Here is a 131,877-nt window from a genome sequence, read left to right as displayed (position 1 = left end):
ACATGAAGCAGTCGTTATTGCTGAACCCCGTTTCTCCTGCCAGAGTTTCCAATCTTCAGTCGACCTGTTATGTCGGCTAGTGCAACAGCAACAGTTTCTACCCTGATGTAGGACTTAACCGTCAACCCCTACAGCCTTCACAACCGCAAAGTTCAGTGCAGAGCTTCAACCTGGGACAGTTTATGCAGCAATTTACAGAGAAGACGATGTCCATGATGGAGCAAACTTCGCGGAAGAAAAGGCCATCACAGCTCCACAGTCGTCTACTTCAATGTCAGCAACCCTGCGTAGCAGTACTATAATTATGTTGGCGCATCTGGACCAAGACTGCAGTCGTCATGGGGTCCTGCATGAAGATGCTACAGACAGCCGATAAGAAGCTCACCATCAAAATGAAGACTGGCACAGCAACCTACATAGCAGTATAATGTCCAAGCAGGACAGCTTACCTGCAAGTTTACAGTCTACCTGCAATGAAGAATCCACCACCTCCAGGCACACCAGTCGTAGAGACTCCCCATGTAGAAAGGGTACAAGTCATCGTACACATGTGTCTTCATCAGCATCAGACTTTGAGGATCATCATAACCCTGCAGGCAGGAATCATTGGGGAGACTACTCATCTGCGGATGAACTCCTAGAGATGGTTATCAAGATCACTCACCTACGGTAAGTCAGATGAACTAGAGATGCTTATCAGAATCGCTCACCTACGTGTTGGCATGCACGCATTTACCATTATGAGGATGAAGCAGGAGTAATATCTTTGATTGCTGATTCAATCTAATGACATACGTACTGAAAAGTTGATTGAGGATGATTTTGAACTACACTGTAGCGTTCTTGGAATGTTTCCCTTATAACACGTCAAGTTTCGGCCCACATCATAGAACTTCATCCTAGACGTGTTCATGAAGCATGTTACAACATATACGCTGCTTATGTTGGGTCAACGTGTGGCTGAACATCTGAGACTCACATCTGAAACCAATGATGTCGGATAACATCCAAGAAAACACCGAAGTTGGATCCTCATCACACAGGCTGTTTCAAATGCCACATTTGTACATGGCAGACAGATTACACGAAGTAATCCTGCATAAAGAAGAGGGTATCATCTTCGCAAGATTGCAGCTAGATACAGATCCATTTTTCATTTACATTGTCCCTGTACAGAGTACAGAGATCAAGAGGACAGTTCAGCAGTTGTCACCAGCCTAAGATTGGACTAACAGTCTTTTCGTTGTGGTAAAACTATCAACTCTACAGTAACCGTTTTGTGTATTACAACACATTTGGTTCAAGAACTTTTTACGTCACTTCATTGAGACTGGTTTCTATAGTCACCCAGTAACAACATTAAGGGAAGCATGGAAACCTCATCACATCACCTGTATATGATGGCAACCACGTTATTTTCAATGAAGAATAAAAGGTGGAAGAGCAAACACAAGTGCCAGGGAGACAGTCTCATTTCATGAATACTATGCGGTGAAGTTTTTTTTCATGTGCTTCCATTCAGCCACCAACACACATGCTCATTCATGTAGCTCCAGGACAAGCTGTTCGGTGACTGTACAAGATTCCATGATCGTTGGACTGCAACACCTTTTCTGGAATGATTGGTCCATTGTTGACAACACCCTGCTCAGAATTTGTCACAGTTCATGCATCAGGAAGTCATCTACAGAGGTTAAGCAATCTTTCAATGTGGGAAAGGCTTCATTAACAATCTACAATCGCAGTATACAGTGTTGTCCGACTGTCTGCACAGGGTCTTCTGTCAGCAGATTAGAGGTTATTTATCTGCAACTTGAGCAACAAGCATCATACGGATTCAACTTGCGGCAACCAGTCTCCACTGTAACCCAGTCTACTATAGACTTCCATCGATAGCATCGCATCATGGATCGTGGGTGATTTGAAACTAAAGACTGATGCATCATCACTGCAGGTTGAGATTCCGGTAACAATATCTTCCTTACAGGTTACACAACACCAAATGTTTTCCCATAGACTTCTATAGTAACACTATATTTTAAAAAAAGAATATCTAGGCTACCAACAGCCATTCCATGTACATAGGGGTACAATCTGGCCTTTAAACTAAAGAATAAATTCTACCCAAGATGTCTGGTGATTTTTCCAAGCACAGGAAGCGGAACACATCAACCCTCCATTCTGCACCAAATGTCACCTATTTGAAAATATTGGTACACAAATGCGCATAATTTAAGTCATAGTGATAAATATGACAGCTCTAAATACTTAAAATTGTGGTCAGTTTTAATTAGTGGATGGATGTGCTTTTAAAACACATAAACACCTTGCACTATTTCATCCAATCACAGCTGTCACAGACCTCTGTCCGTTTGAGTTGTTTCCATATGGTCCTCGCTTGAGGAGCAAGTGGTTCTGATTTAGTGTAGTGGAACCTGTAGAGGAAGCGTGTGCATAGTTGACTCTACCTCAGCTATATACTTGTAACTGTTTACATGAGTATTTAGTTGATGGGCACACTTCAGCAGCAATGAGTACTCAGAATGAGTACAAACAGAATGACAACTTATTACTGGAAGATTGAGATTCAAGCCATGATATGACAAGCAATACTCTCTCCGTTGACACTTCACAGTTGGCAGTGTTTACTTGGTCTACTGACATCAGCCCAAGACTTAACACGCTAGCGGAGGTTACTGTGAATTATGCCTGTTACAGGGATTTGTCAACAATCACCTGAACAACAACAACCCGTTTGTTCTACTAGATTATCTCAAGACATATCTCCTCTCGTGGACACAGAGAATATACATGCTCTGAATTATGCACAAACACGCTTTGAGAAAACAGTGCTTCGAGGTAGCGTGCACCTTGTTCTCAGATGGGATTTTATTGCTAAAAATCTGTTGCCACGACTACCTGACATACCTGACAATTTCATATCCAGCACTGTCTACAGTACTCGGCCCGGAAGACATGCAAGGTTTATCATTGTGTCCTGTCAGAGCATTGAAAATCTACATATAACGGACTGAAACAAGGAGACAGAAATTCAAGCACTTATTTATCCCAATATCAACTGAAACACCCACAGAAGTTTTAAGAAACATTATATCGGTGTGGATGATAACCATTATTTTATGAGCATATAAAGCAGCAGGATTTGCGCAACCACAAGCCACCTTTCCACATGAAGTCCAAGCTATAACCTACACACTCGCTTTACATGGGAACTGCTCAATAACAACTATACTGAGTCAATAAAGGAACTTTACAAAATGTAATTTTTAAAAATAATCAATCATTTTTCTCTGATGATACATCTATGTATCCGAAATAGGATCCCTATCTTTTGACTCTAGAAAACCCACTCAAACCCATCCATTCATCATGCAAGTGACATTAGTGCCTGCCAAATCAGGTTTTGCACGTGCAGTCAATCATGTGATCTTCGCATTGAAGTTTTCTTCATCTGCATGTGCTTGTATTGGCCTAAAAAACTGGGGAAAACACTTTTAAACCACAGTTATAACGTTACTTTAAATGCCACGACTGTCAAATGTGCAGCGTGAACATTCCTTTGACATGTCACAAGCAGGAAGATCAGCTATTGACGTTGCAAGAGCAATGGGATGTAGACGTTGTACTGTGTATGACTTGCAACTGGCACCGTGTCTGAAAGGTTGTGACATGACGAGCAGAAGACCGTCAAATCGTCAGATTTCTGCCGGCTACACAAACCAGGGCTGAGATGTTTAGAGGTCGACTGTCCTCACAGACCATTCAGAATCGGTTGTGGGCTGCCAATGTCCATTCTTTCATCAACAACTGCTGTGGGCACAACGTCACCTCCGATGGACCCAGAGAGACTGGAATCGAATTGTCTTTAGTGGTGAATCCGCATTTACCCTCAGATTTGCGGACGGCAGGAATAGATTCTGGTGACGATGTTGTTAACGGTATGCCAAATGTTGTGTACAGGAAGTCAACAGATTCGGGGGTTGAAGTTACATGGTGTGGGATGCTTTCTGTGGGAACAACCGATCCCGACTTCTGGTCATAGCTGCTGCTTACAGCGACCAGGTGCTCACCCCTGAACTCTTTTCATGGCGCAGCATGACAATGGTCAGCCACATACTGCTATGCTGACACAAAATTTCCATCAAAACGCTGGAATCAATGTCGTGGACTGAAGAAAGAATGTGAAGTTTCTTTTTTGACTCAGTATATAATGGAGGGCTGCTTTTGGAAAGCCGGTATGGTGTTTGCCAACCACTGCCTCAGATATATCACCACCGAAGATGTCTGTGGCATTCACCATTTCCGTCCACTAGGGGTTCCAACAACTAATGGTTCCTAAACGGCTCTGAGAAAATCTCACCCTGTTTTTTTTTTTTTGAACACGTGACTTGTCCATGCCAATACACTCTGTGAAGTAAAATGGTTGATAGTCCATGCGCACGTCTCAGAACAGACTAGCATGAGTGATTATATCCCGGTACTTGTATGCTATACTTTTACTTGAAGGGTTCACATCTACATGTCAATCGATGAAGTTGCTATGAGATAACTAGTAGGACACTAGTATATCTAAGAAGCACTGGAAGATGTAATAAATAAACCCTTGGGGAAAGTTTTTGACAATTGTGGTAGCCCTGAAGATACAGAACGAAAGTTTGCAAGTCTACAGTGCTATTTTTAAGTTCCCATGGGGGGTTAGTGGACGTAAAACACATGACAAGCGGAGGATCCATGATGTGGCATGACCCACAACAGATTCTATTGGATTCTGTCAAGCATAATAAGCATGAGTCAAGATAAGGAAAAATATGTAATTTTCTGAATAAAATTGATATTTTAAACTTATCAAGACTAATGAGGTCAGCCCTCCTGTCCTCCACTCTCATGACACTCTGGATTTCCCAGCAATCCAGGTGCCTTTCCAGTCTTCAGAGAGTAGTAGAGTAGTTTGTTTTTGACTGCTGGTGTACATTTTCCCTCGTGGTCTTTCTTTGTTTACTACCTGGTATGTCTTTTGTTAGCTTGCTAACTTTGAACAGGATGTACTCTCCAGTGTTGAGTTCTTGTAGTTTTTTCGCTCACTGGTTTTTATGTTAGTGCACTTTTAGAGTGCCCAATCTGTGTATTGAAAAAACGAGACTTACGCAACAGACTTTGCAGGAGAATGTAGTCTACCCATCAACTTGTGGAAGACCCGCGACTGTTAGTGTGTCAACCTATGTTTCCCCAACATTACTTGAGGGAAATGAAAATCAGTGGCACACCTGTTGGACAGGGCACACTTGTTGGACAGACCGCACCTATGCCCGGCAGTGTATCTACCAGTAGTGGCACACCTCTACAGGCTAGTGTACTGCAGCATTGCAGTCTACAACCTGGGACTGGCATAGCGCAGCAGATGTCTACTTGACTGGGAAGTGGCTTACTGAAGCAGAATTTTGGTCTTCCATAGAATTATGGTGCGCCTCCAAGTCAAGGTTTTGACCCAAGTATCATACACAATTTTATGCACTTGGTGTTTAACCAGTCACATGAATACACTCAAATGAGACCTCCATCCCCTCCTGGTCCACCTTTTTGCCTCATCCCTTATCACCTGAGGTGGTCCTTCAGTCTTCTCCTCCTTCCTCTACCTCTGATAGATCCTCATGGGGAGGGATAAGAAGCTTACCATTTGGGACTTTCCAGATCTTCATCGTTTCCGCACCCTATTGTCTGGGATTTGGTTGATTCGCTTGATGAAGAGTTTGCCAGGTTATCTGTAAGTAATAAATTTAGGGCAGCTGAAAGCTCACATAGGTGATTATCCTATTCACTCTTTGGACTTCTCGGACCAGGCCACAGCTCTTGATGAAGAGTTGAACATCTCTCCTCTACACCTGTCTCCTCATATCGAGTTCCAAATTCTAAGTTGGCTGCTATTGACACTGAGCTGAAGAGAATGATGCGTTTCTTGTCTGCCTTGGCCCCTGTTACTGAGGCTATCTCACAGATCTACTACACACCTGTAAGCAGGAGACTGGGGATCTTCTGGCGCAACTGGACATTCCTAAAGGATCCCTGATAAAAGTAAAATTATCGTCTTTAAAATGGGTGGCCCTTTGTCCAAACATGAAAAATGGTTTTATAATGGTACCCAGATGGAAACTGTCAATATTTATAAGTATTTAGGGCTTATGATAACTCCAAAACTGATTTGGACTAGGGCATGTAAAACATTATCCGATCAAGCTAATAAGGCACTGTGGCCGATAAAGTCATTTATAAGACGATACGACATGTCACCCTCAGAAGGATTGTACATCTTCGATAAAAAAAATTGTACCAATTCTAACATATGGTGCTGAGATATGGGGTTTTAAAAAGAGAGAAAGTATTGAAATTATCCATCGAAAATTTTGCAAATTCTTACTTCAGATTAGTTACAGATCATCTAATGCTGTTGCATATGGGGAATGTGGGAGGGCACCCTTAAGCAATGTTTATTATGTCAAATGTATTAAATACTGGCTGAGATTATTAAGAATGCATCCAAGTAGATATCCATATCAATGTTATCAATTCCTATTATCTGTTGAATTCAGGAAACGTGCAACATGGGCTCGTCACGTCAGTGATTTGTTATTTCATTATGGTTTTGGTACTGCTTGGATTTCCCAAGATGTTGGCGATACAAAAATGTTTCTATATATGTTTACCGAAAGAATTAACAACTGCTCCATGCAAGAGTAGTATCTTTCCCTAGATGCTCCTTCGCTGTCGTTTTACAAATCACATAAATCGCTGCTGACCTGTGAAAAATATCTATCATTGAACATAAGTAACAAACTTAAACGGCTTTTCACGTTATTCAGATCAGGATCTAGTGCACTTGGTATCAAATATACTAGACGAAGTATTGCCTCTTGCACTGACGACATCGTGTTATGTAAACACTGTCAAAGTATCGAGGATGAAATTCATATTGTTTATATTTGTAAACGCTATGGGGATATGCGTCGGCGTTACATTCCAAAAACGGTCCATGGATACTATTATTCCCTCCATGGCATATGTACATCATCAGACATTAATATCATAAATAACTTTGTCAAGTACCTAGAACATGTTTATTCTGCTCCTGTTAGCGTTGTTTCATGAAACTGGTAACCAAGATCACTATTGTACCATCTTGTTCTATGGGTCGTATGGCCTTTATACAAATAAACCCTTCTTCTTCTTCCTTTGTTGTCAGCATGCTGAAACTAGGGTACCAACTTCCCTTAAGCAGACAACCGCCCCTGACCACATTGGCTCGGGTAAGAGTTCACTCCTTGACACAACATCAGCAAATAGTTCATAACGTTCAACTTGTACAGGAACCCAACACCAATCCCCTTGAAAAGGACAGACAAAATGAGAATGATCCACAATATGGCCGTGTTTCTGTGGACCTAGATATCCATGATGCCAACCTGCATGTCCCAATATTCAAGCCTCACCATTTCAAATGGCGGTTACTTCTGTTTGGAATTTCTTCAGCACTGTAGCTGTTCACATGCATCACGGCTCTGATTACTTGCTTTTCCTTCATCTGTGGGGGGAATAGACTTCTGTTCTTACATAGATGACTGCCCAATGAATCACTTGAATTATCAAAGGCTAGTCAAAAAAGAAAGCGTTCACTCTCTGACTGTTCCTTCAACTAGGTTGTTTGATCAATTGGGATCATAGGAGGTTTGTTTGTCACTGATCAGGACAGGCTGAGAATCCCTCCCCACAGATGAGGGAAGGTGTTGGACTGTGTCCACAAGGGTGTCACCCAGGTCCTTAAGTTGGAAGATTGATGTCAGCACAGGAACTCACAATCAGGGGGAGACTCATGCTCCATCCTCCATCCATTCTTGAGACCATTCATAAAAGCAGACAATCTCAAAACCAGAATTCCACTACTGTAGCATTTACATCAGTAAATTCGCCGTGGACTCTCATTGAATGTCTGCGCAGGAATCTTTTTGAGTGCGTTCTCTCCAGACCACAAGCTCTTTGTGCTTTCTGCAGGGTTGGGGAGCTCATCTGAACTTATCTGAGCAGCTCACAGTCTCAAGGGCTGTGATCAGCAGAGCTTCATCCAGATGTTTTTGCTCTAGAATGCCAGTCCCAGTACAGGTCCATGTTAGACTTATTTTCCCTGAGTCAGAACAAGCAACTTCCAGTTTATGTATCTCCAGTCCTGGATCCTGCCGCATGGGCGGTGGATGCCCTTTCCCTGTCCTCAGAGAATCTTGACACTTATGCCTCCATCCCATCTCTCTCTGTAGTAGGGATTGAGGAGACTGATGAACTCTCTCTTTGTCCGGTGAAAGCTTTGCAGAGTACACTTCCAAGTCATCTCCTAGACAGAAGGCAAGGAAACGTCTCTTCATTCCTTCGTTGGCAGGCTCCAAAGGGGAGGTCAACAGGAACACAGTGGCTCTCTGGTTACAGACGACCATCCTCGGTGCCTACAGGGCAGTCAGGTTATCTCATCCCAAGGCAAATAACCCCCCATGGAATCCATGCTTTGGCTTCCACAATGGCTCATTTGTTCAATTCCTACGATTATGGAGGGTTGTTTTGGAAATCCAATTCTGTTTTCCCCAGAGATGTGGCAGCCAATGATGATGAAGGGCTCTAGAGTTTTGGAACGTTTGCGGTCAATCAACAGCTGACACATCATTCTACTCACTGAGGTGTGAGGCATTGTTCTCTTCCTTTTTGAGCCTGGTGACCTTAGTATCGGGATAATTGTAATTGTGCCTCACCTATTGTTCCCGGCTTCACTTTCATGGTCTGTTTTGTTTGCAGGCCCCCAAGCAATCACTGTTCTTTCTGTCTGATACACTGGTCTATGTGGATGAACATCAGTTAGAACTTCCCGCCTTCCAGCGCTTTCGGATAAGAACCATATAATAATAAGAGGTAAAAAAAATTTGATAAAATCTGAGTAATTTAGATATTTAAATTCTTAAATCTTAAGTTTGATGCCCTCCCAAGTCATCTGTACTACCCGCTAAAATAGTTCTACTCATCATTCTCAACGAAAGAAATGACTTTTCCATGTGGCCACATGAGAGACTGCAATGACATTATCAGTCAACCGGATGTTTTCAACTGAACCACCTTGGCGAGTGTTACGTTAGCAAGCTTTCAATCTTGACTTCTGAAGTGTAAGACAAGTATGCCTGTAAGGCTGATAAGAGGTAAGTATGTAAACATCTGAAATACTTAGATTTTATCAATTCTGCACTAATCTTTCCTTAGTAAAGTCCTTTTTCTGCATTTCCTTTCTCCACACCTATTTGGTATGCTACTAGCAATGGCATAAAAGGTGGTTAGAAGCCATACTAATGTTCCCCTGAAACACAATATCCTCTCAATATTCTCAAGATTACCTACAGGACTACTCATATTTGCAGCCAAGATTTTCTTTTTTTCTGAATTTGACCGGATAGAACAGATTTTAAATGTCAGTTGACCTATGGTGTCCTGTGATGCTTGTCTAGTCAAAGTTTTGAGGGGTCTCTGACATTGGTTTCCTCATATCTGCATTTGATCTGTAGAGGCTGACTAAAATGGGCTCTTTTTGGTACAGGTTTTGTGTGATATGACTGACTGCAAGTTTATGCAGTGCAGTGGTGGTTCTGTTTGATTGGCATTTTAGAAGTTGATAGATAGCAGAAAAGTATAATACTTTATGAATAACAACTTCTTTATTTCTATTATGTTTCGGTATAGCTTCTTATATTTCATTAAAGTATTATACTTTTCTGTGCTTTGGTTTCTGTCATACACTTTGGAAAATGGTCCAAGTTGATCAGATTTTGGCATGTTTTTTGTCTGTATGGAACGGACAGTTCAGTGGTCAACAGAATGAGCATGGATCTATTGGATATGATGACATGTGCCAACTAGTCTGCTGTTTTAGGTGGCAGTCTTTTCCTGTGGAGGTCAGTCAATGTAAGGGTCTGTAAAGATTGGTGTCATTTGTCAGTAACATGCCCCTCTTGTGTAGCACATGTGTTTGGGTAAATAACATTTTAAAAACTTGTTTCATAGTGCTTCTTTCTGTCATGTTGCAACACTGTTGCACAGAAACAATTCAAGTAAATGTGCATATGTCTGATTGAATATCAAAGATGTTTGTATAGGTTTCAGAAACTGTCTTAAACAAACACATAACAGTTTTATAGTGGCAAATCTCTTTATTCGTTCAACACAATACAGAGAAGCTTAGAATAGACAGAGTGACAAGGCTGACAATATGTGTTAGTGCTGAAGACATGACCAATTTGTGCATACATTGCCAGAGCTGGCTCAACAAACAAGTTCATGTTTCATCTGGCAGTTTCATTGGTAAACTTTGTGTCCATAATCTGGAATTACCCCAACCACAAATGCATTTGGCTATATACCATTAAACCCAAGGGCATCATTAGGCATGTGTAGGTAGGAGGCAGCAAAAGCCATGAAGAAGGAAAGGGGTTAAACAAAAAGGTGGGATTATAACCTGTGACCCTGACCATTTGGTCACTTGTACTCCCTGCATCAATAAAATATGAAACATGCCATATATGTCTGTCACAAGAAAGCTTTGTTGGCATACTTTGCTTGACCAGATGTAAAAACACCATGCAGCTGCAATTACCAGCAGCATCTGCTGTGGATATTTCATGTCAGCTTGTAGATGAATGTGACCCCCGTCATAAAGCATTCATTATTTCTTCTACTCATAAACTGTTCAGTAGTTCTGCAACACTTGTAATAATCTTTTCTAAAAACCATACAAGATCTAACAGGTCTGCATTTCTGAACACTTCAACCTGTAACAAGCACTACAGGAACAGAATGCATTAAACATATGCAGACAGCCAAAGGTAAAGCAACCAGAAACATCCGCCATGACCTCAAGGGATATGAGTACTGATGAACATCGTCTGCAGAGATACACGCTGCTGTATCTACATGTTCGTACAGAACATTGTTTGTACTTGTACCAAGGTCCACACTTAAGACCAGATCACATCCACAGACCTTCAAAGTGAGTCTTTCTTGGATGACCAGTACCTGAAACTGACTTAAGTGGTCTGCCAAAACTAGGGTCTTACGGGATTAACACAAACAATAAACATGGATCACCTCAGACACAAACATACTAAATAACAGTTCTTATATTCACTCTTGTACATCAACAAACAACTATTACTCTGTCAACAAGTCAACATGTTCCCATGACAACTGCATAGCACAGAGTATGGAGGGATGTATGGGACAGGGCAGTACACTGGCTCTGGCTTGCATATAACCCACAATCTGTGGTATTTCAGTAAAACATGAAAGACACGAAGTGCCAGGAATGATTGCAGTATCACTTGTAATCCATAAAAAGTATCTAAAAATATATCCCATTGTAGGTGTAATCATAAAAAGAGGTCTGAAATGTAAATATGTGACATTCCGAACTGAAGGATGGTGTCGAGATAAGGTGAAATATACAGCAATTGGTGTAATTCTGCCCATCATCATCTACTTGGTTGGTTGACAGCCTGCCCATGAAGTATTTCTTACTAGGAACTATAATCACATTAAAACCACCACACGGAGACTACTCAGGCAAGTACATCTTGAAGGGAACACTGTGGAATCACAACAAAAAATGCTTAATGGATTTTCATCTGAGGAGACAGTAGAACACAAACCAACAATCTAATCCAGCATTTGAAAATACAATAAATAAAAGTTATAAACATATAACAAGCTACAACTTCATATGATAAACATTTGTAAACAGTTTCATATGCTATGTCTCGAAAAAACCTAGCTACCTGTTGACAGCATACCACACTACATGAAGGCAGAGGCTGACCCCTCCGCCTGCCTTGACAATGCAATGACCACAGGAAGTGAAATTATGAGGTCACCACAGAGCACATTGGCCAATGGAAGGGGAGAATGAGCTCACCACCCATCAACATGTCGGTCATAGGAAGGGGAGAGTGATGTCACCACACATCAATATGGTTGCCACCAGTACTGTCATAAACAGGTGTTACACTTGCATGATATATTTTCAACATTTAGACATTTGTTCATTTCATTCCAGTTAATAGTTCATTTTTACAACATGCAGTGGAATTACACTAGTAATCCCTTCTGATGCCAAAAGCAAGACATTACAACAGGCTTTTCAGCAGCCTACCTTCTACCTGAACACAACAAAATACAAATAAAACATACTGTAGGCAACTTGTACACCTACTACTTAATTGACAACACTAAACCTTTTGACATTATTCAAGACTAGTTTCAAAAACAGTCTAAGGGTGGAAAACTTTAAATTCACTAGATTTCAATATAATATAAGAAATCTGTCAAGTAAATCAAAGAGAAGTTCAATGTTAAATGACCAATAAATGTAGTATCTCTATCATCCAATGTTGCCTCATAACATATTACATTCATATCTTAAACTAAATTGTATTATAGGAACTTATTAACAAGTACTGAATCTTGAAATCACAACTGAAGTAAGAGATTTTAATTTTGTGGAGTCAAGTTTTCACTGACACCTGATTTCGGTAGAAATTCACATGTAGCACCTTTATCAATGACATCTGAATTTCTTGTTACTAAGGATTGATTATTTGTGTTTGTAAATTCAGCCTTCGATACAAATGTGCTCATTCACCATGTTATAAATACACTATATCTGATATGCACTGAACTAATTAAAATAACTATTTAGTAATGCCTAGTTTCTTCTGCAGGTATTTTGAGGAGACTCTCTGAGAATTCTTCTTAAGAATAGTTCCACCATCAAATTTGCTCCACTCTTCTTCAAACTCATTCTCCAAAATTTCTGCTCCCTTCCGATTGGTGAGTCCAGTTTCCTGCAGACTGAGTTCACACATCTGCATGTCATCCACACCTGCAGGTCAAACAGCAGTCAGTCAGCAGGAAGTTTTAAACAGTAAGCAGTGACACATCCAGCCAACATATAACAAATTTACTTAAAACCGTCTATTTGTGTAGAAAATGATGAAAAGAACTCTGAATCCTCATTACCTTATACATATTTGTTTGGCTATACAATGAGGAGCACTCTCACTGAGAAGTCAGAAGCATAGACTAATGCTTAGTCTCTGAATATATATAATTTTGACAGTGACAAACTAACTCATATAAACTGAACATGGACCCTAAGGAGGGCAGAGATTTGGAACCTGGGGAAATCTGGACTTGCTTGACTTATGGCTTAAGCACTGCAGAGAGGGCTTGGAAGTAATGAAAATAATCTGGTTCAGGGACTGTGACACAGACTAGGATAGGCATACAACTCACATTTTCTCATGGCATGTTCATTTCATTACATGTACTTTAAACACAATATGATAACTATCACTTTTCAGGCATGAAAAAAATTTTCTGTGCTTCAATTTCTAATTTTACATGCTGAAATATTGACAACTTCAATAGAATTCATAGCAAGATCAGAAGAGTCACTTGCTGGACTTTCCCTTACTGTGCTACAGACACAAGCAACATGTCATATTTGGGATTTCACTTTCTTAGTAAAGTAAATATTCCGCCTAAGTCGCGGTGGCTGAGTGGGTAGGTGGCTGACTTTGTGTGCTGGCGATTAGTTGCCTGACTCTGAGGGTGCGAGTTTGAACCCTGGATGGAACTTAACCCCAAAACGTACTAGAATTTATACTTTACTAAGAAAGTGAAATCCCAAATATGACATACGTTGCATTTGATCACTTTTTAAATGGCATTGTGTAATCCATTCTCTTCCCACAGAGGTTACTCCTGTCATATCTTCTTACGTAACCTCTGTTCTAATACAGCCATATTTCCCGGTCATCAAGAAATCACCCTGCGGCCAAAATCGCAACAGGAATTATCTCCCTTGTTACTATCCAATCAGAACACGCGTTAAATAGACTTAGCTCTAATATGGCGGCCCCCATGGAGTTGGTTCATCAATGTGAGAAGGAAAGATTCTGTATTTCATGTTTAACTGAAGATCGAAAACTGGCAATATATAAAGCAGGGATCAATCGCCAAGATGTGTTTGTAGAAACAAAAACTGGTGGTGGCAAGTTTTCCCAATGCATTCGGATATTACCATGATCTTATGAATGATCACTCTTGAAACGTCTCTGATTGCACAACTAAATCTGAACGCCTCCTATCACGAGCCTTGAACACCCGCACCATGAAAGGGCCGTATTAGAACAGAGGTTATGTAGGAAGATGTGACAGGAGTAGCCCCTGTGGGAAGAGAATGCGTGTAGTCATACAGACCCAAGGATCAATGCATGTGACACACTGTTGTAACACTGTGCTCACAGATGCCCTGAACAACAGCTAACTACACATATGAATGATTACACTCATCGCCTGAACCACTTCTGAGCTGAGGTCACGTACCTGCTACAAAGAGAACTGGTGGTTTGCCTGGGTAGCACTCCATCTGTCTGGCTATCCACTGCCCATCAAAGTGGGCAAACCAGTAGCCATGTTTCTTCTCCACCCCTCCGTCTCTGTACTCATCTGCTGGACGGGAGAAGGGGATCCGGAAGTAGCGTTGCTCATTCTTCGTCTGGGAACTGGCCTGGTGTGCTGGTTTCATAGACGCACTCTCAGCTGGCAAGTTATAAATGGTTACAGCTATACTCACATCACAAGATATTTCAGAAAGTAAAGGAATCAAAACACTTCTCTTTACAATATGTAAACGACACACTCTCACTCACTATTCAAACAAACACACACGATAACTAAAATGTACTTGATCCTGCATGGATAAACAGATACTGCAGTCCACACTGAGCTACATCTAATCTAATCTGGAAATACTAACCAAAATGGCATGCCTTGAAGGTAAACACATCCACCATTTAACACCATGCAAGTAGCAGTTCCAATCATGCTGTTTGAAGTTCATGCTCCTAGTTTTCCAATACCCACAGCATTGACAGTATATGACATAGGATCGTTTTAATGTTGTGTACGGATGACATGTAAAGATGGTGTAAGACATAGGATAGTTTAAGTGTTGTGTATGGATGACATGTAAAGATGGTGCAAGACATAGGATAGTTTAAGTGGTGTATACAGATGACATGTAAAGATGGTGTAAGACATAGGATAGTTTAAGTGTTGTGTACGGATGACATGTAAAGATTGTATAAGACATAGGATAGTTTAAGTGTTGCATATGGGTGACATATGAAGATGGGATAAGATGCAGGAGTGTGCAAGTGCTGTGTACAGATGACATATGAAGATGGTATAAGACATAGGATCGTGTATGCATTTTGCAGCCAAAGGCCTGATGCTTCATGGTGCAGTGAATAGCAAACATGATCATAAAAATCTCTCTACATATTTACTGTGATGGAATGCAACCCCAGGGAAATATCGAAAACTAACTTATAATAATGATCTTAAAGCCTAATATGAAGCATTGGTGAGTGTTGTTGTGTATTGTACATCAAGGGATCAACAATCAGTCAAGATATTTGTTCTGCCATATTCTAATTGCTATAGACAAATAGCGTGACATTAAGTCTGTGATACATGATGAGAACTGGTCAACTCCTATGTCAGTCCAAGTGATATCTTTCAGTCAGTGTGGGCTAAAACATCTCATGATGTCTTCTGTCTCTTAACAACTGGCAGCGGATCTCTGATTCTGTATGGATTGTGCGTCTGATCATGCTGGTTGATATGCTGGTAGGAATGAGTCAGTCACTTCTTCCACTGCTTCCTGGTAGCCCATGTCACTGGAGCTGTTGGTCGTGGAAGCCTGTGTCACTGGAGCTGCTGGTCATGGAACCCTGTGTCACTGGAGCTGTTGGTCCTCATAGCCCATGCCACAAAGTGACTCAATGGAGCATTTGATATCAGCTGAACGAACATGACACAACCATCAACCTGAGTTTCCTAACATTTCTGCACTTCAGGTTTTTCTACTTGAACACCAAGCAGATGTTCAGCCACCCACCAAGTAATATTTACACACAGACTTACACATGCTAGCCACTATGGCACTGACATGTTATTTTATTAGTGTTAGTATATGGTGTGTTGAAGTCAGAAGGCTCATGCAGGGTTAGACACCACCTTATAGACATACTGGAGGTATACACTGGAGTGACAAACACATGGATGTATATCTGAAGACCTGTAAGGATGGTAACTGTCAATGTGACACCATTCTATTGGACAATCATCAGCCATATAACACCTCACTGAATTTGCAAATCCCTTGGTAGAATGGTGACATCTCACAATCTCTCACTGAGTCAGTGGGATAAAGTCAATCATCAACGGACATTAAGTGGGTGTGCTCCCTATGTTATGCCAAGATCTGAAGACCAGAATAACCAGGTGATGTCAAGGGTCAGGGAAGCCTGAAGCCTGATGAGCAGACCCCAAGATGTGGAAGACCAGACCAAAAGAATTCTCCACTGTCAAACACCCCTGGGTTCAGGGGAGCATTGATACAGCTGGGATACAGCTGCAGGGCACACTCAACATCACATTATCATCAGGGCATCAAGACTGCCACATCTTAAATGAATAAAGCCCCCCCAAAATAAAAAAAAATAAAACAAAATGGTGTGTTTTGGCTCATAATTCACATGTTGTTTGTTTGGGGTATCATACTGACCACTGTTTACAAGTCTGCTTCATGGGTTTTCAAAATATGTTCTAAATTGCATGTGTAAAGTTTCTTTTGTAGTCAAACGCAAAATATTTTCAAGACTCATTTACATGAATGTAATGGTGTATGAAATAGGCAAAAATAGTAATACATAAATAGCTTATGAAAAACAATTCAGAAGAAGTCTTGAAAGTTTATGAAGAAAAAAAGCCCCAGTGAATTGCTCTTGAGATATCTTGTTGACAATCTGAACTTGCAGGTTAACATATGCTGAAATCTTTTAAGCATTGCTTGAAAATTATGTGAAGTTAACCAAATACAACTGGGCCCTGAGCCTTCTCCAAATAAAGCTTAGCGTCAAATATGAAGAAAATGCTGTAAATGGTTCTTCAGTTATCTTGCTGACAAGCTTAACAAGCAGGTAAAAATGCTGAAATCTTCAGTGTTGCTGTAACCTTGAAAGATAAGTGAAGTTGAAGGTCAACAAAATCAACAGGGCCCTGCAACTTCCCAAGACGAAGTGTGGTGTTGAATATGAAGAAAATCCACTGGATGGTTTCTGAGATATCTTACTGACATGTTAAAGTTTTCCTTGGGACCTTGAAATGAAGGTCAAGGTCACCAAACCTGACTGGGACCCTTTGCTGTGATGAACCTAGCTATCAGATATGAAATGAATCTAGTGTCACAGTTCTTAAGACAATCCAGTTTGTACGTATGTATGGACAGACCTAATACATTATCTTGCCTCACACTTAAATGTTGTTTTCTGATGGGCTGACTCTGCATTCTTCATTGTTTTAAATGTGCCTCAAGCTTAAAAGTGAGTGACAGTTCTATGTACCCTATGTATGGGAATGTCAAACTCATCTGGTACTTCATGGTAGTAATTGTGTATCTCGAATATCATTGAATTACTCATGACTTACAGAAAATACCAATGTTTTTCAAATGCTGATCTATTGAAGGGAGATAATTCTGAATCTGTTTTTTTCGGGTTTTTTTGGGTCGTCTGCAAAATCTAGTGATGGCTACAAAAAGTTTTGTACCCAACAATTCAAACAATTCAAAATTAACACTGAGGTGTTTGGAAAGAAAACTAAATTGTTCACTGGTCACTTCATAAGCAAACATCAACAGTACATCAAACCCATGGGCCATGAGGGACCAGTGAATAAAGTATTTATTTTACCGAACACCTCAATGTTGAAGCATGGGTATCGGATCACACACTTCAGTCAACCTGTGTGATTCGAATCTTGCAATGTGCTGTTTTTCCTGCAGGTATTGTCTTTCCAAAATAGCCGCTGTATAATTCCCTGTCTTCATATTCACTGGGGCTACATTTGAATGTTTTTATCAAAATTGGAATGCAAGGCAAACCTTTTCGTAGCCATCACTAGATTTTTCAGACAACAATTTGCATTCGCAAAACATTGGTAATTTCCATGCATTATGCATGATTCAATGTTATTCCAGATTAAAAAATGTAGTACCACACAGTACCAAATGAGTCACATTGAACCTCGCTTGTAAGTGGGACACACTGAAAGTAATAGAAGATAAAAATAATAGAAGAGCACTTAGCCAATCAGGAAACGACATTTATGTGTGAGCTAAGATAACATACAGTGTCCCCTACTTCGTGCTAAATGTGCGGCAGGGAATAACAATTCAGTATATGTCTCAAAAAATAATGCGAGATAAAAGGTTTTGTGTCCTTCCTTCATAAACCCGAATAATGAGATGATATATGAAAACGCAAACATAAGGTGTGCCGCACTCCATCCTTTAGGGGCCATGGTCCTAGTAGTAGGGACCACCAACAGAAGCACAGGGTACAATGATAAACTTCACTAGAGTGCTATGACAACACATCCACAAACCAAGGTTGAGAGAACGCAGAGAATTGCTGGCTTCAACTATAACTTCTGAATTTGCTGGTTTACCTGTCCCAGGAACACATGTCACACACATTGGCTGTGACAACTGTAATTATCTATGACACTATATCACTCATGGTTTTTTTTTTTTCAACTTCATTGGAGCCAATGCTGATGATCGTGAATGTCAGAGCCCATTTTAGGTCCCCACTGACTGATAAAGTAGTTCTACGATGGAAGAATGCAACGATGAATCATACAGGGAGTGATGGGCAGAGATATATAGGAGGATAAGGTAACATGCGGAGGGTGGACACACCAGGTAACTCACCAGCCTTAGAAAATGGTGGTGCTGAAAGAACAACACCAGTGTGGCAACATATATTACAATCACCAACACTGATATATTTACATACAAGGTGCAAGGACAATCATGTAAATAAACAACATGCATATACTTCAACAACAACGAACAAGTATCAAAACAGCAGTATTTATGCTTGTGTGATCATGCAGTCACTACATATGGAATAATTCTGTCCGGCCACTATACCATCGCAGTAAAGTGGGTGTGATTTGAGTGAAGATCGGATATACAGTGTAAACTGATGTACTGTTTCATGAGGTTTGTATGTAGTGATACAATAATGTATAAATACATATCAGTAACCTCCCAGCTTGTCATCACTTGATCACACAGCCCTGGTGAGAATCCTGCATGTATGACTAATGGATATGGCAGAAGGATCCAATACATGATATGTTGTGAAAGTAATGTCTATTTAAATTATAATAGCAAAATACTCACAAATCAACATAAGTTAGGAGTTAAAACACAAGAGTCTCAGAGGCACAAAGACAACATTGGTGCTGATTACATGGGGTGCCAACAATTTTGAATCATATGCAAACATCTGAACTATTGTTCTTATATTTAATTGCTTTCCATTTAAATTGTGGAAGGCAAATGTTTTTGATGAAGTTACAAGGAATAAGCATATTTACGAACATTTGATGTCTGCTGGGATGTTCAATACTGCTGATACTTCTGCATACAAAAGGCCTTTTCCTCGTTTTAACAAGGCATCTATTACAATTACTGTAAACATGATTAAGAAAAAGTTGCAGAGTCAAGATCTCTTTGTGTATCAAGGACAAGGTGTTACACTGTTACTTTGAAGACACTTTCAGTCTCTCGCATCTAGGTATTATTGAGAGAGACCAAAGTCCAATAGTTGACAAAATATGTTATTCTGTCTGAGTACAGGCAGACACTGAGGACACAGACAATAGCATACCATTTTGCACAACACCCTCAGGTGCTCGCTGTTCCTCCTTCTCTGTGCGCTTCTTGTTCTTGGATTTCCATGAATGATAGACCTTCAGACGGCGATGGAACTCTTCTCGACAGGAGTCCAGAAGCTCAAGGTCTGGTGATATAAAACAGAGAGATGATGCATGTTGCGAAAGGTTGCTAGTACTTTTCTAAGGTTTATCTTCTCTTGTGGTTTAAGGGAAACAGTTTCAACTAACTATACTAACTGAACATGGTTATGGAAACTCAGAAAGCCAGTGTCAAAACAGGAATCCCAGTGTACACAAGGTAAGTGGTAGCTGTTCCAAAGTCATGAATCATATATCATGTATCAGTCACAATTGAATTAATATTGTTCAAAGCTTATCACAAGTCCACAACTGTATACTGACCTTTCGCTCATAGTAACTTATCATAGATGTGAGTTAGACAATCGGCATCCACTCTCAGTTAATAAGGATTAATGACTTTGCATAAAATGAAGAAGAAAGGTGAATTTCATGAAACCAGAATTAGGGACTGCTGCTTGATGAAATACTGGATGTTATGCGAATCAGCCTACCACAAGATGTGTTGATGGCATCTCGAAGCTCAGCATATTTCCATTTTGTCAAGTCATATTTCTTGTTGGCAGCAGCCTGTCGCCTGGCAACCGCTTCAGCTGATCTGCAACACACACAGACATTCAGTTACCCTGGTAGAATGCCATACAAACACAACACAATCTGTACCACTTCTATTTGACTAAACAACAATACAACCTAGGCATAGCAGTCCAAGCATTCAATCCTACCTCTGTAGGGGAGGGGGAAGCTGAATGTCCTCAACCTCATTCTGATCCTCCATTGCCAGACGTAGAGCCAGTTCCCGGTCACGGTGCTCCTGATCCAGCATCTGCTGTCTAGGCACCAATGGTAAAACCAAAGTTAATCAACTGGTAAATCAGAAAAGTTTTATGCATAGGAATCTGTATAGCAATGTCATCACAGAATTACTGGGCTATTACACTGTAAATCCAAAACAATGAAATTTGAAATGGTTTGAAATTCAGCAAGCATTTGATGTCAAGCATGTTCTTGCTTTAGAAAAGCAGTATCTCAACATAAAAAGACAAAAAACAAGACTCAAGAGTTCATCACTTTACGATTTCAGCAGACAAACAATTCCCTCATTTGGACCAAAGCCCCAAACTAGCCCTCACAAATGCAAATATATGTATTTTAGAGTAGATGTATTATTTTATACTTATGCTGTTGGGTTTTCTCTCCTGTACAGATGGTTGGCTTTTCTCTCCCTGTACAGATGAAACATTATGTGTGCCATGAACAGTGAAAGCATCTTGCCAAACCACACCTCACAACCATGTATATACAGTGGCCTCTTGAGTGGCCAAACAGTAACTGTCACTCTCTCCATTTTCACAATTTCCAACAATTCCAAACACTAAAGTACAAGTGAAAAAAGAGAAAAATATATGTTCTCAATTATGGGAGATGGAGTTTCTTGAGCTTCTCTGGTTGTTGAAGATACTTATGGTTGAACTGTTGCAGATAGGTCTTAGTTTCTTGCTTGAATGCTCCTTTAATACCAGGTAGATTGAGGAACAAAACCATGGACATACATCCTCTTGTTACTCTGGTTGAATGGTCTCTATTGCTAACTTTGGTAGAAGTATCTCTGAACAGATAGTTGGAGGATATCCGGTTAAGGGAGGTTCCTCCCTCAACTATGGCTTGAGGCACTTGAGATTCTTTCTTCTAGAATCCCCCAATTTCCCTAAAAGGCATCAGCATTCCATGGCTGATGGTTGTACTTGAACTGCTTAGGTTGGAATGACCAATACATTTGAAAACCTGATCTCAAGTGGCAAAATTGAGAACCTTAGCTGCCTCTACATCTGCTGCGTTACTAAATTTTCCCAAGGTTTGCAAAAGATGGAGGACTTGTGAATCTTCTGTCCTTAGCTTTCTGAATACAAGTGAAAGTACTTCTGCTTGAGTTCTCAGCCTCAGCTGTCTATGGTTGGATTTCACTGATTTAATCAACATTTGATCCTTAGAATCTTCAACCTTGTCATTTATTCACATGATAAACATAAATATCACAGATGATGGACGCCCCTCAGAGTCGATGCAGTAAGGACTTTGTGTAGACCACTGAGAATTTGAAATTAATACTTGTCTTCATAACAAAGTATGAATTACAAGTAATGTGATTTGACATAAACTATCTTCTCCTCTTCTACACAACTGTTGCTTAAAAGAAATGTTTTTCCATGCCTGACTTTGGGCTGCATTAATGGCATGGGATCAAAGAATGATTTTCAGAAGTAGTACTTCACACTGACTTGTTATCTTCTACCCTGTGAGGCATACATTTTTTATCGCTCATGAATGAGTAGAAATCCTCCATGCAATGTGGGGGATGTCTTTAGCTTGAAATAATGTATAGATGAACCTTTGTAGTCTTCGCAAATATGCTTTGAAATTTTACATATCTGAGAAGTCATATTCATCAGTTGCATAGTCAGCATCTGAATGTCTAGTATTGGTAAACCATCCAGAAACCATGCCAGTAGTTTGTGGGCTACGTGAATAGAAACACTACATTCATCATGTTAAGAATCTTTGATGAATGATGATTTCACCTTATCTTCATCTTGAATGAAACTTGATGTGTTTAAAATCAATGTCGGAGAGAGAGGTCTAGATATTACTGAAGCACTGGGGAAGCTTGTGTAGACTGAATCAATGGTTTCTCTTCCACTTGCTCTTGAAGTTGCTGCTGTTGCTGAGAGCAAGCAGTACTTCTCTGGCGACATTATTAAATACGGCTGATTAGCAGACTGCATAGGTCCTCATGCACAAGGTTGCCTTAAGGTCTTAGATGGTGTGAAGGTTTGAGACTGCATGGAGGGCCTAAGATGAACCACTCATGACATTTAAGAAAACTATGAAAGGCCATCCATTGAGCAAATATGGAGAGGGTGACAATCATTGACTGGCCATGCAAGAGGATGGTGTAAAGGTGTGGTGGCATTTCAGGTGAGATGTTTTGTACTGTACTTGGCCAACACAACACAAAATGCTTCCACTGTACACCTTGTTGAGCAAATAGTATGAGTCAGGATAAGGATAAACAGAACTTTATGTTATGAAAAGATTTAGTCAAACTGAATGAGTCTATTTCGCAATTCTCTAACAGTATCTAACCTTAGAATTTTTCAGTCATCATTGAACATAAATACTTTTTATTGCACACGGTTAATGTACTTGACACATACATTAAGCACATGGATGACAATTCTCACCTAGCTGCATTAGCCTTAGCTTCCTCTTCCAACTGTTTCTGCAGGATGGCCTGAAACAATGCATGATAATAAGGCTACTAGAAAATCATGGCAACTGCAATTAAGAGGTAGTAAGTGACCATGTCACAACATATCCATTGGTGGTAAACATGAATTCCAGCATGTACTTACCGCAGCTTTCCTGTCCTCTTCCTCTTGTTTCTTCCTCTCTTCTTCTTCCTTCCTTCTGCGAGCCTCCATTTCAGCCTTCCTGATAATAAGCATAACAAAACAACTTCATCACTGCATCCAGTAAGTTCACTCTCACTAACAAAACAATGCAAGTTTGCAAGTATCAGTGTTTAGTGTAGAAATCTATTTGTTTTGACACATATACATGCTATTTGAAAATGAAAAGGTACAAGTATTACTGCCACATGAAATGTATTTGTTCAACCAACTATGGCTGTTGACTAGTTTTGCACTAGACCTCTCCCAATAAAATTTGAACATGTTAGGAAAAATAGATTATGAGAAAATTGGTACTCAGGATATGGCTTTGGGTGGGTGGCCTTCTTTTCCTCCGTTTGCCTAAATGACTCTTTCGTCTTGTTAGTTTGAATGGTAGATAGTGGTGATCTCCATGGCAGGCAGGTAGACCAAGACTTATGTTTTTTTTCAACTCACAGTTCTTGCCTTTAATGAATAACATATATAACAATACTTACTGTTTCCGCTGTAGTTCCTCTTCTTTCCGCTTCCTTTCTTCTTCTTCCTTTTTCTTTTTCTCTCTCTCCATTTCCTCCTATAATTGCACAAAGTAATGTTCACTGATCAATGTGTTTCTCTCAAACTTCTCTAAACTGAGAATGTTATAATGTCTGTTCCTAGACTACTATTTGCCCATCTGATGTGGACTACATGAGACTGCCCTGCCTGATACTGTAGTCAGGGACTGTCCTGTTCATTATTGTCTGATACTGTAGTTTGGGCAAAGCCTGTCTGTTACTGTGACAACCCTGTCTGATAATGTAATTTTCTGAATAAAATTGATATTTTATACTTATCCTGACTCATGCTAATTGCTGATCTCCTCTTCCCTGGCGAAGGTAGTGGAACACCTGAAATCCCTTGAAGGTCCCTTTTAGAAAGAAGCGGACGTAAAATACTCTCACCCATGTGTAGCCTCCCTTTTCCCACGCCCCAGGTCACATGACCGGCCATGCTTGTTACTCTCTCCTTGTATATCGCCCGACACGTGAATATAGGAAATTCAGCATGCCTGTGCGGGGTGGCTGGGAGGGCTTTTGTCATGAGTCAGGATAAGTATAAAATATAAATTTTATTTAGAAAATTTCATATTTTTCCTTATCCTGACTCATGCTAATTGCTTACAGAATCCGTTGGAAACGGCGGTGGGTCAGGCTACGCTGGATTTTGCTGGATGTCAAAATTGCATCCAATAATTCCACCCCACCCCACCAAACGGGAACTTGTAACGGCAATAATATGGTTCTGCTCTTCTAACATTCATTGTAGATTCTGGGGGGATCACATCCAGTCGAACTTATCTTCAGTGGAAGGTTTTGCTGACTGGAATGTGTGACATTGAAAGCAACTAGCATCCTGCTAGTTTCTGATCCAACTAATTGTCGAGATATTGTAATCAAGACTAGTTGCAAACCCTTCTTCATGTACAAGTATCTTCATTACAAGTACAGGGTCATAATCACTCATGCTGGTCTGTTTAAGACGTGTGCATGGACTTTCCATGGAGCGTCTGGCTTCCACAAGTCACGTAATAAAACGGGTGAGTGAACTCAGCGCCTTCGTAGAACTGTTAGTTGCTATGCAACAATAAGAAGCCCAAACTGATGAATGCCAGAGACATCCTCCCTGGTTATGTCTCATAGATAGTGGTTGGCAAACACGGTGTTTGAAGTCCAAAAGCAGCCCTCCATCATAGTTGACAGCGAGCAATTCCCATGTAGCACTAGAGTAGAGGCAAAGGCTCTGAATTCATGTGGGTTGGAGGCCTGTGGAGGTTCCAATCCTGCTGCTTTATTGGCTCTCAATGTAATAGCTCTGATGCACACTGAGATTGTGTTGCAGGATACTTTTGTAAGTGTCTCAGCTGATATATGGATAAACAGGCGCTTGAAACATTGCCTTCTAGACTTTGTATGCGTGATGTATATCTTCAATGATCTGACTGGACATAATGATTAATCTTGAGTATCATGGGGTCCAGGGATTGAAGATAGTGCCGGTATGTGGAATAGTCAATCCGTTTGACCTGGCAGTTGACTTCTCACAAGAAAATCCAATCGCAGACCCAGATGAGCTGTCTGATGATGACTTGCATCAAAACTCATGCAGCTGAAGTCTACAGCATGAACTTCTGACATTTGTGCAGCTGTAGCCAAGGCAAGTAAAAATAGCGTCTACTGAGTTAGCAGTTCAAGTGAGGTCCGATCAAGCGGCTCGTACGCATCACTTGCGAGATGTTGGAGTACGATGTTTAGATCCCATGCTGGAGCTGTAAATCTACATTGTTGATCTTCCAACTTGAAGGAGCGTAACAAAGCAAGTTGCTCTGGTACTTTAGTCAGCTTGGTCCCCGTTTCCATGGTGATGACTGAGCTGAGAACTGCCAAGTATGTAGATAATGTAGAGTCTATGAGATTTCTGGAATATCGTAGGCGACATAAATATTATGCTACCTGCGGATATGTTGTCTTCATCGGTTGAAGCGTTTCTTTTTGGTGTATGTCTCAAACTGCTTCCTCTTATCATAAAGGGTTTACATCATTGCAAGTGTGAAAGTTTAACGTAGACGACTTCCTGACACTGGGACAGTAACATCACATTCGGCGCAGGGCGCTGTCTTTCGGGGACCAATCAGACTGAAGACGTGATGTCACCAGCATGGCGTTGTCTCTCTGGGACCAATCAGGCTGTAGAGGTGACGTCACTGGTGTAGCAGTCAACTGATCATTGTGAAATCTTGTTCAAATGGTGATACCCTTTCTAGCACTCAGGCTCATCCGTAACCCTGCTGTTTGGCGAGCACATGTCTAGATGAGTAAAGCGCGCAAAAAAACTTCCACCACTTGAAGCTGATGTAGACAGACTGTCTTCAAGACAGAAGTGTCGGAAATCTTTCCCTGAAAATAATACCTTCAGATCTTGTGATCAAAGGTGTAGTTTGGAGTGGTATCTTGTAGTCGTCTCAAAGAATCTTCGTGACGTATTCATTGTTGAGAATTTACCAATTGAGACGTCCACCCACTTGAGACGGTTATATGGGAACGGCTGAAGGTAAGAGACTCCAGTTGTTCTGACCCTAATCTTCAATCCTCTCTCTGGACTCTGGAGAACTTGGACTTGTTAGTGTAACATTGACTTGTCTGTTTAAGCACCGCTGTCAAGGTGTCGATGGACTTGATCATCATGACTTCTCTGGATTCTTGGGTGACCATCCTTGCTACCTCATTAATCTTGTCGACGAAGTAGATTCAGTCCCGCAATAGTTGGGCGAGATGTTTAGACATGAACTGCTGATCCCTCATCTGAGTGACGAATGCTGACAGGATCAATCTCTTTTCCTCGGCAGGTTTGCTGAGCTTTGTGATGAGAGTCTCGTTGACGGCTCTAATGCGAAAACAATGCACGTTGTAGTTGTGTTGAGCTGATCAAGTCTCTTGTCTTCTACCTCGTAAGATTTGTTACAGGCGGGACTGACGACATACGATGAAGAGGGAAGCGACGAACATTGAATGACGGTACATGATGTTGTTGAAACTTGGTTGCCGATTTAAATGCCGTAGACAACGTAACATCTCAGGAATTGTAGATACTGGAGGTAACGGCGGGAATGTAAGTGCATCAATGTCATCATCCTTCATCATGTAAATATTAGCTTCATTAGAGTCCTTGGATGGTGAAGCTAAGTCAAGTCCATTCGTGGTCCATGATGTAACTTCAGAGTCTGAAAATATGGCTTCCTCCTCTGACGACGCTCGATAATGTCCATCTTCAAGCCTCCATGAGTGAAACATTCATTCAGTGTTGACGATCTGTCCTATGAGAGTCTACGGCTAAGGAGGTGCACTCACTCGGCGTGGTTGGATCTCTCTCTCAACTGCGACATGAAGAGGGGGATGCTGATGACGATCTTCCTTGAGTGTGTGCATACACATCTTCTTCATCCTCCAGCGTGAGTGCCGCCCTAGGTGAGTGCTCATGCTGAGCTGTAGTCAACGATGATGATGAGTGCAGTCATCGCTCCTCTTCCAAACATTGCTTGTAGCGACAGTTGGGCTGTAAAGTTGTCTACTGTTGACTAAGTCTGCGTTGTCTGACGATTTTCCTCAGGGTTGAGAGGTGCAGAAGATGCCGTTGGGTAGATCTAGATGATGTCATCCGATGACTGTGTTGGTTGATATCTACCTGTAGAATCATTCATGTAGAGGGACGATTTCTTCTCCAAACGATTTCTGCGATGATTTCGAAGAAGATGATTTCGTCTTCGATAACCTAGACTTCTTCGGTTGAGACGGCCCTGTTTCTAAGAAAGATCTCTTCTGAGATACAGGGGACGACACGCCGGACCCCACACATAACCCCGGAGAAAGGCCAGACATTTCACTGGAATGAATTTCAGTAGACGTAGTTAACAAATTACCCGAATTTAAATTACTTGTTTTAGACATGACTAATGCAAGCCGCCGTTGCTTGTCCCTAGCACATCTGTAAATAGACCGTGTATGGAGAGTAAATTCTGAATCAGACAATTCTATGCAAAATTTACAACGATTATTAGAAGTACATAAGGGTTTGCACGTCGGGCAAATTAAATGAGGATCAACTGCCGACAACCGCAATCTACATAGTAGACATGATTGCCGACAACCACAATCTACATAGTAGACATGATTTCATCAATTGGGACTAAGTCTCAAGTGAAGAAATACATGCTTAATAAGACATAATTATGACAAATTTGATAACATATAATGCATATACAAATCCAAATACCGCATACAAGCAGAATTTAGTTTAAAGGCCAAAATAAAGAAAGAACTTGTCGCCTTATCGGGACCCTCAGGTGCCTCCAGCTGCCCATGTCGGGCGATAAGGAGAGAGTGACAAGCATGGATGGTCATGTGGCCTGGGGCGTGGGAAAAGGGAGGCTACACATGGTGAGAGTATTTTACGTCCGCTTCTTTCTAGAAGGGACCTTCAAGGGATTTCAGGTGTTCCACTACCTTCGCCAGGGAAGAGGAGATAAGCAATCAGCTTAGCTTATCCTAGTCAGGATAAGGAACAATCTGAAGTTTGGGCAACTCTGTTTGATACTGTGACAACCCTGTCGGATACTGTAGTTTGGGCAAACCCTGTGTGATACTGTGACAGCCATGTCTGATACTGTAGTCATTGACTGTCCTGCTTGATACTGTGACAACCCTGTCTGATACTTTCTTGAACTGCCCTGTGTCTGACAATGAAGTGAAGATTGCTCGGTGTCTGAGCAGTTTTGACAGCCCTGACTGACCTGTATTTTGCGCAATCTCTCCTGTTCCTCTGCAATCTTCTGCTGCTCCAACTTTTTCTTCAATTCAAGAAGCATCTGGTCCATGGTGGCAATGAACTGACTGTAATCTGAGTTGAGTTGCTCTCGTGTCATGTCAGTGCTCTATAATGTTAAAGAAAGTTGTTCAACTTTGTTCTTCATGAACTCCAGTCAGACTATGAGTGAGATTATATCACATTACTTTATGTTTCAGCCATATAATCACACTTTCCACTGGTCACTGTCAACAACAGTTCCAGACACACGAACCACAGGTCACAATGGACAAAAGGTCTGAGATACACATTCCTTAAGTCACTGTGGGCTTTTGACAACATCTTTTATGACGTGTACCACAGCTCCCTTTGGACCATGAAACTACAGCTTTAGACATGTACCAAAGGTCACCATGGACAATAGCTCTAGACACATGTCCCACGGGTCACCATGAAAGAACAGCTCTAGACACAATGATTGTACCACAGGTCACCACTGGACAACAGCTCTAGACACACATACCACGGGTCACCATGGTCCTTGTTGTGCCAAAATACTGAATCAACTGATGCCAGAGCAGATTGTGTTTAAATGCTCATAAATTAACCAGCTTCTGCTGGGACCAAAGTCTAATGTCAGTATGGAAGGTATGCCAGATTGGATGGCTGCTGGTTTAGAAGGCTTCCACAATCATCAATTTCCCCCAAAGAATGTCATCTCATTACACAGTGTATATATCAAGTATCATACCTTCACACAATGGAAAAACCTGACCTTTAAACAAAACATGCAGTTGACTGATGTGTTATGTTTATTGCAGATGTGGTTTTCATCAAATTAACTTCTGGTCTTGTTGAGTATTATGAAACTATACAGTTCAATGCGATGACAGTGGTCCTATTCTGTACAGGTAATGCAGTCAATGTCACTTATTCTTCACTGGTGCAACTACATAGTTCCTGAAACAACGTGTATCAGTCTGCTGCCTACACTGCACACACTCACCCTGATCTTCTTAATGAGACCACTCAGCGAGTTCTCAATGTCTTTAACTTGTTTTGAGGCCTGTTCTTTTTCTTTCTTGAACTGAGACACAATCTGGGCCATCATTATCAGCTGCTCAGAGGAGGACTTCAGCTTCACTAAGATAGCCATCCTATGTTGAGGTGAATATATTATCAGGGAATCCAGAAGAACAGGCTCTTCATAAGTCTTGCAATGCTCACTTCAATTTCATTATTTTCAGAGGTTTATGCAATATGCTAAACTTCCATCAAAAATTGATATCATTTACTGATTAAACTTTATTCCTTCCATCATATCTTAGTATAGGGCAAAGAAATTAGAGAATACTGCGCACTAACCAGGAACATTTAGATTTGGTAACTCAACATCACGTAACGGCATTTGCCCATTCTGAATCATTCATTTTACATTAGATATTGTCAAACAAATTATGAAAATAAACTTTACTATATCAACAAGTCAACACAAGATAGGCATTATTTAACAGGTGCACAGTGCACTTCTTACTTAGGTTTGAACTTGCGACACATGCTCCACATACGTATGGTCTTCTGCACTCTCACCAGCATGTCACGACGATAATTTATCTTGTTTTTCACTGGAACAAATAAATATATATTTTTAACAAAGAAAGAAATGGAAAAAGCAGGAGTAGTCAATGTTCTTCACTCTTACCTCTCATCACATTGGTCACATTATGGATGGAACTCATACATCATTCATCCAATTTCTCCCACATCTACGACAAACATTATGCATGAAAAGTGGTAGTTTAAGGTACTTTCTAACTACTGACCTAAAACATGTGTTCCAAAATGACTTCCTAAATACCCAGATTATATTATCATTCGTGTAAGCAAACCACTGACGTGAGGATAAGGATTAGATGATCGGTTAGCACTGTGTATTTTCATGCAAATTTTTTTCACTTTTGTCATAAGGCAAATAAATGCACATCAACAACACCCACAACTCTGCATCACATATGAAGGTCATAGGTCAATATATAATAACAAATAAACCATTAACATCATTCTATGGACTGAACACAGCACACAGACTCACATTTGATGACTGATAGTGCACACCACTGTGCCTTTCTCCAGCGTGAACACAGCAACCACCTCTTCACCTTTTTCACCAACTCAGCTAAATTTTCTGGATCACTTTTCAGAATCTGATCAAACTCTGCAAATTTCCCTGGTCGGAAGAACACCTTGGTCAAACCAAACTTGAAATCATTTTCATCCAGACCAAGAGCTCTGAAGAGTGACTGTAAATAATAAACAAAACTGACCGTTATTACCATTCTGTAATTTTCTGCATAAAATTGATGTTTTATACACATACTTATTTGCTTGTCTCCCTCTTCTATCCAAAGTTTTAGTGGAGCAGTTGAAATCTCTTGACGTTCCTTTCTTCAAAGGCTGATGTAAAATCATACTCACTCACCAGACGAGTACTTTCCATTTCCTCCATATTTTTGTGCCAATACTGGTCACATGACCAGCCATATTTGTCACTTTCTCCTTAACTTTCGTAGCCCAACACAAGGATTTGCGGGGAAATCCAAGTGACATGATGGGGAGGTTGGGAGGGTTGAGCTCATGAGTCGGGATAAGTATAAAATATCAATTATACTCAGAAAATTACATATTATTCCTTATCCTGACTCATGCTTTTTCGCTTACAGATCAGACTTACAACCAATGCATCACATATTATCTAAATATGTACAGGTTAATGATCACTCATGCTGCTCCACCTCAACATGCACATGGACTCTCAACCAACCACCTCGTTAGTGAAGATATCAAAAAGTCATGTGATAAGTGTGAGCTATTTTAGCACCTTTCAGGAACCGTTAACTGTTGTGCACCAACAAGAAGGCTGAATTGGTGAATGCCAAAGACGTCCTCAGTGGCGATGTCTCCAAGATAGTGATTTGCAAACACCGTATCTGATTTCCAAAAACAACTCTCCATGATTGTTGTAATTGAGTGAGTGTACATGCCAGAGCTCTCACTTCATGTGGATTGGAAGCTTGTGGTGGCTCAAGTCCTGCTGCTTTATATCCATGTAAAATAACAGTACTCATCCAGACTGACACTGTTGTTCTTGAGATTTCTGTAGATGTTGCTGTGGACAGTGGAATACATAGGCACTAAGATTTTTGCTTCTTTGTCTGTGTCTGTTTTAGATCAATCTTGAGAGCTCTGACTGGACATAGAGATACAATCCTGCATATCGTGTGGTCTGAGCACTGTACATAACACCAGGAAGTGAAATTGTCTATCAGGTTGTCCTGGGAATTGCAGGTGTACCATGTCACGACTTGTGGAGTCGAACCAAGTTCGAGCAAAATCCACTGCATGAATTTCTGACATCTGAAGTGAAAGTATTGTCTTTTGTGTCAAAAGTTCAAAGGATGTCCAGTCTAATGGTTTGTATTTCTCACTAGTGAGGTGTTGTAAAACAAACATTAAGATCCCAAGCTGGGGCTTTGAATTTCTGTTGTTTTCTGTTGAATGAGTGCAGTAATGCAAGTAATTCAGATACTTTGGTCAGTTTAATGCCTGATTTCACAGATATAACTGTACTGAGTGCAGCTAGATAGGTTGACAAGAGTTGAATCTTTTAATTGCCTGTTTGTCGCAGATGACATAAGTTGCCACAGCTTAACTAAAACAATCACTCAATATTTTTAGACCAAAAGAGGCAGACATAGCAAACTGAAGATAAGTATATGACCTTTGCTACTTACAGATTTTTGGCATTTTTGTTTTTGGACTCAATTTCAAAAAGAAAGGACGGGTTCCATTTTCAGAGCATAACTCAAAAACCATTTAATATATTTCTGCAGAACTTGATAGATATAACAATCTGAATATAAAGTGGTGCTTTTTATTATTTACAGGCTATTGTGATTCATTATTTTCTTGGTTTCCAAAGACATGATTTAGGCTTTATCTCAACAGGGAAAGAGGTGTGTGTGTGCGTGCGTGCGTGCGTGCGTGCGTGCGTGCGTGCGTGCGTGCGTGCGTGCATGTTTTTCAGCAAAACTTAGTAGATATATGAGACAGATCTTGAAGTGGTGCCTTTTGCTGTATACATTTATGTGGCAGTTATATTTTTAATGATTTCCATGGAAACAATTTGAACTTAGTCTAAAAAAACATCAAGTAACAGTCAGATTTGTTCTTGCAAATATGCAGGGGCCAGGTAGATATGTCATCTTTTGATGACTCTTGTTTAAAACATGTTTTGGTGGGGAGATCATACTAACAGGTTCTACCATTCTGATAGCTTTATTGTTTGATTTCTGATTACTTGAATGAGTATAGGAAACCACATTCTCACTGGCCAATATGGCGAGACCAAAGTCAGTTGTAGCATTGTTGTTTGATATTTGCTAGTACTTGCGATATTAATATTGGTGGTGGAAATGTGTATGCATTTAGACCTTCCCAGAAGCTGCTCAAGGTATATGTTTGAACATCTGGAACCGGAGATACAAACATCCTTATCTGATTATTGAACCAGGTTGCAAATAGGTCTATGAGCAAAGATCCTGTCCTCCGAGTAATGAGCTGAAAAGTTTCTCGGAGCATCCATTCTGTTGGAGATGGTTTGCCTGGGCTGAGAGAGAGTGCAAGAATGTTCTTCTCTCCTGGAATATGACATGCTTTATGTAAATTTTCAACTCGTCGACTATGTTGAAAATTTGAAAAGTCAGTTGTAGCAGATTTAACCATCTTGTTGATGCTTGTTTGTTTATGTAATAAGACACTATGGAGTTGTCCGTGTGGACCATGAGTATTGCATTTCTTAACATTTCCGACCAATGTTGTATTGCATTGATTCCTGCCTTCAATCCCAACTGGCTGATGTGCAATCGATAATCCTGATAAAGATGAGTGTTGCAGTCCAGCTGTGATAAGTTCCTGTGCAGACAATTGATTCCTGAGTCCAAATGTCCACCTGTTCAAGTTGATCCAAAGTAGATTCACAAACTGATTAAGTGGCCATAAATGTAACCTTCCCCTGCATGTCATGTCTGAGAGTTTCAATGGAGAGAGTAGTGCTTGAGATATTCCGGCTTGAATCTTGCTCCACTGATCATTTGGAATCAAAATACAGTTAAGAGGTGTGATAAACCATTTCCCCAGAAATCCAGAAACTGTAGATCCTGTTTCGGTTCTAGTTCCGATTTTAGTAGAAATCCAAAAGCGGTAGGGCGTTCCATTGAAAATGAGGACCCTTGAATAGGAATCTGAGGAATTTCCTTGACTGTGTATGTATAGGAACACACAGATGCTCGTCTTGCAGGTCTCTGTTGGCTGTGTAATTGTGTGGACGAACTAGATGCCTGAGTTGTGGAAGGTGAATCAAATGAAAAGTTGCGCTTTGAGTAGACAATCTTGATAGAATCTGCTAGTGTTGCAAATGAGTCTGAACTTTTCCTTTGAGTTGTATCCTTCGTGAAGTGTCGGGGATTTGAAGTTGTCCAGTAGAATTCCCCAATTTTCCCAGTACCTCTATAGTGTTCCACCCATGGTAGATGGTTGTATGGGAACGACTAGAGGTAGAAGGCTCCAGTCAATCTGAATCTGATCTGCAGCGACATGGTTGTCAGCTACTTGTAGGGGCGCAGCCTCTCCTGGAGGTAGTTCTGTTGTTCCCTCTTGAACGACAAAAATGTAGGTGCAGACCAAGAGGTCTTTTAGTAGAGATTTGGTGAATCTACCACTCTAATTGCAAGATAACAGTCCTTGTCTTCTCAACAGAGTTACTCTTGCTTAAGTGGAACAAGGTGCTCTGACATAAATTGCTGATCTCCTTTCTGTGTCAGAAGGGCTGACAAAATCATCCTGTCATCTTCTGAACTTGAATTCTTGAATCTAGATATCAATGTTTCATTAATAGCTCTGGATCTGGCTAGATCACAAAAGGTATGATAAGTAGTGGAGTTGAGCTAGTTTCAGTCACCACTTTGTAAGATTTAACAATGTCCAGAGCCTTTGTGAAGGAAATCTTTTAGCATTGAAGGATGGTATATGTTGACTTTGATATCTTGTGGCTTTATTGAGGGCTGTGTTGAGGCTGTAGAAATAGAATCTAAGGGAGGAACTGTATTAAAATCCTCACTGATCACCCTATAGATGAATGCTTCATTAGATTCCAGAGAATCTAAATCCAATCCAACAGCTATCCAGGAAGTAACTTCCACATCAGAAAAATTAATCTCATCTGAAAAACTGTCTAAAGTCATGATGACTACTGTCTCTACATGACACCCTCTGAGAAGGTGTATAATCACTTTAACATGCCTTCATGCAACCTCCATATGTGATTCCTTTCATGAATCCTTCAAACATGAATCGTCAGCAGGTAGTTCAGTCTATGAAACTCCCAAAATACCCAGTAATCCCACGGGGCTGATAACTGTAAAATGTTGCTTGCCCTGTTAACATGTAACCAGCCCTGTATTTCAAATAGGAAACTGAAATAAGTCGTTAATATAATGTAACTAATGAATTGATGTGTGATCGTTACATTCCATTAGAAGAAACAACACTGTTCATTGGCTGAAAGCATTCTCCAGACCAATCACATTTAGTGTTAGATAAATGGGCAGGCTGATGTGTGGAAGTTACGGTTTGATTGATCATGAACTGAACAGACATCGTCTAGCTACCACATTTGTAAATTATTTTCGACATATTTCCCGTAGTCAATGACATGGCCAAACATGGCTATAAAATAAAGTTGCAAGCCCACCATGTAACCAGCAACCGGCATGCCGCCAGGCAGACTCATACACTGGGTAGTCTCCCATATGCACCTCCCTTTGTGCACTATCTTTCCTGCACGAATCTTCAAATCAGTAATCCTTGCACAATTTCAGTGAAGTTGAGAAATCCTCCTGCAGTAAAGGGTACTTTTGTGCAAATGTGCATTTTCTAAATCAGAGGATGAAGATGATACATAATGTTGCCATTGATGACAAGGAGATCTTCTGCACAGAGAATCCTTTCTACTGTGATGTTGAAGTTCATTTGGGAATGTATCCAGACTCTGACACTGAGGTTATTGATAGGGATGACCTATGAGAACGTAAACGTTCGTGCACGTTCTCTTTAACACGATGCATGATGGCAGTTGCCGCAAAAGCTTTCAAGGCAGCTCTCTCTTCCGTGAAGCGTCGATCCATTAAGGACATCATGCCTTGGGTGAACTGTTCCAAGAAGATTCTGAGATCAATTTAATTCCTGCACTGAATGTGTAGACCTTTATGAGGGTGAATATTTTTCTGAGAATACTGATGCCTCTTCTGACCTACAATGAAGGTGTGCTTGTATTTGGCAGAGCTGCCATCCTTCGTTGAAGATGTATGCACTGAAGGTAAATCATCCAGTGATTTATGTTGCGTAACAGTTGCAGTAGCAGTCCTTGCCTTTGCAGCAGGTTGTGATCTGTTGGTGATAGGTACTTCTGGCAGAAGTATAGGACCGTCTCCTATTCTCGCAGTAAACGCATTTTCTGCCGAGATTGCCAATGCGTGATACTTAGTGGTTGTTTGCATCATTGACCAGTAACTAGGAAGTGGCCCAAGTCTGTGAATAATCAAAATTTTGCAATGTAATGAATATTCCTGAGTTGTAACCAGCTTTTCGTAACTTTTCCCCGCCCTTGCCGATAAGATTTCCCTTCCTTACACCTAACAACATTACTTTCTCGTTATGCCGCGAGAATGGGAGATGCCTCGAAAAGTCAGCGTCGGATGACCATGTTTTTCATCGAGTTCATGTGCTATAATACACCTGATGGATCAAGCAGTTGATAGGAGCAGATGTTAGAGGGAGAATCTCTTCATTTAAAAACAAGCATACATACAAAAAGAACTGTTAGTATTATGTTTTCAGCCGATATCCGTAAGTACCGCGAGAATAGGAGATGCCAGTATATAGGAGGTTCATCAAAAACGTTTGCTTCACCTGGAAGCAGAAGGAACGAGCCTTCGTAGTAGATAATGATAACATGATAACATCCTCTGCGATGAAGATGATTTAGATCACTTACTCAGTGATACAGATGATTACCACAAAGTAGATTGCTTCCTAGCTGGTGCAGCCTCCATCACTAAATCAGAGTCACGCGAGTCTGGTATCCTGAGATACCAGAATTACAAACATCAGTTGTAGGTAATCGGCATACGGTTCATAGGGCAATCATTTGCCTTACCCAACGTGATTGATGAATACTGTCTTACCTTGTCCCTTGCATGTCTAAGAATAGCAAACAAATATTGATTAAATTATTCAGATGATAAATGTCGACAAAGATCACAGCGGACATTAGAAACACATATCTTAATGCAACAGAGATATAATCGGTGTGGCTTGGATGATGAAACCGGTATCTACAACTCAAACAAGTTTTCATCAAAATGTAAGCAAAGTATGAACCATGATTGCAAACATAAAACACGTAATTTATACACAACTTTTTACATCATACAATTAAACATACAGACCAAAGACCATATACAGCAAAATTTGGATTAAAAACTAAAATAAACAAGAGAAAAGTGCCATATAGGGACCCTAAGTCGCCCACACAACCTTCCTGTTGGACAAAGAAGGAGGGAGTGACAAATATGGCCTGTCATGTGACCAATACTGGCGCCAAAATATGGAGGAAAGAGAGGGTACTTGTGGGTGAGTATGATTTTACGTCCTCTTTTGAAGAAGGGAACTTGAAGGGATTTCAAGTGTTTCACAAAGACTTCAGATAGAAGAAAGAGACAAGCAAATAAGCATGAATCAGGATAAGGAAAAATTTAGCCTCATTAGTCAAAGGTATTTGCTCAGTTGTTCATAATTCTGCATAATGTACACAAAATGGATGTTAAACAAGACATGATCTTACCTTGCAGAAGAGTCGTGGATCAAGACGAGATAGCTCAGGGGGCAGGTACTTCTTGTACATGTTGTAGAGCTCAGAAAACTGAGTACGGGATGGGTAGCCTTGCTGCATGAGGTCCAGCACCGAGATCATACCTGTAGAGATCAATCTGAACAATACACTGAACAACAGGGTGATTTGTGCAATAGACTGAACAACATATTGTACCACATACTGAAGAGCAGGCTAAACTGTACATTTTACTGAACAAAAGACTGAACATACTTTCCAGCTGAAAAACACATTGTACAACAGGCTGTTCAGCTAGCTAGAGTGTACAAAAATTACTTACAACAGAGAGTACAAGTCACTGACCATCTGGTGGAACCAGACTGTGTATGTAAGCCTCCACAGTACTTAACATTAAGCTCTACAAACCACAACTAGAGTCATCTAAAGATAACAAATCCCTTGGCCCCTACAAGAAAAAATCATTTGAGAGCTAAATTAAGCCCAACTTGATTTATGTTAGACTGAGTTCAAATCCATGGAAATCATGAAAAAAGTAAATGCCAAACTTCTGCAAATAGCAAAAAGCACTATTTTGGGATCTGACTCATATCTGTCATGATATTGAATGGTTTTTGAGTTGTGCACTGGAAATGAAGGTCTCCCCTCCAGACAGGCCATATACTGTGGAACATACTGAACAACAGACTGGTCTTAATACTGGACACCAGACTGGCCATTTACCGTACAACATCCTGCTCATATGCTGTAGAACTTGCTGTACATCAGACTGGTCTTATACTGAACAACAAACTGGTCTTAATACTGTACAAAAGACTGGTTTTATACAGAACAACAAACTGGTCTTAATACTGCACAACAAACTCATACTATAGAACAAACCTCATACTATAGAACATGCTGTACAACAGACTGTCAGATTGAAAAGACTGAACACAGTGAACAGGGTTTGAGAACAGCAAGAAGAACCATGCTCTATATTGTTCAGAAGAGTGTACAAGGAATTGATGAAATGATTGAACAAACGGTTGTACAACACAAAAAAATCTCTGGCCCTGCAGGAAACATCTGTTTCAAGCCTGCATGTGACTATTTGTTCTACAGCCTGTAATAACTGAGGAACCTACCTGCACACTGGAGCTGGCTGAGAATCATGCCCCCTTCAAACATGTGGTCCACCATCTTACTGTTAGGCTTGATACACCGGATGAAGTTGGTTCCCTGTAAAAACATACATATATAAGGGTTAGTTCAGTTTTATATTAAGTCAGTATACATCCTGTATGTGAAGGTTATTACCAATACAAGTAGGAGTCTCATCACACACTTACTGTGCTTCGCAGCTTGTCCATCAAAACAGTCAGTTGTTTTCGGAACTTGTTTCCAACACTTATGAAGCCAAGTTTTCCAGAGGTAACTTCCATGCCCTCAAACAATTTTCTAAGCAAGGTATTCTTACTTTCTTGGACTAGAAACTGCAAGGATGCATGCAGAGCATCGTTGTTCTTCTCAATAAACTGAACCTGCATAAAATAACACCTCATATAAGAGTTGGGCATATACATAAACATGTATATCACACTGCAGCAATCTAACGAACCAGCAAACATGATTGTGCCTGACAGGTACATTCTCTGAGCAGCAGGTGTAATATAATGATTGCTTATGACCATCAAGTAAGTATAGATATTCCCCCAAATAGGGCCTAATCTTCTACCAACAATACAGCTACTTGACAATGTTTATACTGAGGAGTGGCAGTCAACAACACACTAACTTGAAGCATGGTGCCAACCTGTGATCAAATCATGTAGCTCATTCATGCACAGCAGATATTGCTTTTAATAATCACAATGAATTTGAAATGATTGTTACTACGATTTGTTTATATGTCCATTTGGGTCCAATACTTTCATATTGTCAGGTAAGTGAATGGCTTATTGGTACCATGCTTCTTGTTGGCATTGTGAGGCACATTAAGGATTGTTTCATTTTAAAATTATTGTCACACAATGTCTTTGGCTATTTCAGAAGATACATACATTATTCTCAGATGTGTTCAATGTAAATTGAGATGCATAAAAGCTGCACACATCTCAGTTTCATGTTCTTTAACACATAGGTACAGCATCTACAAACACATCCATAATATCATGATACAGAATTAAATTAATTCACATTGTAAGTTTATACCTGAAAGAGATTTTCATATTGTTTCCATTTGTTATGGTATTCCAGAAACCTTGCTTTGCTATAATACATGTATCTGATATTGCAGTAATAGTTCAATTCTTTTTGAAATAAGGATAATTGCTGTATTCGATTTGTAAGTTTACATTAATAAATATCAAATTTAGCTTATAAAATTCGAATAAACCTGTAGAGGTTGCAGATTCTTTGAATTGAGTCCTCCTTGGGGTACTTATAAGCATTTAAATGTTCTTTAAATTCTTGCGACAGTTGTAACTATATTTTTTCAATAAAAATATGTACGAAACAAAAAACATCGTTTTTGTCTTGTGAGACCACCCCTACAGGGCCCCTGGCCCCGTGACAGCCAAGAGCAGGTAACTCTTCAGACTATAGCCTCCAGCAAAACACTTCCGTTCTGTAAGCAATACAGACAGAATGTGGGGAGGTGGGTGGCAGTACCCCAAGGAGGACTCTATTCAAAGAATCTGCAACCTCTACAGGTTTATTTGATTCTTTTTCATAGAGATCCTCCTTGGGGTACTTATAAGCAAAAGACAGACTCCAAAAGACTGATCTTAGGGAGAGGCATTCTGTCTGCTCATAAACCTGACAAACTGAAAACTTATTACAAACTGAAAGTAACAAGGAATCAAACTTACTTGATCACGTGACCTCTCTGTGCCTTGCGGCGGAGGTGCGGACCAGGGCCAGGCTAGTACACAGTCTAACCCTACCATTCTACGAGAAAGCTGTAGGGTGTTATAAAAAATTAACCCCACCCCCCCTACCCCCCCCCTCTAGAGCCGAGACAGGCGACCAATATATTAAGTTCCATTCTCATGCACCGGCCAAGGTGCTAGGGAAGGACTCAGACAGTCTAGACCGGTAAAGCAAAAAATACCACCACCATAATAGAGCCCACCACCGGGATAAAAGATGGAAATTATACAGTAATACACCACCACCAGTCTACTTGTTGCAGCTACAATGTCAAATGATCGTTCATCAATTGCGAGGGTAGCTCAACTGGCTAGGGCACTCGTGCCATGCCCACTGGTGAGAACTGACTGGCCAAACCGAGCACGCTCACTTGACACTCTGTCTAACTGGTAATGACGGATGAACGTGCTTGGTCGGCTCCAAATAGCCACGGAGCAGATCTCCTCAATGGGCAAGGCAGACGCATATGCCTTAGATGTCACCACAGCCCTAACCGAATGAGCTTTCAAACCCTCAGGGGGCGTACGACCTTTCGAGGTGTATCCCAAACAAATGGCAGAGACAAGCCACCTAGATATGGTCTGCTTGTTCGCCAGAAGGCCAGCCTTGCAGGGGAAATCAGATTTTATTTCTTCATGTTGATTATTTGAAGATCAGTTGTGTGAACTGGCGTTTACTCCCAGGCATGAGTTTTCTAAGGGTGGTGTCAATGCTCCTTGTATATGAATATGCTGAACTTATACCTTATGAGAAACCATTCATATTGGTGGCAGTTTGCCATTACAAAGCATTGCTGTATATTTCTACAACTAAGTTGTCCAGTCATACTCCATTAGAGACAGTACAATACCTACTCTGTTGTACAGATTTAGCACCTCACAAGCTATCTTTGCACCACATCTAATCAAGCATGATGTCTGGCAGGTCCAACAATAAAGTGGGCTACATTTACAGTAAATGACGTACCGTATGGTAGCAGACAGCACCAGCAAAGTGTTTGATCAGGAAACCTTGGTCATCTTTCACTTCTCGATGAGACTTAAGCTTAGACTTTCGAGGAACCTGTAGTTTACAAAAAAAGCTTTCAACACCTGGAAAACTTACACCTCAAGAGACATCTCTGTTGTGCTTTACAAGATGTATTGTTAAAATATTTCCCATTCAAAGCAGCAAAATATAATTGTATATATTTCTAGACTTACACTTAACCGGAAGTGATTCTTGTTGCGACCATGCACCTCATGGGTGAAGTGGTCGGGCTTTGGTGTAGGCAACTTGCTTTCCTCATCCAGAAGGTCAAAGATACCAGTGCCTTTACCTTCTATCAAATCTGAAAAAGACACCAACAAAGCATTCACACTCATAACACAATAATTAACTAGGCACCTGTCAGTCGTAACGTCAATGTCCCATTCACAGAAAACTGTCACAAGTGTCATTGTCAGTGTTTACTGAACTGGTCTCAATCACAAGTTGCATGATAGGATAATTATAAAGAGACTCCCTTTTAATTGAAGTGGACGTACAATACACTAACCCATCGGGAGCCTCTCCTTCCCATGGTTGCAGTCACATGACCAGCCTTGCTTGCCAATCTTATAAGTGTGGCAGTTGGGAGAGCTTGATGGCATGAATCAGGATAAGCACAAAATATCAATTTTATTCAGAAAATTACACATTTTTCCTTATCCTGACTAATGCTTATCATGCTCACACAATGCAACCGAACCAGCAGTGGGTCAGGCCATGCTGGATTCTGTTGACTGCTATATAAGTACATCCAGTACTTTCCCCCCTTTCGGGAATTATAATGGCAATAGTTAAGTCCTGTTCTTCCAATATTCATTTGTGTGATGGGGGGGTTCACATCCAGTCGAACTTGTCTTCTCTTGAAGCATTCACTGACTGGAATGTGATAATATATATATCAGCTCTATAGATATATAGTGTCTAATGCAACGGTATGTCAAGATTTCCAATCAAGACCAATCGTGACCCTCTTCATGTACAAGTCTCTGGTAGTTGTAGTGTTGGTTGTCCTAGATCCTCGATGAGTACTGGGAACTATTCTCACACTGGCCAGTAAGGCACAACAAAAATCAGTTGTATCAACATTCTCTGTTTTATCTTCCCAATGACTTTCAGTAGGAGTACTGGAGGGGGGGAACACATAAGCATTCAGTCCTTCCAATGAGATGGTGTGAACCCCTGCTTATAAGTCGAAATGCCTCTCAATGTAGCATCCATTCCGTTGGAGATGGTTGTATGGTTGATGTGAGCAGACTGAGTAGACATTGCCACTGTCATAGTAACGAGTAGAGCTTGTTCTATCACAGCTTGAATCTTGACACACCAATAAATTGCAATGACGATGCTGCTCCACAGAGTTATGAATCAAATCCAAAGGAACTGATGATTTTGCTGCAGCTCTAATTCTGATTTCAGTAGATTCACAAGCCATCTGAGTTGAGTTAGCAGCCTGATGGTGAAGTCAACTGTAGTCTGAGTTGACTTGTTGTCTCGTGATACCCTTGAATGCCGTCATCCAGGTAAAAGGTACTGGGAAGTCCCCACTGATGCAGATAGGTGACTATTGGCTTGGTGAATGTGCCGGGTCTGCTTGATCTTGGCCACAACCGCTGGTAGACGAACTGGTGGAGGGAATGCATAAGCGTCCAGCCCCAATTGTCTAGGCCTGTGGATCCGGTACGAGAGACACATACAAGGGAAGCTGACTTTTGAGACGTGTCGTGAACAGGTCGATGAGTGGCTGGCCATGTTGTTGACACAGTAGATCACTCTGTCGGTGATGGTCTGACTGGTCTGGAGAGGGAGTCTGCCAGTACGTTCCTGCAACCTGGGATGTGGCGAACTTGAACTCGAATGTTGCCATCGTTGAGAATGTTGGCCAGTTGAAACATCTGGTCCAACAGCTGCTGGGATCTTGTGTTGCCTTGATTCTGAATCACCCATACGACCGTGGAGTTGTCGGATGCTATGGGAAGGCACATGTTTCGCAACAGCAACATCCAATGCTGAACAGCGAGAATCACTGCAAGAAATTCCAGACTGCTGATGTGCCACCTGCGTTTGGCACCACAACCCTAAGTCCGTCCCAACCTTGAAGGGAGGTGTCAACAAAATGTTCATGGCTGTGATTTAAGTCTGTCAAGGAGACATCAACACAAACGTTCGACTCTCGAGTCCACCATCGAAGATACGGGTGTAGATGGTCCGGTAGGGTAACCTGACACGTAGATTGTCGGTCTGAATGTGAGGCAAATGCCAACTGTTTGCGTAGCCACTGAGGATCGAGATGATTCAGGAGACAGTCGTCTATGTATGGGTCGAAATCAACATTCTGGAGATGGAGAAACCAGATGATGGGCATTGTGATATGGGTGAATAGCCACGGGGCCGTAGAAATGCCAAACGGGAGTTCCTTCCATGGGTAATGGCAGTTGTTGAACACAAAACGCAGGAACTTCCTGTGTTGCAGGTAAATTGGAACATGTAGATACATGTCCTGCAGGTCTAAACTGGCTAGCCAAGACCTGGAGCAGAGCTTGGCACGAAGTTGTCCCAAAGAAACCATGCGGAAGTGCGGTGGGTCCCGAAGATACAGTCTGTTGAATGTTGCCATGTTGTGTATTTTCCCAGAATCTTTCCTGGGCACTACGAAGATGGGTGAGTAGAACCCCGTGTACTGCTGGGGATCTCGCATTGTCACTAGAGCATACTTGTCTAGTAGGATCTGAATGCTGTTGGCTAAGAGCGCCATTCGCATGACTTGGGCGGTGGTGTCAAGGTAATGGGGAGCTTGTAACCAGTCCGAAGTATGTTGGTAACGAATGAATCCACTAGAAAAATACAGTTTCTCCAGAAGATCCCTAGTCTCCCACCTACAGGAGTGGGTCAAATCGGGACAACTGGGGGCGGGAGGTCCCAGCTGCGTTTGCCTCTGCCCCTACTAGGCGTGGTAGGAGGTTCCCGGGTGCACACGGCGCTGTCCATCATTGTCGGCCCTATCAGGGCTGCGTTCTCTGCCGAACGCTGAACGTACAGATTCACGTCTCAGGATGTAACGACGCTTTCTCATCCTCTGGAGGCTGAACGGCCACCAAATGCAGAGCCAAGAGCTTCGAATGTTGCAAGCGACACTTCTGCCAAGTACAGGGGTCGAGGAAGCCTGAATGCCGAACTACAGTAGTCATGGCTAGCGACGCTCTCAGGTGTGCCAACAAATTGTATAAAACTTTCCTCTGCCACTGGAACAGCTCCGACAGATAATCCACCTTAGAGGTGTTGTTTTCAGTGAGATTCAAGGCGGCTGCAGACGTAGCTGAGGCTAAAGCAGAGATAGGTTTAAGCATACATTTTAACTCTGAGTGGATGGCCAACATCTTGGAGTACGGGACCCTGTATGAATTCTGAGCTGAACTAGCCAGGCGTTTAAGTGATTCATCATGAGCTGCTCCATTATCGGCGAAATCCAGACTGTGAATCTTATAGTCACCCTTCCTAGATTTTGGTACTTTAATTGTAGAAGAGAGAGAGAGCTTGCCAAGTCCGCATCGAGAGAAGTAATCACGTCCGCCACCATCACATGCGGAGGAATCAGTAACAGCCTTCTGATCATCAGTGCCAGGCGACGGGGGGGGGGGGGGGGGGGGGGGACAATGCGGAAGCCAGTTGGCAATCCAGTCAATCCGTCATCTGAGTCCTCAAGATCTGGAGCGGCAATCTGGAACGCCTATGCTTGTCTGACGATCGCCGCAAAGAAAATGATCTGGATTCTGCTTCTAAGCGCCTAGAGCGCTCTTCCAACAGTTGTTGTTATAGTATCTCTTCCCTATAAAGTGTAGCAGCAAGCATATGCTTGGGAATTCTGTAAGACCCCATAGGAGCTGGCATGGGCACTGGCAATGAAGCAGTTGGCGAGGGGACAGGCATCAACGTTGCTGCTGTAGAAAATATAGCATCCAAGGGCTTAATGACAGGCATTGGCATCGGAAGAGTAGATGACAGAATAGAGAGCAACGTCGGCGATGGCGTTGGATCAGCGTTCGGTCGCAAAAGAGTTCTCAAAAGCTTCTGCAGGGTGAGAGAGAGTGTCCGGGTGGAAGAGGTCGACAAAAGTACCTGAGCACTATGGTATAGGTGTCGGGTCCGTGGGAGGTAGAGTAAGAGTCGCTGGAGGCGCCGATGGTGATGACCTTTTAGCAACAGATAGGCCTTAAATTCCTGAATTGGAGAGATGAACAATCATGGCATCGATCACCAAATCTACAATTAACAGATGCACAATCTGGACACCAGGGGTGGGGATCCTTGCTGGACTTCTGCACCTTGCAGAGTGTGCAAAACTGCCATGTCATAAAAATACTGCAACACGCAGAGAAACAAACAAATAACTTAAATGATAGAATGCCACGAGGGAATTTTGGAAAAAAAACAAGTAACACCTGCAGAAAAAATGAGCATGCCCTAGTGACAAGACAGCAGAGAGTACACAACCAAAATGGCTGTCCCCACTGAATAACGCAGAGCGTAAAAAACAAGCAACAAATGGATATCTAAAGCAAAATTATGTACACAACAACACAAACTGGTAAAGGAGACGAACTGGGGTTCAAAATTTACCAACATGTGCAAGGAAAAATGGACAAGCAACATGGAAACTGGGACGTATCGCTGCGAGTCGTAGAACACAAGGTAGCCAGGTAAGTGAAGATAAATTACTGTAATCTTCACCACCAAGGGGACAAGGTAGAAGAAAGACATACCTACCAGACCAAAATACAACTTTAATGCAAAGCAAGTAGCAAAGTAGCGCAATAAAAAAAACACCACAACTGACAGGTAAGACACTTGAAGTATAAGTGAAGATTTGGGGATTGTTCACGCATACGAGGATAGGGAGATCTCGTCACTTCCATTCCTATACACTTGTCGATACATGAGGTAGCCATTCGGTAGAATGGCTTATCAATGATTGTCCGATCTCTTTTAAGCAATGCAGATTACAGGATTGAAATGATGAACATATCGGGTCTCAAGTGCACCTCCAACTGTCCTCGTTGGGTGATGAAGGAGAGAGTGACAAGCATGGCTGGTCATGTGACTAATGGAGCGAAAGGGATGCTCCCGATGGATGAATGTATTGTACGTCAGCTTCAATTAGAAGGGAACATCAAGAGATTTCAAGTGTTCCACTATCTTAGCATAGATGGACGAGATAAGTATAATAAGCATGAGTCTGCACAAGGAACAGTAAGAAGGCGCCTGTCCAAGAAACTACTGAATAGAAATTACCACCTCAAAAACTGAGTGCCTGCAAATTGTAGAGATGAGAAAGGGCCTTTAAGATAAAAGCTTATCAACTGATAACAAAGCTACAAAATACACACATATCAAGCATCCAAATGGAAGGCTGTAACACAACATTTGTCGGACATCTCTTGCAGCAAATTTCAAAAAGCTCTTGACACTTGGAATGACATACTGACCTTTTTCAATTGATCTATTTTCAATATAATGACGTGTTCCATGTGTGTTTCTATATAAGTTTTCCATTAGTCAGTAGATAAATCCTGAGTTAAGCAACCTACCAATACAGTCCTGGTTGTCCGTCCAGTTGATCTTCTTCACATTCAGACCCTCTTTCTCATACAAAATTTGTTCCTGAAAGAGAGATATAACTAAAAAACACTTGAAACATAAGCCCATTACAAACTATCTCTTGACAACTAACTATGATACTATGACATACAGAGCAGTCCTGATATTTGTGCTGGTCAAAACTCCTGATCTGTCACTGCATGATGACTCTTCAGGTGTCATGAAAACTAAGCATAAAATCTCAAACCAGTCCATTGTCAATCTGTATATAAATGTATCAAGTATTGAAGAAAGCAAACAGTTTGATGAATGTAGGAGTGTATAGTTTTTTATAAAATACACTGTTCAACAATCATAAACATTTAGGAATGGAACAAGAACAGCTGTCCATCGGGCTTTTGAAACATAAGCCTAATTCAAATGAATAATTTACGAACATCTATATGTACAACCAACACTGACATGCACTTAGTCTCAACACACAAGTGACGCTTCTTGAATTGCAGTTTGTAAAAAAGCTATTGTCTATGGATTGCCTCAGTATATACTAGCCACATATAGAAACTGTGCATTGTAAAAATATTATCCCAGTTGATAAGTACGATAACAATGTCAAAGGTACATATAGACTTTAATGGAGGGATAATGAGACCATAACAAGTTGGGAGAATTTCAACTGAAAAGTCAATCACAATGACGTCATGAGTCCAAAAGCGGGACAGGGGTCAAACGACCATGTCACAAGCTCAATAACGGGTATAGCCACCATTGGCACCGAGAACAGCAGTGCACCGACAACGCATAGGGCCTATCAAATGTGCAAGGAAGGCTTGTGGGATGTCATGCCAGATTCTCTCAAGTTCTGTTGCAAGGACGAGGATGTCAATCAATCTCGTCGCAAACATGCTCTATTGGGGAGATATGATAAATGTTTACTTTAAATTTTTGTATGCACAATTTCTTTATGTGCCTAGTGTAGCATGTGTAGTAGACGCACCTCCTTCAGGATCCTCTCATTGAAAAACTGCTGCAGCTTCTCATTACAATAGTTGATGCAGAACTGCTCAAAACTGTTCACCTGGAAGTACTCTGCAAACAAGAATATAGTGTCGCAAGGCTTACCAATGGGTGAACAACTCCCAATTTCCACTTTTTGACTGGCTAAAAGATGCTGAGTAATGTCAACTAAACATGAGACTGCAAACATTCTATTTTAACGTATTCACAGTGAACTATGAATATAGTGAAGTCAGGTCTATAGAGACCAGTGATAGACAGCTTGAACATGTCACAGAGGCTGGAAACATCATCCTATTTATATGTCTCTCTCTACTAGCTACTAGCATGATTGGTACTGAACTTTTGCTGCTATAACCTCCTCTTAGAACAGATAAACTAAACATGTGGTCCTACCAAAGCCTGCTATATCCAACACTCCAATGTAGTTAGCAGAGGAAGTAAAGGGGATAGACTTGTTCACTTGATCCACAATGTAGTCAAACATCTTGGAATAGACAACCTTTGACAGGGCATCTCTTGCACTGGCAGCCTCAAACATCTTCAGTGGAACCCTGAAACAACATAATATGACCCATGTATAGGTTGGTCTGAAATATCTATCAGAACTTTTATTTCATATCATTTGGCAAATCAGGTAAATATATTGGTTGGTTATGTAATCCAAAAGATAGCCATAGGGTGTTCCTGATTACATCAGTAGAAGAGCTGAATTTCACTTAAGGGAAATGCTATATGAACTGTTGATGTATGTGATTGCTCACATAAATCCTCTTTAACACTTGAAATAACGAATTTGTATGAAGAAAACTTCTGAAAGGCAATTGAATAGCAATGGCAAGGCCCAGCATCCAAGAACATCCTGCATGGAACAACTTCTGAGATGTTATACCCTTAGGTCATGTTCAAACCAAACCAGGAGCAAGTATGCTTGGGGTTAACAGACAACTTAGTCTCAGTATTATTTGTTATACTGAGGCTAACAAACCCTATTAGTGGGTCACGGTTAGGTAACCTTTGAGTGATTCATGACCAGCCAATCAAACGCGAGACGGCTGAATGGATTTAAGGGTGAGTGAGTGAGTGAGTTTAGTTTTACGCTGCACTCAGCAATATTCCAGCTATATGGCGGCAGTAAATAATAATCGAGTCAGGACAAGACAATCCAGTGACCAACAACATGAGCATCGATCTGCACCATTGGGAACCGATGACATGTGTCAACCAAGTCTGCGAGTCTGACCACCCGGTCCCGTTAATCGCCTCTTACGACAAGCATAGTCGCTTTTTATGGCAAGCATGGGTTGCTGAAGGTCTATTCTACCCCAGGACCTTCACAGGTTGAATGGATTTAAGGAATCAGACAACAGCTACTGTTCAGGGTTTGGGAGGACTTACAAAATTCTCTTAGTTACTGACAAAGATCCCTCAACAAACGAAAATCTGCATAAAACAGATATTTGACCTGCATACCCTTGGGGCTTTCTGATGACATGGGTACCATTAGCTAACGTTTCTGCAAGCTAAAATCCTTGAACATTGACAAAAATGCTATTTTCCGTGACTGTTTACCCACTGTTGACAGTGTTGCAGCATGCCCCATGAGCATCACCCGGAGGTCATCGTTCAGAAAACAGCATTCAGAATTGCTTGTGCACAAACCTTTTTGAGGGTAAAGGCTCAAAAGGTATGTGCATATATGGTGATTTAGCAAGCTCTGTTCTGACTGGTCACTCTCAAAAGTTACCTGAAGCAACCTCCTACTAGGGTTTGTTAGACTGAGTTTACTTAGCCTACAGAATGGCTGACATTGTAACTGATTGATTAATCTACACATCACATAGACACTGACATAGAGTCAAACTTTACTGACAAATCATCTGACACAAGCTCTATGTCAATAACATAATAATATATAGCAAATTCTGTGGAGAAACATCTTGATGATTTATGGTTTTGACAGGAGGAATGCTGTTTCAGTTTACTGTGAAGGAAGACTTGTGAAATTCATATCAAAAGCTCCTGTTGCTTTGCTTTTAATTTGGGATTATGACATAATACATTCATCTTTAATGATCAGTATTCCTTTCCAAAATATCAGCCACAACTTACTTGATGGCTGTCCCCTTGGTGCCCCCACGAGTGGCTTGCATGACTCGACTGGTCAGTGCATCTTTCAGCTCTTCTTTGTCCACTTCAAGTAGATGGGCAGCAATCAAGAGTGATTTTTCTGCTGGCTTTTCAACCATACATCCACCTGGAACAATTATTTCATCTCACATGAACCTTCAACACTAGTAAACTTAGTGCACTTAGGCAGCTGCTAAAGTATGTATACATGCTCATGCGATATAAATGGCCATACCCTTGGTATCCTCTTGGTTGTCTTCAAAGGTAATATTGCCTAAGTGGAGCACTGCAGCCACTAGACGGAAGATGTTGTTCTTGTCAGCCTCTGTGATTCCCATCTTCGTCATGGCCTCCGAGCACACAGTGAAGTCACGGACATCATCCAGGATAGGGTCATGGAGACTGCCAAGTTTCAGGTACTATACACACAACAATCGCCATATGAGTCATCAAATATACACTCAATCTCCATTGAAGTTTGTGAGGTCTGTTTTTAAGTCGTGGTTTGAACAATTTGGAATGTTCACAATAGTCCAAACTCATGTCGAAACCTTTCAAAAGCTAAAGAGCAAATACTCTTGTCATTTATATGTGAATCATACATTTCCTGAATAATAAGTTTTTACACACTAAATAATGTGGTACTGATTATGCTGTTTTTGAGTAAGATAGTTTGATTTCACGACTGTTAATACTTCAGTTATTTTAAGGCATGACGGTGTGATGAATGAGGAAGCCCCAAGTGATGACGTTTACACATTTACCAGTTTCCTCAAACCTACAAACGCAGAATTGCCCTGACAAATTATGAATCATTATCAGTTTGAAACCATGATTAGAATGAAATTAAAATACACAAGATGTTCCAGGAGTGACAAGGGGAGGCAACTCTGTAACTCATGATCTGTAGAGTTACAGGAATATACATGAACATGACAGTGACTAATATCTTTTGGTCAGAGTATGAAGAAGCTTGTGACCTTGCTATAACAAACTACTGGTAAATGTGAACTATCTATGATAGTCTTGTGAGTTTTTGTTGTAGAACTACTTTAAAATGTAATTTCACATCCAACAAAATACAAAACCTTGGAGCTCATAATATGCTTATTACATACTTTTATATGCTTAATATGTTTGTTCATAAACATGTATAACACTGGCAACAATTTCAACAAAATGATGTTTTTCATTGTTGAATGTTCTCGTCACGATATGGCTGAGATATTGCCGATATGACATTAAATCTTAACTCACTCACTCAACAAAATGACAATGCATCGATGAAGGCCTGATTCTCCAAACAAATGACAAAAACATGATGAAACCAGAAAAATGTACATATCTGTGTGGCCAAACAAAGTGCAAACATCACAAAAATATATCAGCTGATATTTTGCAATGTGATACCAGAAGCAATATGAACGCTGTAAGCTCTTAGTCTAAATATCAAATACCAGTTCAGGAAAAATACCTCAAACAAATTTGCTTTGGTAAAAATATTCCTCAACCAAAGCCAAGCTGAATATTGTGCTACCAAAGTTGGCGCCTCTCCACCATCATTGCCTTGCTCATTTTACATACAACATACAACAGACAACAGACAACAAGAGAACAGCTATTAGACAGACACACAGGCTGTTAACATCAACACTGATACTTAACCATGCCTGCGTTCACGTGGGACAGATTGGTAGGAATCATCCAGATTGGTAAAATACTTTGAAGATGAGAATGTAATAACATTTGAACAAAGACACATATTTCAAGATAAGCCATGATGTCTCGACCTCTTACCTGTTGACTTTTCCGATTTGCATTCATAGCCTTGTCAGACTGACGGGAAGCAAAGTACTGGGAGCAGCCTTTCTTCAAATACTACATGGTGAAGAGAACAACACTGAAGCAATATCTGCATGCTGAACTATATGTGCTGCTTCAACTACTTGGACACTACACAGGAGCACACACATCTATACCTGCCTACTTCAACAGGTGGGTGAGGATGCAGGCACAACTTGCTGTAGGATCTAAACACACGGACATATGGATGGAGGAACTGATAGGTTGCCTGTCACCGATGGCAGAGATTGTCCTCACAAGAAGCACTATTCTAGAGAAGGTGAAGCATAGTATTTCCTGGCTAGCCAATAATCCATGCAGTAGTTTCAAAGTCATTGACTAGTTTATGTTACTCTCTTCATCATGGGAACAACATATACTGTTGGCATTAACATGATGATGTCACCAAATGTATCGATATAGGGGGAATTTTCAAGCCATAAAAATCTTGTAACCCATGGGTTTGATCTAACAGGATAAATGTGTGCTGCAACTCCAGCAGTTGTAGTCATTCAAGTATTTGAAAACATCAGTAGAGATACTAAAACATACAATTCATGCAATTACTTCCACATGGTAACTGTGAGGCATAGCAAGCAGACAGCGAGTGTACGAAACGATGGAAACAGCATGCACAGGGATGACGGCAGTAACTGCACCTTTGATCTCAAATGAGATATCTAATATCATAATACATTAGATCTGTACAAATTAAGGAAGTCCAATCATGGCAATCACACAAAAATAATACCATTATTACCAATAGAAGAAAGAAGGAACACATCCTTGGCTGAATGAATTTTTTGAAGATTAGCATAAGGCATGTTGAAAAAATTATTTGTTCCTGAAAAAGGGTAGGCAGTTGAAAATATGGACGGGGGAACATTTGTTCACATTCTTGCTATATATAATGATCAGTTTAAAATCAGTATCCATTCATTTTAGTATCAGATTCAATTGATGAAATAGAGTTTGTTTTTATATATATCAAGGGTTATAAATACCATTATAGAGCATGTCACGTACTAATGACAAAAATATTTTAAACTGTAAGTGGGGTTAAAAATGTAAACTTTAAACACCAGTTCATTTTGTGAATGAACATGGCTGCAACTACTGACATTTGATAAATGACTTTTACAAAACAAGAGTTATCAGAAGATGGCATATCCCCCTGGCCCTCAAAGGCACAATTTCAAGATCTGTCTCATATATCTGCCAAGATCTGTTGAAAGATATGAAATGGTTTTCGAGTTGTGCTCTGGGAACAAAGCCCACCCCTCCATTTTGAGACTAAGTCCGAAACTTTTCCATGGAAACCGAGAAAATAATACATCACAAAAACCTTTAAAAACCAAAAGGCACCACTTTGGGGTATGCCACACATATCTAGAAAGTTTTACTAACAGATATTAAGAAGTTTTTGAGTTCTGCTCTGGAAATGAAACACACCTCACACTTTTCAGACTAGGTCCGAAACGTTTCCATGGAAACCGAGAAAATAATAAATCACAAAAATAACTGTAAATACCAACAGGCACCACATTAGGTTCTGATTGATATATCTACTAAGTTTTGCAGAAAAATATTGAACTGTTTTTGAGTTCTGCTCAGAAAACAAAGCCCACCCCACCATAAGACTAACAGCAAAATGTTCCATGGAAAAACAAAAAAAATATAAATGCCAAAAATCTGTAAATAGCAAAAGGCACAACCATAGGCTGAGATTACTATATCTATGTTTGGTTTAAGAATATTGAAAGGTTCCTGAGCTATGCTCCGGAAACAAAATGATTACAGACGGACAGACGAGGCGTCGACTATATCCCCCGGCATGTAACAGTCCGTGTCAGCCTCTCTCCTAGAGTCAATTTCAGAGCAATTATTACTTAATAGTAACTCTAATACGTTTCAAACCATTATTTTACAACCACTAAGTACACATGTGAGTCACCTAATAGCCAATATCCCTGCCGACAACTGAGTACATCAAAGGAAACATGCAAAGATGCTCCTCCTTAGTTTCATAACTATTTAACTGTCCGACAGAGCAATTCATTAGTTCCAAACAAGCAGCCCTGGATTTCTGGTGTAATTTAAATGATTCAGGATATCAATAATTAAAGATTTATACTTTTATACTGGAATAGTTTTATAATGCCTTTCCTGATAGCATGAATACAACACAAAACAGTGGGTTCTACATATCACAGACTTCTGAAGAGTTACATAATATCATGGGACCCTGCAATACCTGAAACTGATCTGGTGGGGCCAACTGAAGCTCTTCCCTCATTTTGTCAGGAGCACCAGCACACAGGCGATAGAAGATGTGGTAGTTCCTCTCCTCCTTGCTCTGGGTGCAGATGCGGGATTTTTCAAGCAGGTAATGTGAGATGTATCCACCACACACAGCTGACTGAAACCACAAGCAATACGCATCACCATCACTGTATCAACACCTCTTTTTTCTATCTTAGCTAGACCCCATTTAAACCAAAAGAATACTCCCATAGTTGAAAATCAAAACTATAATCCTTCTTACATATGGTGTACAAACACAACTACATTAGCCAACAACACCAATACAGAAGACATACCGGTCATCAACAAAACAGAGGACTTACTGGTCATCAAGGAAACAGAGTACATACTGGTCATCATGGACACAGGACATACTGGTCATTGTGGACACAGAAGACACTTACCATCATGGACATAGATGGCATACTGGTCATCATGGACACAGGACATACTGGTCATCATGGACACAGAAGACACACTTACCATCATGGACACAGGACATACTGGTCATCATGGACACAGAAGACACAATTACCATCATGGACACAGGACATATTGGTCATCATGGACACAGAAGACACATTTACCATCATGGACATAGATGGCATACTGGTCATCATGGACACAGGACATACTGGTCATCATGGACACAGAAGACACATTTACCATCATGGACACAGGACATACTGGTCATTGTGGACGCAGAAGACACTTACCATCATGGACATAGATGGCATACTGGTCATCATGGACACAGGACATACTGGTCATTGTGGACGCAGAAGACACTTACCATCATGGACACAGATGACATACTGGTCATCATGGACACAGGACATACTGGTCATCATGGACACAGAAGACACTTACCATCATGGACATAGATGACATACTGGTCATCATGGACACAGAAGACACAATTACCATCATGGACACAGGACATATTGGTCATCATGGACACAGAAGACACATTTACCATCATGGACATAGATGGCATACTGGTCATCATGGACACAGGACATACTGGTCATTGTGGACACAGAAGACACTTACCATTATGGACACAGATGACATACTGGTCATCATGGACACAGGACATACTGGTCATCATGGACACAGAAGACACACTTACCATCATGGACACAGGACACACTGGTCATCATGGACACAGAAGACACTTACCATCATGGACATAGATGGCATACTGGTCATCATGGACACAGGACATACTGGTCATCATGGACACAGGACATACTGGTCATCATGGACACAGAAGACACACTTACCATCATGGACATAGATGGTATACTGGTCATCATGGACACAGGACATACTGGTCATCATGGACACAGAAGACACATTTACCATCATGGACACAGGAGACACACCATCATGGACATAGATGGCATACTGGTCATCATGGACACAGGACATACTGGTCATCATGGACACAGAAGACACACTTACCATCATGGACACAGGACATACTGGTCATCATGGACACAGAAGACACACTTACCATCATGGACACAGGAGACACACCATCATGGACATAGATGGCATACTGGTCATCATGGACACAGGACATACTGGTCATCATGGACACAGGACATACTGGTCATCATGGACACAGAAGACACACTTACCATCATGGACATAGATGGCATACTGGTCATCATGGACACAGGACATACTGGTCATCATGGACACAGAAGGCACACCATCATGGACATAGATGGCATACTGGTCATCATGGACACAGGACATACTGGTCATCATGGACACAGAAGACACACTTACCATCATGGACATAGATGGCATACTGGTCATCATGGACACAGGACATACTGGTCATCATGGACACAGAAGACACACTTACCATCATGGACACAGGACATACTGGTCATCATGGACACAGAAGACACACTTACCATCATGGACACAGGACATACTGGTCATTGTGGACACAGAAGACCTAGTGGTCATCATGGACACAGAAGACACACTTACCATCATGGATACTGATGACATACTGGTCATCATGGACACAGAAGACACACTTACCATCATGGATACTGATGACATACTGGTCACTGTGGACACAGAAGACCTAGTGGTCATCATGGACACAGAAGTCACACTTACCATCATGGATACTGATGACATACTGGTCATTGTGGACACAAAAGACCTAGTGGTCATCATGGACACAGAAGACACACTTACCATCATGGACACTGAGAACATACTGGTCATCATGGACACAGAAGACCTAGTGGTCATCATGGACACAGAAGACACACTTACCATCATGGACACAGAAGACACACTTACCATCATGGACACAGAAGACACACTTACCATCATGGACATAGAGGACATACTGGTCATTGTGGACACAGAAGACCTAGTGGTCATCATGGACACAGAAGACACACTTACCATCATGGACACTGATGACATACTGGTCATTGTGGACACAGAAGACCTAGTGGTCATCATGGACACAGAAGACACACTTACCATCATGGACACTGAGATTATAATGGTCATCATGGACACAGAAGACACACTTACCATCATGGACACAGAAGACACACTTACCATCATGGACACAGAAGACACACTTACCATCATGGACACAGAAGACACACTTACCATCATGGACATAGATGACATACTGGTCATTGTGGACACAGAAGACCTAGTGGTCATCATGGACACAGAAGACACACTTACCATCATGGACACTGATGACATACTGGTCATTGTGGACACAGAAGACCTAGTGGTCATCATGGACACAGAAGACACACTTACCATCATGGACACTGAGATTATAATGGTCATCATGGACACAGAAGACACACTTACCATCATGGACACAGAAGACACACTTACCCTCATGGACACAGAAGACACACTTACCATCATGGACACAGAAGACACACTTACCATCATGGACACTGAGAACATACTGGTCATTGTGGACACAGAAGACCTAGTGGTCATCATGGACACAGAAGACACACTTACCATCATGGATACTGATGACATACTGGTCACTGTGGACACAGAAGACCTAGTGGTCATCATGGACACAGAAGACACACTTACCATCATGGACACTGAGATTATAATGGTCATCATGGACACAGAAGACACACTTTCCATCATGGACACAGAAGACACACTTACCATCATGGACACTGAGAACATACTGGTCATTGTGGACACAGAAGACCTAGTGGTCATCATGGACACAGAAGACACACTTACCATCATGGACACTGAGAACATACTGGTCATCATGGACACTGAGAACATACTGGTCATCATGGACACAGAAGACACACTTTCCATCATGGACACAGAAGACACACTTACCATCATGGACACTGAGAACATACTGGTCATTGTGGACACAGAAGACCTACCGGTAGTGGTCATCATGGACACTGATGACATACTGGTCATCATGGACACTGATGACATACTGGTCATCATGGACACAGAAGACTGTGGAGACAGAAGGTGGACTGGTCATCATGGACACAGAAGACACACTTTCACAAATTCATATACATGTAACACAAAGAAACTTGTGAACAATTCCTACCTTTGCATCAAAATGTATTTCCACAAATTTGCCAAATCTACTACTGTTGTTGTTTCTGACTGTCTTGGCATTACCAAATGCTTCCAGGAGTGGGTTGGCTGTGGAGAGACGACACACATTGCAGCAAATCTGTTTTGACAGATGTTAGCAGTATACCTGGCTAAATAATCTGATACAATGCTTACAAGCATTCATACATCTGTTGATGTTTTTCACATTTCCTGATGATACACATTTTCATGCTAAAATCATTCAACATTATCTAATCTGAAGGCTTGCATATAACCTATGAGGTTAGACAAAAGCAATCTACTATTTGATGGTATTAATTTTAAAACTATTCAGAGACAGAGCTATGAAATGACAGAGTAAGATGCAAAATTTACATTTTCATTGTGGCTGCTAAGGCATTCCTATATTACCGGTAACTTGGATCAGTATTCAATTTTGAGGGACACAATAGCTGAAATTAACCCAGTAGAATTAGAGGAGGTGTTGAATATGTACATGATAACAGACAAGGGATCATGATTGACATAAGATAACCTAGCAGACGTTCAATCAATGCAGAAAATAGAAGTCCCTGTTCAAAGAACATAGGTTTAAAAGGCAGTAATCAAGTTGAGTTAACAATTAAAAAAATAACACATCAGGAGAACCTGATACACATCAGGCAGCCACACAGAAGGCTACACTCATCAAGATAACCAACTGATAAATAGATTTGGCCTAGATGATCTTGTGTTCATCAAAGTGCCACCAAGAATGTTAGTTTGATTATATGAGTACATGCCTTTATATAGAAGAAGGTTGGAAGAAAGATAGATGCTTCTGGAAGAAGTTAGCATGTTACCTGGTATGGAGATGAACACTCACTGTAATATCTTGATACTCTACATACACAACTATTTAACAATGTCTGTCATACAATATCCATATGAAAATAGCAACAATACATTCTGAGAACATTTATCTTTCTCATATCATAAAGGAAGTAAAGATTAATGAAATAATACACTCAGCTCTAAGTTCCACTATGACTTAGTTATGACTTGAACATGAGTAAATTTGTCATATTAGCAAATAAATTGTTTCAAAGTCATGATTTGAGAGAGCAAAAAATACTTGACAATTACATTCATCAAGTGATAGACTGATGTGGTTTTTTTAGCATGTATTAACAGGATGTTTCCATTAAGTAATGGTGTTAGTGAAAGTAGAAAGATCAAACAATGACCAGAACCTAAGAACATGTACCCCTGCTGTGTAAGATCTATAGCATATGTTCAAACCATCGAAGTGGGGAATATGCTATATCATGCTGACACACAGGATATATCCTTGCAGTATATCTGGTCCAAGTTAGTGGACAGGTGAGGTAGCAGACAGACAGACACACAGACAGGACTCTGTGAACATGCATCCCCTTAGTGCAGCAACTCCAGCATGTCGCTCCTCCACGTGGACTACCACCACTGTCATGGACTACCACCAGTGCCATGCTACCAATTGCTTACACTCGAGGATTCTCTGTTCAATGGGTCCAGCCTTGGTTCCCCAGCACTCTGTAAGGTATTTCAGGATATATTTGGTTGACTCAGTCTTCCCTGCTCCAGACTCTCCACTCACGATTACAGACTGACTTAGCTTCAAAACCTTCATGTCCCGGTAGGCCTTGTCAGCTGGAAGCACACAACAATAAAACAAGAAACAGTTACTTCAACTTTTCAAAAAACATATCACAGCCTGCATATCTGAGTATACTACAAATCATGAACACATTACACTGTGGAATCTGAAGGGGCAACTGTTGAAAGTATCAGATACATATACATATATGCAGGAACAATAATCCACATGAACATTTTGGCACATCCATTTCTCATTTCTTGTTAGCATAAGACAATGTATGACAGGTCTTTTTAATGTAGCTTGTAGCTGGTGTATTTAGTATCTGGTCTGCTTAACACATCTTTAAAAGGCAGAAGTAAATGTATAACTCCTTCGTTGCAAATGGGAAACATGACAAAATTCTCATCAATATCAGTTTTTGTAAATACTTGCTAAAACTCCAAGCTTACTCCAAAGCTTATACCATTTAAATGTACCATATCTTCTATGTTCTTGCAGTTCCTAAATACCTTTTCACACTTCACAGTAAACTGCCAGACCTATTTGGACAAATAATGTCTAATTCAATAATGTTTGTATAGTAATCATACCATCAGGGGTTCCTAAGACTTTGTGTTAGTTTCATCAGTCACATTGCAGGTAGGGCTACACAATGCATCCGTCATGTATATCAGTATAACATGGCAATACAATATAATGTAGCCTACTGCAGGAGGCAACGTCAGGGGCCTGAGACAGCGTAAGTGTAGAACTGCCACCATGACTCACCAATAGCATACACATGAGGAGGCAGCACTCCAAGGGATTTCCCAGTGTAGGACTTGATGGTTTGTGATGAGTACAGATCAGGAATCTCATAGTATGGATTGATGGCAATTAAAATGTTGGCTGTGTAGGTCTGTAAGAAAGCATCAAAGTACCATAAAAACACAGCATACAAAAATACATGCCTTCATCCTATAAAAAGAATACATTTGAAGTGAGGAGTGTCAGGTTTCAAAGACAATGGAAAATCTTAAAAAGTAAAAGGCACAATTTCACAAATTTTTGACAGTATTTGGCCTATATTATACATTTTGAGACATATGCACTTACTTTAGCTTCCAGTTGATGCAACATAGGACTTATTGTCCCCTAAGACTCACCTGAAATCTATGACTGAAACTTTGAAAGCACTTGCCATACATGGAATGTAAACAATGTGCAATCTTTTTGAATTTATCTGTCCTTCTTTAATCCACTAGGTGCACTGATTTGGACGGTCCAACCTTAAACTGACAGCACATGTTGTATGTGAGATATGAGCTGTATGTGTTACTGTTACACTCAGAGACATTCAACCAGTGTAATCTTTACCGGTGCTGTTCACGCCTATGCATGGACTGAGTATCTTTTTTGTATTTCACGATGATAAATCAAGTGTTATGTCTTGAAATATTTATTCCATGATTCTGTGATACACATGGGATAGTCATGACTGCATATATTGCAAGAATGCATCGCAAAATGCCAGTTCAAAGCGAGGTGGTGGAATCAGCTGATCGTTTTCAGGTCATGTTTTGTCGTTTTGTTGACATTTTGCAGTTTGTAGTATCACTCATTTAGACCTGCAGTGTATATTTTTATGTACTCAATTTGCTTTTGTATTATGGATGATTAGGCTGCATTCATGTAATTCACTACGACAGGGAGCTGATGCGGTGCGTGAAATTTGAAAGTCTTGTTATGTAAATATTGTTGGGTTGTACAAGATGGGAACTTAGATTTTTGACAGCACAAATATTTAGCAGGTACAAAGAGAAGTGAGAGACAATGTTCAAGCAATTGGAAAAGAACAGTAACGGACGATGCACATGATGGGATTGATTACCCTGATGACTATGAGAACACAAGGAGGCCAGGAGAAGCACTAACTCCTAATGTGCTAATTCCACACTTGTGATCTGGTGATGGGTTGCTTCAAATAACCCCTTGGCTTACACAGCACAAAAACTATGGGGAGTGGGTGCTCCCCAATTATGTGGCTTTCTGCCAAAACTGTTGACAAGCAAAATGATGCAATTGTTATATCCATAACAATTTGTCCTATTTGCAAAATGATGCAGTTTAGCAAGTAAGCCCTGTCACCCCATGATTTGTCAGGTGACCCCAGTGATCTGGCCAGTCCCTGCTTGAAAACTACTCCCCACAGACACATGCTGGAAGGTGGTGAAAGAGAGAATAGCCTGGTAGTTCAACTAGTTTATCATTCAGTATTAATCTCCCTCATTTACCAAAGAAGAGAAAGAACTTCGCCTCAAAAACCATGTAGGTAATTTGAAATCAACACTTCCCTGATGTAATTGCTTGGAGAGCAAGTAAGCCTTGCATCTTGCAAAAATGATCCCTCATGACAAACAGTTTGTCGACCTCTGTGCCGAACACTGCTCCAATGAACTGAAGAGGGTGAGTAGGGATCAGTTCCAACTCACTCAACTGACTAACCAGCCTAACTGGTGAAATAACTGCACCAAGAACTCCATGTGACGATAGAGAAATATACGATTGGTCTGAGCCCTAATGCAGTCGTCAATGTAACACTATCCTCTTGCAATGGAGGAAACTGGTGATAAGCTTCATTGTCTGTAAACAGTCCCAGGCCAAAGAAATTCCTAATGGGAGGACATGCCACTGATAGTGGGTGCCCTTGAAGACAAACCGAAAGAACTTTTGATGGACCAGGAAGATCGGGATGTGGAGATAAGCATCCTGCGGGTCGAGGCACACCATGTCATCACCGAGGTTTGACGAATCTTAAGACAAGCCACCGACACCATCCGATCTGTGATCCAGAAGTAAACTTAGAGTGCTGCTTACTGGAATCTGAAACCACTTATACAGAGTGTCAAGAACAAAGTTCGCCAAATGAAGTGTTGGTCAGCCAAATGGAATGAAAAATGGTCGTACAGTCCACAGATTGGGATAGTAAATCTGCCGCAACATTCATAACATTCATGAAATTGATGAAAAGGCTGGAAATCAATGCCTGTGGACTGTTCGGATTGACTGATCTCTCGGCTGACTGGCTAATCTAGACAGTAGTCACTCTTACCAGGAATGGCACCAAACATCATCACTGGCAATTGAAGGTTGGGATAGTAATCCACATCACTGGACCCACACAAGTACATCATGTCACTTCATAATCACTTTAAACATCAAAAGTCTCTGGTAAACAAACAGTCTGCCATAAGGAAACCATTTTGGGGAACTTCCGTCTATCCCCCTCCGTAAGCTCTCTTTCAGGTGGGGATGGCATTGTTTACAGTCAATGGCATTAAAAAGCTGGGAGTGTTATCCAGTACCAATACAGTTGTCCATCCCAGTTCCTAAAATTCGGACACCGATTTTACTGTCACTAGACAAGGCATCACTGCTGATACCACATGCAAAAAACTACACACCGCTGTCTACAAGCTTGCTGATGATGGAGATGGAAGGTGACGCAGACATCAAAACAGGTCATGAGTATATCCCAGCGAGACACCATAACGCTGTTACAAGTAATCTATCACAACAGAACGAGAACGAGAGTATTCGTAAACATCAATGTCTAGTGGCTGGAATAGGACAAGAATGTAGCCTGGAGTTATGTATTGGACATAAATGGAGCCCTGGCAGTAAGTGGTACACCAGGAAACAGAACTGATCCACAAGGAATGGACACCAGTGGAAAACCCCACTGAGAAAAGTCGATCGACCAGCAGGCTGAGACAAAATTCCATGATGCAATGATGACAAGTGCCACACTAGGTGGGAAAGTAACATCAGCTGTGCCAGTATCAAAAGATGAACCAGTAGAACTCACCAAGAGAGGCTCTCCCACCAGGAACACAAGTCCCAAAGAAGACAAGCGCCAAACTGGTAGCATGACTTGAGAACACTGTGAGTAAGCGCTGAACTGGTAATACTGTGAAGTAGCATCAAACTGGCACACTGTAAGTAAGTGCTGAATGGGAACCCTATGAATAAGCATCCAACTGGCACGTTGTGAGTGCATGACAAAAGTAGGTAGGTTGCATGCTACACCAGAAAAAGCTCTTCGTTAGATGATGGCGAAGAATGTCAAGTTGGTAGGACAATCTCACTTGTAGAGGTGATGAAGGACATTTTATTAATGTGGCAATAGTTATTACCGATCATAATAACATAAGCGTTGATAATACAGTCATGCCCTGTTTATCCAAACACTTGTGCTTTTATTGAAATTGTCCGGATATGCGAATTTTCAGATATCTAAACCACAGACCATATGAACAAAGAAACGAACATAGTAGGCATCAGACATAATCTTTACACATAAACAAATATCAGTGCATACATAAAGTGTCTCATACCTGTTCATGCAGTTATGCTAGCTTGGAGAAATCAGTCATAACTTTTTGCACTGGCTGTGTAAAAAACCAAGAGGACTTTTGCCAGAAAGGTCATCACTGTTGACATTCACAAAATCATCGGCAGTAACAGTCACAGTTGCAACTTATGCATAGGATCGTAGTGCATCGCAAAGTCCCGACAAGGCCATGTCTTCTTGTGGGTCCTCATTTGATTGGATAATATCCACATGACGAATGCAGTTAGCAATTGTCTTTTCACTCACAGCTGTCCAGGCTTGCTTGATCATCCGGATTAATTAATTATAGTGCCCCACAAATTGATACGCCTCAAAATTTAGACTAACCTGTAGAGGTTTCCAATTCTTTGAAGAGAATCGTCCTTGGGGTACTTATATGCATTTTCTGCTGCCAGAAAATGTCACATGACAGTTGTAACAATGTTTTAATAAAATATTGTACAATAAACAAAAAGTCATTTTTGTTCATTATACGGCCCCTCACCACGTGGAGTCACCCCTCTGCCACGCGTGCGCAGACAACCAGGTAAGCATCCAAGCCTGTATCATCATTCCTTCTACTGATATATAAATCAGTGAACCGAATTGAGTGGAGGCGGGTGGCCCTACCTCAAGGACGATTCTCTTCAAAGAAATGGAAACCTCTACAGCTTTGTCTAATTCTTTTTCATAGAGATCGTCTTTGGGGTACTTATATGCATATCTCAGACTCCCAAATACCGGAGGTTAGGGAGGAGGGAATTCTGGTACAGTATGGAATTAATAGCGTTCGTAATTATGAAAATTAACACACGCAACAAATACTCACCTGTGTCATACTCCTGATGAGCTTCCGCAAGAGGCATTATGAGAGAGAACCAACAGGGAGCAACCGCACCAAGACCGACTCAGAGCTAAGCATACTAAGTGAGCACTGTAAAAAGTGTCAAATACGCCCTGTCTACATAGTGAATCATATAGAGAGGAACGAAATTCCGATTCTCCAAATAGCAGCAGAGCAAATCTCTTCAATGGGCAGTGCTGATGCGAATGCTTTCAAAGCGGCTACTGCCTTGACCGAGTGAGCCTTCAACCCCTCAGGGGGAGGCTTGCCCTTAGCCTGATATGCGGCACAGATAACAAAAACTAGCCAGCGAGAGAGAGTTTGTTTGCTAGCAGGCAACCAAGCCTTCCCGCCATCGTAACAGCAGAACAGATGGGTACCCATACAGATCCCTTGTGTTCGTTTGATATAGACCTTGAGGGTTTTACGGACATCCAACGGGTGAGTACTCATTGCAGAGGTCCCCAATGTAGAAGGCTGGGTGAGAGTGGGAAGTTTGATATGAGTTGTCACATGGAAAGCGTGATCGATCTTCGGACGGTAAGTATCTGGGAGGCGAATACTGACACGGTCAGGGTGAAACACTGTCAGTGCCGGGTCTGCCGACATGGCATGTAAATCGCCAACCCTTCTCCCAGATGTTACCGCCACCAGAAATACAGCCTTCCATGTTAACAGCTGAATGGAAATAGCCGATAGACGTGAGAAAGTGGGACTGGACAGCCAATCAAGCATGATTGACAAATCCCAAGGTGGGCTAGTTCGCCTGACAGTAGGTCGAACCTGATCCACACCAGCTAGAAAGCGATGTACGAGAGGGTGCTGCCCCAGAAGAGCACCCTTGACAGGGGTGTGAAAGGTGGAAATAGCGGTGGAGTAGTGGCGAATGGTTGAACCGCCAGGCCTTCTTCCAAATGAGCTTGCAAGAACTCCAATACCTGGACTAAATCCACAGAAAAGGGATCTGCAATCCCCCTATCTTAACACCAGCGCGCATAGCAGGACCACCTATCCTCATACTGAATGTGTGTCGAATCCCGCCTCGATGCCAGAATTGTATCTGCAACTGCTGCAGGATTTCCGCATGCCTCGAGGCTAGACCTGACAGAGGCCAAGCCACCCACTGAATCCGTGGATTGGGGTGTGGCGCACCATTCTGAGTGAGAATGTCCGGTCGCAAAGGTAATAGAACAGGAGGCTGAGCCAGAAACCTGAGGGTTACCGGAAACCAGCTCTGTGACGGCCAAAGCGGTGGCAGCAGCACAAGCAACCGAGCTGGTTGAGAGGACAGCTGGGAGAGGACACGGGGAATCAGGGGAAGTGGCGGGAACGCACACAGAACCCGTCCCATCCAATCCAGCAGAAAGAAGGCGGACACCAATACCCTCTGGTCCGGTATCTGAGAGCAAAATACGGGTAGCTGATTCGTCCCGCCTGACGCAAACAGATCCACCTGAAACGATCCGTACAACTGGGAGATAACTCTGCCGATCGAGCATCCACTCATGCGGGGCCAGGATCTGGCAAGAGAGAGCGTCTGCTTGCACGTTCACCAGCCCTGGGAGATAAACCGGAATCACCTGACAGTCATACTTGTAGCACCAGAGGAGGAAATCCCATGTCTCCCGGAGGAGCGCTTGCCGCCTTCCTTAAGGATGGAAGTCATGGCCGTATGGTTGTCAATCTGGAGACGAACCACCTGGTCCCTGACATGATCCAGCGCTCGAATACCAACCGCACAGCTCTCAGTTCCAAGGCCTTGAGGGACGCCTCGGTTTGAACCGTAAGAGATGGTGTCGAGAGCTCCAAAAGGACCCCCTTGTAGAGATTCCAGACACTGGTCCACCACTGAAGGTGAGGAAACAACCATCCGGGAACTGTGAGACACTTCTCCAGATCCTCTGAGTGAGCCCACAGATTCGCCAAAGCCTGCTGTATGGGGCACATCCTCAACCGACGGTTGCCGCCATGTGACTCAGGAGCCGAAGCCAAGTTCGCACCGGGGCATAGGGCTGTGAGAGGAAGGAAAACACCATCTCCCATACTCTGCTGACTCAGTCGGGCGACAAAGAGACAAGACCCTGATTTGTTGTGAATCGCACCCCGAGAAAAACCAAGTCCTGGTAGGGTACCAGGTCGGATTTCTTGAGGTTGATGATCCACCCCAGTCGAACTAAAATCTCTATCATTGCATGAGTAGAGTCTAGACTCACTAGCTGAGATAGCGCACTGAGCAACCAGTCGTCCAGGTAAGGGTGACAACGCCTTCCTTGCGACCTGGCCAGAGTAGCCGGCACTATGATGAGTTTGGTGAACACCCTTGGGGCTGTGGCGATGCCGAACTGATAACACACCCCGTCGTAAGAGAACCAGAGGAACTGCTTGAACGATGGGTGTATCGGCACGTGAAGATACGCGTCCTTCAGGTCGATCGACGTAAGCCAATCGCCGGGCTGAACTGCGGAGATCACCGAGCGAAGCATCTCCATCTTGAAGGACGGAACCTCTAACAGTAACGAACGAGTAAACCATACATCCAGTAGAGGAAGACTCCTGAGACATCTTTCACGCTTGTAATAGCAACCTTATAGATAGTTTTATTTTCCAGCTTTTTTCACACGTCCATACACCACGGTGACAGCAGAAGGAATGATGATACAGGCTTGGATGCTTACCTGGTTGTCTGAGCATGCGCGGCAGAGGGGTGACTCCATGTGGTGAGGGGTTGCATAATGAACAAAAAAGACATTTTGTTTATTGTACAATATTTTATTAAAACATCATTACAACTGTGACATTTTCTGGCAGCAGAAAATGCATATAAGTACCCCAAGGATGATCTCTATGAAAAAGAATAACTCAGTGTCACCTTGCTACTCAGAGGTAGTTAATCTTCTCATGCTTCAAAGACTGCCGACTTCTTTCAGGTTAGGGCATGCAAGGCCCTCGGTAATAGCATGTATAAACAAACAGGTGCTCAGCAATCTGGATATACGAGTCAAAAAATGCACATAATTTAGTGTTTTGTATGTGAGAATGACCATACGGTTTCGGAAACCGGATTTCCGGATAGGTGAGCAATTTTACAACATTGTGAATTTCGTTTAAGGAATTTTCGTTTGGAAGGCAAGTTTTCCGATATCTCAGGTTCGGCTAAACTGGGCATGACTATATATGAAAAGAACATACTACAACACCCGAGACTTGCACTGTGTCAGGTTCTGTAGTAGGAAATGCTGTGATATTTTTCATTGCATTTCCCTACTTATATTCTATTGTGTTAATTCTTACTGCACTTGGAAATTAAACAAACAATGCTTACATAAATTAAAAACCAAACATGTCAGTTAGAGGATTTTTGTTGTAAATTATCATTGTTTCAATGAATATGAGCAGCAAACGTGTAAGCTGGGTTATGTCTTTACGTGGTGTCACAGTGCACATTCGGGAACCACACCGGAAGTGAGAAGTTGGATTATAACATTTCAAAAGGAGAGTTATTGCCCCTTTCAACAGAGAGATCGCCTGCTGCTCCATACAGCAAAGACATGGTGTTGTCTGTGTGTTGTGTAATTGGTTTCAATAACAAGATGCGTGTATGTTTTTGCGCAAATCAATCTAAATTTAGAGAGACTATCTGTCTGATTGTATAGGTAATTCTGAGTCACTGCTGGTGGGATCATTCTTGTTTCAGTCTTTTTCCAATTACACACACTGAGCACGATGTGGGATACCACCAGCTTTACAGATGGCAACAGTCATTTACACATATACTTACATAGATCTGATTCTTCATGTATCGTATCCTGATGTTATTGAGAAGAGTGGCTTCATTCAAGTACATCAATGCACCTGTAACAAAGGTGTTAGCTTACCACCATAGTCTTGTGAATTACACTCTTGTGAAAAATAATCACATCCTGTCTTGTGGTTTTGTGTTGGAAATGGACACTTCATGTATCCAGTTTTACAAACATTTACAGGTGAAGTCATGGCAGCAACAAGCAGGTAGAACTTGGTCAAAATGTCAGTTAAAGATTAACGGTACACAGACAGTCAAACAGGTGATGGACATAGGGACAACATACCATTAATCCTCTCAATGCTACCGTCGAACCCATTCGACAGGAGTGCAGGATAATGACATCTCCAAATAAAACTTGCAATAATTATTCAACGAGTCGGATTTACGTGTCATATGAATTATGTATGGAATGTGCTAATTCTCACCTTTTTAAATATGTAATGTTCAATACGTTTATATACCTTAAAACGAAACGCCCGCGAATTAAAAATGAGATCGCCGAATTTCTCGGCACGCAGTCGAAAATAACGGCCATTGTTGACTTCCAGCGCACCACGCCGTGTGGTACCCAGTCTAATATTTTCTTCATAATGAAATATTTTTTGATAGTTTAGTCGATATTTTTTGTTCCTTGACGAAGAGAAAGCTCATAAGTTTCCCATTTTCTAAAAATTAGTAACTTTCGGCTCAAATAAATATAAACAAAACCAATCTCAATGTTATATCATCGATTGGACGAATAGAAACGATCATGGCAACGGCGGTAAACAAACAACTCCACATGTATCGTGATGCCGAAGAAAATGTGCCATCCTTTTGACATATCCAATTATTTTATCTGGAATTAATTACACGGTGTGAATAGGTAAATGTTATTGCCTCTGCACAGAAATTACCAGATTTAGCGATTTTATTTTGATTTGGTTTGATAAACCTTCCAACATCCACAAAGTTGACAGCCGTTGGTGACCCGAAAGGGCGTGGCCAAACTCGCGGTCTTTCTAAGTGTCAAGATACAAAGGATGTTTGAAAATATGCGTTCATAAGCAGAATCTGAACACATATACATTGAAAGAAAACGACTCAATACCTATATAATGCAGATCATGAAACGGTATCACAATATTTGTAATTGTACCCACCCTTGATGAAACCGGAAGCACGTACACGGGATGGCACTCGTGGAAGTAAAATGTGAACGAGTTGGAAAACGACCATTGATACATTTTCTAAACTGATTCAAATTCCCGTAAGATCCATACTATACACCAGAATTACCTTTCAGTCATTCTCGGTCATTTACTGTTAGTTGTGTTCAATAGCAGTTGTCATTTGTTGCTTGTGTTGTAGTATTTCTCCTGAAGTTAGCCGTCGATGTGTTGATCTTTAGTTTAGCAAATCCGAAGTCGATGATTTTCGCGGTCTATTTTTTTCAAAGAATGTTCTGACACGGGGAGGCATATAAATGGTCAGTGTGTCGTAACAATAACAGAATATTCTGTGTATATTGTCACAAGAAGTACAATTTTGATGATTGAAGATGTCATGAAAAAAAAAAATCATTTTTCCTTTTGCAGAAACGAACGAAACCAGAGCTAGTGTGAGAATGTAACGTACAGTAAATGTATTTCATAAAAATTAATTACTGCTTAGAAAACAACTGTCATCGTCTTTGTGAATCAGTATTTATTTTAGACATTAAAACAGCTAAACATCACATCTTTTGTTCACGAATTTGGAGCAAAATTGAAATTATTTTGTTACTCCAAACAGCAGAGCTTTCGGAGTTAATTCTGCCCAGTATAATGCAGGTAATGTTTCAGATCAAATTGTTTGACGTGTGTGCATATTTGTATAAAAAAAATCATGTCATGTGGCTCAGTCCGTGGTTCCATACAGCTTTTAGATATTGCACTAGTGCAATCTGAACTGCAAAATGTACCTCATGTTTATGGCCATACTTTTTACCTACTTGCACACTGTCTATGTTCATATTTTACTGTTAAAACAGACTTCATCTGGGAAACAGACTGATGATCCAAACTCTTGGAGCAGTGATTACACTGACAGTGATCGAAAGACAGACTCATTTTTTTCTTGTGATGAAATTTCATGAAGTAATATGAAATTATCATACCAGACCTAGAATAATTTTGTCGTAGTGATGTTTTGAATATGGAATATCAAAACTACAAGTGACAGATAATTAAGTGTTGAGTAGGAGGTGCAACCTATGTTAGTCTTTGGCATCAAGGTAATCATGTGGTGGCAAGTAAATTTCTTTTTTCCTAATACTGAGCTCTGCAGTGAGTGGTTTTTGTTGTCCAGTTTGGAGCTATTCTTTAAGATTTCAATTTGGATTTTTTTTCATTGCCATGTGTATATGGCAAAGACATATAAATCAAATGCTTCCAGATCTTTAACGGAAGACTGCTCAGTCCTTGGCATTTTGTTATTCAAGGAGGACTGTTCTTCATGTTTCTTGTTTCATGATGGTTTAGGCTATTGAACACTAAATAATTGGAGTATATCACCATCAGACACTTCAGCAAACAGAAACAATCCTTGAAAGTTCATTAGACCCATTTCATATTGTGACATTGCTCCTAAACCCAGGAAAAGACAATAAGGTAGAATAATATATATTTACAGAATATGAAGCATGTTTACTTTCACCAGAGACAATATAACTTCTTATATGTATATGGTTTCTTTTTTATCAAATGATAACATTTTCCGATAAATTTACATGTACTGTTACTTCAACAACATAAATGACATTATTTGTCATGTGCGATTCAAAATAATTCAGCAAACAAAGTGGTACTGTTGAAAACAAAAATAACTCATCACCCATTTGTATTTGATGTACATTTTGGCACGATATTATGAAGAAATAAAATACACAAAATAATTTGTAACATCTATCCATATATTTTATGGCATACATGTAGTTGTAATAAAAAATTGTGCAAAACTGTCAGCTTTCCACATTACTGAAAGACATTAATTAAAATTTGGTTATTTACACGTTGCAAATGCATTGACAGATTTTAAGTGTCTTTGCCTTTGTCTATTTGAGAGAGAAAAATAATTGTCATATTATTATCATTTAACATATTAAAGTATATGAAAAGATTTAAAGTTGTAACCAGTTATGAAACATAAAGCATTGACAAATCTATCGTAATTATTCATCAAGAACATTAATTCATTGCATAAAATTATGAATGTAATTCAACTTGTTCTAAAGTGAGACATATAATTTTCCCAATCATGTAATATGAACGCAATTTTTATCAAATCATCTCCGATTTCATGTGAAACTATAACTGAAAATATATTTTTGTTTATAAAACATGTATACTGCAGTTCTTACTACACTAAATCGTCATAAAAAGAAAAGCATGAATGTTATTTTGAAACACAAATGCCACGCCCATATCCGCGCACCTGTTGTTGAGAATGATATTTGTACACGTTTCTGTGTTGGACCATGTGAAAAAAACAATAAGCTGGGATCAACATGCATCACAATTATATCTTTGCTATCTTTATATTCAGTGGACAATAAAGTAATGTGCCTAATATGAATAAAAATTCAAATAAAAGATACTGAAAAACTTGCATCTGCAGTGTTGATCGACTACTGTTTCCGGGTCACGGGAGCATACAAGGTCAAACTGGTTCGGCTATGTGCAAATTATATAGTCAAAAAGACACCAAGAAAATTCTATGAGCTCTGATTAATCACTTTAAACAGTTATTTGTGCTAAATTCAGGCGAAATATCTCCAACTTTTCTGTTCATATTCAATAGCGAATGAATTTCATCAAGCAATCCCCGTCTGTGACATCACATCCGGTGACCTTTGCACTTACTAGAAAACAAGTTAGATTTCACGATCTTAATTTTCGTCTGTCTTTCGTCATACTAAACGGAAAATGATACATGGAACACTTGTAGAATGAGAAATTCTCCCTCTTTCACCAGGTCTTACACAGAAGAGTTCTGTAATCTTTCTTCTGACCAAAACAGCTATATTTTATGTAGGAGTTCGACGAAGCGCGCCATGTTTGTTTTTTCGTATGCGTAACACGATTTAACACCGTCTTTTTGTGGGTTTGTGCAAAGATTAATGAACCATAACACTTGATATTTGCACTCATGAATGCTTATGAATCATGTATTTTATTCTGCTATTTTCATTACATGACACGTTTAAATAAACGTAATAGTGCCATTTCAGTCAGACCTGTCATGACATCGAAAATATTATTTGTTTACGACGAACGTTTTCGATTATTTTTTTTCAGAATTATTTTTTAATTTGTCGTCGCGCGGATATTTGCCGATACAAATATACGAAATTAAAGTCAGATACTTATGAAATATCAGTAGTAAGAATATTGAAATCGGTTTGCGATAATTGGACAATTTATACGGTTCCTAGTATAAAACGCATCCGGCTACCAATCGAGTAATTCAGGTAAATTCAGGAAAATTTACTCTGTTTATGTTTGTCTTGTAATTAATATCTGTACGTTTGAAATTATCTGGATATTTTTTGATAATAATGTTTATTTTTGTATGTAGTATTAATGAGCTGAATATTTTTTCAGTTGTCCCTTCTTTAGTGACGCACTGAGTGTTTGAAATCACCCACCCTCTTATTAGCGCCTTATGCTGAAATTAATTCAGCAGGCTAAAGGTTAAGTAACATGATCTTATGGGCCTGGTGTCCTAAAGAAGTAACATTGTCATCCCTGTTGGGCTACTTACAGTTATCCTCACAGTCTTTGTTGTCATACTCCTCAGCCGGAAATGTACGATCATAAATAGCATTGATTGTCTGTGAACAGAGAAACACTGAGTAAACGTACATCAACCTTTCCTCATCAACTATTACCTACAACATTTTATAAACTTGTTATTACAACCTGTAAATCATTAACATTCTTTAGCATGGTCAGATGGGATGCAATACACAAGTAAATATAGACAAACAATTTGAGTGATGACCTGTGAGAATGCAAACTTACAGTTCCTGGAGCATCAAATGGCTCGATGGAGATGGAGTCAGATCCAATGTCTGTGATTCGTCCCAGCTTGAAGCCCTCTGTAGGGTGGGGGACCCACACCTTCTTACCCCCATCCATTATGTCGCCTTACGTCAGTCAGCTCCTCACACTGCAAATATACACTCCCTCATCATTCTCATCACACCCATGTCTCAACTCATTTGTGTTCTCATACCACACACCTGATTCACAAAATAAAAAGTTCAGTAAAAACTTGAAACAGAATATATATTTCACCATCTTGCCAAAGGGTGCGGGCACTTCCATCCCTAATTGAGGAAGAATACATGATTACTACCATGACTACCGAGCGAAGGTGACATCTTTCTATATGTTTGATAGGTCATTGATAACAAAACTGAATCTTCAGTCATGTATATTCATGATACAGTATTGGATACTAAACTTGTGGAAGGTGTCAAAATAGTCATTACTGTTAAAAACATATCAACAGGGTCACGGATGAATTTCAATTTTATATTCTATTGGCTTCCATGCCATTATTGTGCTCATTTGAATGCCATTCAAGAAACATTCTTAAATATTTAATTTAATTGTTCCATTCTTTTAACATCATCTTTACTGAAAAGATTATTGAAAGCATAATGTTTCTGACTAAACTTTAAGTGGCTGCTGACCAAGAAATCTATGTCAGGTACTGAGATCACATCTTTCAATTAGCATGTAAATATACAAAGGTAGAAAGACTACACAAGGCCAGATAGGAGTGGAGTGTATCTCGTGACACGTTTTATAGTGTGTAGTCATCAGACAAAGATACTATAAGCGTGTGTGCCTTTATAGAGAGAAAGGGTTTTGTTGGCAGTGTTCTTTGTGATGTCACATGATGTTTTCTGTCTGTGACATCATAACATCACAGCTTTAACTGCCAGTGAGGTATTACCGACAACAGTGATGGCTGACTTTTGCCATGTCTTTCTTGATCTAGTTTGAGCTAGAATCAGCATTTCTCGGGATTGAGAATGATAATGATGGTGGCACACTGTTATTAGTTCATACTGTCTAACTTGGTAAGGGTGTGTGCACAGTGTGGAGTCACTTTAAACTTGTGTAAAAAAAGTTGTAGTAATGTGGCAACCCTAAAATATCCCCTTCAGCTTTCCTTTCAGTTAGCATGGAATGCAAACAATATGGCAAGGAGAGGTGTTGACACAAGAAGACACAGTGTTGCACAGCAACAGTTCTCAGCCTCAGTAACATGATGAATGCCTATGTTTGAGTGGTAATGATAGTGAGACCAATCACAAATATTTACACACAAGAATTAACACCACTCCTTCACTTCTTCTATATACCAGAACACTATAAAAACTTTATCCAAACACGTCGCTTATTGGAGGGTAAGAATAATTTCTAGACATACTGGCTCATTCGACTTTTCATTAGGATTCCTTCATTATGTTTATTTAGTTACCAAATTCTGGAAGACAGATTATTTGTTTTCATGAAGTCTCAAGAGAAAAGCAGCCCCATTTAATGGCTTTCACATGTGGGATGGGCGGGGAATTTCACCAATTTCATTTGTATTGTCACGTTTGCTACTTCCTTATTACAGGTTATGTCAGAGTAACCTTATTATCTGCACAACCAGTGCTATCACTACGAGATCTCAAAGTTCAAGTCGCAACAATATTAGTGAGTGAACATTGCTTTAGAAATATTCCAGCAATATCACAGTGGTGTATCATGGAAGAATAATTGATACAAAAATTCATTTATTACCACTACAAGCATTATACATTATGATTCAGATATTAAGAAAATATGCACATAGCATATTAATTTCATCATGACCAGTAGTAGCTTAGAGGAAGACACCAGCTTAAAGCAAGAACTAATTTCATAGATCTACAACTCCACAAGGGTTTAAAATTACAAGTGCATTGTTTAAAGATGTTTGTACATAAATCCTAGCCTGAGATATTCAAAATGCCACAGTTTGACAAATCGTTCATTAAGACAAAAGCTGAGTCTAGACAGTTTAATGAGCTTCTTTGAAGAAAACATATCATTAGTACAACAGTGTGACAACATTTTTAATTAAGCCATGGCCCAGTGAAGCACATCTATTGTAGTCCAAGCTATTATAACTGACACATTAAAACAGGCTTGGATAGAACTAGCCCAAGCATACAGTAAATGTTCCAGCAGCAAGGAGGAAACACCAGAAATGGGCTTCATACATTGTACCCTCAGCAACATTAATACATCTTGGCAACATCCAGGTTGATTTAAAAGAGTGACATCAAAATCAATGTCTAATCTTGGATAAACATCGGAAATGGAGGAGACTTTACATAGTCAGTATAGCACATTCCAGAATTTTTCTTTGTTCTGTTTCCTACTTCTGATCGAGAACTTCTGTCAAAACATTTCTCAGATGTAGTGTGGAGTTGAAACTGTTCACACAGAGTTTGTGAATGCTGACACCAACAGATAATTTGCCTGGTTGCACTGATATTAACACCAACAGGTCAATGCAGATACTAACTTTGGCCTTTCCATAAGTCACAGTCACACACTGACCATACAAACAATGTGGCAGTAACTTAGATGCTTACAGTCTGTTCATGTCCCACAGAAGTAAGTCCTACAATTCTGTAGTCTTGGTATCAAACTGAAGCTCTCACAATATCAAATAATTACAATTTAACATGTTGAATATTAAATACAAGCTGGAAAGTGTTGCAGGTCAACACTTGAACTACAGCTAAACAACTGTTTGACCCAGCAGTCTAACATTCACACTAAAATAGTTTCATGGTTTTCCAAAGAGCAACTGAATACTCCACTCAATGGCAATATAAGTGTACAATACAAGTATGGATTAGGTATCGACAACATGGCAATACAGTCATAACTGATCACAATCTGCCGCTTGCAAGTAGGTCAAATTTTCAATTCTAAATGGTCCGTCCACACTTCCCGAATGCATAATACACTGTCATATATTGTTGTCTTGAAAATGCTCATGTCAGTAGTAATCTTTCTCTTCTGTACAGAAGACCACTCTCCAACAAAACCATAATGACCCTTTTTTTGCCTTGAATAAAAAATTATAACTTATTTGAGTCAACATTAAAGCAACCTGACATTACTGACTGTTGCACAAGCAAAAGGAATTGGTGTTGGGAAAACAGTGATAACTAACAGGCATACTGTGTCTATATAAAACATCATAGACAAGAAATACATTCACACATTGAAAATCAACTAAGGAAAGTTAGCTGACTAGACAGATCACAGTATATATTAAAAACTAGTGTATTACCAAGTTGTAGCATGACAAGACAGTATGAAAAGAGACAAAACATCATCAGCAACAGTGGGCAAGCTAGCTAAATTGCCAGGCTAGTAATCCAGCGAGGTTTAGGTATCAGGATCGAGCCCACCTCTGACCGGGTGTAAAAAACCTTGTACTGGAGCCAACTTTGTGTGCAGACACTTTCAATGTGGTCACAACCCCTAGTGTGCAGTACACAACCCTGTGCACTTGTGACCAGATGGTGGCAACATCAATACATACATACACCTAGAACATGCAGTAAACTTGGACAAAGTACTGTGACTGTGTGTCCCAGTGAACCCAGCTGTGAATGTTAGGTTGAGAGAGCCACAACAAAACTCTGTGCGCCTAGTGGCAGCAAGAGTTATATACTCCCCAGGGATTCAAGACCAAAAAGCAAATGAGGATCTTTCAAAGATTTTCTTTCAACATGTAACAATTTCAATCAGAAGTTCTGAACTTGACTTTGAGTGGACAGGAATGATGATGGGGACCAATTTCAGATTATTAAGCATTCAATAGTTTTCAAGATGTGAATCTTAAGGAATCAATTTCAGTTCTTGGTTAAGTGCTTCATAATCATTTCAATCATTACAGTAAGAGAATTCAGCTTGAAATAAATTTTTAAAATTGTTTGATATTCTTTATTCATATGGTTACAAGTACACAATACAGGTATTCCCCCCTCCATTTTCTGTGAAGGGGCGACAAATCCCCCCTAGATTTTCAGTCTAGAATAGACACTGCAACACACTGCAAGCAGGCTAGGACCTCCTCACCTTTTAGTGTGAAGAAATTCTGCTAATGTGGACAGGAGCCCAGTCCTTTTGTCCGTCGAGGGAGTGGGTGCTGACCAATTTGCTGCTTGGTTTCGTAATTAGATCATTGCTGAGAAACATTATTCGCTCCGCATCAGTGCCCCATTAACACAGTTACTCGATGCTCACTTGGAATTAATGTTTTGCTTCTTGCAAAAACTTTAATATTTCTTTTAAAAAGTAGTATTACTACAATGATGTTTAAAGCACTGTACAAATCCCATTTCTACAGTTACTACTGACAGAGGTGGCTTGCCATGTGCCCTGCTTGTACTATACAGTGCTAAGTCTGACAGAGTTGCAGTGAACTAGCCCCACTGTGCAGTGTGATGGAGAGAAGGCCATCAAGGGTCAGATGAGAGACAAAAAGACAGGATCCCAGCACTAAATATATGGTAGATGATCATACTAGGAAGCATGGGTATAAAAATCCTCCCAAGAAGGATTTAAACAACCCCTCCAGCTGCTGGCATTGTGTTTGAGTGCAGTAAACCTGTATGATACTTTATTCTCCACTTAAAAGGGTGGCATATCTAAAGATACACAGAAAGATTAGGAACCTATGTCTTAGAGAAACAAATAATTTGACATTCATATAACCCTCATCAATGATGCAGCCTGCAACATTCTCAGTAACTATTACATATACCATTTAAAAAGGAATATATTCTATACAGAATGAAGATTTGAAATACTTATGATGAAAAGACCAGATAAATGGTCAGTCACACAAATATCACACACAATGCTGTTTAAACAAACTACAGTCAAACATTGGTGTGTTGAGTAAGGGGACCTATGTCAATGTTGGGTATCACAAAATACAACAACCAAAAGATATCTTGACATGCATCTACAATATCACAGGATGAATGAGCAACAGAGACACACAAGGAAAGTTAGTTTCAGACTCCTGTTTCACAGTCATCACTTTCACACTTGGCCTGGTATACACGGTTAGCATACATACATGGTTTTCCACTGCACTGAAACGTGCACTTGTCACATGGGAAAACTCATTAGAGCACATGTTTCATCATCATAGCAAAGGGATTTATCCAAACTTCATTCAACTTACTACCTGGATACACTGACTCTCAGGAAATATTTAAATGGCAAATCTAAATGCAAATATAATGAAATAGAATATGCTAATGCAATAATATTTCTCATTGGCTGCATCAGACATTGAATTCGACATTGAGGCATTGTGTTCCATCCATGATTCTTGACAGCTTGTTCTAATTCATAAAAATTTTGCACAAGAGGATATCTCTGGCACATTCTGCAACCTATAATGTCCCAATTGTGCACTGTGGGACTGAGTTCTGGACTCCTGGCAGGCCATGATAGAATCACTATTACCCCATAACAAATCACCTATTTGGAGATAAATATCATGTGTTGGTCAATTTTGGGTTGTCATTAAGTAATTCATTACAAGAATTTATTTGGAACTGACAGTGTCAACTAGACTTTTTAAATGAAATATTCCCGCACTTCAAATACTCAACAGCATCTGGTAACTGGCCGACACATGATGCAAGAGTGAACCAAAAGGCCCCCATGGGTCTGTATTCATTTACATCAAGTATGGGTACAGCAGTGAAGTATCATGAGTTGGCCAATTTCAGCTGGTTTCCATGGTAGCATCTGGAACTGCTCAATTGTGACATCATTACTTTATGTCACAATGTGATTTGAATGACATCACCACTACTGATGAAGCAACAAAACAATTTTGTGTGATATTTCTATGCAGTGAGTAGTCTTGCAACTTCCAGGACTCGAATACCATTTGATCATGTTTTCCAGTCAGATCATAGAACACAGTGACTGAAGTCCAATGGATAGTGTACGGGTGCAGGTTTGTGTTTATTGTTTCCATAATACTGATTGCATGGATGAATGCTCTGCTACGTATGTTATAAATAGACATTCAGTCATGGTGAGATATAATACAAACTCATTTCTAATTACCATAAGCACATTTCTTAATACAACTGCAGGGTTGATGTATGAATATGTAGTTTCAGTTTCACAGTAACTTCACTTTATGAACATTGCTTTCAGAATTTCACATTGCTGAAATTTAGTGAAAGCACAGAGATCTATACATGCAAAAATGACTATCCATTTGCAAGATGAGATAGCGAAAAGGGTTTGAAATGTTTTGAGTCTGCTACATCTCAAATCATACATACGGAGGCAACGTACTTCAGATTCCACTCCAATACTTCCATAAATGAAGTAACAATAGTGTTGAACAATAACCATAACAGGAATTCAGCAGGCAGTTTACAAGGTTAAACAGTTTCAGTTTCATGGACCTTGTGTGTTGAGACTGTTCACCATATCAAAATGTTTGCAAATAAAGTTAAAAACAGAAAAAGCATATGCAGTATGCAGAATTGCACAACCTAGTAACATATACAGTTGCAGTATATTAATTACATTTCTTGCTTGCAGTTGTATGTGTAAGAAGTTGTACACTGAGAATCATGCTAAAAAATCTCCAGGGTATGTTCCGATAAATCTCCACTATACCCCGGATGCACCTATGGCTCTGCCCAACAATTTTATTGCCTCTCCTGGCTGGCCATTTATCCCATCAGGTGTCTATGCTGGGAAGGTGAGCATACCATTCACAACTCACTTTTGCCTCTTAAACTATCTGAATGACTAAGCTTGGCAACACTGCTGATGCAGAGGTACACTGAAAGAGGTAGAAGGAGTTTGGCATATATCTTTTAAAAGTTTCAGACCTGTCAATTTGTCTGTATGATTTCCGAAAACATCTTAGTCGTATTGGGAAGAAACTTTCGTGGCTGTGACTGCTATCTTTGTTGACACTGGCAAACTTGTTGCCTGGATGACTTCGCTGATTGTTTTAAATGCAAAAAGACTGAAAGATTGGAATTTATTCATAGAAGCAAACACAGAAAAAAATCACTTTGTTGTGCTGATAACTCTGGTCATATGACATTATCAAGTTATTTCCAAGATTCTTACACATAATGCTCCAGAAATAACATAATCATATAACGAAGCACAATGTCAACATCTGGCGTAACCTCAATAAAATGCAGTAACAATTAACGTCCCTAACTTTCCTCTTCACTGAATGCATCAGACTTTTCAATTTGGTATTGCATTCCATTCTTGATGGAAGGCTCATTTCAGAATATCAAAATTTTGTACTGGAGAATATCTCTGGCCTATTCCACTACCCAAAAGTCCCAAACATGGTCACATACACATTGATGTACATGAAGATTAGCTTTGTGTTCAGAGGATGGTCACTAAAATATAGAATAATAAAGCCGTCAGTGATACATCACTGTCCATGCAGATTACACCTGATCATCATAAATGAACCATTGCCAAACGATGTTAGCTCCATGCATAACACAGTGTTCCTTCTGCGTCAAACTTTAACCTGACCCTTCTCCATGATGTCATATCCCAGTAATAAACAGCATCACATAATGCTACTCGTGCTGCAAATTTGAGTTGAAACTTAAACCCTTTAGTTTAATTCCGTTCAACTCAAATTCAAATTAACAGGCAAGCCATCCTGATAATAATGTGTTGAAAGAGGACAGACCTCACCATGAGCACAATGCCCTGTAATCCTGAATTGAGAAAAGACACGCAGTGTGAGTTAGTGACACAGAAACAAACAATGATGTAATGCTGGTTGAAAAGGGCAGGTGGGGAGAGCGCTAATAACCTCAGACACCCTCAGATTATGCCACAATACAAAACATACTTGCTAACTTGTACGGCAGGTGCAATGACCGTCTCTGTGATATTTTCACTTGGTGACAGTCAGTCACAGCACGAAATCACTAAGATTCGTACATAACCACAATCAAATTTTCATCTGTAACATCACATACAAGTTAGAGAATAATATATGGACTGGCCTAAAAGATTAACAAGTCTTTTATTCAGATGATACAACTTGTATCGTTGCCAAGCAAGTATGACATATATATGGACAAGCTTTATGGATGAACAACTTCTTTATTCAGTTGTTATCATGACTGAAAGAAAGAAACCTCTCAAAACTATAATAACAACTAATCATTTTCTCAGAAAGTTTGTTATCTAATCAACAGAGAAAACCCACAAATGGCCTGGACCAAACATGACAAAGACAGCCAAGTTTCCCAATCTACCAGCAGCATCCTGTTGTAGACACCTCTCAGATCACAGGTCTGTGTGTGTCTACCCACACGAACCTGTAGCAATAGCTAGTATGGTCACACAAACAGCAAGGAGTCAACATCGCCCATCATGAGGCCAACACACTGCAAGCAGGCTAGGAGTAGGACAGTTAGGCATATTTACAACTAACTCCATGCACAAACACAGAGCATAAACAACATAGGACCTCACCAACAGACATGGTGATGTTAGCTATTTGACAGCACTGTACATGACCTACAGCAAATTAAATGTAGCAGATCTAGAAGGCCCTTAACATGTCAAAAATGCTACTAATCATCGACAAATTTGCACACATTGTTCATAAACACAATGAATACATACTGGAAACATACCATGTTCATAGTTGTGTCATGAATTATGTCTATCATAACATTATAGAAAGTAGAATATGAGACCTATTTTGATATTTGATATTCAACCAATTGCTCAGCAGCAATACTTACTGCAAAACTATGAATGAGAAAAAATAACTAATTTGTCCTTATTGGGGGTATGTAATTTTAAGCTTTATAACCAACATTTTATACCTTCTTTAAAACATGTCTGTATCACTGCATACTACCAATCATTACTTTAACTGTTGTATGCCTTGTCCTTATGGCCACCCTAAGTAATATTCACCATGCTACTTGTAAACATGGATTTCAGCAACATATGGCTTCACACTCATCACCTTTCTTAAAGGGGCACTGATGTGGAGCAATTTCTGTGGACTGGTGGTTTCTTTTGTTATTGTTTTTCTCCTGTGAGTACCCGGATGATATCCCAGAATTTGTGACTGGTTCGTGATCTCTGCTGCGTCTCCCATATGTGCAGTTCATAGTTCATGTGTAGACTGATCAACAAAGATGAAGTCTTTTTACTTCATTATTAACAAAACAAATCAAACACCTTGAAGTTTACTCATCTGTCAGTGGTATAAAAAAACCTGTTAGGACTGAAAAATAAGAAAATAATAAAAAAGAAAGTCAGTGTACGTCTTTATATTTTGTCTTATAAACCTAATTAGTTCCTTGTCACATTTGTATGCATTTTGAAAGTTAATAAAAAAGCCCACACGGTCTGCTTATACTTATAGTGAATTTCTAACATGATTTTAATATCTAAACATTGTATAGATTGCCAACATGAATCATATTTCACACATACCCTATTCACGACCAAATACACGTTTTCTGTAATACAAATGCTGCTGAATGATACAAGAAATAAATTAAAACAAAATTGAAATGTTACATTTAATAGAGACTAAACTTATAGCAACAAAGTCAGACTGTTACCTCATTCAGGAATGTGTCCATCAATATCCACATAAAAAAAATGATATTCCATTCATCTGCAGCTAGTAAATAATCCTGCTCTATGTCTTGTGTCTTTCAACAGTCTAATATGCAAAACAGTGACACATCGTTTGAGAATTTTTCACACTGGTGTATACATAATCTCACTGGTCACCCAGAACAGCACACCTGGCAACTAACTGTATGATGTCCGCCATTAGTTAGCCAATAATGAGCAACAATCAATCAGTCAAGGCAGTGGCGGTTCATTCTTTGTGGGAACGATGTTGTTTCTACACTTGTACATTACGACAGGGTGTATTCAGTATAGATTATGTAAATCTACACTCATAAACACTGCCTTTTTGACAAATCCGCTGTGGAAGTAATTAATCAATCCGTGTGTTATTGGTTAATCCTTTGATCGATGTTTGTTTTGTAACTCAGCTGATAAACCTTCTTGCATCACTTACATGCACATATTACATAACATGCAATACATTTGCCACTACAGACCTTAATTTATAACGTTGAGTATTTACTCCAGACACGAGAAATGCCAAATGGGAACCTATGTCGAGTAATTTTAGTGGTGTTACAACTATTTATACCCATTATAAATTCATTAATTAACCATCAAGTGAATGATGACAAATAACATGTGTAGGTTTATATCATCAAACGCAAGTTACAGCAAGGAAGATGTAATCTCTGTGTCGCATGCAGCCTGAAAACACTTATGGGCGAAAACTGTTTTGAGGATATACCAACAGAACTTCATTGTTACATAAGAAATGCACATAGGTATTTGCTGTACTTGGGTAAATGGGTATAATCTTTTTTTTAATGTACGAAAATTTTCAGATTTCTCTACCAAGGGCAAAGTCGTTATCAGTTTATGAATTCAGATAAATCAGCTGTGTGTTTTTTATTATCGTAGATAATAAACCAGGACCCACTTGCACAAATCTATCTTAGTGCTACAATGATTGTAACTCCCATTCTCCAACATAGGCTCAAGATAATTGTAACGCTAAGATCGGTTTGTGCAAGTGTGCCCAGGGTTGTAGCTACCAAAATTTACGTATGATGTTTGCTATGACAGCTGGGCCAACCCTCAAAACTATCTAAATATAAAGCTTTGCAGTCTTTCGGACGGACTTCTATGAAACAAATGATGCAGACATCATATTTTCAAATGACATGATTAAATATCGAGGTAAAAAGCACAGAAGTAGAATCAAATTGGATCAGTCGCTATACCATCCAGGCATCAGGAAAAAACCACACTGCTGGGATATTTTGTTACAATCAGATAAGGAATACCATGGATATTTCTAAATAGCGGCATGTGATGGGTATCCGGCCTCCTCACCTTTTTGTGTGAAGAAATTCTGCTAATGTGGATAGGAGCCCAGTCCCTTTGTCCGTCACGGTCAAGGCAGCAGGTGCTGACCAATTTGCTGCTTGGTTTCGTAATTAGATCATTGCTGAGAAACATTATTCGCTCCGCATCAGTGCCCCATTAACACAGTTACTCGATGCTCACTTGGAATTAATGTTTTGCTTCTTGCAAAAACTTTAATATTTCTTTTAAAAAGTAGTATTACTACAATGATGTTTAAAGCACTGTACAAATCCCATTTCTACAGTTACTACTGACAGAGGTGGCTTGCCATGTGCCCTGCTTGTACTGCACAGTGCCAAGTCTGACAGAGTTGCAGTGAACTAGCCCAACTGTGCAGTGTGATGGAGAGAAGGCCATCAAGGGTCAGATGAGAGACATAAAGAGAGGATCCCAGCACTAAATATATGGCCTGAAAATATGAACATTGTTGGTTGACATTGTCATTGCTTTCCATAATAGAATAACAAGTGTTTTCATAATCTTGTTAAACATAATTCTAAGAACCATTTCGTTCTAAAACCATTTCCTCAACACATCAGCAACCATACAGTCCTTCCCCATTTAACATGAGCAAATGATATATTATGGAGAATGTAATTCATATGAATGTAACTGATCATGTTAGACAATTTCATGTTACTGAACATATCTGCATAGAACTTTCTGTGACATCTTAACCATTTATGCACATACAGATTCAATACACCAGGACTTGTTCCTAATCCCCTTTATGTGGTGCCATGATAGGATGTGATGAATATATAATTATGGGTGTGGCTGTCAAGAGCTTTCTATTTACTCTGTGTGTTCCATCCCCAAAAATGGCATTTCAAGTATGTATTCCTGTTAAACAAACCAGAACATCCCCATATGATGACCTTATGTTCGGTGGTATTAGTGCTTTTCCATGTAACAGAAGATGGGCAATTGGTAAATACCTGTGTTACTAATGACAATTAATATTATGTCACCCACCATCTAATGAAAAACACTATGTGCAAATGACTATAACATAGCCAAACACATAAACATAAGAAGAAGAACCTAGCCCGATGTCTGAGAGCCCTGATGTCCAAAAGGACAAAAAAAGCTATGTACACTGAGTAAGAAGAGAGGCATTTCCTAGTTCTTTCAATCAGCGATCAGGTGGTCTTTATCATTGGGGCGTGGACCTCTCTTTCTGAACCTCCACACCTAATCTAGTGTAACTAACTACAATATATAGAAGTAATGTAGCACGACTGAAACAAATACAATGTCTTACCTTCGACAGCGAGTTTGTAACAGTGAAGGCTGTCAACGAAATATCTCAACATGTACTAACACCTGAACCAGCACTGTCTCGCGTCAAAGATGAGACGATATCCTTCCGCCCTCACCTGGCAAAATAGTCCCAGTCTAATGACATCTCTTAACGATACAACTTTATATGTTTCAAACGTTGTCGTAATATGTTAAGTATTTTCAATATATTTCGTTTGTGTTTGTCTAATTGCTATACTGAATCGGAAAAAAATTCAGGGGATATTTGTTTTCAGAAAAGTTAGAACAAGTTTACATCGACAGGTGAGTTGTGACGTCATCTCACGATCAGCTTTATCTAAACCGGAAAGTACCTGTCGTCACTGCTACGCCGCCAACTTCAAAGGACAAGCGCGACTGTTGGCACACAAAGTATATAGTATACCTCACCAGATGCGCCAGAGATATATACCTTACGTAGTCTCTGACCTCATAGTGCGGTTTACTAGATTGACTGACATTAGTTTGATGGTATCGGCGTCATTACTAATCCTACGCCTGTTTCAGGGTTTAGTGACTGAGTATGGTTTCACGCAGCGTATAACCGGTGTGTGTGTGGTCGGGGTAGATATTAACTTCCTCATGTACATATAGTTTCTGGGCAGACAGATTTTGCTAAACGTAACAATACCAGATTTAGTAGTGTTGGAGATAGTATACTGGGATAAATAATTTTAGATGATTTGGGGTGGAGTATACGAGCGACGTTCAAAAAGTAATCAGCCTAACTAAACTGGCCCAATAAGATTAATAAAAACGCAGAACCAACGTATATTCTTGATCAAAATCCAAAGTTCACAAAGGAGACCTACTGATGTCAATGAATAATACCTTTGGTTATGGGTGAAATTTCGTTCATTTTGTTTTTTTCAAACAGATGAAATTCGCAATTTAGCAATACGGAGCCACTTGCTTACCATGTCCCCCGAACGCACAAATGTACAGCAAGTAAAACATGCGTGCAGTAGCAATAAAAAGGCAGGATTTTTGTTTGATTCTCACATGTTACTGCAGCTAGGGAACCCCGAATCAGCGAAGTTGAAGAGGAACAAGACTGTCGGTGGTTCGAAAGCTGGTGAATCATCAACATAGAGTATGGTCGCAACTGCATTGGAGAAGAGTGTGGTTCAAGGACGAATCCCGTTTTCTGTTCTATCGTTCAGATGGAAGAATTCGTTTTTACAGACATCGGGGTTTACACAAATTCAGAGAGGAGGTGTTATGGTATGGGCAGACATCCCCCCACACTGGAAAAACAGATCTTGCCCGTGTGCGGGGCAGTCTCACGGCTCGAGACGAGAGGCAGACAAAGACGAGATCCTGAGACCTCTCGTCCTACCCATCACTCGAAACGCCAATGTCATTTTCCATCTTGACAACGTTCAGCCACATGCTGTTCGACACACAACAGCTTACCCTCAGACAAACAACGTCCAGAGTCTGCCTTGGCCGTCAAAATCGTCGGATTTGAATCCTGTAGAGCACGTTTGGGATTAGTTGGACGGAAATGCGAGGCTGTTCTTGATGCCAGTGAGGTGCATACGCGATACTAACCACCTTGATGACCTTGACCTTTGAATATGGCATTTCAACCCTGTTGTAATGACCCCCACTTTTGTGTTCTCCATGCTCCATATTTCCTCCTTTGTCACATTATTTAAAAAACCTATTAAATGTTTCTAAACAATTTGCGTCTCTTTATTTGGGTGGTATATTTTCTCGATGTCCAATGTTTGATAAGCGTCTATTTTATTTTAAAGAAATTATTAGCAAAGCCATATCCCAAAGTACACATATGTGGGTAATGTGGTTAACGAGATATTAGTCGTCCCAATACGTCCCAAGATGCCTTTTTCGTTTACTTTCACCATTTGTCCTTTTTTTCAAGGAACCTCCATTTCCATCTTTCAAAGACATTGTGTCCCGGCATTTAAATTCTAAGTGTTTGGCCTGGTCCAGGCAGGAGAATATCAGTGCATTGGACCATGAACTTAGTTGTTATAAACTGTAGGGGTTATGAACTGTAGTTGTTTTGGGAGGTTAACCAGTCTTATCGGAACCAGCCTTTAACATCTAAACAAATCAGTCTAAAGAATCCGTGTCGTGGCCTGTCTTGATTAGCCATTGTGTGGGCGAACCGTATCCATCCAAAAGGGTTTTACTAACGTCAACAAATTTGCCAAAAATTCAATAAAACAATATAAACAATGATATTCTTCAAATTATGATCCGAACTGAACCGAGAACCTGACCACTTTCACAAGTGTAGGCGTTATAAGTTGTCAGATGATCAAAGAGAGTTTTGTGAATGCAGTATATCTCCTGAAGAATGCTCCAGACGATAACAAAACTTATTTTCATCGCCACTCTATCATTATACAGAGGTACATGTTGTGAAAGATCCTCGTCAGAAACAGAACAGCTAGTCATGGCGGGGGACTCAAAATCTATTCCGGGAGACCTGTCAGTTCCTCGACAAGTAGTGCCATAGTGGTTCCCTCCCATTACGACTACTCTCCAACTGGACTACTCATTAAATACACAAACTTAATGGACGACTGATTTCTAATTACTACCTGTCACCCCTATCATGCGACTCTTGGATCAGTTCATTTTCAACAAAAATATAAACACACGTGTAATCTCATGTTTATTTTACATACAACACATTACACATTTATCACACATTTATCACACAGCGCATTTAATTTGTCGCATAGCCAAAATAGTCATCACTGAATGTTGCTAGGTACAGGTATATCATGTGCACAGTGTTCAGTCTAATTTCAGCAATCTTCCTGCAGCGTCCACGAACTCCAAGGGTGTCTTCTGGTTGTTCTGCAGCTGGGTCTTCAGGTTCTGCAGACGAGTGTCCAGTTGAACATACTTCCTCTTCCTGGGTGGAGGGTTGGCACCATGCATCATCTGAGCAAGCAGTCTTCTGTTTGAGGATTCCAAGGACTTGATGGTGGAGATGAAACTGAAGATGTTGGGATGACAGCGCTGCACAGTTTGGTTCAGGTGATGGTGCCAACCCTCTAGGTGGTTGTTTGTTCTCGGCCCTTCAGTGTTGTTGTGGTTCCAGACAGCAATGGGGAATCTAGCACCGAAGTCCACCCAGTTGTTCACGATGTAGTCTTTAAACTGCTCGCACTTGGCATGACCAATAGGGCCGTCATTCATGCAGTCCACCCACACATCTTGGACATTCCCTGCAGGCAACAGTGCCAGTGCAGCAGCACGGCGAACCAAACGTCCAACTTCAGAGCGCTTGCGGAGGTTGCTGATCAGCTTCATTGATGTCTCATCTTCTGGTGGGTGGTTGTGTGCTCCTGTAACAGTACGAATGAATTCGCCAACTGTAGAGATGTTTCCTTTGCATCCAGTCTGAGCACATCTCCAGTAGACTGCAGTATCTCCAGTGCGGTTCAGCTTGTATCTATAGCTCTGATGTATAACCTGCCGGGCTCCTCTCTGTGATATCACAAACTCTGCTCTCTGAACATTCGCCATAGTTATAACATGAAATTTCCATTCCAATCTTATATAGTTAAGTTTTGAAAAACTGAGACGTTGAGACATTTAACTCTCTACTACCTCTTGCTACTACTCCTTTGTTTTGCATTGAAGCTTGTTTGTTTGTTTATACAAGAATACTTTGATCAGTTCTTTTAAGGATCATCACAAACACAACTTTAAAGATGCAATCAGATAAAACTAATGTTTGTATAAACAAATAGCTGATCAAACAAGTGAGGATTATCAATCCGTCCTGTTTCCTGGTTATTTAATTATTTTTTTTTAAATGTTATGTTCTTTACTTAACTAAGTCAGTGGAATGAGTCCATTATTATAAAGGGTGCCTAGTATTTCAACAGTAGTCGAATTGGGAAGTAGTCCAGTTGGAGAGTAGTCGTGGGAGGACACCGCCATAGTTGCCTGTTGTAAGCCATCCCGAGACCATTAATCTTGTTCAGTGATGCTAGCTACCTTATGGACTGTAAAGCCACATTTCGAGAATTCGTAGCTGATTTTGGTGTGGCTCTCGCAGTAATAGTTACGGTCAAGTGATTACAGAATTTGGCTTTCGCGGGGTATGTTGTCAAAACAAACGGGCGGTGCTTATAACTACCGTAGTAAACACAACAAATATCGTGGTCTCATTCTCTTTCTTTATTTAGATTACAGTGTTTGGGGTCATTTGAAATAATAATGAAATAATGATGAAATAATAATGAAATAATAATGAAATAATAAAATAAATACTAATAAATAAACAAATAATTATGATTTGATCAGCTGTGTGCTTATAGCCACTGTAATAGTCACTTCACTTCACTGAAATCACTTCATTGCAGATGCAGAAGGTCTCCCACATGGTCTGCATACGTTATCTCATTGAGACTCTGGTTTAATAGCTGCTGCTTCAAAGATGCTATACGTGCATCTATTGCACGATATCTCCTTCGACGTGAAGGTTCTTTGGGCTGATGTGAAAGTCTGAGTATGGTGACCTCTGTGAGGGACTGTTCCCGTTGGAAGAGCTGGATTACTTCGAAAATGTTCGGATGGGACTTTTTCAAAAGTTTCTTGATTTTGTTGTGCCATCCTTCCAAATGATTATTCGTTCGGTGCCCTTGATTTTCAAAGTGATTCAATATTTCTGGAATGAAAGCCTGGCCTTCAACCCAGCTTGTGGTTACGTAGTCCATGAAGGCAGTGACCTGGCAGGAGATTCCGCAACGGCATCGAGCCACACGTCTTCTATCTTGTCACAGGGCACCAGGGGCAAGGCAGCAGCTCGTCGCAACAACTTCTTGACTTCCCCATCTTCTTTGTAGTCACTAACCAGGCCTTCTTTCTGTACCCTCCTCCATATGCATTGCGTACAGTGAAAGAAGCACCCTCTCACAGAAGCAGCTGGAAATACATCTCTCACTGCATTGTGAGCTGCACGTTCAAAGTCCAGTTGTACAGTATGCGGGGCAAACTGCAAGCCTTGTCTTCCAGCAAGATCACACAGATAATCAAACATCTGAATGTAGCATTCTGCGCTTCTGTTGGACAGTAAACAGAACACTAGTGGAACCATGTGACAAAACACCTCAGCATGTACACAATATATCTGATCAAACAACTTAGGACATGTAAAGAACGTACCATCACAAAATACGGTGCTTGCAGTACACAGATGTTCGATGTTCTTGTCTGTAGTGAAGATCAGAATGTCGGCGTTGACACGATGAAGGAACTGATCGCCCCCTTCCGTCTTTGCGTATTTGTCTTCAAGGTTGATTTCGGGTCGACTCTCAGGAAGGCGGGGCAGGGTCTTGTGTCTCTGACGATACAGAATGGTGTTCAGTGACTTGAATGATGGGATCTGCTTCAGCATGTCGTCTGAGATGATGTCGTGGTTCTGACGCAGTCTTGAGATCTCCTCGCCGTAAATAGTAGGTATGGGAGTCGTCTCTGTCCTTGCTCTCTCCATCAGTCTTGCTTTGAAAGCATCGACTTGAAACTCGAAGGGAAGTGGGTCGTGTGAGTGTCCAAAAATCTCTATGTCATAGAGTATCTCGCCCTCAGTTGTGAGCCTGGCAGTACATTCTCTCACAACGCAAGACCAGTACCTTTTGCCCTGGCGACTACTTCTGCACCGAAACTTGAAGCCGTCATAGTACAAATGTACACCACCTCTAACACTCTCGATGAATTTGATCTCAACTTGTGCATTTGCCATGATTGTGACACTTAGTGAGCGCAGTTCAGTTCAGTTTAGATGGATTTAACGTCGGCTTTTAACACATAGCCAATGTCGCCGACGGGGTAGGTGGGGGTGATGAAATAATGAAAAGTGGAAATAAGTTTAAACCACCTACCCTAAAAAATGGTAAATGTAGGGAGTAAACCTAGTGAATTTAGTGGACCGTAATGGTGAGTTGCCGAAATAAGGAAAGGGGGGGAGGGTATTTATATTTGGGAGTAGATTTAGAAAGTATGGAGAGTAGATAGTGGGTTATAAAGTTGGGATTGGGGGAGGGGGGTGGAGGAGCAGTATAGGGGATGGGGGGTGGGAGTGGTATAGCATAGGGGGAGAGTTAAGTTATACAGTTAAGCTGTATGAAGTTAGATAAGGGGTATAAAGGAAAAATAAAGGGAAAACAATTTTAGTAAGGGGGTAGGGGGGTGGGGGGTGGGGGGTAAGAAGGGCGGTAAGGCCTGGGCCTGTGGTATTGGTGGTTGTGGCGATAAGGTTGGTGACCTGGCCAAAAAGTTTGTGGTGTGGGGGTTAAAATGTTTTGGGTATATAAATAGGTGTTTATGATAAGGTAAGATGAGGTAAAAAGGGGGGGGGGGGGGGTGGAGTTTAAGGTGGTATATGTACAGTGGTTGGTGGTGGTGGGGGGTGGGGGGGTGGGGGGGTGAGATTGTGAACATTTATGGTGTGTAGTAAAAATTGTTTTTGGTATAATTAATTTATTTAAAAGATAAAATGTTGTTTTGGTATAATTATATTGTATGTATATAATAAAATAGTTAAAAACATAGAGTTTTGCTGGGTGAGAGGTTAAAAACTGAGCTGGATGGTTGTGAGGCTGCGGGAGGGGAAGGGAGATTAACGGTAGTGGAATTTGAGTGAGAGAGAGCGTGTGGCCGGGCGCGGACGTCGGAGAAGACGACCGCGCACCGGCTTATGGGACCGTTAGGTGGCTCACGGTACAGGCGAGATGTAAAATGGCGGTCGTTGGTGGGGGATATTGTAGAGAGGGGTTTCTGATTTTAAATTTTGTGAGCTATGGAGGAGTTGAGGATGAAGGTTGCTATTGCTGTGAAGATGGATTTTGGATTAGCCGGGTTGAGTAGTTTGTGTGTGTCATAGTGGTATTTTAGTGGGATTGAGTTGTGGAGTTGTGTGATGTTGGTGTGTTGTTGTTTACATTCGGTGAGTATGTGTGTTATTGTTTCTTTTGTTTTGCAATGTGGGCAGAGTCCATCTGGGTGTCTGTTTTGTCGGTATAGATTGTAGTTAAGGTTGGTGTTGCCGGTGATAAGTCGTGTGATGAGTGTGTCTATGTAGGGGGTGTCTGAGAATGTGGGTGTTTTGGTAATGGGTTTGGTAATGATGGATTTGACCCAGGTGGACTTGCTTGAGTTTATGTTGAGATTGTAGTTAAGAGTAGATGTGTATGATTTGATGAGTTGTTTTGTTTCTGTTTTTGAAGTGTGAAATGGTATATGTGGGGATGGATGGGTAGTTGCTAGTTTGGCTGTTAAATCTGCTGTGTGGTTGCCTGTATTGTGTGTGTGTGCAGGTATCCAGAGAAGTGTTATGTTTTTGTTATGTTGTTGTAGTTGGTTGATTTGTAGGGTGATTTGGTGGATAAGGTCAGGACGGGACTTGGAGAATTTGTTTTGTAGTTGTTTAATGGCGGGGAGGGAGTCGGTTATGATGAGGAGGTGGTTGGCCGGGAGGGTGGGGATGGTATGGAGGGCTGTTAGGATTGCTATTAATTCTGCTGTGGTGTTGTTTATGTGGTTTGTGAGATGGAAGTTAGTGGTGATGGGTGGGGTTGTTTGGACATGTATACCTATTCCTCTTTTTTTTGTTTGGTGAGATAGATGCGTCTGTGTAAATGTGAGTGTGGTTGGGGTAATGGGTGTTTAGGTGAGTTTGAATAATGTTTGTTTTAGTGTGAGTGTCAGGTGTAGGGGTTGTGTTTAGTATGTGGTGTTGTAGTGTGGTATCTGTTTTGGGTGGTGGGAGGTGGTGGATGTAGCTTGCTATGGGAGGTGAGTGTTGTATTGTATTGAGGTGTTGTGCATGTAGCAGACTGGATAGGTGGAAGTAGAAGGGAGCAATATTTTTGTTGTTTTTGAATTTTTTTAAGGTGGATTTCTTAGTGTTGGTGAATTTTGTTTTTATGGTGTTGTAGATTGGGTTGTGTTGGGCCCCAGCCCAGTAATTGAGTGCGGTTTGATTTATTCGTGTACTGACTGAAGAGATGCCTGTAAGTAGAAGGAGTGTAGATAAGGGGGTGCCAGTCCTGACCCCTAGGGCTAGCTTTAGGGCCTTGTATTGTAGGGAGGTTAGTTTCTGGAGGTTGGTGGGGGAGAGGGAGTGCAGGACCGGAGCGGCGTAGTCCAGTTTCGACTGTATTAAGCAATGATAGATGTTGATAAGTGTTTGTTTGTCGGCTCCCCATGTGGTGCCTCGAATACATTTCATTAAATTTAGATCTTTTTGACAGTTGCTGACCAGGTTATTAATATGGGGAGTCCATGTTAGGTGTTGGTCAAAAGTTACTCCTAGAAATTTTGCTTCTTTTCCGAACTTAATTTTTTGGTTGTTTAGGTGTAGTTTGGGTGTATAATTTTGCATATGTTGTTTTTTGAAGAGAATGCCCACGGTTTTGTTGACATTTATATGGAACCCCCACTTATGGGCCCAGTTTTGGAGGTGATTTAGCATTCGTTGAGCTTTGGAAGTGGCTTGCATTATTGAGGTGGAGGAGATCCAAAAGGAGATGTCATCTGCGAATTTAGCTGTGGTAATTTCGGGCCATTTTTGAGGAAAGATGTCATTGATCATGAAGTTAAAAAGGGTTGGTGATAGGATGCTGCCCTGGGGGGTACCATTTTCTAGAGGATAAGGGTCCGAGAGGGTGTTGTGACTTTTGACTATTATTTGTCTGTCTTTTAGGAAATGGTGGATGAAATTTAGAATATTACCGTGTATGGCATTTTGTCGTAGTTTTTTAATGAGGCCGTTGTGCCAAACCATGTCAAATGCTTTACTAAAATCTATGAAAATGGCCAGTGTGTATTGTTTCTGTGCTTGTGCGATTCCAACATCATGCTCCAAATGCAATATATGGTCTAAAGTTTGTCGATTTGGAGTGAAGCCGCTCTGGTCCTGTTTAATGATATTGTGGGCTTGGATATGGTGTTTTAATCTGTTGTTTACTATAGTTTCCAGCGTTTTGCAAAGGTGTGACGTTAGTGAAATGGGTCGAAATGAGTCTGGGGAGTTGGCGGGTTTCCCTGGTTTCAGGATTGGCACCACCTTTGCTGTTTTCCAAGACTGGGGTAGTGATCCTAGGGTCCAGATTTTGTTGAATAGTGTGAGGGTGAGAGAGAGCATGTTGGGGGGGAGTTTGTTTATGATTGTGTAGGTGATGTGATCTGGACCCGGGGCTGAGGCTGTTTTTTTGTGTTTAAGTGATGCCTTGAGTTCGTGGATGTTAATGGGTTTGTTGAAAGGTAGGTGTGAGTGGGGTGGTTCGGGGGTGTAGGTGTTGTGGTTTGCGATCTGTAGTTGGAATGTGGGTGGGTAGTTGGTGGAGCTGCTTGTTTCCGAAAAGTGGGCTGCCATCACATTTGCATTATCTTTGTTTGTGGGGTGGTCCGAAAGGTGGGGTTGAATGAGTTTTTTAGAATTTCCCTGTATGGCTTTAAATTTATTCCACAGTTTCCCTGAATTTGCTGGATCGAGCCTGAGGGATGAGCAAAATTTTCTCCAGTGGTTTATTTTGGCAGCCCTGATTACTTTTTTGGTGTTATTTCTGAGTTTTTTAGCCAAATGTATTTTGGAACGGTCCCTCTTTGCTTGGTTGAGGGCCTTTTTTCTAGCCTTTCTGGCGTTGATGATTTCGTTGCTCCACCAGGGGACTGTTTTTAGTGCAGGGGTGGGCCGAAAGGTGGGGATGCATTTGTTTGTGATATCTATTATAGTGGTTGTGTAGTTGTTGCTGAAGGTGTCTATATCATGGTTGTATATGTCTGTTTTATTTAGCTGGGTGCATAGGTTATGGAATTTCTTCCAGTCTGCTTTTTTGATGTTGTATTTTAGTTCTGTGGGTGCCTGTGTAGTGGTGTCAGGTTGTTGCTGTGTATGTAGGTGATTTATTGTTATTTTGATGGGGCAGTGGTCGCTGCCCCAGGTGTCTTGGTGCGCCTCCCATATGCAAGCTTTTGCTAGTGTTGGGGTGGTGATTGTGAGGTCTATTGCAGACGGAAGCTGGAAATGTGATAGAGGAATTCTAGTGGGTTGATTGTCATTTAGAGTAATGAGATTATTTTTGTGAAGCCAGTCTGATAGAATGAGTCCATTTCTACAGGTGAAGGGTTTGGTGCCCCATGATGGGTGGTGAGCATTGAGGTCTCCGAGGATAAAGGTGTTTGGGGTAATAAATTTGGTGATAGTGTCTAAATCTATTGTGTTTAATTTAACTGATGGTCGTCTATATACATTTATAAACATGAGTTCTTTATTTTTAATAGTGGTTTTGATAGCCAGGACTTCAAGGTCTAAAGTTGGTATATCTACTTCTGTGAAATTTAATTTATCAGTTATGAATATGCCCAGTCCTCCTGCAGGGGGACCGGGGTTATTTACGGGCCGAGGGCGGTCTTTCCGAATGTAAACATAGCCTGGTATTTTGAAGGCATTTCTGGGGGATAATTTTGTTTCTTGGAGAAAGATTAATTCAGGGGCAAATTAGTGAGCGCAATGTCACTTATATATCTTATTTCTAACAGGATATTCTCAATGTCAATTAAGAACACGTTTGATCTCTAACTCGTTACTTACTTTCAGTAGGATGTTTTCATTTGAAATCGCCCATGACTCAATGTCAATTAAGAAAATGTTTGATCTCTAACTCATTACTTACTCCCAACAGGATATTTTCATTTGAAATCACCCATACCGAGACGCTCTAAAAAAAAGACGGGACGCTCTTTTACAGGTAACGGTAATCGGATTAGGTAATTAAGGTCCAGAGTAGGTGAAATACAATCAACCGTAAATGTGGCTCTCGCGGCATATGTCATTTTTAAAATGTGGCTTTCCCGGGGTGACACCCTTCCCAAATGTCAGACGCGTCGACTGTCAGACGAGTAATTATCAGATTAGTCATGGTTGGTTAGTCGAGCATTAGTTACCTGTTTACCTTTCAGTAAAATGGACCAGACCACAACTATAAAAACTTAGTAAGTCCCAGGAACGTTTTAATAACCATTGCTCTTTTATTATTTACATATCAAATTATCAAATGTAAAATATGGTGATTTGATGATTTTACATCACATTCTTTATAAGTAATGTAAGCACCAACTTTAAATGTTAATTACATATCTTGTTAAGAAATATAAGTACCAACTTTAAATGTTAATTAAATATCTTGTTAAGAAATATAAGTACCAACTTTAAATGTTAATTACATATCTTGTTGAGAAATATAAGTACCAACTTTAAATGTTAATTACATATCTTGTTGAGAAATATAAGTACCAACTTTAAATGTTAATTACATATCTTGTTGAGAAATATAAGTACCAACTTTAAATGTTAATTACATATCTTGTTGAGAAATATAAGTACCAACTTTAAATGTTAATTACATATCTTGTTGAGAAATATAAGTACCAACTTTAAATGTTAATTACATATCTTGTTCAGAAATATAAGTACCAACTTTAAATGTTAATTACATATCTTGTTGAGAAATATAAGTACCAACTTTAAATGTTAATTACATATCTTGTTCAGAAATATAAGTACCAACTTTAAATGTTAATTACATATCTTGTTCAGAAATATAAGTACCAACTTTAAATGTTAATTACATATCTTGTTGAGAAATATAAGTACCAACTTTAAATGTTAATTACATATCTTGTTGAGAAATATAAGCACCAACTTTAAATGTTAATTACATATCTTGTTGAGAAATATAAGCACCAACTTTAAATGTTAATTACATATCTTGTTGAGAAATATAAGCACCAACTTTAAATGTTAATTACATATCTTGTTAAGAAATATAAGCACCAACTTTAAATGTTAATTACATATCTTGTTAAGAAATATAAGCACCAACTTTAAATGTTAATTACATATCTTGTTAAGAAATATAAGCACCAACTTTAAATGTTAATTACATATCTTGTTAAGAAATATAAGCACCAACTTTAAATGTTAATTACATATCTTGTTGAGAAATATAAGCACCAACTTTAAATGTTAATTACATATCTTGTTGAGAAATATAAGCACCAACTTTAAATGTTAATTACATATCTTGTTGAGAAATATAAGCACCAACTTTAAATGTTAATTACATATCTTGTTAAGAAATATAAGCACCAACTTTAAATGTTAATTACATATCTTGTTAAGAAATATAAGCACCAACTTTAAATGTTAATTACATATCTTGTTAAGAAATGTAAGCACCAACTTTAAATGTTAATTACATATCTTGTTAAGAAATGTAAGCACCAACTTTAAATGTTAATTACATATCTTGTTAAGAAATGTAAGCACCAACTTTAAATGTTAATTACATATCTTGTTAAGAAATGTAAGTACCAACTTTAAATGTTAATTACATATCTTGTTAAGAAATATAAGTACCAACTTTAAATGTTAATTACATATCTTGTTAAGAAATATAAGTACCAACTTTATTACTTAACAGAAGTATAGCACTATTTACTATTTACATATATGTCAGTCAGTAACGGAGTTTTGTATCCAATAGTTACAGCACTATTCACTCTACATGCACTATTTACATATCAGTCACAGTCACCTTCACAGTTCAGTAGTTTTAGCCAAGTTTCTAGAGATGTCCTACAGCATCTAGGAATTCAGTGGATGTCCTCTGGCCACTTTTCAGCTTTTCTTTCAGACGAAGAAATCTCCCCTCGGATTCTCTGTACACTTTCTTCCTGGATGGATGAGCAGCACAGCACAGGTCCACAAATCTATACTAATTGGAACGTCTGATCCTTGGGAGTGAACCTTGTGGACACAGTTTTGCCAAGTTTCAATCGTGATTTTGTCAAGGGACTCCTTAAAGGGGCACTGATGAGGAGCAATTTCCGTGGACTGGTGGAAACTTTTGTTATTGTTTTTCTCCTGTGAGTACCCGGATGATATCCCAGAATTCGTGACTGGTTCGTGACCTCTGCTGCGCAGTCCGTATGCGCAACTGAGAGTTTAATTATAGACAGATCAACTAAGGTCAAGTAATTTTACTTCATTACAAAGGTATTATGAAAACAAATGAAACACTTTGAAGGTTAAAGGGGCACTGATGCGGAGCGAATAATGTTTCTCGCCAACAGTCTAATTACGAAACCAAGCTGCAAATTGGTCAGCACCTGCTCCCTTGACCGAGACGGACAAAGGGACTGGGCTCCTATCCACATTAGCAGAATTTCTTCACCCTAAAAAGTGAGGAGGCCGGATGCTCATCACATGACGTTATTTAAAATATCCATGGTATTCCTTGTCTGATCGTAACAAAATATCCCAGCAGTGTAGTTGGATGCTTGGATAGTATAGTGACTGATCCAATTTGATCCTATTTCTGTGTTTTTAACCTCGTTATTTAATCATGTTATGTGAAGATATGATGTCTACATGCACGTAGCAAGCCATTTGTTTCAGTCCGAAAGATTGCAAAGCTGTACATTTAGATAGTTTTGATCGTTTTTTTTGTTGGTTCAGCTGTGATAGTAAATATCATACGTAAATTTTGGTAGCTGTGGTAGCTACCCCGGTTTATTATTTATGATAATAAAAACACACTGTTAATTTAATTCGTAAACTAAAAACGATGACTTTGCCTTTGGTAGAGAAATCTGAAAATTATCTTACGCAAAAAAACCCAAACTTATTACACCTATTTACCCAATTACACAGCAAATGCCTGTATGTATTCCTTATGTAACGAAGTTCCGTTGGTATCCTCAAAACAGTTTCGGCCCATAATTGTTTTCAGGCTGCATGCGACACAGAGATTACATCTTCCTTGCTGTAACTCGCGTTTGATGGTGTAAACCGAGACGTGTTATTTGTCATCATTCTCTGGATGGTCAGTTAATGAATTTATAACAGGTATAATGAGCAGTAACACCACTTTGGTTACTCATCAAAGGTTCCCATTTGGCACTTCTCCTGTCTAGAGTAAATACTCAACATTATAAATTAAGGTCTGTAGTGGCAAATGTATTGTATGTTATGTAATATGTGCATGTAAGTGATGTAAGAGGGTTAATCAGCTGAGTTACAAAAACAAACATCGATCAAAGGATTAACTGATAACACACTGATTGATTAATTACTTTTATCTTCCACAGCGGACTCGTCAAAAGGCAGTGTGTGTAGATGTACAAATCTATACTGACTACACCCTGTCGTAAAGTGCAAGTGTAAAAACAACATCCTCCCTTCAAAGAATTAACCACCATTGCGTTGATTGATTGCTCATTATTGGTTCACTAAATTACTTAGAATGGCGGACATCATACTATTAGTTGCCAGGCGTGCTATCTTGGTGACCAATGAGAGGATTATCAGGTTTTCACCAATGTGTTACTTTTTCGCAAATTAGACTGTTGAAAGACACACGACACAGAGCAGGATTATTTACCAGCTGCAGATGAATGGAATATCGTTCTTTTATGTGGATTAGTCTGTTTTACATTCATTATTTGCATATTGTTTTAATTTGTTTGTTGTAGCAAAATAAAAAAATGTGTAAAATAGGATCGACATTGGCAATCTATACAATGTATAAATGTTGCTGTCATGTTAGAAATTTATATATAAGTCTGTATAAGCAGACTGTGTGTTCTTTCAGTAAATTTCAAAATCATACAAATATGACAATAAACTAATTAGGGTTATGAGACACAATTTTGAGACGTAAATTGGCTTCGTTATTTTCCCATCCTAATAGTTTTTTTACCATTTCTACCACTGGCAGATGCAACCAAAAAATCAAACATAATTAAAGCACAGTTATCACTTATTCATGACATATAATATACACTGCTGCTTGTAAAAAATAAAAATAAAAAATATTATAAGCGAACAATCGCGATTCAAAAGTGCAGTATTTTGTACTCCGGCTTACTTCCCTCGAAACGAGGCCCTCGGATGGGCGAACCCAGTCATGGCGGCTGTGTGTGCACTCAAGTGTAACGACGGCTTCTGATTGGCTGGTTCATTTGCTGATACGCTGAGGGCTCATTGTGTGTCCAGAACGGACAAGAAAAAACAGGCTTTTCTTCGGAAAACAATGTAAAATATTACGAGGAAAATACTTTGAGTCGCTAACGGTGTTCAAAACCTATCGCAGCATCTCAAATAAAAGAAGACTAATAAATGCCAGCAAAGAATACAAACGCTGTCTTTTAAAATTTTCAAAATTACACTCCAAAAGCCTTCAAGAAAAATATTTAGTAAACTAGAAAAGTCGGATCCTCGCTCATTTTGGAAACTACTAGAAGGAAAAAAAGCTGACACGACAAAGCTTCCGGACAAACAATCACTTTTTGATTTCTTCAAAACGTTAAACGAAGGCCCAGGAAATGTTGCTTTAGACATTAACTCTATTAACGATCTCGATATTAATGACAGTGCACTATTAAATGGCGCCCTTCAAGGGAAGAAATCATTGCCTCAGTCAAAAAACTGAAAAATAATAAAGCCGCCGGTCTTGATGTTATAAACGAGTATATTTCCTCCACCATTGATATATTTTTAGACATTTATGAAAAATTGTGTAACATGGTTTTAGATACTGAGAGCTTTCCAGAAAGCTGGTAAATGGAGTAATAATGCCTGTCTATAAACAAAAAGGTGACACAACCAGACCGGAAAATTATAGGCCTATTAGACTTTTGACCTGCCTCGGTAAATTATTTTCATCTATTTTAAACAATCGCCTTACCAAATTCCTAAACTCTAATACAATTTTATCTGAAGCATAAGCTGGATTTAGAAAAGGGTATTCCACAATTGACCATATTTTTACAATTTACCACCTCTCGGAACTGCTAAAAAGAAGAAAAAAGAAATTATATGGTGCTTTCATAGATTTTAGGAAAGCCACGATACCGTTTGACGGGTAGGTCTATGGCAAAAATTGATATCAAACAACATAACCGGAAAATGCTTCAAATTTATTCATAACATGTACCAAAATATCAAATCTTGTGTATCATGTGATGGAATGAAGACCAGTTTTTTCCATGTACACCGTTCTACTAGCGTCAGATCCAAATGATCTACAACACATGTTAGATTGCTTCGACAAATACTGTAAAACATGGAGACTTAATATAAATACACCCAAAACAAATATACTTATATTTGGGGAATCAAAAAAAGATTATAAATCCTGTTTCAAAACTGAAAATCACATAATATTGAACGTGCCGTCTTATAAATACCTAGGAATCACTATGCAAAAAAAACCCCAGTACCTTCACCTTAATTAAAGAGAATCTAGCTGAGAAGACCACAAAAGCTATGTACAGTATTTGGTTTCAAGAAAGGCAGATTACTAAAGTTGGCTTATGATTGTCATTTACGATTATTCAATTGTCTAGTTACCCCTGTTTCCTTTATGGGTGTGAATTGTGGGGCTTTGGTAACAATTCATGGGTACAAAATATTCACTTAAATTTTTTAAAGGAACTTCTCTCATTAAAGAAAAGCACCCCTTATTCATGGTTTATGGAGAACCGGGGAGATACCTGATGGAAATTGAAAATAAATCGCGAATGCTTCTCTTTTGAGGAACAGTCGTTTCAGGAAATGCCTCTAAATTTTCCCTGCAAGTCTGTAAATTACTATTTATTGATACAACCCGTAATATATCTAGCTATAAATGGATTGCCTGTATTAAGGACACTTTTGACAAAATTGGAATGAGGTATATTTGGGATACACAGGCATGTCCAAATAAAAATAATCTTAAAGCACTTGTAGTAAACAGAGTTAAGAATTTACTTTCTTGTGACGCACCATGCTTGTAAAAGGCCCTTGAAACAGATCACCTTGAACTGAACTGAACATTATTTATACTCTGCGGAATAAGAGGTACAAGGTTACATACAATGTACTTCTTAAATACAGTTGTAAATCATAAAATGGTTATATATAATTTATATACATATCGCTTGATTTCAGACACGAGCCGTATGTACATTCATTTAACCAGTTAATAAAGCCAGAGAGGTAAGACGTATATACAAGCACATAAATGTAATTAGGTTTGTATAATCACAGAGGAGAGATGAAAGGAGGAAAGTTTTAACAGTACATAGTTGTTTACACAGCTGATAGATTGAGAGTCTATGAGTCCTTGTTGACACACCAGGCAGAGGGTAGGTACACGCCTTGACCTCTATTGATCTGAGGTTCTAATCTTCTGATGTTGAAATTTGAAAGACGAAATCGACCACCTCAAGAGAACTTTCATCACCCTCAATGGATACCCAAAACAACTCGTTGACCAGACTATAGCCACAACTCCTCTCCAGCATCAGAACGACCGCCTCCCTAAACCTGAGCCTGCACCCATCCGAGTCAACATTCCATACCAAGGAAAGATAAGTCATCAAATCAGCCGACTCCTCAGAAAAAACTGCCAGTGTTGATGTGACCTTTTATTCTGATAAGACATTGAAAAACATCCTTAGAGCAAATGGAAGAGGTGGCAGTGATCAAACCAACCCCAACCCCAGAGGCTGCATCTACAAGATAAACTGTGATTTAAGCAGCTACATAGGTGAAACCTGCAGACCATTCAACATCAGACTCAAAGAGCACAAAACTTCAGTAAGAAAATTAGATCTGAAATCGGCCCTCTCTGAACACATCGTCAACTATCCAAACCACTCCATCAACTGGAAAAACACCGAGATCCTGGCTTCCAACATCAGTGATTGGCGGAGAAGGAAGCTTTGGGAAGCAATCAACATCAGAAGATTAGAACATCAGATCAATAGAGACCTAACTACATTTATGTGCTTGTATATACATCTTACCTCTCTGGCTTCATGTATACCTGTATACATGGCTCTTTCGAGGCCCCGTAAAACTGTTTCAGAAAGCATAAATGCGATTCTAACCTCGATTCCTATTTGAATGCAAAACACAATTTTAAAAAATGTTGCGAATTAAAAAAAGATAATTATTTAGCCAAAGCTGCAGATGATATTAAAATAGCAGCAAGAAATCCTGACTGTAAGATATTCTGGAGCACGTTAAAACGCTATCTTCAGAAAACAGTTCCCACAGATAATATTTCTCCGTACCAATGGTATCATTACTTCAAAGGTCTCCTTTCCTGTAGAGATACAAAACAGCTTTCAGATTTTGATAAATCAGTGTACGATTTCGTCTCAACGCATAACTGTGACGATTGTGAAGAGCTTTCATTCTCGCATGATGTTTTGTCAACTCCAATTACCGAAGAGGAGGTAATAAAATCTATAAATGAATTGAAATGGAATAAGGCAGCGGGGCATGACGGTATCACTCCCTCATTTTACAAATGTACTTTTACTTCTTTAGTGTCATATTCGAAAGATTTATTTAATGTAGTTCTTGACAGTGGTAAATTCCCATCGGTATGGAATATAGGCATGATTGTCCCTTTATTCAAGTCTGGAAGTGTATCAGAACCATGCAACTATCGTGGAATATCTCTTCTAAATATTTCTGGAAAATTATTTGCTAATATATTAGAAAAGCGTTTACGTGCCTGGGTTGACCTAAACGAACTACTTGACGAGGCTCAAGCTGGTTTTAGATCCAATTATAGTACAACTGATAATTTATTTATATTACAGTCATTATGTACAAAGTACTTCTGCAGACCTAAAGGGAGATTCTATTGCGCTTTCATCGACTTTAAGAAAGCCTTTGATTTTGTTGACCGTAAGAAATTGCTATTTATGTTACATACCAAAGGATGCCATGGCAAAATGTATAATATTTTAAGAAGCATGCATGACTCTGTAGCAGCCTGTGTTAGAACTAATTCTGGCAACACTGAATCGTTTAATACTTCCGCTGGTGTGCGACAAGGCTGTGTATTAAGCCCCGTACTCTTCATATTCTTTATTAATGAACTTGTAGATGATATGTATAAATCATGTAATAATGGAATATTTCTTACTCCCCAAATCAAAGATTTACTTTTGCTTCTCTTTGCAGATGATATTGTTACGTTTTCATTTATGGTAAACGGACTGCACAGACAGATAAATATTCTTCAAACATTTTGTGACACATGGGGACTAGAGTTGAATATGGGAAAATCTAATATAGATGTCTTTAGAAATGGGGGCATAGTGGCACATTCTGAAAAATGGTTATTCCGGGGCAAAAGTATGAATGTTGTTTCATATTATAAATATTTGGGTCTTTTATTCTCTAGCCGATTAAATTGGCCCATGGCATCTAAAACTCTTGCAGCACAAGCTAAGAAGGCATTATTTCCCATTTTCAAACTCTTTAAGGCTAATAAATTCATTTCATTTGACTCAGCTTGCTTACTTTTTGACACTAAAATAGCACCAATATTGTTATATGGATCTGAAATTTGGGGAGTAAACTACTTCGAAGCCATTGAAAATGTGCATGCATCATATTTTAAAAGATTTCTTACTGTAGGTAAATTTGCTTCCAACAAAGCCGTACTTGGCGATACAGGACGCTATAACATGCATATTGAGAGTCAAATGAGAGTTATCAGATACTGGATTAAACTTATAAGAATGCCCGATTACCGCTACCCGTATCAAAGCTATCAATTATTATTATCCCTAGACAAACGTGGAAAGTATTCTTGGGCTTCGGCTGTGCGAAATGTGTTATTTTCAAGCGGGTTTTCTTATGTTTGGTTTAAGCAAGATGTTGGTGATGTAAAAATGTTTCTGTCAGCATTTAAACAACGAATGAAAGATATATACATTCAGAATTGGCACGCATCAGTAAATTCATCGAGTTTTCTAAGTCATTATTCACAATGTAAATCGATGTTTGGACCTGAAAAATATATTAGGGTCCTTAATGATAAGTCCCTTTTAAGAAATTTTTGTAAATTTAGAATCTCTCTACATGCCTTAAAATACAGCGTTATAGAAAAGATAAAAATACACTAGAAGATTTATCATGTTCTTATTGTTCTTCTGGTAAAACTGAAGACGAACGTCACCTATTATTAGATTGTGAGGCATTCTCTGCCGGCCGAAGGAAGTATTTAAAATGCTTTAATGATTCCCCACAAACGATATATAAAATACTTAAATCTAAAAACGATGACACCTTAAATCAGCTGCCAGTTTTATTAAACATTTGATGTCCATCCTTAAATTACATGTAAAACCATAATTTCGTGTCACGTGACCAATATTTGTTAAAAAGAAAAATTAACTGTACTATGGGCCACTGGGCCTTCACTACTGAATAAAACCTGTCTGTCTGTCTGTCCTGTATATATTCTGCAATGTTACCTATGTTCATTATCCACCTGACGAAGGGGCAAGAATTAGCCTTGAAACGTCGTGTTAAAAGAATTAAAGAAGTTGTCATCCATAATAGTGTCTTGTATTACCTCACCAACTTCTAAATGCCTTTGAAGAATTTCAACTTCTTTAAGTGTACTTGATGCGTCGTTTCGGTATGGATTCATATACCGTTGTCAAAATCATACACATTAGAAGAATTTGTTATCCATAAAGAATGTATATACAGATGTTGGGTTTTGTAAATACATGTTCTCTGAATCCAATAAAAATCACCTCAGCAGAGATGGTGAACTACAGCGTGACTGGAAACTGTCATTTGTCCAAGTATAAAGCAGGACTTGGAACTGACAAGATTTTGCACCAGTCTCCGCCAGATCCAGTCATCCGAGAAAAAATTGATGTACACTGACCCAAAAAAGAAACGCATAGCTGAAATCTCATTTTTAAAGTAGATTTTTTCGGAAAATATGGAATGGAATGACAATTAATGTAAATATTAAGTGTTTTTATAGTCAATACAACCAAAACAGACAAACAAACACAACCTCTGGTGATTATTCGCCACACCACAGCACCTTGAAAACGCTTTGTATAATCTGCACATGGGAAAATCTGAAAGCATTATGCACGTGCAAATGCAGGATCTCAATCTTGATTATGATGGCTATAAAAGGGGACAGGTCCTGTTGCGATTCATTCTTCGAATTTCTTTCTATGCGACGCGAAAAATGCCAAGGTTAAATGAAGAAAACAGAAATAGAGCCATTGGACGTCTGGAAGCTGGGGAAAGTCAGTCATCAGTTGCCAGACGTCTGAATGTGAGGCAGAGCACGATTTCCCGTCTCTGGCAACGATACACGCAACACAACTCGACCAGAGACCGTCCAAGGAGTGGGAGACCAAGGGTGACAACTCCAGCACAAGACCGCTACATCCGGGTGCTTCATCTGCGTAATCGGGCCGTCACTGCTACGTATACCACTGATCACGTTCCTGGGCTGCGTAGAGTCTCTCCACAAACCATCAGGAATCGCCTAAGAGAGCATGGAATTCGACCTATGCGACCTCATGCAGGACCTGTTCTGCATCCCCATCACCGTCGTGCACGTCTTCAGTGGTGCAGGAACGTTCGGGCATGGAACCTCTTGAATTGGAGGAGGATCTGGTTCAGCGATGAGTCACGTTTTCTGCTGTACAGACATGATGGAAGGATGCGTGTTTACAGACGTCGAAATGAGAGATATGCTCGATAGTGCTTTCGTGAGGTCAACAGACACGGTGGTGGAGGTGTAATGATGTGGGGAGGCATATCTATGAACGGCAGGACACAGTTGGTGCATGTGCAAGGGAATCTCAATGCTGTACGCTACCGGGATGAAATTCTGAACCGTCATGTTGTTCCTACAATTGACGCTAGAAGGGAAATTTTCCAGCACGACAATGCAAGACCGCACACAGCACGCATTACCACGGATTTCCTTGCCAACAACAACATTACAGTTCTTCCATGGCCCTCAAAATCGCCGGATTTGAACCCAATTGAACATTTATGGGACCAATTGGGTAAACGGTTACGACGTCGACAGCCGCAGCCACAGACACGTCTACAGTTGGTGAATGCGTTGCGAGATGAGTGGAGAAGAATCCCACAAAGGCGGATACGACGTCTTATACAGTCAATGCCCAGGCGATGCAGAGCAGTGATTGATGCCCGTGGTGGTCACACCAGATACTGACTTTCTCACTATGCCATGGAAAATAGAGACGCTTAATACCACTGTGAATGATTGTATATGTCTTGACACACATTTGTTAATACCCGTGTGAATTATCATTGCTCAAGTTCCATTACTTTTTGTGCAATTTAAGTTAATAAATCATCTCTCATAACATTGGATTTTCACCTATGCGTTTCTTTTTTGGGCCAGTGTAGTTTGTTTGCAACCCACAGACATAAAAACATGTCATGTGTACAAGTATCACACCTGCTTAATTACATAATGTGGCAGAGACAGGACACGGGTGCACGAGTCATAAATCAATTTATTTTGTTTATGGTGTACTGTCTGATAGGTGTTAAGTTCAAACTGCACGTGTGTAGAGGCACAGACGGTTAAATCCTTTGAAAGAAAAGTGTTGTTTTACATAGGCAGAGACACGACAGAGTGTATTCACTATAGATTAGTAAATATACATACATAAACACAACCTTATGACAAACCCCCCATTTAAATCCCCATAAAACTAATTAATCAATGAGCGTGTTATCGGTTAATCTTTTGATCGATCCAGACGAAAGAAATGCCAAATGGGGGCCTTTGTCGGGTAATCTAAGTGGCGTTACCACTAATTATACCTGTTATAAATTCATTAACTGAGCATCAAGTGAATGATGACAAATAACGTGTAGGTTTATACCACCTAACACGGATTACAACCTAGCGACACCAAGTGATTTTTTGACAGAATCGTCTATGAAAACAAGGGTTGTAACTCGAAAACTAGGCAAAGCAGGGGACAAAACTGAATGATAGTAGACTGTGAGCTTTCATTTTTCTCAACAGCTTTCACGACTTCAGGTTTGTACTAACCTGAAAACGAAATAGTTCAACCCCTGAAATGTAGATGAATACTGCACAGACCCTCATTTCTATACCCACTATTACGTCACGGAGACGCGCCGCTCTGATTGGTTGAAATGTCGTTTGCGGCTGAGAATTGTGCACTGTTTAGAAAAAGGTCGATTTAAGGTAATTAAAGACCGAATTGAGCAGTGTTAATGACGGGGTTTCATTTATAACGATGTCAGCAAGTGATTGTGCACTTGTACCCTATTAGAGTATATGTGACCTGTAATAGTTTTCGCAGGATTACTTTTGAAGAAGTTGGCTAAGTTTTGATTCATGCAAGATGCAAGATGCAAGATGCGGTAGGGGTCGTATTAGTTTCAAAACATTCCGTAACTTTCTGCAAGATAAATACGTTAACATTTCCACCAGTTATACATTCAAATGAAATAAATCACCTTTTCATGAGCGATGAATTGATTTGCTTACGTAAACAGCCGAACCTGGGCGTGGTATTTCTGCTTTCCCGATGTTTTCACGTGCCGAAAAAAATCGAAAAAAAGAGAGATCCAGTATGCATCAACCTAGGATGATTGTGCATTTTTTGTCGGACAAACAACTTGTATTCTGCAAGTTGTAATCCACTGAGTGCAAATGACGAAAGCGTGGCATCCGAGATCGAAAAACCTGTTCATTCACGACAGTCAAGTACCCCACCACCCTTGGGGATTTTACGGGACGCTTTAATTACCCTGCATCGTGTTCACACCCAGTCGAGGTGGTTCCACGGTGATTGAAGCGCTTCAGTTAGTACCGCGGAGCGCACCGTCTCGCGTACACGTTACGTCTCGGACTGATCAATAGATCTAGCTTTTGATCCAATCCAGGTTGCTTTCAATTTATCTAAATCTTCTAAATTTTCAAACCTGATAATTTGTAAAAGGTTGTCAGTAGCAGAATACAATGTCTCTTCAGCCCCATCAAGAAACAGTTCAGTATCATCAGCATATTGTTCCATTTATATCCATTATCATTGATAACTTTAGCTTGATAACTTTCATCATTATATCCATTATCATTGATAACTTTAGCTTGATAACTTTCATCATTTCTTATGATGCAACCATGATATCTAGTAGAATTGACGTAGCACACTAAGGCTTTGTATGGCGCATAATTTCTACTGGACGCCTCTTCTCATCCCCATGCGCGAAATAGCAGTAGTTCGCCTCGAAAGGGGAAAAGTCTGTCCCCAGTACTACTCCCTGCTATTAAATGAACAATAACTCCTTAATCCAGTGGAATTGCAGAGGACTTAGGACCAATTTTAATGAAGTACAATTACTAGCACAGGACGTTACACCGTCAGCAATTAGTTTTCAAGAAACGTACTTGAAACAAAAGTTTGAATAGCGTAAATTCTTATCATTCGTTTTCACCCCCCTGGTGACATAATAACTGGTGGATCTTCCATATTGGTGAGAGATGGTATTATTCACAGACCTGTTCCTGTTAAAACCAATCTTCAAGCTGTTGCTGCTCCTCTTACTTTACATATAACCCTTACACTTTGTTCCTTGTATACCCCTCCTTCTGCCATTCTTCACCAGACTGATCTATTTATTTATTATATTTAGATTTATTTGACCAATTACCAAAATCATGTATCATAATTGGTGATTTCAATGGACATATCCCACAAGGGGCTAAGTCCTGATACCCACAGTAAAGGAAAAGTTCTTGAAGAGTTAATATCTTATAATAATTTAAGTACATTCAGTGATGGCTCTGACACATATTTACATCCTGCAACGGGAACATATTCTTCCTTAGACCTGTCACTCACTGATTCAAACGTTTATAATGAATTTGAATGGTCAGTGCATAATGATCTTTGTGGCAGTGACCATTTCCGAACAGTACTTACAGCAATTAACCCTTCCGATGATCCGCCTGTAACAAGATGGATTTTTTCAAAGTCCATTTGGTCCTTATTGCAGGCCACCTGCATTGAAGAGCTTAAGTCAGACCTTTTCATGGATGTACGTACCTGATCCAGTTAAAATGTTCTCGGACAAATTAGAACACATAGCTGATGAAAATATTCCTATATAAGTCCTCTGTAAAGCTGCACACCCGTAAGAGCTTAAGTCAGACCTTTTCATGGATGTACGTACCTGATCCAGTTAAAATGTTCTCGGACAAATTAGAACACATAGCTGATGAAAATATTCCTATATAAGTCCTCTGTAAAGCTGCACACCCGTAAACCATGGCTTAATCATGAATGCAAACAGGCTAGGAAAAAGAGGAAGAAAGCCAAGAAATATTTTGAATGTCATTTAGAAGTGTAAATACATAAGAATGAAGATTTTATGGATATCAACTTCTTTATGAGAGAACACAACGTTTCGGAGTTAATGCTTACTCCTTCATCAGGTGATTGAGAAAGGGATACAGAGGTGTATTTATATGTACAGGTAAAACAATAACAAAGTAACAAGTGGAATGAGTTAACGAAAGCTAGTATAAACAAGCACTGATAGGAAGCCGATAGTTAAGATAACAATGATGGAAGCCAACGGTAATGCATTACAGTTGATTGGATATGTTTACATAACATGATTGGGGATAAGGATGGAAGCCAATGGTGATACATTACGCATGATAGGATGATGTACATAACACACGATAGGGGGTGAGCATGTTTATATGAGGGTTGGTGATGTACAAACACAAGTATGTACTCGGGTAGATAGGCTATACATGAATTACATAGATAGAATGTACACAGGTAGATGAGATTAATTTATCAATAAGTTCCAGGCACTTGGTAGGTACACTCCTTGGTCGCGGTTGATGCCTGGTTTCTGTCTCCGGATCTCGATGGCCTCTTGCAGTTTCCTTTGGCGCCAGTTGTTGTTGTTGGTAGATAGTATCCTAGTGTCCTCGCATCGAATTGAGTGTTCAGGGTTCTTGAGAATATGTTCAGAGATGGCCGATTTCTGGTCGAGTTTCCTGACTGAGGTCTGATGTTCCTTCATTCTGGTGTTGATTGGTCTCAGCGTTTCTCCAATGTATAGGTCGCCACAGTTTCTACAACACCACCCAGTTCCTCACACGTCTCCTCGCTCCACTTGGCAAAGATGGCAAGTCCTACATCAGCGACTCTTCATCCTTTGTCAACCAGCTGAAAGAATCCAACCCCACAGGCACCATGGTCAGCTACGACGTCGTGGACCTCTTCACCAACATCCCACTAGAAGAAGCCCTGGACATCCTTCGCAGCAAGTTAGCCAACCGGATAGATGACTTGGACACCCAGCTCACCATAGACAGCATCATCAACCTCGCCCGCAGCTGCTTTGACACCTCCTACTTCACATTCAATGGTAAGATATACAAGCAGATCCACGGTCTCCCCATGGGCTCACCTCTTTCTCCTCTCATTACAGAAATCTTCATGACCTCCTTCGAGGAAGCAGCCCTCTCCACAGCTCCGTTCCAGCCCCTCTGTTGGTACCGCAAAGTCGACGACACCTTCACCACCATCGCCTATGACAACGACCCCAATGAGCTCCTCAACCACCTCAACGACCAACATCCAAGAATCAAGTTCACCATGGAGACTGAGACCAACCAACACCTGCCCTTCCTTGATGTATCCCTCCACACCACAGACGATGGACTTAGAACCTCAGTATACCGCAAGCCGACGCACACCGACCAGTACATCCACTACAACTCCTGCCACCACCCTCAGATCAAGCAAGCTATCATCGCCACCCTTACCAGATGTGCCAAAGCCCTCTGCCACCCCGATGCCCTAAACAATGAACTGTACCACCTCAGAAAGACATTCACCACACTCAACGGGTACCCTCCCCAGCTCGTCACAGCCACCATCAACAAGACCCTTAAGGACCGAGAACCCCGCCCCAAACCTTCTCCATCACCCATCAGAGTAACCATACCCTACTTTGGCCCCATCAGTCATCAAATATCACGCCTCATCAAGACCAAAGCCAGCATCGATGTCACCTTCTCCAGTGGCAAGACCATCAAGACCTACCTAAAAGCCAACGGTAAAGGACCCAGCTGTGAACACCCTAACCCGAGAGGATGCATCTACCAGATCCCTTGCAACTGTGGCGACCTATACATTGGAGAAACGCTGAGACCAATCAACACCAGAATGAAGGAACATCAGACCTCAGTCAGGAAACTCGACCAGAAATCGGCCATCTCTGAACATATTCTCAAGAACCCTGAACACTCAATTCGATGGGAGGACACTAGGATACTATCTACCAACAACAACAACTGGCGCCAAAGGAAACTGCAAGAGGCCATCGAGATCCGGAGACAGAAACCAGGCATCAACCGCGACCAAGGAGTGTACCTACCAAGTGCCTGGGACTTATTGATAAATTAATCTCATCTACCTGTGTACATTCTATTTATGTAATTCATGTATAGCCTATCTACCCGAGTACATACTTGTGTTTGTACATCACCAACCCTCATATAAACATGCTCACCCCCTATCGTGTGTTATGTACATCATCCTATCATGCGTAATGTATCACCATTGGCTTCCATCCTTATCCCCAATCATGTTATGTAAACATATCCAATCAACTGTAATGCATTACCGTTGGCTTCCATCATTGTTATCTTAACTATCGGCTTCCTATCAGTGCTTGTTTATACTAGCTTTCGTTAACTCATTCCACTTGTTACTTTGTTATTGTTTTACCTGTACATATAAATACACCTCTGTATCCCTTTCTCTATCACCTGATGAAGGAGTAAGCATTAACTCCGAAACGTTGTGTTCTCTCATAAAGAAGTTGATATCCATAAAATCTTCATTCTTAAGAAATATTTTCGCCTTCATCCTACTGTACATAACTTAAATAATGTAAAAATCAGCTACGTTAAGGCTCAACGAACGTTTCAACACATTAAACGTCATACTTGGAAAAGAACGTTTCCAAAATAAATTCCCGTACTCCTACGTCAAGCGTATGGAATATGATGCAAAAATTTAAAGGCAAGGGTTCCAAATGCAGTAGTATTCGGCATCTCAAAAATGATAATAACATACTAACTGAAAAATCTGATACTGCAAACAAGTTGGGTGAAACTTTGGCTAAACATTCGTCCTCCTCAAATTATCATCCAAAATTCCAGACAAACACACCAAGAAAAGAAAACAGCGAATTTTGATTCTAATAATTATGAAGATTATAATGAGGCATTTTCATAACATGAACTTCATGCTGCGCTATCACAGGCTCACGATACTGCAACAGGACCTGATGATACCCATTACCAACTCTTAAAACACTTGCCTGAATCCTGTCTCGAAACGTTACTTGGCATTTTTACCATATTTGGATAACGCAACATTTACCCTCTTCATGGCGAAAAGCCATATTTGTTCCTACTGCAATGCCTGGCAGGGATCATACAGATCCATCAAATTATCGACCCATTTCCTTAACTAGTTGCGTTTGCAAAACCATGGAGCGAATGGTAAATAATCGCTTATTTTGGGTTTGGGAAACCAACAATCTGATCACTGAGATACAATGTAGTTTGCGTAAAGACCGAAGCACAAAGACCGAAGCACAACTGACCACTTGGTTCTTTTGGAATCATTTGTTAAAAATTCTTTATTAGAAAACAACATGCAGTATCAAGCGTTTTTTATTTTGAAAAAGCATATGATACTACTCGGAAGCATGGTATTTTTAAAGATTTACATTCTTTGGGGTTGAGAGGTCGCTTGCCTCAATTAAATCTATTTTTTAACTGACAGACAGTTTCAAGTACGTGTGGTTTCAACCGTCTCAGACTACTTTCATCAAGATCAGGGTGTTCCACAAGGCAGTATTTTGTCTGTGACTTTATTTAGTATTAAAATCAATAGTCTGTCTAAGGTTGTAAGTGATTCAATAGATGGATCACAATTTGTGGATGATTTTATTGTTTCTTGTAGAGGTGGAAATATGCATACAATAGAGCGGCAATTATAAATTTGTCTCAATAAAATTGAAAAATGGTCACTTGAAAATGAGTTTAAATTTTCTATAACAAAAACAAATTGTTTGCATTTCTGCAGAAAGTATAAACCGCATAAAGGTCCAGTATTATTGGCACTCCAATCAAAGTAGTAAAGGAGGCCAAGTTCTTGGGTCTTATTTTCGACTCACGTCTAACTTTTCTACCCCACATTAAATCCCTTAAACCTAAATGCCTGAAAGCACTTGATCTGTTAAAAGTTGTTTCCAGTTCTAAGTGGGGAGGAGACCACAGTGCTCTACTCTACCTATACAGATCTCTCATCCGTTCGACACTTGATTATGGCTCCATCCGTTTATGGTGGAGCCTGTAAAAGCAACATCAAAATACTTGATTCTATCCACCATCAAGGTCTAAGACTTTGTCTTGGGTCATTTAGAACCTCTCCTATTGACCGTCTTTACGTCGAGGTCGATGAGCCATCTCTTACTCAACGACGTATAAAACTCTCCTTACAGCATATAACAAAACTATACTCTAATGAGGCCAATCCTGCATTTAACTGTCTTTTATTCCTCTTTATGAGGATCTGTACAATAAAAAGTCTTCTCTAGTTTCGCCTCTGGGAGTAAGAGTGAAACCTTTTCTTTCTGCTGGCGGCATTGAGCTAGCCAATATATCTCCTTCCCGTCTTCCCGTCCTCTTTCGTCTCCTCCTTGGCAGCTAGTTAGACCCGAAGTTGACACTGACGAGGTTTAAAAAACGGAAACAAGTGAATTACAATATAAACAAGAATGCAGTCAATTAAAAATGAACTATAGTACATACAAATCTTTGTTTACGTCCAAGGATGGTGGCGCAGTTGCTTGTGCCACTGTCATTGGATCCAGAAAATATCTTTCAGATTACCGGATAACCGTTTTATTTTCACAGCGGAAGCAAACGCTATATTAACGGCTCTTAAATATACTGAAAGACATCCTCGACATAAACAGTATATAACCTACTCAGACTCTCTTTCTTGCCTCCAGGCTATTAAAAACCTGCCATGTAAACGTCGATTTTTAATAGAAATTATAGAATTGTATAATGATCTTGCTACTGGTCAATACGACATCGTGTTTTGTTGGTTACCAAGCCATGTAGGCATTTCTGGTAGCACAATGGCTGATCTTGCTGCCAAGGCAGCACTCAACAAATCTGTGACACCACTTATTCCATACTCTGATTATAAAGCTACAATTACATCGTATATCCGTGATCTGATGCAAAAGAAGTGGGACACCCAAGTGGGTGGAAATAAATTACATGCAATAAAACTTTATATTGGGTATACCCACTTAGGTTGTGAGTCCAGATTTGAAGAGGTCATTTTGCGGCGATGTCGTATTGGCCATACGAGATATACTCATGAATACCTTTTGAAAGGCGAGGATCCTCCGTTCTGCATCCCGTGTGATGAAAGAATCACAGTCAAGCATATCCTGCTTGACTGTGTTGAGTATTCCATCACAAGGGATCAGTATTTTAATTCACGAACCATGAAGGATCTTTTTAGCAATGTTAGTCCTCGTTTAATTATTGCATTTTTATACGAATTAGATTTGTTGAATGAGTTGTAAATACATAAAGTATTTTATGATTGGAAGATTAAATTAGTAACTCAAATCGTCAGTGGCTGTACCCTCAAAGGGGGTTGAAGAACTGTAAAAACATTGTCCTCATGAGAGGGTATTTAAGTCCCAAAACATTTGATGTAAATTTAAGTTTTCCAGGTTTTTAATCGTAGAATAAGTGTTCTTTTATTGTATGGCTAGATTTGTCTAAATTGCTAACAGCTGAAGGGATGATGTAAATCCAACTAGAGTCCATGCAGGAAGCAAATGTACTTTAAGTCCCCATGGTCCTTAGTAAGGTGTTCTATCTTCAGTTCTGGGCACCCTATAGTTCATTTCTATACTGTATTGTCCTCTATAGATACATTGTTTTAGGCCTAACCACTAGTGTTACGTTTTACTCTGTGATATACTAGTTAGTTTTACTGTCCTTCGTTGACAGGTTTTAACAATGTATGTGCTATTAATTTATTTGTATTTTTATAATTAACGATATTTCTGCAATGATGCCGATTTGACGTTAAATATTAACTCATTCACTCACTCGTGGATGGTTCTCAAAGTCAGTGAAAAAGACTCTTTTTGAAGAAAATGATAATATACTGAGGGCTGCAAGGGCGTGCACATATTTCAAACTGACGGCCCGATGCAATAACAATCGGCGCTAGGCCTCCGGACCGGCGATTATTTCGAACGCTGCAGCGTTGTGTTGGTAGAATATGGGCCCAGCAACCACTGCGTGGAATTGGCCTCCACATTCCAACATCGTAGGAACCTTCTACAGTGATCATTACCACATCGCTGTTTATTGGTACAGTATCATTTTGCTGATAAAACACGCGTGTATTGCAGTGTGCTTCAACTTTCATCAAGAGTTTTTATTACTTTTTATTTTTTTGGAACAAACACAACCTGTGTACTTTCTTTTGTTCGTCAGTTTGTTCTTATATTCGGAGGCCTTCATATCATTACGTCAAAAGCGTGAATGAAGTAAACAGTCCAAAGGTACATTATGATTTTCTTCAAAGACAAATATGATTTCAGAGGCACTCTATGATAAATATTTGATTGCTAATCTAAAAAGGTTCTTTTATCTACTGAATTTAACGCCGAAGTATTTATTATTGTCTACGATGTCATTTTCGATATTTACCTGATACAAATATAACCAAATGATTGGGGTGGCCCGCTTTAAAGGAAGAGAGCTATTCTGACGATATATCGTAGTATCGATAAAAGTGATACTTTATCCAACGATAAATGAATCGATACTTTTTCGTATCGTGATGCGTATCTTTAACCTTCAAATTGTTACTTTTCACTAGAAATTGACTTTTATGTCAATATTTACATGGTTACTTGACATAAAATATACATTTTGAAAGAAAATAACTAAAGATTGCATACCGTGATGTGCATCGAATCGAAGCATATTTTTCCAAGATATCGCAATATGTATCGTATCGTCAATTTTCGGTATCGTAACACTTTTATAGACACAACTGATCTATTTGCATAATTTGTACTAACTGGAAAAAATTACCAATAACATCACATTTTATTCTATGTCATAACACTTTCAAGAGAGGTACATACGTGTAAACGAATGCTGAAAGGCGAACCACTACAACGCGGTTTTCTTCGTGATCCAGACACTTGTAATAGTATTTCGTTTTCGATTTCAGGGGTTGAAAGACAAGATATTAAACATCAATTACACTTTTTAAAACAACTGAACCTTGCACAATAAGTATGTATATCATATAGATCCTATTTTAGGAAATGATAGCATTCACTTTCGACTGACGAACAATACCGAAATGGAAAGTAAGAAATATTCGAACATTGATTAATATGTTAATAACCAAGAGGACGTTTCCGTAAAAAAATTAAATCGTAACCAAAATTTGAAGAAAACAAACTATTACCAACATAAGCAACGTAGACTTACATACTTTCAATATCAGGCGTCTTGAGAGACAGTGCAGACATGTTTCATTGAAGCACTGTTTCTGACGTGTGACCCAGCCTTCTCTGCTCCATCTACACCCGAGACTGACCATATTCGTGCGCAGTATCTGTTCTGCAATCAAGAGAGTACATGTGAGAATATATGTAGCTAACATGGCAAGTTCAGTGATCCGGCGGTTGTTAGGCCGATCTGAGGTGAAACATGTGGCTGATCTGGTCAACAGAAAAGGATAGAACCTGTCCCTCCGCTGCTACGACGCTGGCTTCTCTACGTGGTGGGCAGTGGTAAGGAACGACGGCCTGATCATTGGCGAGTCTGGCTCTACTGACATTGGTTCAAAATATCACTCATCCCTGCTTTCCCAGTATACTGTAGTAGCACTCTACTGTCATACATTCCTGTCCCCAATCGCCAGAAATAGTGTTAGCCACAACTTTCGGCCTTCAAACTTCAGACTTGACTAAGGAATACTGACTAAGGTATTAACTAGAAAAACATCACCTAGTTATTTAAATCGTATAGTATGATTGAACAGATGAAAGTACTGGTAAACACATATAAGATGATCCACAACCTGACAAATGACCCCAATTTGCATACTTGGGAACAGAACGATCCACTTGAAACAAGAGGGAGACAGGTTGTCTGATAAATATCGAGAAGTTAATTTTCCCCGTGCGTTTCACGCATGAATTGTTATAGCACACTCGATTTGGGAGCAGGTACAATCCCAACGAATTTAATCAACACAATATACTGAGCAAATATGTTTAGGACCACCGATCCATTTCACAAAGCAAATGACATTTTCCTGTTTTTTTTAACAAAATTGTTGTGTGTGTTTTTTAACGCCATATAAACTTTGTACAAATTGCGGGCTGCACACCGGTCGAAATCATCAAGTTTGTAACTGCAAGTTTTGGGTTTGCGTAACTTGGTGGGACTGATAAATGTAGGTCCACTCGCACTCCTAACACCTTCTGCCTTAATGCGCTTCAAAGTTGCCGTTGAGAGTCCAGTAGCAAGGCTACTTTGTAAAAGAGAATCTGCTTTGGTTGCACAATCTTTTGTCCATACACATGATAACATTGTATGCTATCTCCCTTGCCCGAGAATGAACTATTTGCCCATGTTTTCCTAACTTGGACATTTTTTACTACAACTGAAATCTGTTTCACAGTATTGACACAGGTGTAAAACAGTAGCGAGACTGGTGTTACACAGCAGCGAGACAGGTGTTAATCAGTAGCGGTGTTGATTTCATGTCACGGTTAGCATGTATTGCACGTGCACAGACATTTTTTTACTACAACTGAAATTTGTTTAACAGTCTTGAGACAGGTGTAAAACAGTAGCGAGACAGGTGTTAATCAGTAGCGGTGTTGATTTCGTGTCACGGTTAGCATGTATTGCACGTGCACAATCGTCAAACTACTTGTAGCAGCCACGTGTACTCGCCCAATTCGTTGTACCGCCTCTCTTGTCACAAATGCGTTTAGTGCGCGGGATCATCTAATATGTGTCTAGCAGTAGGTGAGTATGGATTTACAGCGGTTTTAAGCAATTTCTGCAATATCACCAGAAATGGGCTTTACACACTGTACCAACCACTAGGCTGTCTCCCAAGATGTAGAAACAGAGTTTGGAAGGTTTGTCGGCTGTCACGTGACATAAACTGCGTTACTCTCCGATGTGTAAACATGGCATGAAACATTCAGGGCGATTTCCTTTTATATTCAGTTTCCTGAAAACGATCCCATATCTGTGGCTGATTCCTTATTATTTTTTACTGAACTGTAAAGAATCACTTCAGCATAACAAGAGCAGTTCTGGGTATATATCTAGGTATATATTATAAGGTGTTTATTTGTTGAATGGACCACACAGCCAACAAGAAAAATGATTCGTAAAGTTTATAGAGTTACCTGTCTGGTTCTTTTGCTTTGTTTTCACAAACATAAACATCAATCAACGATTTGGCAACATAAACTAGTAAAACATATATAGTTCTTGTGTAGGATGCAGGGCCAAAACACAAAGTTTATTTTTAGATGAAGGTGTCGGCCTGTATATAGACTACCTTAAGTGTTATGTCAAGGGATGTAAAAGTTGCTTCCAAGTTTTCAAATGGGGAAAAGGATGCCTTTGGTGTGATCCGCTCAACAAGACTGTCCTCGTGACTCAATCTCCTCTTCCTTCTGGAAGGACATGCACATGACGGAATCCTGGTGGTGTCATTTCGGCAATATATTGCTTCATCCCCTGCCTCTTGAAGCTAAGTTTCAGTTAAGAATAAAACATCAATGTCATATTCAGTAAGCATATCAGCTATTTCTGTGGATTTATTTTTGGAAAACTGAACATTCCAGAACACAGCATTGAGTAAACAGTTTGAACTATTACTGGTTTTGTTTTGTATGCGTTCGTGGTTAGTTGCATGGACTGTACATAGATTGTTCACTTCCCGTCCAAATCTACATCTTTTTCTTATTTTCCCCTTCACATATAATGTGTTTATAATGGCTGGCGGACGATGAAGTTGGTGTACTGATTGTCTGATTGACAATTGCATGTCTCAGGAGTACACGGGTGGCTGATTGGTCACCATTGTTCCATCCTCTCACGCTCTTGTCTTACTATCAGAGCATGGATACTGATTAGCAAGACATTTGGGATCACAGAGAAACACAAACAGCATAAAACTACCCATAGCTTTCCAAATCATGCACTAAACCAAAATATTTAATGACATAAACCTAAGCATGTAACATTTAATTTCCTTAAATACCCGTGTTAACTCTAGCACTTGGATAGTGTAGCCTCTTTATTGTATATAGGTTCCTGGGTATTGTCACTTGGGCAGTCACGGGCTTGGCCTGTAATTGGGGTTTTATTGTTCTCTGGGGTCACGTGATCGTTTTAGTCATGTGAGGTCAAACTTCAAACGTTTGGCTCATCAGCAGACTATTTCTCCTTTCTGCCAGTGAGCACATGTTCTGCGCGAGGGAACATAGGGTAAGTTCATGTATTTACTTTATCTGGAATCTTAGGTTGACCATTATGTATTTTAGGCCTTGCTATATATGTAGCATTTTAGTAAGTAGTGTATTATGTTGTACGGTAGTGTTTATTCAACTTACCCGTGTACTAGATAGAGGTATAGACAAAGTGTATTGCACAGGATATAAATTTACATTTTGTATGTGTAAACGGGTTAGAAGTATCTTTTATATCATGTATGTATTTCCGGAAGTGTATAACATAATCTGTACATGCTAAGAATGAAGATTTTATGGATATCAACTTCTTTATTATGAGAACACAACGTTTCGGAGTTAATGCTTACTCCTTCATCAGGTGATTGAGAATGGGGTACAGAGCTATATTTATATGTACAGGTAAAACAATAACAAAGAAACAAGTGGAATGAATTAACGAAAGCTGGAAGCCTGTATAAACCATCACTGATAGGAAGCTCACAGGTATGATAACAATGATGGAGGCCAATGGTATTACAGATGAAAGGATATGTATACATAACACGGATAGGGGATAAGGACGATGTACATGATTGGGGATAAACTTTGGAAGTGAATGGTGATACATCACGTATGATTGGATGATGTCTACATAGCACATGATTGGGGATTAAGGCGGTGTACATGATGACTGCATGAGGCTTGATGAGCATGTTTACATGAGGGTGATGTACAAACACAAGTTGATAAGGATGTACACAGGTAGATTGTCTATACATGAATTACACAGAATGTACACAGAGAGATGAGATTAATTTATCAATAAGTCCCAGGCACTTGGAAGGTACGCTCCTTGGTCACGGTTGATTGCTGGTTTGCGTCTCCGGATCTCGATGGCCTCTTGTAGTTTCCTTTAGCGCCAGTTGCTATGTAAACATCACCCAATCATGCGTAATGTATCACCAGTTACTTCCATAGTTTATCCCCAATGATGTACATTGTCCTTATCCCCTTTCCGTGTTATGTATGCAAATCCTATCATCTGCAATACGAAGGACCACTGCCACGAAGCTGACAGAGGACCACAAAGGCAAGTAGACATCAATTAACATCAGTTATTTCAAACATTAAACTTTTCATTATCTTTGCTTTTAGCACCATGGACATCATCATCCTGGGGGCAGAAATGGACCATGAAGTCCCCCAGAGGCAGTGACGACTGCCGAGAAGAACTCCATGGACAGAAGTGGACGAAGCTGACAGAGGACCACAAAGGCAAGTAGACATCAAACAACATCAGTTATTTCAAACATTAAACTTCTCATTATCTTTGCTCTCAGCACCATGGACATCATCATCCTGGGGGCAGAAATGGACCATGAAGTCCCCCAAAGGCAGTGACGACTGCCGAGAAGAACTCCATGGACAGAAGTGGACCCAGGAGGGAGGGAGGGAGGACGAGTGCCACGAAGCCGACAGAGAATCAGGGAGGCAAGTGTTTCAGTCTTTTCATGTTCACCATGACGTCATGTGCCCGTTACAACATGCAGTTCAGGATACAAATTTTTCCATAATTCTGTATACATGTATATACATACTTTTGGCATTCATTACCTATGTAATCAATATCAATCATTTCAAACGTTAATTTATTCTTTATATATACAATTAGGACCATGGACATCATCATCCTGGGGGCAAAAATGGACCCAGGAGGGAGGGACGAAGGACCACTGCCACGAAGCTGACAGAGGACCACAAAGGCAAGTAGACATCAATTAACATCAGTTACTTCAAACATTAAACTTTTCATTATCTTTGCTTTTAGCAGCATGGACATCATCATCCTGGGGGCAGAAATGGACCATGAAGTCCCCCAGAGGCAGTGACGAGTGCCGAGAAGAACTCCATGGACACAAGTGGGCGAAGCTGACAGAGGACCACAAAGGCAAGTAGACATCAATTAACATCAGTTATTTCAAACATTAAACCTTTCATTATCTTGGCTCTCAGCACCATGGACATCATCATCCTGGGGACAGAAATGGAACATGAAGTCCCCCACAGGCAGTGACGACTGCCGAGAAGAACTCCATGGACAGAAGTGGACCCAGGAGGGAGGGAGGGAGGACGAGTGCCACGAAGCCGACAGAGGATCAGGGAGGCAAGTGTTTCAATCTTTTCATGTTCACCATGACGTCATGTGCCCGTTACAACATGCAGTTCCGGATACAATTTTTTTTATAATTCTGTATACATGTATATACATACTTTTGGCATTCATTACCTATGTAATCAATATTAATGATTTCAAACGTTAATTTATTCTTTATATATACAATTAGGACCATGGACATCATCATCCTGGGGGAAAAATGGACCCAGGAGGGAGGGACGAAGGACCACTGCCACGAAGCTGACAGAGGACCACAAAGGCAAGTAGACATCAATTAACATCAGTTATTTCAAACATTAAACTTCTCATTATCTTTGCTCTCAGCACCATGGGCATCATCATCCTGGGGGCAGAAATGGACCATGAAGTCCCCCAGAGGCAGTGACGACTGCCGAGAAGAATTCCATGGACAGAAGTGGACCCAGGAGGGAGGGAGGGAGGACGAGTGCCACGAAGCCGACAGAGGATCAGGGAGGCAAGTGTTTCAATCTTTTCATGTTCACCATGACGTCATGTGCCCGTTTCAACATGCAGTTCAGGATACAAATTTTTCCATAATTCTGTATACATGTATATACATACTTTTGGCATTCATTACCTATGTAATCAATATCAATGATTTCAAACATTAATTTATTCTTTATATATACAATTAGGACCATGGACATCATCATCCTGGGGGCAAAAATGGAAACAGGAGGGAGGGACGAAGGACCACTGCCACGAAGCTGACAGAGGACCACAAAGGCAAGTAGACATCAATTAACATCACTTATTTCAAACATTAAACTTCTCATTATCTATGCTCTCAGCACCATGGACATCATCATCCTAGGGGCAGAAATGGACCATGAAGTCCCCCACAGGCAGTGACGACTGCCGAGGAGAACTCCAGGGACAGAAGTGGACCCAGGAGGGAGGGAGGGAGGGAGGGAGGGAGGGAGGACGAGTGCCACGAAGCCGATAGAGGACCAGGGAGGCAAGTGTTTCAATCTTTTCATGTTCACCATGACGTCATGTGCCCGTTACAACATGCATTTCAGGATACAAATTTGTCCATAATTCTGTATACATGTATATACATACTTTTGGCATTCATTACGCATATAATCAACATCAATGATTTCAAACATGAATTTATTCTTTATATATACAATTAGGACCATGGACATCATCATCCTGGGGGCAAAAATGGACCGTGAAGTGGACCCAGGAGGGAGGGACGAAGGACCACTGCCACGAAGCTGAGAGAGGACCATAAAGGCAAGTAGACATCAATTAACATCACTTATTTCAAACATTAAACTTCTCATTATCTTGGCTTTCAGCACCATGGACATCATCATCCTGGGGGCAGAAATGGACCATGAAGTCCCCCACAGGCAGTGACGACTGCCGAGGAGAACTCCAGGGACAGAAGTGGACCCAGGAGGGAGGGAGGGAGGGAGGACGAGTGCCACGAAGTCGACAGAGGACCAGGGAGGCAAGTGTTTCAATCTTTTTATGTTCACCATGACGTCATGTGCCCGTTACAACATGCATTTCAGGATACAAATTTGTCCATAATTCTGCATACATGTACAACCACACTTTTGGAATTCATTACGCATATAATCAATATCAATGATTTCAAACATGAATTTATTCTTTATATATACAATTAGGACCATGGACATCATCATCCTGGGGGCAAAAATGGACCGTGAAGTGGACCCAGGAGGGAGGGACGAAGGACCACTGCCACGAAGCTGACAGAGGACCACGAAGGCAAGTAGACATCAATTAACATCAGTTATTTCAAACATTAAACTTCTCATTATCTTTGCTCTCAGCACCATGGACATCATCATCCTGGGGGCAGAAATGGACCATGAAGTCCCCCAGAGGCAGTGACGACTACCAAGAAGAACTCCAGGGACACAAGTGGACGAAGCTGACAGAGGACCACAAAGGCAAGTAGACATCAATTAACATCAGTTATTTCAAACATTAAACTTTTCATTATCTTGGCTTTCAGCACCATGGACATCATCATCCTGGGGGCAGAAATGGACCATGAAGTCCCCCACAGGCAGTGACGACTGCCGAGGAGAACTCCAGGGACAGAAGTGGACCCAGGAGGGAGGGAGGGAGGGAGGACGAGTGCCACGAAGTCGACAGAGGACCAGGGAGGCAAGTGTTTCAATCTTTTTATGTTCACCATGACGTCATGTGCCCGTTACAACATGCATTTCAGGATACAAATTTGTCCATAATTCTGCATACATGTACAACCACACTTTTGGAATTCATTACGCATATAATCAATATCAATGATTTCAAACATGAATTTATTCTTTATATATACAATTAGGACCATGGACATCATCATCCTGGGGGCAAAAATGGACCGTGAAGTGGACCCAGGAGGGAGGGACGAAGGACCACTGCCACGAAGCTGACAGAGGACCACGAAGGCAAGTAGACATCAATTAACATCAGTTATTTCAAACATTAAACTTCTCATTATCTTTGCTCTCAGCACCATGGACATCATCATCCTGGGGGCAGAAATGGACCATGAAGTCCCCCAGAGGCAGTGACGACTACCAAGAAGAACTCCAGGGACACAAGTGGACGAAGCTGACAGAGGACCACAAAGGCAAGTAGACATCAATTAACATCAGTTATTTCAAACATTAAACTTTTCATTATCTTGGCTTTCAGCACCATGGACATCATCATCCTGGGGGCAGAAATGGACCATGAAGTCCCCCACAGGCAGTGACGACTGCCGAGGAGAACTCCAGGGACAGAAGTGGACCCAGGAGGGAGGGAGGGAGGGAGGACGAGTGCCACGAAGCCGATACAGGACCAGGGAGGCAAGTGTTTCAATCTTTTCATGTTCACCATGACGTCATGTGCCCGTTACAACATGCATTTCAGGATACAAATTTGTCCATAATTCTGTATACATGTATATACATACTTTTGGCATTCATTACGCATATAATCAACATCAATGATTTCAAACATGAATTTATTCTTTATATATACAATTAGGACCATGGACATCATCATCCTGGGGGCAAAAATGGATCGTGAAGTGGACCCAGGAGGGAGGGACGAAGGACCACTGCCACGAAGCTGAGAGAGGACCATAAAGGCAAGTAGACATCAATTAACATCAGTTATTTCAAACATTAAACTTCTCATTATCTTGGCTTTCAGCACCATGGACATCATCATCCTGGGGGCAGAAATGGACCATGAAGTCACCCAGAGGCAGTGACGACTGCCGAGGAGAACTCCAGGGACAGAAGTGGACCCAGGAGGGAGGGAGGGAGGGAGGACGAGTGCCACGAAGTCGACAGAGGACCAGGGAGGCAAGTGTTTCAATCTTTTTATGTTCACCATGACGTCATGTGCCCGTTACAACATGCATTTCAGGATACAAATTTGTCCATAATTCTGCATACATGTACAACCACACTTTTGGAATTCATTACGCATACAATCAATATCAATGATTTCAAACATGAATTTATTCTTTATATATACAATTAGGACCATGGACATCATCATCCTGGGGGCAAAAATGGACCGTGAAGTGGACCCAGGAGGGAGGGACGAAGGACCACTGCCACGAAGCTGACAGAGGACCACGAAGGCAAGTAGACATCAATTAACATCAGTTATTTCAAACATTAAACTTCTCATTATCTTTGCTCTCAGCACCATGGACATCATCATCCTGGGGGCAGAAATGGACCATGAAGTCCCCCAGAGGCAGTGACGACTACCAAGAAGAACTCCAGGGACACAAGTGGACGAAGCTGACAGAGGACCACAAAGGCAAGTAGACATCAATTAACATCAGTTATTTCAAACATTAAACTTTTCATTATCTTGGCTTTCAGCACCATGGACATCATCATCCTGGGGGCAGAAATGGACCATGAAGTCCCCCAGAGGCAGTGACGACTGCCGAGGAGAACTCCAGGGACAGAAGTGGACCCAGGAGGGAGGGAGGGAGGGAGGACGAGTGCCACGAAGCCGATAGAGGACCATGGAGGCAAGTGTTTCAATCTTTTCATGTTCACCATGACGTCATGTGCCCGATACAACATGCATTTCAGGATACAAATTTGTCCATAATTCTGTATACATGTATATACATACTTTTGGCATTCATTACGCATATAATCAACATCAATGATTTCAAACATGAATTTATTCTTTATATATACAATTAGGACCATGGACATCATCATCCTGGGGGCAAAAATGGATCGTGAAGTGGACCCAGGAGGGAGGGACGAAGGACCACTGCCACGAAGCTGAGAGAGGACCATAAAGGCAAGTAGACATCAATTAACATCAGTTATTTCAAACATTAAACTTCTCATTATCTTGGCTTTCAGCACCATGGACATCATCATCCTGGGGGCAGAAATGGACCATGAAGTCACCCAGAGGCAGTGACGACTGCCGAGGAGAACTCCAGGGACAGAAGTGGACCCAGGAGGGAGGGAGGGAGGGAGGACGAGTGCCACGAAGTCGACAGAGGACCAGGGAGGCAAGTGTTTCAATCTTTTTATGTTCACCATGACGTCATGTGCCCGTTACAACATGCATTTCAGGATACAAATTTGTCCATAATTCTGCATACATGTACAACCACACTTTTGGCATTCATTACGCATATAATCAATATCAATGATTTCAAACATGAATTTATTCTTTATATATACAATTAGGACCATGGACATCATCATCCTGGGGGCAAAAATGGACCGTGAAGTGGACCCAGGAGGGAGGGACGAATGACCACTGCCACGAAGCTGACAGAGGACCACGAAGGCAAGTAGACATCAATTAACATCAGTTATTTCAAACATTAAACTTTTCATTGTCTTGGCTTTCAGCACCATGGACATCATCATCCTGGGGGCAGAAATGGACCATGAAGTACCCCACACGCAGTGACGACTGCCGAGAAGAACTCCAGGGACATAAGTGGACGAAGCTGACAGAGGACCACAAAGGCAAGTAGACATCAATTAAAATCAGTTATTTGAAACATTAAACTTCTCATTATCTTGGCTTTCAGCACCATGGACATCATCATCCTGGGGGCAGAAATGGACCATGAAGTCCCCCACAGGCAGTGACGACTGCCGAGGAGAACTCTAGGGACAGAAGTGGACCCAGGAGGGAGGGAGGGAGGGAGGACGAGTGCCACGAAGCCGACAGAGGACCAGGGAGGCAAGTGTTTGAATCTTTTCATGTTCACCATGACGTCATGTGCCCGTTACAACATGCATTTCAGGATACAAATTTGTCCATAATTCTGTATACATGTATATACATACTTTTGGCATTCATTACGCATATAATCAATATCAATGATTTCAAACATGAATTTATTCTTTATATATACAATTAGGACCATGGACATCATCATCCTGGGGGCAAAAATGGACCGTGAAGTGGACCCAGGAGGGAGGGACGAAGGACCACTGCCACGAAGCTGACAGAGGACCATAAAGGCAAGTAGACATCAATTAACATCAGTTATTTCAAACATTAAACTTTTCATTATCTTTGCTCTCAGCACCATGGACATCATCATCCTGGGGGCAGAAATGGACCATGAAGTCCCCCAGAGGCAGTGACGACTGCCGAGAAGAACTCCAGGGACAGAAGTGGACGAAGCTGACAGAGGACCACAAAGGCAAGTAGACATCAATTAACATCAGTTATTTCAAACATTAAACTTTTCATTATCTTGGCTTTCAGCACCATGGACATCATCATCCTGGGGGCAGAAATGGACCATGAAGTCCCCCACAGGCAGTGACGACTGCCGAGGAGAACTCCAGGGACAGAAGTGGACCCAGGAGGGAGGGAGGGAGGGAGGGAGGACGAGTGCCACGAAGTCGACAGAGGACCAGGGAGGCAAGTGTTTCAATCTTTTTATGTTCACCATGACGTCATGTGCCCGTTACAACATGCATTTCAGTACACAAATTTGTCCATAATTCTGTATACATGTAAAACCATACTTTTGGCATTCATTACGCATATAATCAATATCAATGATTTCAAACATGAATTTATTCTTTATATATACAATTAGGACCATGGACATCATCATCCTGGGGGCAAAAATGGACCGTGAAGTGGACCCAGGAGGGAGGGACGAAGGACCACTGCCACGAAGCTGACAGAGGACCACGAAGGCAAGTAGACAGCAATAAACATCAGTTATTTCAAAAATTAAACTTCTCATTATCTTTGCTCTCAGCACCATGGACATCATCATCCTGGGGGCAGAAATGGACCATGAAGTCCCCCACAGGCAGTGACGACTGCCGAGAAGAACTCCAGGGACACAAGTGGACGAAGCTGACAGAGGACCACAAAGGCAAGTAGACATCAATTAACATCAGTTATTTCAAACATTAAACTTCTCATTATCCTGGCTTTCAGCACTATGGACATCATCATCCTGGGGGCAGAAATGGACCATGAAGTCCCCCACAGGCAGTGACGACTGCCGAGGAGAACTCCAGGGACAGAAGTGGACCCAGGAGGGAGGGAGGACGAGTGCCACGAAGCCGATAGAGAACCAGGGAGGCAAGTGTTTCAATCTTTTCATGTTCACCATGACGTCATGTGCCCGTTACAACATGCATTTCAGTATACAAATTTGTACATAATTCTGTATACATGTATAACCACACTTTTGGCATTCATTACGCATATAATCAACATCAATGATTTCAAACATGAATTTATTCTTTATATATACAATTAGGACCATGGACATCATCATCCTGGGGGCAAAAATGGACCGTGAAGTGGACCCAGGAGGGAGGGACGAAGGACCACTGGCACGAAGCTGACAGAGGACCATAAAGGTAAGTAGACATCAATTAACATCAGTTATTTCAAACATTAAACTTTTCATTATCTTGGCTTTCAGCACCATGGACATCATCATCCTGGGGGCAGAAATGGACCATGAAGTCCCCCACAGGCAGTGACGACTGCCGAGGAGAACTCCAGGGACAGAAGTGGACCCAGGAGGGAGGGAGGGAGGACGAGTGCCACGAAGCCGATAGAGGACCAGGGAGGCAAGTGTTTCAATCTTTTCATGTTCACCATGACGTCATGTACCCGTTGCAACGTGCATTTCAGGATACAAATTTGTCCATAATTCTGTATACATGTATATACATACTTTTGGCATTCATTACGCATATAATCAATATCAATGATTTCAAACATGAATTTATTCTTTATATATACAATTAGGACCATGGACATCATCATCCTGGGGGCAAAAATGGACCGTGAAGTGGACCCAGGAGGGAGGCACGAAGGACCACTGCCACGAAGATGACAGAGGACCATAAAGGCAAGTAGACATCAATTAACATCAGTTATTTCAAACATTAAACTTTTCATTATCTTTGCTCTCAGCACCATGGACATCATCATCCTGGGGGCAGAAATGGACCATGAAGTCCCCCAGAGGCAGTGAGGACTGCCGACAAGAACTCCAGGGACACAAGTGGACGAAGCTGACAGAGGACCACAAAGGCAAGTAGACATCAATTAACATCAGTTATTTCAAACATTAAACTTCTCATTATCTTGGCTTTCAGCACCATGGACATCATCATCCTGGGGGCAGAAATGGACCATGAAGTCCCCCACAGGCAGTGGCGACTGCCGAGAAGAACTCCAGGGACAGAAGTGGACCCAGGAGGGAGGGAGGACGAGTGCCACGAAGCCGATAGAGAACCAGGGAGGCAAGTGTTTCAATCTTTTCATGTTCACCATGACGGCATGTGCCCGTTACAACATGCATTTCAGTACACAAATTTGTCCATAATTCTGTATACATGTAAAACCATACTTTTGGCATTCATTACGC

The 131,877-nt window shown here is 40.4% G+C and overlaps 1 protein-coding gene and 1 long non-coding RNA gene across 4 annotated transcripts; one reads left to right on the top strand and one right to left on the bottom strand.

Moving 5' to 3' along the window:
* Nucleotides 1–10,224: 10,224 nt before the first annotated feature.
* LOC137287287 (unconventional myosin-VI-like) lies at nucleotides 10,225–86,553 on the bottom strand. Of its 3 annotated transcripts, XM_067819522.1 has the most exons (32): nucleotides 86,234–86,350; nucleotides 73,882–74,029; nucleotides 73,622–73,691; nucleotides 68,813–68,886; nucleotides 60,587–60,716; nucleotides 59,704–59,868; nucleotides 58,187–58,284; nucleotides 54,518–54,682; nucleotides 52,219–52,299; nucleotides 50,657–50,840; nucleotides 50,404–50,548; nucleotides 48,688–48,845; nucleotides 48,272–48,363; nucleotides 47,265–47,337; nucleotides 41,856–41,983; nucleotides 41,620–41,715; nucleotides 39,072–39,263; nucleotides 38,868–38,961; nucleotides 37,735–37,865; nucleotides 30,868–31,075; nucleotides 30,310–30,400; nucleotides 29,782–29,932; nucleotides 28,762–28,902; nucleotides 23,933–24,009; nucleotides 23,397–23,475; nucleotides 23,226–23,275; nucleotides 20,709–20,816; nucleotides 20,478–20,581; nucleotides 19,899–20,030; nucleotides 18,932–18,952; nucleotides 14,476–14,691; nucleotides 10,225–12,967 (listed from the first exon to the last, which is right to left on the bottom strand). In XM_067819522.1, exons 2-32 carry the CDS (start codon nucleotides 73,996–73,998, stop codon nucleotides 12,777–12,779), a joined length of 3,762 nt encoding a protein of 1,253 aa, XP_067675623.1. In that variant the 5' UTR covers nucleotides 73,999–74,029; nucleotides 86,234–86,350; the 3' UTR covers nucleotides 10,225–12,776. The 3 variants fall into 3 exon arrangements, with proteins under 3 accessions (XP_067675623.1, XP_067675625.1, XP_067675624.1); XM_067819524.1 differs by lacking the exon at nucleotides 52,219–52,299 and having other exon boundaries at nucleotides 86,234–86,553; XM_067819523.1 differs by lacking the exon at nucleotides 18,932–18,952.
* A 6,434-nt stretch (nucleotides 86,554–92,987) lies between these two features.
* On the top strand, nucleotides 92,988–101,156 carry LOC137288070 (uncharacterized). Its single transcript, XR_010957055.1, has 3 exons — nucleotides 92,988–93,123; nucleotides 96,387–96,452; nucleotides 98,964–101,156. It is a non-coding gene; the product is annotated as an uncharacterized lncRNA (long non-coding RNA).
* The last annotated feature ends 30,721 nt before the right edge of the window (nucleotides 101,157–131,877 follow it).

The sequence above is a fragment of the Haliotis asinina genome, chromosome 6 (genome assembly GCF_037392515.1).
Source record: "Haliotis asinina isolate JCU_RB_2024 chromosome 6, JCU_Hal_asi_v2, whole genome shotgun sequence".
In the NCBI taxonomy this organism is placed as follows: Eukaryota; Metazoa; Mollusca; class Gastropoda; order Lepetellida; family Haliotidae; genus Haliotis; species Haliotis asinina.
The sequence above is the reverse complement of the archived record's forward strand: the minus strand, read 5'-3'. Positions and strand labels throughout refer to the sequence as shown.

Excerpts from the sequence above, each read along its gene's own strand:
- LOC137287287 (XM_067819522.1), bottom strand. The coding sequence starts at position 73,998 with ATGGATGGGGGTAAGAAGGTGTGGGTCCCCCACCCTACAGAGGGCTTC. Across the intron at positions 59,869-60,586 it reads TCCTCATGTGTATGCTATTG|CTGACAAGGCCTACCGGGAC; the intron begins GTGAGTCATGGT and ends GTGTGCTTCCAG. Across the intron at positions 54,683-58,186 it reads AAATACATTTTGATGCAAAG|TCAGCTGTGTGTGGTGGATA; the intron begins GTAGGAATTGTT and ends TTGTGGTTTCAG.